Here is a 144,179-nt window from a genome sequence, read left to right on the forward strand (position 1 = left end):
TAAGTGCTGGGAATATAATGCACATGATGGTGACTATAGATAATAATATTGTGTTGTATACATGAAAGTTGCTAAGAGAGTAAATGTTTAAAGTTCTGACCACACAAAAAGGTAACTATGTGAGGTGATGGTTGTGTTAACCTTATCGTGATAATCATTTCAAATCTGTACATATGTGAAATCATCACACCTTAAACTTACACCATTTACATGTCAATAATGTCTCAATAAAAGTGAGAGAAAACAAGATAAGAGATAACAAATGCTGGCTAGGATGTGAAGGAAAGGGAACCCTGAAGAATTGGTAGAAATACAAACTGGTATAGCCACTGTGGAAAACAGTAGGAGGTTCCTCAAGAAATTAAAAATAGAACTACCTCATCATTCTGTAAACCAACTTCTGGATATATATCCAAACAAAACAAATCACTACCTCAAAGAGATACCTGTGTTCCCATGTTCATTGCAGCAATATTCATAATAGCCAAAGTATGGAAACAATCTAAGCGTCTGTTGACAGATGAATGGATAAAGAAAATGTGAATACACACACACACACATACATATATACACACACAAGTGCAAACACATGCACATTATTCAACCTCAAAAAAGAAAGAAATCTGGGGGGTGCCTGGGTGGCTCAGTTGGTTAAGAAGGAAATCTGGCCATTTGTGGCAATATGGATGAATCTGGAGGGCATTGCGCCAAATGAAATGAGCCAGGCAGAGAAAGACAAATACTATACAGTATCACTTATATGTGGAATCTTAAAACAAAAAGAAAGAAAGAAAGAAAGAAAAGTCTAACTCATAGAAACAGAATAAAATGATGGTTGCCAGAGGCTGGGGGTGGGGAAATAGGGAGAGGCTGGTAAAAGGGTACAAATTTTCAAGTATAATATGAATAAGATCTGAGGATCTAATGAATAACATGGTGACTATAGTTGATAATTCTGTGTTGCATAATTGAAATTTGCTAAAGGAGTAAAACTTAAGTGTTTTCACACACACAAAGGTAACCATATGAAGGATGGATTGATAGATGTGTTCATTAACTCTGAGAATTCTTTCACAATGTATATGTACATTGAATAATCACAATATTCTATCACAATGTATATGTACATCAAAACACCCCAATGTACTCTTTAAATATATTACATTTTTGCCAATAATACCTCAACAAAGCTGAAAGAACCATTAAAGAAGATTTAATGTAGATGCTTACCAATCACTAATTGTATATTTAAATAGACTTTACAATCTAGAGAACATTTAAGTAAATAAAACACCTGGGGACAATTAGATACATTCTTTCTTAAGTTTTCAACTCTTCTCTAAAATTATTTAATGTGGAGCGCGTAGGTGGCTCAGTCAGTTAAGCATCTGACTTTAGCTCAGGTCATGATCTCACAGCTCATGAGTTCAAACCCTGAGTCCGGCTTTGTGCTGACAGCTCAGAGCCTAGAGCCAGCTTCAGATTCTGTGTCTCTGTCTCCCTCTGCCCCTCCCCTGCTCATGCTCTGTCTCTCTGTCTCTCAAAAATAAACACTAAAAAAATAATAAAACAAAATTATTTAATGCAACATTGTTTTTTCCATAATATAAAACTACTGAGCAACTTCTGCCAACTTTAGATTGTTGGAATGAATAGAAATGGGTCCCCGGGAAAGGATTGAGGAAGAAGAGACAGTTGGGGTCTAACAAAGTCAGAACAAGTTTTTGAAGCAAGGAAACACTGGCTTTAATATGTAAAAAAGGGAGGTGGTCACCAAACTGATATGATCAACAGATCTACTTCTCAAAATGTGTTTGCTCTTCCCATGCATAAAAATTCACCATTATATTTCATATTCATATTTCAAAGCACTTACTTCAGCCAAAATGTCAATATCCATGGATGATTTTTGTTAGTCATCTATACTTTTTTGTGCAAGATTTGCAGATTCTTTTGCAAGAGTAAGTTTTAATAGATAAGGAAAATAGATGAGTATAGTAACATCTAAGGGGATTAGGGAAGGGATGGAAATCTGACAGCCTAACAATTTTGGCTTTGGCACTTCCTAAGTCTACATAACCAGTTACAGTGTGGCATTTAATACCTTTACCAAGAGCACACCTATATATACAATAAAACATTGTTCTTGGGCTCAGGGGAAGAACAAATTTAACAACAATATACCATTTCCTTCTACATGTCTTACTCTTTGGATCTAGACTTCCTTGGCAAGATACCTGATATTCATTGCCTTCCCCCTTTCTCTTGGCTTACCAGGCCCTGAGGGGGAAAGGCACTTAACATAAGTGCATAGACCCACATTTATGTAGTCAACTTACATTCGACCAAGGTATCGATAAAATTCAATGTGAACGAAAGATGAATTTTTTTTTCCCATTAAGTGGTTTTGGACACTCTGTTGAACATCGGACTGTTGAACATCGGACTGTTGAACATCGGACTCTTGATTTCGGTTCAAGTCCTGTTCCCAGGGTCACAGGATCAAGTCCTGCCTCTAGCTCTGCACTGAGTGTGGAGACTGTTTAAGATTCTCTCTCTCCCTCAGTCCTTTCCCTCTCTCTCTTTCTCTCTTTTACTAAAATTTAAAACAAAACAAAAAAAAAAATGTCATAGGCAATAACTATGAAAAAAATGGACTTAATCAAAACTAAAAGCTTCTGCTCATCAAAACATACCCATTATGAATATAAAAAGACAAGCTACAGACTGGGAGAAAATGCACTATCTAAAAAGGAGTGGAGGGCAAGACTTAAATAGGCACTTCATGAAAGAAAATATCCAAATGATTCTTATACCACACACAAAAATAAATTCAAAATGGATGAAAGACCTAAATGTGAGACAGGAAACCATAGAAATCCTAGAAGAAAGGGCAGGCAGTAACCTCTTTGACATCAGCCATAGCAACTTTTTTCTAGATAATGTCTCCTGAAGCACGAGAAACAAAAGCAAAAATGAGCTATCAGGACCACATCAAAACAAAAAACTTCTGCACAGCAAAGGAAACAGTCAACAAAACTAAAAGGTAACCTAAAGAATGTGAGATATTGCAAATGCTTTATCCAATAAAGGGTTAGTATTCAAAATGTATAAAGAATTTATACAGCTCAACACCCAAAAAACACATAATCCAATTAAAAATGGACAGAAGAGGGGCGCCTGGGTGGCTCAGTTGGTTAAGCGTCCGACTTCGGCTCAGGTCACAATCTTGCGGTATGTGAGTTCGAGCCCCGTGTCGGGCTCTGTGCTGACTGCTCAGAGCCTGGAGCCTGTTTCAGATTCTGTGTCTCCCTCTCTCTCTGACCCTCCCCCGTTCATGCTCTGTCTCTCTCTGTCTCAAAAATAAATAAACGTTAAAAAAAAATTTGAAAAAAAAAATGGACAGAAGACATGAACAGACATTACTCCAAAGAAGACATACAGAGATGGCCAACAGATACATGAAAAGATGTGCATCATCTCTTACCATCAGGGAAATGCAAATCAAACTGCAATGAGGTATCACTTCACACATGTCAGAATGGCTAAAATCAGTAACATAAAAACAATTGTTGGCAAGGATGTGGAGAAAAAGGAATCCTCATGCACTGTTGGTGGGAATGCAAACACTGTTGGTGGGAATGCAAACTGTTATAGCCACTGTGGAAAACAATAGGGATATTCCTCAAAAAGCTAAAAATAGAACTACTCTACAATCCAGTAATGGCACTACTGGGTATTTGCCCAATAAATAGAATACAAAAGCACAAATTCAAAGAAATACATGCACCCCTATGTTTAGAGCAGCATTATTTACAATTGCCAAGATATGGAAGCAGCCCAAGTGTCCATTGATTGATGAATGGATAAAGAAGATAGATATAGATATAGATAGATATATAGATATACATGGATATTATTCAGCCATACAAAGGAATGAAATCTTGCCATTTACAATGACATGGATGGAGCTAGAGATTATAATGCTAAGTGAAATAAGTCAGTCATAGAAAGACAAATACCATGATTTCACTCATATGTATAATTTAAGAAACAAAACAAATGAGCAAAAGGAAAAGAGAGAGAGAGAAAGACAAATCAAGAAAGACTCTTAATTATTGAGAATGAACTGATGGTTACCAGAAGGGAGATGGAGGTGGGATGGGTGAAATAGGAGATGGGGATTAAGGAGCGCACTTGCTGTGATGAGCACAACACTGTGTTAAAATCACAGTGAGATGCACTATACCCACAGGAATGGCTAAAATTTAGAAGACTAGCATAACAATACCAAATTTTAAAGTGGATGGAGCAATCAGAACTCTCATGAATTGCTGATGGAGTTTAAAATGGTACAACCATACTGGAAATTGTTTGGCAGTTTCTAATAAAGTTAAACATACACCTTCCTTCTATCCCAGGATTTCCACTCCTAGCTATATACCCAAAAGAAATGACTTGCTTAATGTAGATTTATTCAAAACAGCCAAAAACTAGAAACAACCCAAATGCCCATCAGTAGAATAAACAAACATGGCATATTCAGGCAATGGAATATCATACAGCAATAAAACAGGAACAAACTATTTGATAAAAGCAACAGCATGGGTAAATAGTAAAAACATTTTGCTGAGTAAAAGAAACCAAATGCAGAAGAATATCTATAGTTTGAGTCCACTTATACGAAGTTTAAAAACTGGAAAACCACTGGTTGAATAAACTGTAGTGACTGGGAAGGGATATCAGGGAACTTTCTAGGATGATGGAAATATTCCATAACATTATATGGGTGTATACAACTGTAAAAATTTAAGCACATATTATTGAGCTGTGCACTGAAAATGTATGTATTTTGCCACGTGTAAATTATGTTTCAATTTAAAAAAAAAAAAAAGGGAAAAAAAGAATCCCACTTGGAATCCCAAATATATGCAATCCAGATGGGAACTGGGGACTCTCCAGCCAAAGAGATCCAGTTTGGAGAAGAGGAAACTCTGTCTGCGCAAGAGTTTGGCTGAGCCCTAAGGGTTCACCCTCTTGATTCCCTTCTGTCCATTCTATTTTGCTACACAGCAATCCAGGCATGAAACTCTGACAATGAGCTCCGGGTCAAAAGCAAACAAACAAAAAAATCCACTTCTGCCAAGAATTTTGCAAGTTTAGTCAACTTTTTGCAGGTTTGAGGTTCAAAGTCACAGAGAGTAGTCTCGTCATAAAACATGGGTTGGCCCTCCTGACACCTGGCTGGCTGAACTGTCTCCTTTTCTCTGTGAATGTAGAATAAAAACTGCTTTTCTCGAGCCACGATATCAGCCAATGCCCAGACCACAGGGTCACAGCTTTCTCCCTAAAAGACCTGGACAAGGAAATTCTTTTGTAAGAATGGAGCACTCCTCCTGAAAGGAATTCTGGGAGGTACAGAACTCCCTCTTCTCTGTGCATAGCTACACCACTCTGCTTGAAGCAAAGAACAGAGGCAAAGCCATTATGGATAGTTAACTACTCTTTCCTCCTCCCACATTTCCTCTCACCCTCACCTCCAGGCCCCCGAAAAACTCTGAGAAACCTTTAGAGTCCCTTGAGGGCAATTTGAAAACCACTACACTAGCTCTGGGGGAGGAAAGATTGACAAAAGTTGAGTTTGAGAAAGGGGCCATTTGCCCTGTATACGGCATTGGAGTAGAGCTGCAAGAGCAGAGATTCTAGTTACATGAGTATTGATGGAACTGGATAGTTTGAGGTCTGTTACGGTCGCTGGCAGCCAGCCACCAACTGCCTCAACAGCCCATGTGCATTTCTTCTTATTTTTTTTATGTTTATTTATTTATTTTTGGGAGAGAGAGCACATGCAAGCACAAGCAGGGGAGGTACAGAAAGAGAGGGAGACAGAGAACCCCAGGCGGGCTTCGTGCTCTTAGCACAGATGTCCCATGCGAGGCTCTAACTCAGAAACTATGAGATCATGATCTGAGCTGAAGCCAAGAGTCCAACGCTTAACCAACTGAGCCACTCAGGCGCTCCCCATGTGCATTTCTAACATAAAAATATCCACTGGGCAGGGGCTGCTGGCCACCCACTCCTCTCTCTCCATTGAGGCTTCCTCATCTTCCTCCTGACGCTTCCTTCCACTGTCACAGCCCCTCCTCCAGGTCTACCCTGCTTAGATTTTATTTTATTTTTTCTGTTTTCAAGTTTTTACTTAAATTCTAGTTAGTTAACATATATGGTAAAATTGGTCTCAGATGTAGAATTTAGTGATGCATCACTAACATATAACACTCAGTGCTCATCACAAGTACCCTTCTTAATGCTCATCACCCATTTAGCCCATCCCCTCGTACCTCCCTCCATCAACCTCAGTTTGTTCTAAATAGTTAAGAGTTTCTTAGGTTTCCTTCCCTTTCTCTTTATCCCCTTCTCCAATATCCATCTATTTTGCTTTTTAAATTCCACATATGAGTGTATCCTGCTTAGATTTTAGTAGCAGGACTGACATGACCTCCCTCAGTCCCAGCAGAGGCCAACCCCTTCTTGAAGGCTGGTTCTGCAATTCTCTGCAGGGTCCTTGTCTAGCCCTAATGATGACAAGGGAAGCCTGAGCTTCAAAGTTCTCTGAACAGTATGAGAAACTTATTCTTATCTTTTATGAAAAGTAACTACTTATTTTATGAAAAATAACTGGGTTTGTTGAACAAGCCTTAATCCTATCAAGTTCATCAGAAAATTGCTTACATATGTTATCAAGACAGCTAATTTCTTCTTAGAAAGAGATTATAAATTATATCATATAAAAAGGTTCTGTCCTAGACCATTTTTGAAAAATAATTATATTTCATAGTAGTTAACATCTGGTTACTATGGAAGAGATTTTTGTGCTTCTTAGCAAAGTAACAAGACAGAAGTTTAAATTATTGGTGACATACTAAGATGGAATCAATTCAAATTAAGCAAGATCTTCATGTACCCGGCACTGCTTATGGTTTTTTGCCCCAAAGATCATTGGTATTTTAATGTTCCCCAGCCTTCTCTAGTTTCTCATCTTTACTGAGCTGGTAATGTCCAGTCTAGCATTTTTTTTTCACAAGACACTTTATGAAATATGATGGAAAATTAAATTTCTATAAGGCCACTGAAATATCAAGGTTCATTATTTGTGATTTCTGCATTACATTAGCAATCCTTTGATTAAGTTATTTTGCTAAGTCTTCATTCTCCCCAGGATTTTCCTGGAAAAGGGGGAGAGGTGGTTTTCTTTTCTCTGTTGTATCTTTATATATTTTTAGTATTGACCAATTTGTTTAAACATGCTCTTCTTCCTGTATATCCAAATTCTATTGGTATAATTATCTTCCTGGTCATCCAAATAAAACCATCAGCCACGGACTCCCTTTTTCTTATCCCTGACTTCCTCCTAATACTGTTTTTATAAATTGTCATACCCATTCCTCTCCAATCCACTTGACACAACATTGGATCAGAATTAACTTTTCATTGTTCCTTTGTGATAACTCCCTAATCAGTCTTTCTATCTTTAGGATCTTGTCCTCCAATCCAGCCTACACATTGCTTCCAATTTTCTTTCTAAAGTACACATAGTTTCTGTATAACTCAAGATTTTTAGTGACCTCTGTTACCTAACAACTAAAGTATAAAATCTTTCACCTGTTTTCCATGACCTGTCCTCAATCAGCCTTACCTTCTACTTTTCCCCTAACCTGAGGATAGCCAGGAGTAGTAACTAGGTTTTTAAAATCATTTTTAAGGCAACATGTTGATGCAGTGGTAGCTGAAACTCTAATGAAAAACATTAGAGGAAGCAGTATAAAAGCAAGACCAAGAGACATATAAACAAGGTGTTTAAAAGGTAGTGCTTTTTTACTTCGGCCTTTTTCAGGTGTAATTTACATACAATAGAGTCCACACATTTTAAATGTGCAATTTGACGAATTTTCCAAATTGTATACCGTTGCATAACCACCACCACAATCCAAATATAGAACAGTTCCATTTCCCGAAAATATTTCCTTGTGCCCCTTTGCAGTAGATCCTTTGTCCCACTCCCAGCCCCTGGCAACCTCTGATCTGTTTTTGTCACTATAATTTTGCCTTTTCTAGGATTTCATATAAATGGAATAATATAGTACATAGTGTTTTGTGTTTGGCTTCTTTTACTTGACTTCTTTTTACTTTGACTTCTTTTTCACCTATGTTACCTATGTTATTGAATGTATTACTATTTTTCTCTTTTTTATTGTTGAGTAGTACTCTATAGATGGATATACAATTCTTTAAATCTGTTTACCAGTTGATTGACATCTGGATTGTTTTCAGTTTGGAGCTGTTAAAATGCAGCTATGAACACTTGTACACAAGTCTTTTTGTGGACATATGTTTCACTTCTCCTGGGTAAATACCTAGGAGTAGAAATGATGGAGTGTATAATGAATGAATTCATATATTTACCCAGCCATATGTGGAAACACCATCAACTAGGGAAGTCCAGAACCCCAAGCCTGTACCAAATGCTGGAGATAAGCCCCAATTCTCAGTATGCTCATGATTCAAGAGCCCAAAGTCAACAGTAAAATAAGAAGCACTTTGGAGCCTGTGTACTCCCGTAAAGCCCAGTAGAGGCAACCACCCCATTGGGAAGCCCACAATCCAGCCCCCCACAAGGGAAACCTCCAATAAAGATCATTCTTATAGAAATATGAGCTCAAAGACAAGAAATATAAAACATATGAGAAGGTCCAGTTCCATTAAAATAGCCTGAACAATTGATACCCAAAACAACAACATCCAATAGAGCAATCTTAAAGATACTTTACAATGTGCATTTAATTAATTGTGTGTTTAATTAGTTAAATAGTTAACAGAGATAGTAATTGCTGTGTTTTTCTTTTCTGCACTTCCTTGTATGTGACTCTTCCCTATCAGAGGCATCCATACTCCCTTCAAGGAGAGCTAGGATATTATAATGGAAATGCAAACACAAAAGCAATATTTGCTTTGGGGTCGTTTTTGCTACTAAAAGAAATCATTGAGAATCAAGAGGGATTACCCAAGATTAACAGTCATAGACTCTAGAAAGAGAACAGAAGATAGGCTGCTTACCCTATGCCTGACCACTGGGGAGTTTAGACAAGTATCACCTGAAGTTGGTGAACAGAGAGGAAGAAATGGACTGTGGCTCTAAAAAAAAGTTAGAGGCCTGGATATGAGAGGACCTGAGTTAGAAAGGTCACAAGAAGATGTCAAGGATTATCTGTGGCCAGAGCTAAGCCAACGTGTTAAGATGACTCGTGGCCTCTTGAGTGAGAACCGTGTCATTCACATTTCCTCTTCTTCTCAATACATGAGTGAGGGCATTCCATGGACATTCATCTGCATAGCACCCCTTACATTATCCAGTAAGACACCAACCTATCTCCAAAAATTTGTCACGCACCTGCCAAACCTTATAAAGAATTAAGCACCTTTCTAATACAGAATTTATATAACATATTATATATTAATGAATTATAATATTAAAGTATTAATGTATAATATAATAATATAAAACAGTCTCAAAAATATATTGTTAGGGATAAAGCAAAGCACATAATAGATTATGTGATAGGATACCATTTGTACCATTTATACAAGGAAAGTACATACACTTGTATATATATGTATGTAGCTAATTATATATATATATATATATATATATATATATATATATATGTACATATAAAGAATATCTCTGAAAGATACAGAAGCTGGTAACAATAGTCTCTAAAGAGTAGAAAAGTGGCTGAGGAAGAGTGGGTGAAGAATTCCCTATACTGTAAATTATTTTGTTCCTTTTGAACATTTTTATCATATGTATGTGTTACATATTCCAAAATTGAATAAAATAATACAGCTAAAAATTCACACAAAACAGCAATTTTGTTTCTAGATAATTTGCCTGCAGAAGCCCTCACCCATGTACAAAAGGGGAAAAAATGCAATTTTGTTTTTAAGGGTAAAAAACTAGAAAAGCCAAAGTCTTCATAAGTAGGGGAATAAATATGTAAAATGTGGACTAGCACATAGCAGTCAGATAGAGACAATAGATGATATACAGATAGTTAGACAGATAAATCTATCACAAGAAGCAGTTAAAGGAAATAAACTACATTGGTCTATCTGTGTATCAATATGGAACAACTCAAAAACATGTTGAGCAAGAAAAAAGCATAACACAGAATATATGTTTAGCCTACAATTTAAATGAATTTTTAAAAACACTAAGTAAATGTGTAAAACTCACAATGTATGTAGTTTACCTCTGTGGGGGGTAAGGTTGGGAGATGGGAGTGGGAGGTCGGTAATATTTTATCTTAAAAACAACTACAAAACAAAACAAAAAAAAAAAGAAAAGGAACAAAGGGACGATAGGTAAGATAAAATGTTAAAAGTTTTAAATCTGGATAATAGGAGTATAGGTGTTTGTTGTTTTATTCTTTGTGTTTTACTGCAGTTCTAGAAATGGTAAAAAAAAAAAAAAAAAAAAAAAAGGTAAAATACAAATATCCAGCAAGTTTCTCCAGATTGATCCTTCTACTTTCTTTATAAAGTCAAGTAAATTCTAAACAATTAGCCTTGACATTATTAGTAAATACACCCTTAAAACACAAAATTTTGTATTAAAGCCTTTAAAACATTAGGAAACCCTGGTCATGGCTTCAGATTTCATTTCTCAGATGCAATAGAAGAGAACCCTTGTCAAAGAGAATGCAAGGAAGTCTGACTCCTGCGACAAGGTGACTTGTTGGGCACACCCATTTGTCCATCCCCAGCCCTCATTCTTCCAAATTCCTATTAGCATATTCTGTTGAGGAAGCAGCATGGCTTGCTTCAAGACATACTCATTTTCCCTGTGCCTATTTGCTCTTTGTGAAAAAGAATACTTTCTGGAGGCGGGGCTTGTTGACTCTTTAAAAACCAGAGTCTCCACGCTTACCTGATCACTTCAGTTCCGGCATCCTGCCTAGCAAAGAAGCAGTTAGTCAAAATGATACCTGGAGGCTTAAGTGAAGCCAAACCTGCCACTCCAGAAATCCAAGAGATTGCTAACGAGGTGAGTTGATGTATGTCATGAAAAGGATTGATTCAAAATCTTGGTTCCTAGGTCAGGTGTGTTAAGTGTGTGGGTGAACATGAAAACTAGAACACTGGGAAATGTGTTGTGCTTTGTTCAGCCTTCCCTACAACTAAAAACCTTTTCAGATGAAACCTCTAAGAATCCCAAATGTGAGAGCGATCTCAGGCAAGTAACATCACTTCTCTGAGCCTCAGTTTCCCCATTTATAAAAGAAGAATTTGTATTAGGTCATCTTTATAGGCTTACAGTGTATGATTCTAGGATTACTAATTCGGTTTCTGATCTTACCAAATGGAGGCAACATGTAATTAAAGTCTGAGGTTGCTAACAATTTGACAAACTAGACTTTACCCTCTCTACAGGGAATTTTTTTAATGGGTTAAATGAAGAACAATATTGCAAAGATACCATTTACAAACTTCCTGCCAGTTTGAATAAATAGAAAATATTTTAGTCTTTTAGTATTTAGAAGATGATTAAACTAGTATGGAAGAGGAGTGGCATAGTCTATGGTGATTCCAAAATTGATAAGGGTGAAAACAGAACTCAATGTTTTCAGCAAGTTGATACATTTTTCTAAGTGTTCTTTGATTAGATATCACCTAAATAATAAAATTTTATTATATTGCATATTTTATGAAAAGAAAAAATATGTAAATTGCCATTTTAGGCCTGTAAATTGTTGCCCTATTTTCTTATCTCATTCGTTGTTTTTCTCTCTGAAACTTCTTTCGATGACACTGGCAAACAATATTAGCTTCTTGTGTGAATGAGAGAGATAGGATCCTCTATGTTAGGGCTCTGGAATGCTTTCTAGAGATTAGATGCCTGGAATTCTACCACTAGTTCTTTGGGACTAAATGTTTCCCTTTTAAGAGTTCTTTTAAAAAATACTTTGGAGCTTATTTTTCTTGTAAAGCAGAATATTAAGTCATTAATACCTTTTTTTGAGTCCTTATATCAGGTCAGTGTCCTCAAACTTCAGTGTGCACATGAGTTACCTGGGAGTCTTGTTAAAATGCAGATTCTGACTCAGTAGATCTGGCTGGGATGGGCCCGAGAGCCTGAATTTCTAACCAGCTTCCAGGTGATGGCCCTGCTGCTGTCCATGACCTCACCGGCTTACAGGACTAGAGATGCATGATATCCAAGAGACCTGTGGGAGATGGGCTTTCTAAAAGCAAGGCAATGAAAAAAAAAATCTCAATTCCATTTGTGAGATGAAGATCACATCTCTTGCTCTGCTGGCAGAGCTGTGAGGGCAAAATAAGATGATGTGCATAATAATGACTTGGAAACAAGAAAGAAACATGCATAGGTGAGGCATCACAGTTATTTGCTTCAAATCTTCACCTGAAATCACCCCTGACCCCGGAAAATCCCCCTGAGACTCTCCAGGGACCAGAGCTGTAAGAAAGTTGGGGAATAACAGATTTGATAGAGAGAATGCAGAAAATTTTAATCATTTTTTAAAAGCCTATCTTAGCAAGAATAAATTTTTTAACAAGAAGCTATAAAGTTATAAGAAGGCCTTGCGTTGTTAAAAACATTCATCTGTGAGCCACATCTTAAATGATGAAATTAACTTGCAAGTGTGTTTCCTGCTGCTTACCTCAGGCTTACTCTGACAAGGCTTATCCCATCAAGGAGGTAGAATGAGAGATAGATATTAACAGTAGCTATGCCACCCCAGAAAGGTGCTTTGCAGTTTTAAAAGCCTTGTCATCCATTTGGCCAACCTCTCATTTGATCTTCATAACCCCTAGGGCAGGGAAGGAAATCATCATGTCCATTTTTCAGGTGAGATTTCAGACTGAGATTCAAAGAGGTTAATAACTGCCTGGTTAAGAAGCTGGCCTGTCTTAAGATTTTGACCACCTGCCTTTTCCACTGTAAAGTGGCAGGAACATGGAGAAGTATGTGGGTTGAGGGAAATACAAGGTATGGTAAATTGCCTTCTCTGTGCAAGCAGCCAGCCTCAGATTTAAATCAATTTGAGAAATAAATATGAATGAATCATTTTTTTTAATTTTAATTTTTTATTTTTGAGAGAGAGAGAGAGAAACAGAGTATGAGTAGGGGAGGGGCAGAAAGAGAGGGAGACAGAATCTGAAGCAAGCTCCGGGCACTGAGCTGTCAGCACAGAGCCCAATGCAGGGCTTGAACTCATAAACCCTGAGATCATGACCTCAGCCGAAGTCAGACAATCAACTGACTGAGCCACCCAGGCACCCCAGAATGAACCATTTCTTGAATATCAATTAGGTGTCCAGGACTGTGATACATAAGCGTGCTTTGTGCTGATAGCTCAGAGCCTGGATCCTACTTCAGATTCTGTGTCTCCCTCTCTGTCTGCCCCTCCTCTGCTCACACTCTGTCTCTCTCTCAAAAATAAATAAATAATTAAAAAAACTAAGAAAAAAAAAGAAGATACATAAGGACTTTAAGACATTGCCCCTGCCCTCAAGGGGTTTACACTCCATTTAGGGAAGTCAAGATAACTGGGATGTAACATAAAATATTTTTTAAATCATAGGGTTGGAAGAGGAAACACATTAGAGTTTGCCCATCAAAGCTCTTTCTTTTTTTTTTAAGTTTTTTAATTTATTTTGAGAGAGAGGAGAAAGAGCACAAGTGGGGGAGGGGCAGAGAGAGGTGGGGATCTGAAGTGGGCTCTGTGCTGACAGCAGAGAGCTTGATGTGGGGCTCGAACTCACAAACCGTGAGATCATGACCTGAGCCAAAGTCGGAAGCTTAACCGACTGAGCCAACCAGGTGCCCCAAAGTCCCTAACTTTCAAGTGAAGAATTACTGTATAGTAGTTCAGCTTATCAGGTATTAAGCTCTCAGTTATCATTTAGCTAGCTCCCCTCTCACAGGAGAACCTTAGGGGGCAATTCCCAATTAAGTATTAGAAGGTGGAGGAATGGTCATTTAGGAAGCACTTCCCATCAATTATGTAACTTATCTCCCTACAAACAACCCCAAAAGGCAGTTATTACCAAAACCACTTTTAGATGAGGAAATATAATCAACACCTTCTACAAGATTATAGAATTAGTTAGGTGCCCAGTCAGAGCCAGGCAAATGGGTAGGTGTTGGTAGTCATACACTTAGTAGGATCTTAGGGGGTCTCAAGGAAGAGCACTAGTACCTGTCATTTACCTTGTAATTTTATATCTTTGATGTTTTTTATGTATTCTTATTTTTTTAAATCACCTATTAAAATGCAGGAGCTTCTTAGAGCTGAAGTTTCTTCTTAGAGGAGCTTCTTAGAGGAGCTGAAGTTTATCAGCTTTCACTGTCCTTATCAAAGAGCTTTTTAGTGGAATGCCAACTGAAGGAAGAACTCCATTTGGGAGGCAAAGGAAGGATGGAGAAAGCTATCTCACAGAGAGGAGAAAGCATCAAAGAAAAATGAGAACTGCAGGTTTAAGGAATTTGATATCAAAATGAAAGAGGGATGTTGGACAAAGTCAGAAAGAGAAGAGAATCAAACAAAGAGCTTGGGGTCGAGGAGACTTGAACATTTCCAAAGGCAGACGAAAAGAGTGTCCCCATTCTGAAGATAGCAGAGACTGAATGGTAATTGTGTATCATGTATTACTAAAGGATAATAATTATTCTTGGGTCCAGAGTACACGTAGAAGAAATCCCCTCTCCCAGAGTTCTTTGTGTTAGTTGAGGATCTCTGCTATCCCTCTCTTCTACCCTCTTTCCTTTCTGGAAAGACAAGTTGTCATGAAGAAAAACAACCTCACTTTCTTTATTCGGAAAACATTATATACACAGTACCATGTGAAATGTTATAGGGACAGAAGGGACACAAAAATGGTTTCTGCCTTTAGAGAGATTTACAAAATAGATTGGAGATAAGAGATACACTCAAGGAAATAACAAGCTATACTTGACCCCATCTATGAAAAACTGTAATATGTGTAATTAAGGACCGAGTGGCCCTACCAGCAAAAGCCTCTAGATCATTACTGCTGATCCATATCTTACATCATATGTTAAAAAACCAATGGATGAGAATTCTGAGTAATTTTACATGCAGGAAATAAATGTTATTTCAACAGTTATTTTTAGAAATAAGAGCTATTATTATGCATGCACAGGTAGATACAACACACACACACACACACACACACACACACACACACACACACCTCAGTCAAACTTAATTAGTGAATGCCATTCCTGGCAAGCACAGACCATAATACCATACAAACATCCCCTCTGCATACCATCATGGACATCACACCCTGGAGCTTAGTATGTCACAGTTGTCACTCACCCACACATTTGTATTCTCTCTGACAGCAGCTTCCTCATCAATCCCACTGCCCCACACCCAGAGAGCCTGCCATTCAGCCACACTACAATCATTCAGGCATTCACCCTCCCATCTTCATCATAACATGCCTAAACCAACTTGAGCATTCGTCCAGCCTGGACCCATGGTGAGTGGCTTCATACACTCTTCCACCCCTGATTTCTGTTGACCCCATGAAATTCTGGCATTCCAGTCCTCAATTAGAGATCGCTCCCATTGCCACCACTTCCTCTTCAGCTTGTGCTCCAGATCCAGAGAACTTTGCCAAGGAAGTTGCAGAACCACAGAAACTCACTCACTACAAATTTATGAATTCATGCCAGCAAACAACAGCAACAGGACCCTAGGGCTTCCAGAACATGCTTTCAGTCACAGCCTGTTGGCCCTTTTCTAGAAACTCCAGAAAGGTGGACCTGGACCTTCTCTCTCCTTGGTTTCTCAATCCCTCCATCCCCATGGCCCCTCCAGTAGGTATCTCAGTTTCTTCTCTTAAAAGATTGCAGTCATCTGGTGCAAGAACACTCTGATTCATTTTCTCTTGCTGGATCTCATTCCTCCCTCCAGCCTAAGACTCTGCCCTCTGTTCTTCAGTCCACCTTTCTTCTCTCATGTCAGATGCCATCATTTCTTGTGTACCAGTTGCCTTGCCCCATATTTGTCCCTTCCCTCAAAACATGGTCAGATGACAAATGTCTAAGTCACTTCTCATCAGCCCTACTATACTTTCATGCTACTGCCCAAACTCTCCTTCCTTACTCTGTAAAACATCCCAAAATATACCTTACCCATGTTGCCTCTATCACATTTCTATTCATTCTTCCCTAAATTATGCATAGCCCAATGTTTCTGCAGAATGATTACAGATAGGGAAAAGCCATAAGTGTTAGGTGCAGCATGGGATCCTCAGATCCCAGAGAACTAACCATTCACCAAGATTCATGCTCTGCAGCAATTAAAAAAAAGAAAAGAAAAGAAAAGAAAAAAAATTGAACATCTCTAGGGTAATTGTATTTTGCCAGCTGCTCCTTCCTGATAGGATCCTTTCACTGGCTGGGGCTCAAATGACAAACCCACACTGTTTCTTCTTCCAGCATCTCAGCCACCACCATGCATGGTAGGCTGAGGAAAGTGAATGTCAACTGTGTTCAGCTCGAGGTCTGTCTATGTACTACCAGGTCCCAGACCACCACTCCCAGCTGGCTTTACCCTCTCAGCACCCACCCTTGGGGAGTCTTTCAGCACCAAGTTGCCTTCTGAAAATTAAAGTTTCACTGACCAGTTCCTTCCTATTCTTCCCCCTTTCCTGCTCCTCAGCTTAAGCCTCATTACCCCAGGTTCATAGCATCCAACGTTAGAATAATACCAGTCTGTTCTACTGGGAAGAGAGAGCAAGGCTACAGGTTATAAGTAGAGTGAACCTGAAATCATGGCACACAGTCTGATAGGTGCCAATGCACTTACTGAAACAAACCAGACATTTGAAGTCAGCTCTCTTATGGAAAATTCTGGACTTGTGGACTATATAGATACAGTGGAAAGGTTGCAGATTTTGATCGATTTTAAGATGGAAATAAAGTTTTCTGATATGCAGTAAAAAAAAAAAAATACGACCAAAAGACTGGAAACCAGAAGGAATACAGATCACTGCCACTGATAAACCAGATACTTAAGCTATCAAGCAAGGGATTTAAAACCTTAAATAACTGTAATTAATAATTTTTCAGCCTTAAGCAGTCATGTTCTCCTCACAGCCTTAGGTCCCTCATTTGTAAAATGAGGTTTAAATAGATAATGTTGGGTTTAGTGTAGAGATTAACCCTTTCCAACTTAGCTCCTAACTTGACTGGTACCCCATATTGGCTCAGAAGGGTTAGACAGAGGAAGCAACAGGCCAGTAACTCCTCTCCTTACTTGACTTCTCTCGGCACTCCTGTCTACTTTTTTCCCGTTCTCCTGCACCCTACCTCTTCCCATTTCCGTTTGTTTGGTTTCTTTTTTCCTCATGATTTGTCTTCTTCCTTTGTCGACTTTGGAGCTTTATTTTCCATCTCAAGAAAGCAATATCACATTCTTCCCATCTATTCTGAAGGTCACAGGAGAAATGGGTGGTGGTCTATGAAGTGTTGTAGCCTCCAAAGTAGTCTGAGAACTCAAAGAGTTTGGAAATGTCTACATCTTTGAAAACAGTTCTGGTACCCAAACTGAGGTGCTGATAGAAAAGGATTCAGGACATCTTCCCACTGATGGGAAGGACTTGATATGGCCTTGGGAGAACCCTAGATGCATGGGAGACCTGTCTAAAACACGTGAAATGCTTTTGTGATGGGCAGGGAGGCAACTTCCCAATAAACAAGGTATAATTGAACATACACGTCTATTTCCTTTTCCTTCTAAATGATAGGAAAATATTGCAGGGTAAAGGGTATAAAGCCAACAAATAGAAAGACAACAGGAGATAGGCAAATACCACCTCAGAGATACTGACAAAACTTTGGAAGATGGAAAACAGATGAACAAGGGAAAATTACTGGACCATCTAGACAAAGCCTAAACCACAGACGGGAATGATGAGCCAGAAGTAAGTGGATTCATGGTGCAGAATTCCAAAGTGGCTCAAGCACTAGCAATGCCAGAAACTTATGATGACAAGAGTGAGGCATGGGGCTCCCACCAGGAAAACTGATGACAGATCTGTATGAGGAGATTGCCCCCAGATCTTTCCCTTTCACTCCCTTCCAAGCTGAAAGATGATAACCTATTACCCATCCTCCACCCTCACAGAATTCTGAAGATCTACTCTTAGCAGAAATTGAGTCAGAGAGAACACAGTGGACACTAGCATTATCAGGCTCAGCTGAGGGCAGGAATGAAGGACCAATACTGAAAACTGGTAGATTAAGTGAAAGTTCACATATTGAATTTGAGACTTTCATTCCCTTGTCATGTTTGGTTTGGGAATGCTGCCATCAAAGCTTATAATTCCCCTGTGGTAGACAGAATGGTGGCCAACATCCTAATCCCTGAATCCTGTAAATGTGTTATGTTACGTGGCAAAGTGAATTACAGCTGTGATTAAATTAAGGCTCTTGACACTATTTTTGTAACTTTGAGTCTGAAATTATTTCAAAATAAAAAATTTTTAAATAAAGTAGTAATTATAGCTCTCCCATCTTTATCAATCAAAGATACATATATTAGAGTTTTACTAGTGAAAACGTTACCATATATTGCCACAAGTTGATGTAATGCAACAAAATTTGACATTTTAGTTAGCCCATGTAATCTTATTATCCTTGAAATACTGGAAATAGCTGTCATTATCATGTTTAAGGACCTTCAGAAACACGAGGTTCCCAGGCTTGTAAATCACATAAATGGAGTCCAGTATAGCTTTGATAATGTGTTTCCTCTTTTCTCTTCTTAAGGTTAAACCTCAGCTTGAAGAAAAAACAAATGAGACTTACCAAAAATTTGAAGCTATAGAGTACAAAACTCAAGTGGTTGCCGGAATAAATTACTACATTAAGGTTAGAGTTCAACATCCACCTTGGCACTAAAAGATACTGTATTTCTCATTTTGTATGATGTTCCCTGTCACCTCCACCATATATTTTGTCCCTCTGGTTGTGCTAAATTAAGATGTCTATCCCACATGAAACTTCCCAAGTGGTAGACTCTCAAATTGGTAGATAATGGGATATTCAAACCATGTTTCCTGTGGATTTAGAAAGCTTTCTTACATTGATTTCTTCTAAATGACAATTATATTTTATAAATTACAATTTTCAGAAATTGTATAGAAAGAGATTTCATTAACAGTTCCAGGCATGTGGCCATGGCTGCTTCCTTTGGGAAGCGGGAGGATGGTATCTCAGTTGCCTGAAGGCATGGAGCTGAACCACATGCTATCTTGAAGCTTATTCTACCTCAAAGCTTTGTGATTCTATATATCTAATTAAATGGATTTTCGGAAGGACTTAAAGTAATTTAAGGTGGAAAAATAACTTAAACCACTTTTGTCCTTTACATAAGCGTTTTGATTAATACAATTTGAATAATTTTGATAATTCAAATAAGTGGAGTCAATTTGTGACACTGCAGGTACAATTAAAAACAGTGGAACATTTAAAATAATTTTAAGATTAATTTTATAGTTACATCAATAAATTAAATGATGCACTATCTAGTTGTAATTGAAGAAAATCGTTATGAAGTTGAGAGGGAACCGTTTCAAGTCAACCATAGATATTTGGGAACAATTTCCACCCTTTGGTATTGAGATGACAATTCTGATTTAATAAATAATAACAACAGACATTCAAATGCATTTACTTAATCTTGACAAAACCATTTTACCAACACACACTCTGGCTTATTCCTCATTAACAATAACTACTTAAGATATAACATTTTTGAAAAATGTTTTGAGCCAAAAAATAAATTAACCAGTCCTAACCAGCTGAGCATAGGAAAATTGCAACACTGAGTTATATAAATGGATCATCCCAGTCCTACCATATTTGAACTCCTAGTATATGCCAGGTCCTGAGGTGGTACACATGAATGAGATCCTACTTTATCCTCAGAAAGCACTGGCATTGTTTCCTCCTTTCTCAATCTGCTTTCTTCACAGCTGAAAAAGAATGTTCTCCAGTAAAAAATGATTTTGTTCAAAGACAAGAAGCGTGCCATCAAAATTGAGATCATTGTTTTAATAATTTATGATTAGTCCAAGTTCATAAACTTCATATATTAACCAACTCATGTATGTCCTTAAAAGCTTATCAGAAAACTTGAAATTTTCTTCCGTTAAGACCACCTGCCTCGTCAGATTTCTCCTACTGGATTACAGTTCCCTCATTACTTCCTGGCCACTGTATCTAGTTGTTGATCTCTGCTTTGAACCACTCTCTAAATTTAAGGTCTTGCTGGTGATGTGACCTCTGTTCTTTCTCAAGTACCTATCAAGAGGCAGGTGGTGGAATGGAAGGGCTGCAGGCTTTGGTGTCAGACAGTTCTGGCACCCTTGAACCCTTGTTTGACTTGTTCACTAGTCAGTGCCTGTGTAATTGAAGCTCCTCATCTTTGCTGAGCCTCAATGCCCTTGTCTGCACAATGCAAATAATAACCTACTTTGCCAGGTGTTGTGTGGAATAAATGAACTGAAATTTACTAAGCACTTATAATTTGCTCTGTTCTAAGAGCTGGACATGTATTATCACTTTTAATCCTCTCAACAAATTTATGAGGTAAGTATGATCATTTCCTCTATGTTACTGGCAAAAAAATGGAGCCCCAGAAAGATGGGGTAACTAATAAGGTCATATAATTGTAAGAGCAGAGCTAGGATTTGAATCCAGATGGTCTGATGCTTAACTACTGGCTGTGCTGCATCTAACAATGTATGCAAAGGCTGATGCCCTGTTCCAAGTACAGAATAAATGCTTTTAAAGGGTTACACTGTAGAGTGAAAAGAACGTCGACATTAGAGTCTGGATTTCGATTTTGACTCTATCACTCATTAGCTGAGAAATTTATGGAAAATTACTTTATCTCTCCTAATCTGCTTCTGCATCTGTAAAACTGTCATTGTTCCACCTTCCTTCAGACCTCATAGTAAGAAGTATATAAAATGCTCATCATAGCCTCTGAATCACAGTAAACATTTGATAAATGGTATTTGTTAATTAGGAAGGAACATCAGAATGTAAAAAATATTATTATAAGATAAACTTTCATTGTTTCAACCAAGAACAAAGGTAGACATTCTTACCATGATTTTCTAGGTCCCAGACTCCTGCCCAAACTTCCATTTCAATTTCAATACCAATGACTTCCCAGCAAGATCCCTTTATTTTAGGAGGGACACTACACTGTCCACCCCCTGGGCCCTGCTTAGTCCTACTAGTGGGTACTTACAAAGCAGATTCTACTATAGATATGGGAACCACACATCCCAAAATTTCTAGGACAACTCTGATTTTCTCCTCCCTTCTCAAACCATGCAGCAAATAAAGTGTCCCAATTTGGAAGTCAGAAAACAGAATCAACAAAATGACGGTCACATGTTTTCTTGTTCTGTGCATCTTTGAAAATGAAATGCAACTCTGAACTTTCAGACTGTAGGAAATTTTATAAAATAAAATAAATTAAAATAAAATAAAATAAAATAAAATAAAATAAAATAAAATAAAATAAAATAAGGACCTATGCCTCTAGCCATACCCTTTCTCATAAAATAAGAGGGTAGATTTATGAAAATCAAGGGTCTAAGAATGCTGGTCTAGAAATGCTATTCCCAAAAAGCTTATTTCAGTAAAGTCTTTATAGTCTGTAGATCTTTCACTTGACAGAGATCCATTTGAATGAATCTCTTTTTCATTGTTTTTTCTTTTTTTATCTTTTAGGTGAAAGTAGGTGATAATAGATATATTCACATTAAAGTATTCAAAGGTCTTCCAGTACAAGATTCATCTTTGACACTTACTGGTTACCAGACTGGCAAAAGCGAGGACGATGAGCTGACAGGCTTTTAGCAGAGCATGTTCCAAAAGTGGTCTGGTATTTTCCACTGGCTACTGATTAACGATCCTTGCTAATATATGTAACTATCAATAAAGAAGCATTCCTTTTCAAATAAATTGATTTCTTCAACTATTTCTCTTCTACTGTGTTAATATTAATTATCTTTTCTTTCTCAAAGTCAAATGATAAGACCACCACCACTGCCACCACCTTCCCACCATAGACAGGCTAGATCATGGGTGATCAGTTCCCTATGGTTGCTAAGAATCCAATATTCCATCCCTAGCCTCACATTTTAAAATTAAATCAGGTATTTTACAAAATATATTTATATTTTGGGGCACCAGAGTGGCTCAGTTGGTTAAGCGCCAACTTTGGCTCAGGTGATGATCTCACCGTTCGTGTATTCAAGCCCTCCATTGGGCTCTGCATTGACAGGGTGGACCCTGCTTGGGATTGTCTCTCTCCTTCTCTCTCTGTCCCTCCCCAACTCGTGCATGCTCTCTCTCTCAAAATATATAAAAATAAAGTTAAAAAATATATGTTTATTTATATTTTGAAATAACCTTAAATTTACAGATAAGTTGCAAAAAAACTTTTTCCCCGGACACTTGAGAGTAAGTTACCTACAGCGATGCCCCATCACCAACAAAAACTTTAGCGTGCATTTCCTAAAAAGAAGCATTTTCTCCTGAACAACTGAAATACAACCATCAAAATCAGGAAATTAACTGATTTTAGTTAATGTACTAAAATCAACAGTTAATGTACTGTTAGTACATTTGGTAACATCTAATCCCCAGACAACATTCAGTTCCCTCAGTAATTCCCAAAATGTCTTTTATTGCTAAAAGCTCCAGTCCAAAACCAAGTGTTCCATTTAATTGCCATTTTTTTCTCAGAATTTTCTAACATCTCTATTAAGATATAATTTATATACCATATAATTCATCCAATTAAAGTATACAATTCAATAGTTTTTAGTACATTTAAAAATATGTGCAACCATCACATAGCCAATTTTAGAACATTTTCACCACCTCAAAAAGGAAACCATACCTTTTTGCTATCATCCCCCATCCTCCTCCACATCCTCACCCCTAAAGAAATCATGAATTTACTTTCTGTTTCTACAAATTTGCCTATTCTAGATATTCCATATGTATGAAATCACATATGGGTTTTTGTAACTGGCTTCTTTCACTTAGCATAATGTTTTTGAGATTCATCTATGTTGTAGCATGTGCCAATGTTTTATTCCATTTTATGGCCAAATAATATTCAATTTTATGGACATACTACATTTTGTTTATCATTTATCAGTTGATAAATATTTGAGTTGCTTTGACTATTATGAACAATGTAATGAACAATGTATAAACATTTGCACATATTTTTTGTCCATACATATTTTCATTTCTCTTGGGTATATACCTAAGAGTGAAATTGTTTCATATGGTAACTCTATATGTTTAGTTGTTTAAGGAACTTACAGACCATTTTCCAAAGTAGATGCACCATTTTACATTCCCAACAGCAGTGTAGGAGGATTTGAATTTTTCCACATTCTCGACACTTGTTATTATCTGCCTATTTGAGTCAAATCATCCTGAAGGGTATGAAGTGATATTGTATTATGGTTTTGATTTGCATTTCCCTGATGACAAATGATGTCAAGTATCCTTTCATGAACTTATTATCCATTTGCATATCTTCCTTGGAGAAATGTCTATTCAGATCCTTTCCCCATTTTTTTAATCAGGCTGTTTATCTTTATTATTGAGTCGTAAGAGTTCTTCACACATTTTGGATACAAGCCCCTTATCAGATATATGATTTGTAAATATTTTCTCCCATTTCTCTGTGGTTCTTTTTACTTTTTGATGCTGACATTTGAAGTGTCAAAGTTTTTAATTTTAATGAACTCCAAATTATCTTTTTTTTTTCTTTTGTGGTTGTACTTTTGGTGTCAAATCTAAGGGTCCTTTGCCAAATCCAAGCACATAATGATCTACTCCCATGTTTTCTATTAAAAGTTGTGTAGTTTTTTTTTAATTTTTTAATGTTTATTTATTATTGAGAGACAGAGAAAGACAGAGCATGAGCATGGGAGGGGCAGAGAGAGGGGGAGACACAGAATCTGAAACAGGCTCCAGGCTCCGAGCTGTCAGCACAGAGTCCGCCCCGGGGCTCAAACTCACAAACCACAAGATTATGACCTGAGCCAAAGTCAGATACTTAACCCACTGAGCTACCCATGAGCCTCAAAGTTGTGTAGTTTTAATGTTTACATTTAGGTGTTTGATCCCTTTTGAGTTAATTTTTTAATTTATTTATATGAGATAGATGGAGACAGCATGAGTGGGGGAGGGGCAGAGAGAGAGAGGAAGAGAGAGAATCCCAAGCAAGCCCCACATTGCCCGAGCAGAGCTAGATGTGGGGCTCAAACTCATGAAACTGTGAGATCATAACCTGCACCAAAACCAAGAGTCAGACGCTTAACCAACTGAGCTACCCAGGCACCCCTTAATTTTTATAAATAGTATGAGGAAAGGATCCAATGTGCTTCTTCTGCAAGTAGCTATCTAGTTGTTCCACCACCGTTTGTTGAAAATACTATTCATTTCTACATTGAATGGTCTTGGCATCCTTGTTAAAACCAGTTGATCACAGGCACATAAATTTACTTCTAGACCTTCAATTCTGTTCCATTAATCTACATGTCTTTCCTTACGCCAGTACCACACTTTCTTGATTACTGTTGCTTTGTAGTAAATTTTGAAATCAACAAGTGTGAATCCTCCAATTTTGCTCTTCTCTTTCAAGAATGTTTTGGTTCTTCTGGATCCTTTGAATTTCTATATGAATTTTAGAATCAAGTTATAAATTTCTACAAAGAAGTCTTCTCGGATTCTGATAGGAATTAAGTTGAATCTGTAGGTCAATTTAAGGAGTAGTGCCATTTTAACAATATTAAACCTTCCAATCTATGAACATGGGATGTTTCCTCAAGTATGTACATTTTCTGTAATTTCTTTCAACAATGTTTTATAGTTTTCAGAATATAAGTTTTGCACTTATTTGTTAAACTTATTTCTAAGTATTTTATTCTATGGATGCTATTGTAAATGAAATTGTTTTCTTAATTTCATTTTAGCTTGTTCATTGCATGTGTATAGAAATGCAATCAATTTTTTGTGTATATTGGTCTTTAATTCTTCAATATTGCTGAACTTGTTTACTGGTAGATTTCTTAGGATTTTTTGTTTGTTTGTTTATTTATTTTTGAGAGCAAGAGAGAGAGAGTGCAAGCAGAGGAAGGGCAGAGAGAGAAAGAGAGACAGAATCTGAAACAGGCTCCACACCGTCAGTACAGAGCCTAATGTGGGGCTTGGACTCATGAACCATGAGATCATGACCCGAGCTGAAGTTGGAAGCTTAGTGGACTGAGTCACCCAGGCACCCCTCTTAAGATTTTCATATACAACAAGATCATGTCATCTGCAAAGAGAGATAGTTTTACTTCTTCCTTTCCAGTCTGGATATCTTTTATTTCTTCCTAATCACACTGTAACCTTTGGTACAAAGTTAAATAGAAGTGGTGAGAATGTGTATCATTGTCTTGTTCCTGATCTTAGTGGGAAAGCATCCAGTCATTCACTATTTAGTGCAAAGTTAGCTGCGGGGTTTTCAGTAGATGCCTTTATCAAGATGATGACATTTTCTTCTAGTTTTTTTAGTATTTTTTTTAATTATGAGAGGATATTGGATTTTGTCAAATGCTTTTTTTCTGCATGTATTAAGATGTTCATGTGGCTTTGCTTTTTATTCTTTCCTAGAGTGTATTACATTAATTAATTTTTTTTTTTTTTTTAAAGAGAGAGAGAGAGAGCACGCAAGCAGGGGAAGGGCACAGGGAGATGGAGAGAGAATCTTAAGCAGGCTCCATGCCCAGGATGGAGACTGACTTGGGGCTCAATCTCACTACCATGAGATCATGACCTAAGCTGAGGTCAAAAGTCAAATGCTTAACCAACTGAGCTACCCAGGCACCCCTAATTGATTTCTGAATGTTAAATTAACCTAACATTCCTAGAATGAGTCCCATGTAGTCATGGTATATAATTCTTTTTTATGTGCTAGATTTGGTTTGCTAGCATCTTGCTAAGGATTTTTTGCATCCATAATTATGAGAGATATTAATCTGTAGTTTCCTTGTGATGTATGTTTGGCTTTCATATCTAGGTAATACTAGGTAATACTTTGTCTCATAGAATGAGTTGAAAAGTTTTCCTCTCTCTTCTGCTTTTTGGAAGAGTTTCTGTAGACTGGTATTAATTCTTCTTTAAATGCTTGGTAGAAGGTAGCAGTGAAGCTATCTGGGCCTGGGCTTTTCTTTATGGGAAGTTTTTGATTACTTAATTTAATCTCTTTTCTTGTTTTAGGTCTATTTAGTTGACTTTTTCTCCTTGAGTTGGTTTTTGATATCGTGCCTTTCTAAAAGCTTGTTGATTTCATCTGTATTATCTAATCTATTGGCATATGATTGACTGTCCATAGTATTCCTTCCTTGGGCCTACCTAATGGATTTTGGGCTGACTTGTCAGGAAGGAGAGGAAAGGAAGAAGTGGAAGAAAGGGAAGGAGAAAGGAAGGAAAGAGAAAGGAAAAGAGGACATTTGTTTTAAAGATGCCCTAAATAATGTCTCCCTCTGTGTTCTGTACTCTGTTCATCACCCTAGTAGTGCCACTTGCCAACCCTGTCCCCATATAATAGTTGTATATATTAAGTGCTTATTATATACCAGATAGTGTTCTAAAGACTTTACACATATAACTCATTTAATTCACATAACAACCTCATGAGATAAATATTGTTATTATCCCCTCTTTACAGAAGACTGAGTGTACAGAGGCTAAGTTACTGCCCAATGCCTCACGGCTAGTTAATAAAGTGAAGATATGATCCCAGGCTATTTGCCTCCAGGAACAATACCTTTAACCCCTACACTCCACTAACACAAGCTCAGAATTCATTTGCTCAGCTATTCTGACCCTTGTAGGAGGTAAGGGGGGACTTGAAATAGTGAATATATATATATATATATTTTATAACCACTGCTAGATATTTCATAATAAACTATCCTATTTATCTGCCTTCAGCTCCTAGCACATAGATATGAAGTTCAATCAGTGAACGAAAAAATCTCTACTGGCTGGCTATTAATGCCATAGGGTTCTTAGGTAACAAGGACTATCAGAAATGATCCCACTGGCCTAATAATAAGAATCCTTTTTTGAACAATGCAAAGATGGACACAAACATCTGCAGCTATAAACTCAGAGCAGCTAGCTGGTGAAGGATATACAAAACTCTATAATCAGATTGATTGGATTTATTTGTACTTTATCCTGATTTTGGTATATACTAATTTGAATATACCACATGTTTAAGAATTACTCTAATAATGGACATACAGAACATATGCAAAGACAATTACAGCTCTTTGCTGTCAGAAATAAAAGTTTTGAATAAATGAATAAACATATCCTCTTGCTGGTTAAGTAGACTTCATATTAGCAAGAACATAGTAACAAAAAGGAATAAATAGAAGAAAAGATCAAGTAATGTGTGCAGTGATTCCCAATCATCTCTGCATATTAGAATCACTTAATTTATAAATTTTTTAAAGTCCCAAATTGGGCTCCATGCAGACCAATTGAATAAGAATCTGAGAGTTTAGATGATTCTTATGTCAGCCAGGGTTGAATACTCCAATGATATAAAGGAAAAAGGAAAAATACTTGCCTTAACAGAATTGAAAATATATTTCAAAGCTTAAAATTTATTACAAAAGACTTCTCTATCCAATAGTAGGTTAAAAACAGAATAGGGCCCCTGGGTGGCTCAGTCAGTTGGGCATCTGACTCTTGATTATGGCTGGGGTCATGATCTCTCGGTTTGTAAGTTCAAGCCCCTCATCGGTCTCTGCAATGACAGTGCAGAGCCTGCTTGGGATTCTCTCTCTCCCTCTCATTTACTGCTTCCCTTGCTTGCTCTCTCTCACTGTCAAAAAATAAACTTTTTTAAAAATTAAAAAAAAAAAAAAAACTGAATAAATGTGTAGGGTAAACCCTGACAGTTGTTTGTTTGTTTTGCTTTTGTAATATGAGTGCCTGACATAAGCTTTGGTGAGGCATCCACTTCAAAGACTCATCCTTTTCTAAGATGGCTATCTGGAACAAACACAGACTAGCTAAAGAACCAAGCTGCCTCCCCCAAATGTGGGCTCCCTTGTTTTAGACATCTTGGTTAATTTAAATAATGAACAATTTGGGCCACTTGTTTTCTTTCTCTCTTCCCATGCTTTAGATTTCCACTCTTACATTTTAAATTCACCAATAAAGAGTGAGCCCGCAAAACCCTAGGCCCCCACCCTCAACACCAATAAAAGCAGAACTCCAGGATGTACAATGTCACTTTCTCTATCCCTGTGACTTTGCTTTGTGGCCCTAGGTATGCTATGTAATTTCCAGGTCTTATAAGTAATAAAGTTTCCCCCCCAAAGTTTTCTGATAGTTATTGCTAAAGGGCTGAAGGGTATCTTGCAATTATAATAAGAACTCCAAGTGCTGGTCCAGTCACAACATTAGTTATTGATAAGCTGAGACCAACATATAACAAGATGATGAAAACAGAAAAAAAAAAAAAAAATCAGAAAATGTGACCCAAATCTGTTTAGTCCAAGTAAAATAAAAACAGTGCGAAAATAATTTTTCATTTATGTTGTTGAAACGTTTTTGAAATATTGTTGAAAGATTTTACTATTGTTGAAAAACTAAACTTTTTTTAAAAAACAATTTTAACATGGAAGATAATTTTTTAAAGGGAGTGGCTTATTTTAAAAACTAAGTAAGTGGAGGGCACCTGAGTGGCTCAGTCCATTAAGTGTACAGCTTTGGCTCAGGTCATGACCTCACAGTTTGGTTTGTGAGTTTGAGCCCCACATCCAGCTCTGCATTGACAGTGTGGAGCCTGCTTGGGATTCTCTCTCTCCTTCCCCCCACCCTGCTTGCATATGCACACACTAAATAAACTCTATAATCTCTCAAAATAAATAAATAAATAAACTTAAGAAAAAAACCTAAAGAAATGGTATTTGAACACTTAGACTTATTTCCCAAGAACTGTTGGGATTCCCAGAATAACAGAAAATGTATCTATAACTGAATAACTGTAGGTTATCCAGCTGATGGAAAGTCTTCAAAAGTTCATTGGCCATTTAAGGCTTATCCAAATAAAGCTTCTCCCAAAAAAACCCCCTGCCTTCCTATACACTACCATTGCAATCAAAGGGAAAATTGCATTTCTGAAGTATTTCCCCCAACCAAATTTGAAATGGAATCTGGGAGCAAGAATTTGTACTCTACTGCAAAAATTATTTTGTATAACCCCAAAGAGAGAAACTGAATGTACTCTTGCCTTGCAAGGGTGAAAGACTCAACCGCAGCTGTCTGTCAGGCCCTCCCAAATTCTCTGCCAAAGACTGTGTTTTTAAATGACCAGTATTGTCATGATACTACTCAGGGGTTTAGGCAATGCCTTTCTGTTGCTGTTTCTGTCTTGGGCAACAGGTTTCTTCACTTACCTGAGGGAGTGAATCTATCATTTTCTGCCTGGTTTCTTATTTTAGAAAAAAAGCAAAAGACTCATCCTGGACCCTGAAAGCTTCTGAGGCTTCCCTTGTTGGAACTTGGAAGTTCAGGCACAGTGAGGAGTTTCTCCCAAGGAACTATCCAAGCACATACCTGTGCTTTAACGGACAATATGAGGAAGTACTGGATAAGGAAAAATTGTCCTAATGTCAATGGATTGCTTGAACAGGGAGACACTGGTTGGCCACCTGACTCAGTGGGAACATTCTTGATTGGCTCCTTTGATTCAAGAGAACTTAATTTATTTTATGTAATGCGGGGATTTATCATAAAGATGCATCTGCTTAGGAATCTAGGACATGCCAAACAGCCAGGGCTTGTGAAGGGGGATCCATATAGAACTGGGTCTCACAACTGGAGATCCAAGAAGCAGAATCCAAGGCAGCTCTAAGAACCTGAGGAGCTATGGATATGGGTTTTTACTCTTGAGTTCCATTATTAATGGGCTCAGCTATTTCCCAAGCAGCTGTCTGCATCTGTCTCTGTCCACTTTTCTACCAGCTCTAATTGGCATTCTTTCTTCTGTACAATTTTCTCTCTTCATGGCGTGCATCCTCACAGCTCCTGCTTTCTCAGAACACTGGACCATCATGGCTTCTATTGCACCTCATCACTTTCCTTCTAGCTTAGCTTTCTTTCCACTGCTAACTACATCATTTACTCAGTATTTCTTGGTTCAAACCTTTTAAGAATTTAATTGTCCAGATCACCTTCCTGAACCAGGACATGTCCTCAGACACTGGCCCAACTTAAGGCTTGGCAGTTCTTGGGCAGTTGTGCAGCCCTGGTGGAATCAGCATAGTGTAAAATTGGCTACAAAGAGGGGTTTTTCAGTAAGAGCTGTGGACCAGAGTCTTCCCTAGAATGGGCTGTGGTGTAGCTGGTATCTGATCCACATGGCAAACGTATGGATGGAGGAATGGATGCATGGATGGACAGACAGGAATATTTTGTCCTTAGAGAAGTAAGGCATGATTGATTAGGAGGGGGGAGGGGGGATTTAATGTAGGTTTAACAATTGTGCAAAAAAGAAAGGAAGGAAGGAAGGAAAAAACAAACAAACAAACAAACCTGCATTTATGTGTTGCAATATTTAAATGAGATCTGACCCAAATCATTAGGAGGTAATGAATAGGTCCTGGTTGGATTAGCTCTTAATGCTAAGGCACTCTTCTTATGGAAAGAAGATGAATTTCCCCCAAATTCCTTCCCATACTTCTGGCCATTCCTTCATATAGGGCCTGGTCTTCTCCAGCCTTTCCCTATTAGAATCTCCCAAAGTTCATCTCCTAAATATGACAATCATGTAAAATACTTAAAATGATGCCTAATCTGTAGTAAGCAATGAACAAATGAGCTATTATTAGTAAGTAGTATACTGTTCATTCATTGAACATATCACTTATGGGCTGCATTTGGCTCCATGTAACAGAATCCTAAACATAAAGGCTTAACCAAATAAGCTAACCACTCTTGATATAGCCCTGAATGAATAAACTACAAATTCCTGCCCTCACTTAATAACAAGTTTGGAGACAGATAGCCTAGGGCTGGAATGGCAAGCCACAATGCCATCAAGGATCCAGTCTCCTTCTGTCTTTCGGTTCAGCCATCCTCAACACGTGGTTTTTATCTTCATGTTCATCACCACCATGAGCAAACAGCCCTCATCCTTCTTATTTCTAGGAACCCTAACCATACTCCAGGGAAAAGGAAGAAAGGACAATGCCTGTATCAGGAAAGTTTCCCAAAAATACCCCAACAGTCTTCTGCTTATAAATCAAAAACTACCTCACTGCTATCTGGGGCTGCAAGGGAAACTGGGCACACTGCCACTACAGACAAAATCAGGATTTTATTGATCAGGAAGAGGAAAATGGATGTAGGGTAGAAAACTAGCAGTGTCTCAGGCCTAATTATCCCAAGCACTGAGTACTCCACAGCACCAGCCCTCAAAAACTGGTGGGGTAGAGGTAAACCAGCAATTGAAGAGCATGATAAAGATCATGATAGAGGTGTTTATCATGGGAGCACATAATAAGGACCTCTAAGTTGTATTTGAGAGGTCAGAAAAGGCTTCCTGAAAGAAGCGATAGCTGAGACATGAAGCATGGGTAGAAGTTGGCCAGGGAAAAGAGTGCATGTGCTGAAGTTCTGAGGTAACACTAGGTCTTTTCTGGAAACAGAAGTAGTTGGGGAATAAAGTGCATTGTAGATAGGGATGAGGTTAGAAGTAAGCAGGAGCCAGAGCACAAAGGACTTCAAAAGCCATTTTAAGAACTTGGTACTTATCCTTGGGGAGAAGCCACTGAAGAATTTTAAGCAGGAGTCAAATTTTGCCTGCCAGTTTTTAAAATTGGAGTGGAAAAACCACTCCATCTACAGCAACTATCTTTAAATGCCAGTGGATTTGCTGCCCTTTCTTAATGCATCAGGAGATCCACAAATTCACCTAGGCTAAGTCCTCTTCCTTTTTACAGGGATTACTCTCAGCTGGCCACTGCATTCAGAAGCTGGGAGCTATCTTGGCTTAAACCTCATTAACATGTTGTGTTTCCTCCCCCAAAATAATGCTGTTGGGTAAATTAGGCTTCTTCTAGAAACGCTGTCGCTATCAGTAGTCACTTTTTGACTATTTTCTTTATTCTTCAATATTCATGCTCAAGTATATAAGCAGTGTTTTGTTGTTTGTTTGTTTTTTTAAGAGACAATCAAGGCTTAACTAGTAGGCTAAGTCCACACAGAAATTAGGAGTAACCTAAGTAATCGCTAACATTTGATGCTCACATAACTCTAGGCAGAATATTCATTTTTCTTGATTTGAAATGAGACCACATGTTGAACTAATGTTTTATCCCTGTTTATCCCTGCATGGTCTTAAATAGGTAGAATGGCACACAAGCAGAGACTACTGCAGTAGCACTGGGTACATTATCATACCATTTCCCAAACCAGTTATCTTTGAAGCACAACTTAAAAGAGAGAATGAGCAGAGCACCTGACTGGCTCAGTTGGTAGAGCATACGGCTCTTGATCTTGGTATTATGAGTTTGAGCCCCACGCTCAGTAGAGCTTACTTCAAAAAGAGAGAGAGAATAACTTATTAGAAAACTTCCTTTTTATTACCGCACTTGGTATGTTTGTCTCTATTTAAATCAGCTTTTCAAAGACAAAGGCATTATAATATTCTCTAATCAGCTGAAATCAGTCATTTGCCACCCACTCTCCCCTCCCCCTTCCAGATTCTCTTTTTTTGGTATGTAGCTTTATCACCTTTTAGCAAACTATATAATTTACTTCTTTACTATTGTCTGTCTCCCTTCAACACATGTAAGTTCTTTAAGAGCGGGCATTTTTTATGTTTTTTCTAGTGATGTATTAGTACTGGCTAACAGTGCCTAGAATATGTGAGACACTCAAATACTTGTTAAAGTAGATTACCATTGGTGTTTCTTCTATGGCTAGTCCTGCCAAGAAAGAATCAAACTCATCTCTGAACTTTTGCACTCCATTTCTTCTCCCTCTCCCTCTAGCTAAATCCTATCTACCCTTCAAGCCAACAAAATCAACCATTATTGTTAAGGCAGCAATTATATGCAAGACACTGTTTCAGCAGGCAAATCAACTTTCAAGAACAGTGTGCTATCCCTTTCTCTTTATATTTGAGGCTTTAAATGCCATTCATCACAAACTAAATATATTAATATTCATTATACTAAAAGTCACTCGTTGCCATAATCGCACATTTTTCATGTTACATTGGGATTATTCAGGCATCCTAGTAACATAATTGGATTAGCTAGATAGTATTTTAGCAGACCTGAACTTCTGAAAAAGCTGTTATGAATCCTTTCCAGGGATTGTTTTTCAATTCCCTCCTGAGCATCAGGAAGATCTTTATTGAACCTTACTTTTTTTTCTGGCATGTGTCCTTTCAATTGAAAGATATAAATGCAAGAAAACAAAATTAAACATCAGCTTTCTGTCAGGCACCATTCACTTTAAGTCCTATAGAAAATCTTTTATACTGCTGGTCCTAAGACACTTTTCCTTATTAAGAAGACTAGATTATAATCTCCACAAAAGTGGATTTTATTAATATCCCCAACACTTAAGATGGTATCTGACGCACACAGTAAGTGCTCAAAAGATCTGTTGAAAGAACGGTGAGCACTTTTACCTTTATTGCTCACTTCTAAATGCATAATCTGATGAGGGTCCACACACACAACACACATGCCTACCTACAACCCAGTTGGTCAATCTAACTGTGCCAGAGCCAGATGGCTTGTTTAAATCATTATGGTAGGCAGAATCCTAAAATAGCTCTCCAAGATGTCCCACTCTAATCCTTTAAGACTGTGAACATCAGATATTACATCTGTGATGTTACCTTACTTGGCAAAAAGGATTTGCAGGTATGATTAAGGCTATAATCATTTGACTTTGGGTCAAAAGAAGATTGTCAGAGCAAGCCTAATCTAATCACATAGACCTTTTGAAAGCAGAATTTGTCTGGTTTATAGCAAAACAGGAAGTCAGATTCCAAGAATGAGATGAATTCAATGCACTATTGCTAGCTAGAAGGAGTGGACCATGTGCCAAAAACTGTGGGTAGTTTCTAGGAACTTAGAGTGGCCTATGATAATAGCAAGGAAATGGGGACATGAGTCCTACACCCACAAGGATCTGAATTCTGCCAACAAACTGAATAAGCCTAGAAACACATTCTCTCTGTAGAGGCGCCAAACAAGAGCCCAGCCTACCTGACTTGATTTCAGCCTATGTGACCCCAAGCAGAGAACCCAGTCCTGGACTTGTGACCTACAGAACTGTAAACAGATAAACAGTATGTGATTTTACACTGCTAAACTGTGGTAATTTGTTAAGCAGCAATACTGTACTAGAAAGTGCTTTTCCTGCAATAATTGAATTCTACAATGATAGGTTTACTGACTCATTTGAATACTATCATGCAAGACCTCCTCTGCCTTTCCCAGATTTATTTTACAGTTTTCATTATCCATAGAAATATTGTCTCCAGGAAAATTCCACCCAAAATTAGTTTTTGCATATGAAAACAAGTTAAGGTATCAAAAGAAAGTTTCTTTGGACAGTTTCCAGCTTATAATATTGCCCTCTTACTTAATGGGAGCAATAAACCCCACAAACATAAATAAAAAGATAAAATTATCAGTGACCAAAAAGGCCCACATTCTTGGCAATAAATTTGTAAAAATCAAAAAGGTATAATACAAATAAAATCAGACACTGAAACCATATTTAAATTCTAAGAACTTATGATCTCAACTTGGAAAACAATCAAATAAATATGTACACTGAGTCAGAAAATTATTTTAATAGTTACAAAACATTTTTTTTTTTTTTTTTTACAGAATCAGTATAAAATAGCAGTTGATTTTTCCATAATTATCAGAATTATTTGTACTTAAGGTCTTGGCTAAGTGGGGCTGAAATCAACAAAAGGTCTTGGACTGTTGGCTCAGAAATCATCCTAGGAAGCCCACCTTGTTGATATCTGTCATGCTTAGCTCTTATGAGATGTCCCGGTCCTTTTATAAAAAAGTATCTTTTTATTCATTCTTTGGAGGCTTGAAGTGAATTCGGCAGCGTTCATTAAACACCTAAAATATTTAAACAGAAACAAAGGTCATTGAGCCATCTTGTATAAATCAAGCCTGGAACTAAATTAAATTTAGCATGGTTCAGGAGGACAAAACCATTTTTATCCCAGGTCAACAGATTTAGGGAACAGAGAAGTTTCCTCAGCAGTTCAAACTAACTTATAGGTGCTAAAAATACAGAAGGTTTTGAAGTCCATTTATAAGACAATTTTAACTTTTAAATAAAATTCCTATTATTCAAGGAAAAAATCATCACAAGCTAGCTTATTGAGTAATAGTAACTAGCAAACATTTTCATTCCATATTCTGGACATATTTTGTGCAGTTAAACAAAAATATCTAAAAATAAGTTTATGATAAAGCTTTTTTCCTTTTTATAATGTAGATTTTATTTAGATATCTGCTGTGATTTTCTAAGAGTACCAGATCCTTCTCACAAGTAGGTATACTTAAAGGGAAATCAATCTTTTGCTAAACTATGTAAATTTATAAAATGTTTGATCTATTTAACTCGCTTTTTTAAAAACTTTTTTTAACATTTATTTACTTTTGAATGACAGAGAGAGAGCATGAGCAGGGGAGGGGCAGAGAGAGAGGGAGACACAGAATTTGAAGCAGGCTCCAGGCTCTGAGCTGTCAGCACAGAGCTCGATGTGAGGCTCAAACTCACGAATCGCGAGATCATGACCTAGGCTGAAGTCGGCCGCTTAACCGACTGAGCCACCCAGGCGCCCCTATTTAACTTTCTTTCTAAAAACCTAAACAAATTATGTGTCATAAATGTTAAGAGAACATTCTATACTCAGTGCCTGTCAATATGGGGCTGTGTTAAATAAAAATTTTAGTACAGCCATTCAATGGAATATAATGCAAATATAAAAAAGAATAAGGAAGCTCTGTATGTTCTGATTTGAAAAGATCTCCAAGATATATTAAGGAAAAAAAAAAGTATGGACAGTAACACCTCTATATAACAAACAGGAAAATGTGTGTGTGTGTATATACATACATAAATTTAGAATTGTGCAAATATCTAAAAGTAAATATCATCCTTTTAGAAGGAAAGGAAAGGAGGTGGCTGAAAGGGAGAAATGAGAGGTAGAATTTTTACCATATATCCTTTAATATTTAAAAATATTTAATCATGTCTAAAAATTTTAAGTGCCCAAATAAAAAATTATAAAAATCTAAAAGCATTTCTTCTTAGAATTTACCTTCATACTTCAATGACATAAGGAACAAATCATTTTTTTAAAATTTTTTAACGTTTATTTATTTTTGAGACAGAGAGAGACAGAGCATGAACGGGGGAGGGTCAGAGAGAGGGAGACACAGAATCTGAAACAGGCTCCAGGCTCTGAGCTGTCAGCACAGAGCCCGACGCGGGGCTCGAACTCACGGACCGCAAGATCATGACCTGAGCTGAAGTCGGCCTCTTAACCGACTGAGCCACCCAGGCGCTCCAAGGAACAAATCATTTTTAAGGTTAAAACACACACACACACACACACACACACACACACACACACACACACACACACACACACACACCAACCTATATTGGCCACTGTGGACTACCATAAAAATAAAAGATAAAAGAAAAGTCTACATAGGGAGATTTCATGGTACTGGTATTATTCAATCTCTTAAGCTGGGTGGAAGATACAAGAGTGTTCATTTTATTAATATTCCTTACATTCTACATGTTATATCCTCTTTGATATGTGTTAACTCACAAATAAAAGAAAAAAAATGCAGAAATTAAATATACTCTCTCTGGCCCTTTCGTCTTACAGTTCATCTCTTGTCAGTTACCAGTCCTGACATTTCCCTCAAGTTCTCAATGCTCAAACCAGGCGAGGCTTTAGATTGGTGGCCTTGGCACAATGTTTGGGACATGTATGACTTGGCCAAGCTTCTCCAAATCTTTTTCCTAAATGCCTTCATAACTTTTGCTGGCTTACTGCACCACAGCTTACATTTTCTTTTTTTAAAATCTAGTAGACAACTTGGGTTTTTGTAGACTGGAGTATATTTTCTTTAAAACTAGTATCAAATCTAAAAATGCTTCACTCTTCCCACTACATTTGACATATACCAACCTCTCCACTGGGTTTTTCAAATCAGATATTCATTGTACCCCTCCCCTATCCCATCCCAAGAATAAATATTATCTCTCTGTAGAACATAAATGGACAAATATCGCCAAAATCTTTCAAGTAGCAAACACCTTCTCATGTTAGTAGAAAGAGCAGGAATAGGAAATCTTGTCAAAGAGGACAAAATAAAGAAAAGTGATACAGCAAAGAAAATCAATTTGTATTTTGCAATTTATTCACAGCTCTATAAGTTGGTACATTCTAGTTTGGGTTCAGTTAACGTCTCTCTGTGTTTAATCTCATTCCATTGCTTAATTTCAAAGGATAAAACAGAATTTTCAGCTCATTCTTTCAGATTTCATAGATTTTTCCCTTTGGAAATCTTTGAAATTTTAGAGAAGGGTATATAGATATACCATTTCATACAACTAAAGTCAGCATTTTGTGATTTTTTGATCCTCGAATCCTGGTTCTCCAATCTAATTCCTATTCAGAACTGTGCAGGCAGCAATAAGGAACATGTGAACCTAGCAGCCATAAAAAGCTCTATTATCAGGTATCAGTAAAGTTATGTACAAATAAGTTTCACGATCAGGTATGTCAGAAAGCAAGTCACTGTGAAGGGTAGCTAATGATATAAAAATTTATGCAAACCAATGGGCCTCAAAAAGGCTGGTTTTAACAAATAAGGCCATTGAAGTTTCTGAGTTAACTAGTAATAACCCTAAATAACAAATATGCCCATTATTAGTATTAGGAAACATACAAAATGTCTCCAATTCTGTTACCATGACATGTCATAAAAACTAACATACGACTATAAAGTTGATTTTTATACGGTGGCTATATTTGGATGCCAACTGCACCCTTCTCAAAGTTAAAACTTTCAGCTGCTTATAAATGAAGGATGTCTATTCTTCTTGAGAGCCCTGAGGGACTCCTTACCCCCCTCCCTTGGTTTCCCTTTGTTAGTTCAGTTTCCCTCATAGTTCGCTCCAAGACAGCATTATTTAATACCTTCCAGCTCCTGTCATTTACAACTTCTTCAACATTCAATTCTGACTGCATCCATTTCAACTGTTAAAAAGAAAAAAAAAGTTGGAGTTATGAAAATTCAAATTGAAGAACTAAAACCAAATTCTATTTATAGTTTCCTAATAAAAGCAGCTACTGCTCCTCCATTCTTCATTAGTGGTATCACCTGGGCTAGATCTTGGACACAGCCCATTCTTCTGGTATCTAATCTGCTATTAAATCTTGTTAAGTTGTGGTTCTCAAGCATATTATAATCACCTTGAGAGCTTTATTTTTACGTTTATTTATTTATTTTGAGAGAGAGAGGGAGAGAGAGAGAAAGTTCGAGCAGGGAAGGGGCAGAGAGAGAATCCCAAGCAGACTCCATGCTGTCAGCACAGAGCTGAATGTGGAGCTCAAACTCACAAATCGTGAGATCATGACCTGAGTGGAAATCAAGAGTTGGGCGCTTAACAGACTGAGCCACCCAGGTGCCCCTCACCTTGAGAGCTCCAAAAAAAAAAAAAATCAAATGTCCAGGTAGTTCACAACAGGAACACAAATGGCCAATAAACATTTTTTAAATATAGAATGTTAGTAATGTATGAAAAATGCAAATCAAGCCATAATATGACAAAAATTTTTAAAAATGAGTACCTCTGATAAAACCTACTACTAGTGAGAGTATGGGAAAAGATACACTCATACACATTTTTAGTAGGAGTATATATTGTTGCAACCTCTATGGAGGGCAATTTGGTAAGATTTATAAAAACATAAATTCACATGTCCTTGAACTCAATAATTCTAGTTCTAGTTATTGATCCTATAATACAGATTTATAAAGACAGCACAGAGGAATAAAAAGGAGGAGGTGGCAACCTGATTTGGATAAAGAAAAAAGAATCAAGAAGAAAAACAGAGAAAGAAGGGGAATATCTAAGGCCCAAATGATCTAGAAAGGCCTGAGTTTTCCACACCTTGAGCATGCAGCCAGAGGTCTGATACTAATGCTACAGTCTTTCTAACTTCCCTGATAACTGCCAACCTAATTACTCTATCAGAAAAGTAGCCAATTCCATTGCCAGGCCCAGATGGAGGAGGGGGGGGGGGTGGCGGGGGCATCATACTCCTAGTCACTTCTAGTGGGAGAAACTTGAAAGAAGCTTGCTAGTTCCAGGAAGAAGGCTTGAAACTATTCAGGAAAAGTAGGACAAAAAGCATGAACTACAGATTGAAGCAGCCAAGAGGTTAAAACCAGGATGATTTCCTCAGGCCAAAGTTAAGACTCAAGCCAGGAGATTTGGGAACAAAATACCAGAGAGCCAGACAAGATCTAGGCAACCATGAGTCAGGGACCCAAGCCAATGAATCTGACCAGTTAGGAGCAGAGTTCAGGCAGGATGTTTAAGCAATGTGCATGTAACACTAGTAAGATAGGAACTTAGTACTGATCCAATGGCTCCTTGTAAAGTCCTCTGCTAGACTCAGAACTGGTGTCAGAGTATAGTCAGGTACATAGGACTCAAACTAGAATGAGAGGAAGGACTGCATTTCTGACAACCAGTCTTGTTCTGTAAAGTAGTAACGAGCCTGAAGAAGCCCATCTGCTGACATCAAAGCAACCTCAGATTTTAATCAGCTACATGGACCAGAAATTATTGAAGGTTCACTGCTCTGTCAAAGCCTGGACTGAGTGCCAAAGAAGTAAACTCAATCAAAAAACAGGGTCACGACATGCCACTAGGACAGTCTTCATAACTGCTCACAAATATTTACGGGCAGGTCACGGAGAAATGGGTTTAGACTTCTCCTACATACTTGCAGAGTGAAGATTAAGGAACAATAATCACATGCTACAGGGAGGCAGATTTTCACAATATATAAGAAAATCTCTGAATAATTACAACTTCCAAAAAGAGAATGCCACCGCTACAGAGGATTTGCATACTCGTCCTCCCCTACCCCCGTAAGTAGTGATTAAACAAAAAGTAGAAACCAATGGTTCCAAGATATTGTAAGGAGGATTAATGTAAAAAAATATGGGGTCCCAGAGTCTCAAAAAGGAAAGGAAAACAACTACTAAGTACATTAGGTAATATGCTGGCTCTTACACACATGATATCATTTAATCCTCATCTCTAAAAATAAAGAAATCTCAACTACATTTTACAAACCAAAAATCAGATTATTTCAGAGCAATTAATTTACAAGTTTACAAAGCCACCAAGTGGTAGAAGAGATTCATTTCATTAGGGCCACCTGCCTTTATAACCCATGTTTTCTCTATTCTTGAATGCTTCAGATATTACAACCAACTTCTAATACAATTTCAGTGCCACCAACAAAATGCTCCCTGAGAGATGGTTGTTTTGAGGCTCTAGGTCTTAAACAGGTAAACTTCCTTTCAAAGGAAGTTTGAATAGGTGACAATAGGTGACAGCAGTTACACAGTTCCAGCAAGGAATGTGCTTTTTCTGAGTTAAGGACTCAGGGAAAGAACTGGGGACTTTTAGACTGGCATCTCTGCATATGAATAAAGTATGTTCTCTACAGTAGTCAGAATTTGACTATCAGTCACAGTTTAATGTAAAAGCACTGAATCCAGAGTCAGAAGACATGGGTTAAAGTCCCAGCTCTACCACTTACTAGCTGGGGATATCAGTTAGTACCTGAGTTGTAGTTCTCTCATTCAAAAAAATGAAGACGTAGACCTGGAACATCTCTAAGAGTTCTCTTTTCTGATTCCATAATCTTCATGAAAATGAAGAAAGCTTGAAAATTAAAAAAAATTCAAGCTTTCTTATTTGGTTAAGTACTATTCACAGTCACCCTCTAGTCCTACACAGTATCTGACTAGAAAGCTACCTTTTGTAACTTGCTGACTGGTTTCTAAAACTACTCCTTGCAATGGTCACCCTGGTGATTTTCTCTGGGCCCTAGAGGCTGAAGGGCAGAGATGAGGGTGGATCAATTACGTAACAAATCACTCCCAAGGACTCAGTGGTTCTGAACTTTGTTCTCCACTAACAGGAGTAATTGTAGTGTTTGTCTGATGTAATCTGCAAATAGTGAGTTTTCAGTTTCTGATATAATAGCCCTGCCCTGTAGTTTTCTTTGTCAAAACCTTCAAGAGTCTGTTGAAATACAAAATCCAAAATAACTAGATTTTAACCAGCTTTATAGAAATTATCTACAAGCCTTCATAAACCATGACTAAGATGACCATTACAGCATTAAGTTCACTGTCTGAGGACCCCACCACTGCCAGATGAATGAGCAGATGTGGAATACAGGACTGAAGCAGTCGTCATGAACAAAGAGAGCCATGAAGACGGTGGTTGAATCCAGTAAGACATGGTGCAGCCCTGGGATGACTGAGCAAGTGCACACACTCACCTGCGGGCAGCTACAAGAATATAGGCTTGAGAGTGATGGTAAGTCCCCTTTTCAAAGCTTGGCTACATCTACTAAACAAAGGGCAGACCTCATGACTGTTCAGTAATGAAAAACACAATTTTGTCCCATACTGGATTTTCAGTCACCCAGTCAGCAAGTCACCTACTGTGCTACCTTGAAATACAGACATGATTTTGATAATTGCTCAGTGGTCATATAGGAAAAAGCCCTTCTTCTTAGGAAATCACCAACGTATGTAAGGAGCAAAGGAACATTGTACCCAACATTCTCGCCAAATGATTCAGTAAATAAAAATGCCTATGTGAGGTAGAAAGGGGAGGAAACAGGAAAGGAGGGAAGGAGGAGGCAGAAGGAGGGGAGGGTGGAGAGAATGTATCGCAAAGCAGGTGGGGCAAAATGCAAACAATAGGTGAATATAGATAAAGGGTATAAGTGAGTTCCCCGTACTATTGCAACTTTACCATAAGTTTGAAATTATATCAAAATAAAAAGTCACTCTTTAGGCAGCTCCCCACAAAAGAAGACAACAATGAGTTCCACTTAATAAAATATGGCACACATTTCAAATGTTTTCTTGACATGTCACCATTAAGGGCTATAAAGGAACAGTCCTGTTCCATTTCTTATACTCTGAGGTGCACACCCTATCTACATTACAGCTGACTTTGAGGAAAAAAGGCTTCCTCTGACATATCACTCAGTGGACACTTGCTGTTTTCTTAAAAGTGAAAACTGCAAGGCTGGGAAATGAAGTGGAAACAAAAAAGTGTCCAAAAAGAACCAAAGATCCATAGTAACTTCTTTGTGTAGGGAAATAAATTATAATGTGGTTCTAGTGTACCTGGTTATATTCAAATAATACTATACTTTTATAGCTAAAGAGAGCAATATTCTGAAAATATTTGTATTGCATTTCAGCAAATTTCTACAGACGAAACCAGAAGTAAATATTCTCAAAATGTAAATACGTTAAAAAAGTTCATTCTTTTTTTTTTTTTTTATGTGTATTTATTATTGAGAGACAGAGCGAGACAGAGCATGAACATGGGAGGGGCAGAGAGAGGAGGAGACACAGAATTTGAAGCAGGCTTCAGGCTCTGAGCTGTCAGCACAGAGCCCAACATGGGGCCTGAACCCACTAACCACAAGATCATGACCTGAGCCAAAGTTGGACGCCCAACCGACTGAGCCACCCAGGTGCCCCTAAAAAAGTTTATTCTTAAGTCAAGCCTTTAAACATAGATACAGATATGATTTCCCTAGATTTTCTGATGTGGTGTTGGTCTGTGTTAATCCTTTTATATATAAGGATATCCTTTGTTATATTTAACAGTATACTATATAAAAAAATGGAAAGAAAATATGATTACATGTTTCTTTAAGCTAAAGCTACTACACTGCATATATTCATGAAATACAAATTAACATACCAACTAATTTCTAAATGTAATAAAATTAAGCCCACTAAAAATGAAGTATTAATCTGGTCCCTTTTTTTTTTTTTTTAAATGTTTATTTATTTTTGAGAGACAGAGACAGGATGCGAGTGGGTTAGGGGCAGAGAGAGAGGAAGACACAGAATCCAAAGCAAGCTCCAGGCTCCAAGCTGTCAGCACAGAGCCTGACGCGGGGCTCGAACTCATGAGCTGTGAGATCATGACCTGAGCTGAAGTTGGACACTCAACAGACTGAGCCACCCAGGCGTCCCTGGTCCTTTTTTTTTTAAAGTAATGACCATTTCTTTTTCTTTTTTTTTTTTTTTTATAACATTTATTTGTTTTTGAGAGAGAGAGCGAGACAGAGCGTGAGTAGGGGAGGGGCAGAGAGAGGGACACACAGAGTATGATGTAGGCTCCAGGTTCTGAGCTGTCAGTACAGAGTCTGCTTCAGATCCTGTCACTCTCTCTCTCTCTGCCCCTCCCCTGCTTATGCTTTCTCTCTCTCAATAAATAAATAAGGTGTTAAAAAATTGTCTTTATTTTGATAGCTAAATTTATTTTGACAGCTATTTTGAAAATCTTTTGCTCAGAAATTTAAAGCTTATTCAACTTACCTTTGTCTGTTCTTTCCTAAGTTGCTTTAATAACGTTAAATCATCCAAATTCTTTTCTCTCTCTTCTCGGAGGTGTTTTACTACTGCTGAGGTCTGAGCTATACAATTTTTTATGACTCTGTCCCTGCTGGCATGAGCTTCCATCAACTAAAGGAACAAAGGAACAATAGAGAAAAATCATACCAATTTTTTACATTGTAGTGGTTTTTAAAAAATCCTTATTTTTAGGCTACAGAAATATAATAGTTCTAAAACAATTTTTAAAAACTGAATCTATGGAAGAGAAAATTGTGCTGAACCAGTTAAATCACCAAAAAACAGATCAAAGGAAACACCTCTCATGGTGTAAAGTATGAGGTCGGTTGTCTTCCTCCTTCCATATACTTCTGGGATTTCCCACTCCTCTTCCTGCATTCCCCACACAGGACTTTTCATTTCAGTCCCTTCTCCCTACATTACTGTCCCCAGTATTCCATCCCTTGTGTTCTACCCTCTACCCACCCTCACACACCTTCAGGGCCACTGCTGCTATTCTTCCTCTTTTTTTTTGTCCTTTCATTGGTTTTTTCAGCCTTGTGTTGTCACTAAGTGCAAGAAATTGTGAAGTAAGTGATGTAGAGAAGGAATTCGTTACACTAAAGAAAAACAAAGAATGTTTACCTATGCAAGACAGAGCCCTTTTCAAGACTTTAAAGTATTAATATGGGAAAATTGTATATAAAGTACAGATTATTGGCTCCATCAACTGTGTGTGCCAACTGAAAGGACATCTGGCAGGGCAATTCTTTACTAAGTTTCATCTTTATATAACAAATCCAATACAACAATTTGCATTTATTTTCTTCCTTCATTTACGAAGTTTGATGATCATTATTCGAACACACTCCCATGATCATAGCCAAATTCTGATGACGCCCCATAAACCTGGGGGAGAGTAAAAGCAAAGTACTAAAATAATATGTAATCGCCATTATAGTATATGTGCTGCTGAAGCAAGCACTATGCAATTGCCATTATAATTAGTGGAACACAAACAAAGGTGGTTCACTTCCAATTAAAATTTAGGTGTTAACTTCCTCCATCTAATTAATCATGTTATATCATTCCTTCTTCCCTCTGAAGAGAATATGTTAATGCTATGCTAATGAGTTATACTAGGAATAACCTATTATACATATTTGTATATAAAACACAGGACTAAACCATCCTATAAGCATTCTTCCTAAGTTATTTGAAATATATCTCTTAAATGATCATCTCAGGACCCTGCAGTTAAGAACTACTGATCTAATATGCACCAGGAAAAAAACCTTTGCATTTCTAGAGTGCGACAATACTAAAAGTGCATTGATTATAAATCATACCTATGTGAAGAGAAGAAAATCAAACTAAGAGGCATTAACCCCACCTATACTAAATTACTCTAATATGCTAATTTTTTTCATTGTAAGGTTTAGGATTCACAAGGACAGTCCAAGGCCTATATTTCATTGGCTAATACGCTGCTTCTGTTACTTGTTTCCTCCTTCAGATATAATTCCAGAAAATGAAAGGAGCCATTGAGGGTAGGGAAATTCCCAAAACAGAAGAAATGAACCATCCTAACTTAGAGTTAAGAAGCTCTCCCTGTATGAGACTGGCTAAATAATTAACATTTCCAGGCTTCAGTTTCCTCTTTTGCAAAATTATGGATTATGAGTAAATAATCGCTAATATCCTTTCTACCTCTAAAATCTAAGGATAACATAACTCAATACACTGCTCAGATGTCAGATGCTATTTAATCACTTTAATATTTTGTCTAAAGCTCCAATAATTGGTGGAATAGCATTAGCACTAAGTAGGAGTCTGTCACAGTATTTTCACTTTTTCTATCTGAATTTTAAAATCAAATTCCAATTGTGTACATTTTATTAAAATGTTCAATATTTTCCTTTCAGCCTCTCCCACCACACAGGTTCCTTCCTTGGTTAGGCTCTCTTCCACTGTTCCCCTCATTAACTTGGCCCCTTTCCTGCAGATACACTTCTCACTGAAGACCACCCTCCTACCTTCACCTGCATACTTTTCCTTCAGATTAGCCCCACTGTGAACTCACTCCCCTATGGACAGAAAGTACTGAGCAAATCATCTTTTATTCTGTACTATCAATTATTTTAGTCTAGCTTTCATGATCAACCTTCAAGAAAATTCAGAATTAAGAGCCATATGCAAGAGGAATATGCATAGACTTCTTTCTGTACACATGTCAAAGAAATGAGGACGCTTGAGAACTAGCAGCTCCTTTGGTTAGAGGAGAAAATCCCTGAGTAATAACCATATCATAACCATACTTCCTTTGATTTGGGGTATGCAATTTCAGAATGAAGGCATTTAGCATGGGGCAAGAGAGTGATTCAAAGCTAGTCTAACAGGGGTCTATCTAGGACTTCCCAGTTTTATTATACTTTACCAAAACTCTAAGAACTTCTTTTAGTCAAATTTTCACCTACTATCTTTTTCTTTTTCAACGTTTATTTATTTTTTTGAGAGAGAGAGAGAGATAGAGTACAAGCAGGTGAGGGGCAGAGAAAGAGGGAGACACAGAATCCAAAGCAGACTCGAGGAACCCACGAGCTGTGAGATCCTGACCTGAGCCGAAGTCAGCCGCTTAACCCACTGAGCCACTCAGGCGCCCCTCACCTACTATCTTTTAACCATTATTTAAAAACAATCCTTTTTGCCTTTAAGGGAAACAATGCTAACACTTTTCGTGATCATAGTTTTTGGGTGTTTTCTTTCCTGAACAAAGGTTGATTCTAAATTAACTCTACACTAAATTCTAATTTCCGAAACATCATTTGTCAGAACCCTGACACTAACCCTTGGTTTAACCATCATTTAAAAACAAAACACAGGGGGCTCCTGGGTAGCTCAGTTGGTTAAGCGGCCAACTTTGGCTCAGGTCATCATCTGACAGTTCCTGCGTTCAAGCCCCACATCGGGCTCTGTGCTGACAGCTCAGAGCCTGGAGTCTGCTTTGGATTCTGTTTCCCTCTCTCTCTCTGCCCCTTCCCCACTCATGCTCTGTCCCTCTGTCTCTCAAAACAAATAAATGTTAAAAAAAATTTTTTTTTTAAACACAATATGGGATGCCTGGGTGACTCAGTACGGTTAAGTGGCCGACTTCGGCTCAGGTCATGATCTCACAGTTCGTGGGTTTGAGCCCTGCGTAGGGCTCTGTGCTAATAGCTCAGAGCCTGGAGCCTGTTTTGTGTTCTGTGTCTCCCTCTTTCTCTGCCCCTCCCTTGCTTATGTGTGTTCTCTCTCTCTCAAAAATAAATAAACTATTAAAAATTTACAAAAATAATAAAAAAATAAAATAAAACAAAAGTTAGTAAGTTTTTGTCTTGGCCCTTTATGTTTTTCAAATCTTTCTCCAGAATTTCTGACAAAAAGATGCAAGGGGAAGCATATCATTTAAACATATATTCCAAAGATTCATTATATTAAAGAGACATCCTTAAAAATTACCCTAAATCAATCACTGTAACACTAGTAATTGTTTTGCATTTGTAAAACACTGTTCCAAATTCAGACTTTTTAATGTTCAGCATTGATTTTCACATTTATCTTGAGAATAAACAATAAATAATGTACAGCTAGAAAAAAATCATAGATTCAAGGGATACCCTTTAATAAGGGGATCTCACTGAAATTATTTTCATTAAGAGTATTCTTCTAAGATTTGGAATTTCTACAATTAGTACTTCATAATAACTTTGTTGATCATCTGCTATGAAGAAGGATTATTATTAGAGAGTGCAAACATTTCTTCATCAGCTATAGAAGGGAAGCATCAGGGGCTAAAAGAAGTCAAAGTAACCTTAAGCAATTTGGATGTTTCACAGAGCTCCACTCTTAACTGAGATAATATCTAAGGGAACTCAGTGGTACTTATTAGCATAGGCACTCTGCCGCAGGCCTGATCCCTGGCACAAAATTACTAGATAAACAATCCTTCCTCTAATGTTCATGTTGTTGGATCCCTTTAGGATACAGACAGAGAAAAACCCAAACACAAACACGAGAATATCCAAAACAAAAAGGTCTCAAATATCCAAAACAAAAGGTTCCAATATGCAAGATTATCTTAGTGCAACAAAGGGATAATAATAACAACAATAATAATAGAAGCAGCAAGCATTTATATATAAAACATTTAGTACAGTTAGCACTTTATATTACCTCAGTTAATCCTCTAACAACCCCATGAACTAGGTACTATTATGTTATTATTTTACAAATACGGAAGCTGAGGCAAAAAGTTATGTGACATGTTCAAGGCTACCAGCTAGGAAGAAGCAGAGGTAGGACTTAATCTACATCTGGAATCTATGTTGCTAATCCCTACACTATAAATCTTTAGGTTAAAAAAAGATTATAAATGAAAACAAGTGAGATTCTTTTCTAGAGATTATATGGGTAGTGAGGGGGGCATCACTAAAGTGATCATAAATTTCTAGTTCTTCAGACAGAGCTACCCAAAGAAACTAAGTGAACAACCTCAAAATAAAATAGGGCTTGGACTCATGCTCCCTACTTCCAATACTGGATTCTACTCATTAAAGTTCACAGATTTGCAATTTCTCAAGCCACAAGAATCACCTAACCACTCAATAAAACAACACACTTTCATATAAAAGCAGGACAAAAACATCAGCAATTATTAATGCTTTGAATTTAATTGATATGAATAAAACTGACTTTTTTTTCATAACTGAGAAATAGAATTTTAGGTTTTAAGTAATATCTTCTTTATAAGAATCCAAATAGTAATCTTGTGGGAGATCATAGAAAAGCAAATGCCATTTGAACATTAGCTTCCAAGTTAATGAAAAGATGTAAGTAAATTATAAAAAAATACTTGGCCACATTACTATTTCCTTTTGTTTTTAGAAATTATAAAGCGACACAAAAGAACTCTTTAAGAGTCTATGAAAAAATATATATTTGAGAACCCAAAGCCTCATACGAGGACAAGATCTGTGGCTTCTCTCCCAACTACCAAATGCTTCTATTCCCCTCCCTGATGATTGAGGGAAGAAAAAAGATACAGAAAGTATAAAAGGTTTTAATTCATTGTATCAGGTGTCTGGCTTCTTAGGACTGACTCATTCAAAACCCTTGCTCTTGTTTCCCTGTTTTACTTGACTGTTTCACTTCCTCCTTCGTTCCCTGGTGCATAAAGTTTCTAAAGTTAAAGGCTGCCCATGAAGGGGCCAAAAAATGCTCTCATTCCTTAGAACCATCTTTCCACAGACTTGTGCATAAGATCACACGTTTTCCTTAGTTTGTAGCAACCAGATCAAAACTTATACACACCCTCAGATGTAGGCAAGAAAACATGAAGATGTCATACTTTCATCCAGTTTAATTATATGTCAATTGGTTTCTTATTTTGCCTGCAAAGAAAGGCATAAAGGAAGCACAAAAGACTCAAAAGATACACTTACAGACTCATAAAGTTGTTTACAGGTTTGGCTTGCATCAATTTTCCCTGCAAAGGAAGCTGTTGGAACCGTAGTGTTTAATTCATGTACTATTCTGTCATCAATCGTCCTCATCACCTTGAGTAATTCCTATATATATTTAAAATAAAAGAATAATAACCTGAATTGAAAGTTAAGTGTTAAAAAAGAAACATTTAAACAAACAAAAAAAAATCCATAAAGCTCTTGGATATTTTACAATCCTATAAATTAGGAGTAGAGAAACCATGCTAAATTTAGTGCAACCACAGGAAAATCTTTATTATGAGAATAATAGGTTATGTAATCGTAATTCTAAGAATGGGCACCAACCCTGTTTTCTTGGCTCAAATGTGACCATCTCAAGGGTCATGACTGCTTTAATTCATTTTTAAGCCCCACCTGGTGGCACATGCTTAGCAAACAGTGTATGCTCTTTCTATCCAAGCATACAGCCAATAAAAGTTTCTACTAAACGCAATTACCTCAAATTGTCCCAAACAATCCAGCATAATTGCTTGCTCTATTGCCTCTATGTCTATCATTCTAAAATGTGGTACTAGATGGAAAAATTCTGTAAAGCTATATAAGAAATACTCAGTAGTGGTTCACTTAGAAATTAACCTATGACCTTTTAGGCTTTTTGCTTTTTTTAGCTTTTTACTATGATTGTTTTATTATTTTTGTAACAAAAATACAGGAGAAGTACAGGAGAAAGCATGCTTCTATAGAAGGAATCAAGTCTCTTCATGGCTTTCTTATTCATAGAACAAAACAGAAATTAGTTTTACCTTTTCTTAGTGACCCTACTCACATTTCCCACGGATCTCTTCCTCCTGAAAAGGCTCCAACTCTCAAAAAACCAACCAAAAGAAAAATAATACTAAAAGGGCAGGGGACTTAAAAAGACTCTGGTGAGAATACCTACATAGGACAGTCCCTTCTCTCTACATTTTGATTAGGGTACTTCTTTTCACTTGTCACTAGAGAAAGGCTGGACATCAGGTACGCTCTGTCTCCAGAAAACACAAACTGTTTCCAGCACTATACTCTTCTTTCTTTTTTAATTGTTTCTTAAATTCTCTTCCCCGCCCCCCAGCCCAGCAAAACACGATGGCTGAAAAATCATCAGGGAAATAGAAGTATATAATGCTAGAAATATATATATTAAAAACACCCAACAAGTTAACATTCAATATTAAAGTGTATTAAAAGCAACTTTGTTTGATTCTCTGCCTCCTTCAACATACCAGCCTATCTTTCCTATGCCAAACTGAAATCCATGACTGAAACCAACTTCATTTCTTTCTTCATCCATTTGTTAAAATAAAAACTTCTATTATGATTAAAGTATTACAAGTCATTTTAGAAAAACTAGCAAAAAAGTTTAAAAAAATAAAAGTCATCCACAGTTAACTATTATTAATGTTATAAGATGTTTTTAGTTTTTTCCGTACACATCTATGAATATTTTTATCAACTGGAGGTCCTCTGTAACACTTTAAAGTCCTGCTTTTATGACATTATACCATGAGCATTTTGCCCTTGTTACTCAAAGTGCCTTGAAGATATTTTTAATCGTGGCATAAATATCCTGTGGAAGTGTCACAGTCTGTAAGACTACTTCCCCAATAATGAACATTTAGGTGTTTCCAATTATAATAACCATTTAAGCCATTCAGTCTAAGTCTGCAGTTTAGATTCTGTTCCTATCAGTCTATTAATCTTCAATCAGTATTTTAATAGCCTTTTCTAGATCTCAATCTAGAAGTTAAATAGCTTGTAGAAGGCTCATAATTTGGACTAGTAAAACACAGGCAAATGTCAGGTTTAAAACCAGCTTCATTATCTTATCCCCTCTTCCAGTATCTTTCTATTTTTGTCAATAGTACTATTATTCTCTATAAGTTGGAATTCTTAAGGGATAATATCAACATATTCACTAAGCAACCACCACTTTGAGTGTTTTGTGTACAATGGAGGATATATGTGTGAATGGCAAATTCCAAACAAAAGGCAGAAGCACCATTTAGTGTCAAAAAGTACATAATTAGCAGAAGCAGTAGACAGGAACCTTCCTTTCCAACTTCAGCACACCTATAACTTGACTATTCAAAAAAAAGAAAGAAAGAAAGAAAGAAAGAAAGAAACCTCTTTTAAAAATCTCTCTTTTCTCCTATCTATATCAAAATGATCTTCTGAGGCCAAGATTTAAGTTATACCTTTTAGATAAAACTCTTTCCTTGTCTGAGAGTCCTCAGCAATCTTTCTTCTTTAAACATATGAAGCATTCAGAACCCAGCACAGTTCATTTATTAACTCACTCTTCATTCAAAAAATATTTAGTAATGTCTAGTGTGTGTCAGGCACCATTCTAAACACTATTCTAACATTCTAAAGGTTCTGACCCTCAAAGAGCAAAATTCTCATAGGGAGAGACAGGTAATAAGCAAGTGCCTCAACAAACAAGATAATTTCAGTATTGAACAATACTGTGAAAAAGAAAACAAACTGAGGTAATGGGATGAAGAATGACAGTGGGGCTGAGGGGCTAACACTTTGGATAAGGAGATCCAGAAAGGCCTCTCTGAGGATACAGCATTTGAACTGAGAACTGAATGACATGAATAAGCCAACTAAACGAACATGTGGGGGAATAAGTCAAAAATGATGAGGCAAGAACAAACTTTGGGGTATATGAAGTGAATAAGGGGAAAAGTGGTATTAAGTGAGGTCAGAGGAGACCAGAAAATGAAGGACAACAGAGACCATGGAAACAATTAAGGACTCTGTTCTAAAGGCAACAGGATTTAAGGCAAGGGAATGGTATAACATGATTAATTTTTTTAAAAGATAACTTCGCCTGTAGATGAAGAATGGATTATAGAGAAGAGAATGGAAACAGGGTGACTCTTTAGCAGACTACTATGGTAGTCTAGGCAAGAGATAGATAGTTTGAGAGGTAGCAATAGAATTAGGAAGAAGCTGGATTCAGGATATATTTTGAAAATAGAGCAGATAGGCTAAACTGATGAATTGGTGGTGAGGAATGAGAAAACAATGTTTGAGGCCTGAACAAACTAAATCCATGGTAGTGCCGTTAACTGATGTTGGGGAGAGACTGAGGGAAGAAAAGATTTGGAAGGAATGAGATCAAAGTTCTATTACAACTCAAAGGACATTTGATAATACTTAGGGTTATTGTTAATTGTATGTGATATTGGTAGTGTGTTTAAATTATCATCTATTAGAAATAGAGACTGAAATACTTACAAAAAAAGATATGGTATCTGGGATGTGCTGCAAAATAATCTGATTAGGATGGGGTGAGTGGCAGAATATAAATAAAAGAGTGGCCATGAATTGATTGTTGAAGTTAAGGGCTGGGTATATAGGGATCCATGGTACTAACTCTCCTTTTGAATAGGACTGCATTTTTGCACACAAAAAAATGTTTGATTCTTTTTTTTTAAGGTTCTGCTCTGGACATGTTAAGTTTCAGATGCTTCTTAAATATCTGCATAGACAAGTTGGATAGAAAGTTGAAAATACCAGTCTGACACTGAACAAGGTTAGAGTTATATTAACAAGTTGATGTTATTAAAAGTCATGAGACGAGAAGAGATCACTGAAGGAGACTGTTGGGAATGAAGGGGGTCAAGAAAGAACTCTCGCATATAAAGTACAGGAGAAAAACTAGTATCACAGAAGTCAGAAGAAAGGTTTCAGGGGGGGAATGGTCACCTGTGTTAAATGTTCCTAGAAGTCAAGAAAAATGTGAACAGAAATTAACTTTCAGATTTAGCAAGATGGAAATCCTGGGTGATCTTAACAAGTCATCTGAATAGAATGTTTAATGGACTAAAAAGTTAATGTGGCTTCGGTACACAGTAAGAGAAAACATAGTATAAACTGAGGCCCACCACTATAGGTCAGATTGTAGGATTTTAGTCTTTTTCCTGAGAATGGAAAACCAATGAAGTGTTTAGGTATGGTGGGGTTACGTGATCAAATCTGTATTCTGAAATGACTGCTTAGGTTAAAGTATTAAAATGTGGAAAATGAATTAGATAGGAACAGGAGTAGATGCAAAAGGATCAGTTAGGAGATTGACACAGCAATCCAGGTAAAAGATTACATAGCTTGACATTCCCTGGAATTTTTATTTACTGTGAACTTTAACCAGTTTTGAGTTTTATCACTAGCTATATAGCCAAATTCCTCTCCATTAAAACAGTTAAGTTTTATAAAGCAATGGGAATTTATCTGCATTAACTAGGTAATGAATCAGTCAATTTCACAGTCTTACCAATGGAACCTACAACTGTGGATTTTCAAATACATCAATCTTCTGTGTGCTAGAGAATCATCAACATATGATCTAAAACTTGAGTTTTAATAGGGTAGACACTAGTTATATGAGGTTATTTTAATTAAAATTAAATAATTTAAAATTTAGTACCTCAGTTGCACTAGCCACATTTCAAGTGCTCAAGAGCCACATGTTGCTAGTGGATGGTGCAAATTTCCACCATTACAAAGAGTTCTACTGGATAGTACTGAATTCGAGAAAATATAATGACAATTTCTAAACTGATAAAAAGAACTATAAGCTATTCTTAAATATCACAAAAAAGATACTGAAAAAACTAAAAGGGCAAGGGGGGTAAGATTCAGAAAGGAATTTCTTCCAAACTTGCAAAGGGAGAAGGAAAAGAAATATAAAACACCTCACTAGGCACACATTTCTTTACAGTGCAAAAAAAAGCCAGAGTTCTTAAGGCAACTCCAAAACGGTCTGGAGAAAAGCTTGGTTGGCCCTCATAGACTGAGAGCAAATGAAGGTCAACACAGACACCCAAGTGCTCCCAATAAATCATGTGTATTATTCATAAGGAATTACAGACTAATATCTGATGCCCGGCTCCAGTGGCATCCTCCCTCATTCCCTCCCTTTCTCTCTCACAAATTCACTAAGAAAATATATAGAAGACATCCCTGGGCAGACATCATACACAATAAAACACAAGTCCACAGAGATAATACAGAAATACACACCAGTTCAGTGGCTCTCTCAAGACTATATCTTTGTATAAGACCTGGAACCCTAATTAACTTCTAAATGTCAAAGCATTAGAAAAGGTAACTCTCCAAATTTTGTAATGTCTCCAGCTTCTCCAATCTTTAATCCTCCTCAAAACAAGAAGAGATTCTGATATATCATGAATCTCTAATTTTAGGCTGGCCATTTAAAATTATTCACTTATCTTAGAATTGCATTTTATGTCTTATCTGTAATTGTGTGGTGAAAATCTCATCCTCTCACAGGCCAATTTTGGTATTTAAGGAGTGCCCAGATTTAGTAGGGAGGGGTAGAGAAAACTTTCTATTGCCCCTATAATTATACTACACTCTATTCCTAAGGTTGATCCTCAGGTAAATTCCTTTAATTATTTTGGGCAGGGTATATGGGGAGTGGTAAAAGGTCGATTACATGACAGTAAAATAAAAATATACTCCAAAGAATGATCTGGAATTTATTAACCTTCCCCTTCTCACCCTCTGCCTGAAGGTACCAAGAAGTAGATTCCATTCACATGCTGCTCTTTTCAGATTCTGCTCCTCAAACCACATTTTTATAGCAATGCTCACACTATGCTCCCCGCCCCCCCCCCCCCACCACGCTAGAAACAGACTTGCCCTCTTGGCACCCAGCACCTCCAGGCCCAGAGAGCAGCTGGACATGTTACAAAAGGAATCATCATGGATGCTAGAAAACAGTCTATTTTGTCCGAACCTAATTAGCAAAATCAATGCTGTATAAATGAATAAATATTCCCAACAGAAATACAAAAACTTAAACATTCTGGGAAAAAATACTTAGTTTATTTTGTTCAGCTGATATATGAACTGGGTCAGAGATAGGGTCAGGAAGAAGGGATTTCAGGGTGGCAACCAGTGGAAAAAAATCAGAAATGATAAAGAGCTTGATGCATTCAGGGAAAAGTAGGCCTCTGTGGCTGGACAGAAGAGTTCAAATGTATGCTGGAGGTGGCAGTGGTTGGGGAGAGAGAAACATGAATAAGAGAGGGTAGAGATATAACTAGGGAGAAGACATTGGGACTGGGTTTTAAAAGGTCTTGTATGTCATGTTAAGTAGTTTAGACCTGGTCACAGATGCCTGAAATTAGATGCATGGTTCAGATTCTAAAACTTAGAAGACAACAGTATAAAGTCATGGAGATTAGATTGAAGGGGGATATACTGGAGAAAGAAATGACTAAAGATAAGGATGGACTGCAAAGCTAATTGCAGACATGATAGGGTGTGAACAAAGATTGTGGCAGTACTGATGAGTGTTCCTAAAGCATCTCTTTGACCATTTCGCCCCCTGTTCAAAAATGACTCCCAAATCTCACACTTGGCATTCAAGCCCTTCCATAATCTGGTTCTTATCTTTTTCATAATTCCTGTATCCGTGTAAATCCTGAATTCCAGCAATAATGATTGGCTATTTCCCCCAGATACATAAAATTTTCTGTCTATATACTGTTCCTTCTACTTAGAATTCCCCTGGTTCTGCCTAAGGCCCAACTCAATTACCATCTCTTGATCTCTCTGACCTTTATAGCATTTTATTCATATTCTAAATATCTTCTACATGTTTTATATCCCTGCTTGCATTATGTTCCTTGTTTTATTTCTGTCCACTGAGTCTCCCCAAGTGTCTGGTACCTAACAGGTATCTGTTACACACTGAATTGTGTCTTCCACCACACCAAATTCATATGTTGAAGTCCTAATCCCCAGTGTCACTGAATTTGGAGACAGAGTCTATAGGGAGGTAAAGTTAAATGAGGTCATAAGCGTGGGGCCCTAATCCTATAGAACTTATATCCTTATACAAGGAAGAGACACCAGAGATCTCTCTCTTTGTGCACAAAGAGGCCATGTGAGAACACAGCAATGAGGCTGCAACATGCAAGCCAGGAAGAGATGATGAATCAGAAAACAACCCTAACAGGACTTTGATCTTGGACTCTGAGTCTCCAGAACTGTGAAAAAATTAATTTCTGTTGTTTAAGCCACCCCATCTGTGGAATTTGTTACGGGAGCCCTAGCAGACTAATATGACATCCAATAAATTCTTGCTAAATGAGTGTTCAAATGGAGTTCTAGACACTCAATTTTAAACATTCTTTTCTGGACTTTATTTCATTTTGGAAACAGTATATTTTTCAGGAGGGCTAAGTCCAATTTTTATAATAGAAAAGTAAGAACTGCAAAAACTAAAAATACTTCAAAGACTCAAACTTTAAAACATGCACCTACATGGAAAAAATCAGGATAGTAGCAGTACACTGTAAGAGGGGAGGAGGAGGGATGTATGGACTGGGATTGACTGGGAAGGGCATGAGAAACTTTTGGAGGTGACGGTATTATTCTCTATGTTGATGGAAGTTTGTACTACAGGTATATGTAAATATCAAAAGACTGGTATGCTTAACATCAGTGCATTTCACTGCATGTAAATATTACAAAATGAAAGTGAACAAATATTGAATACTAGTTAATGATATGAACAGTGACACATTTAGGAGTGAAGAATATGGATGTTTGCAACTGCCACTGACATGCATCAAAAAAATAAAGAGGTGAACTGATGGATATATTGAGATGAGTATGTGATAGAGTAAATACAGCAAATCACTGATTATAGAATCTAGATGTACATAAGTATTCACTGTAAAATTCTTTCAACTTTTCTGTAGCATTTGAACATTTTCATAATAAAATTTTAAGGAAAAAGTACCTAAATCTTTATAATAAAAAATACATGATTTCCTGTTTCTCTTACACAGTACTCAGTGCAGTGCTTTTCACATTTAGGGTACTTCTATACAAAATATAATGGTTTCACAGCTTTAAAAAATATTATCTTTGATTAAGAATTTGTGAGTGTGCCAGCTAACCACAGCTTATAATTTTACCTAACTCATCTAAACCTAAATGTTATACTAAATTTTTACATTTTACATTACCTTCACTTATGTTCATGTGTGCCTATGAGGGTTGTGGCAAATGTTCTTATATTTATTTACAATGAAGTTAAGTGATATGCCAAGGCCAGCTCTGGAAAATCAGATCTTCTGACTTTTAACCCAGGGTATTCCCCATTATAAACCACACATTTGGAAAAGCCCTAGAAAGACTATTTAAAAAGTTACCCCAGGTTTCACTAATGACATTCATTTTATGATCTTTTTATTTACATTATTTCTGTGAATGGAATGGTTCTACAAGAGAATTTAGCTTTTGTTCCCCTTACATCTTATCTGCCCTTCCAAAAGAAAAAAACAAAGGTGTTTTCTAAGCACTATTGGGTCTTTTAACAGATAACTTTGAAATTTAGTTTTAGACAGACACATAAACCAATGGAATAGAACAGAGAATTGGACCCACAAACGTCTGGCCAACTAGTCTTTGACAAAACAAGAAAGAGTATCCAATGGAAAAAATGACAGTCTCTTTAGAAAATGGTGCTGGAGGAACTGGACAGTAACATGCAGAAGAATGAAACTGGACCACTTTCTTACACCATACATAAAAATAATGAAAGACCTAAATGTGAGACAGGAAACCATAAAAACCCTAAAGGAGAAAACAGGCAACAACCTCTTTGACCTCAGCTGCAGCAACTTGTTCGACACGTCTCCAAAAGCAAGGGAAATAAAAGCAAAAATGAACTACTGGGACCTCATCAAGATAAAAAGCTCCTGCACTGCAAAGGAAACAATCAACAAAACTAGGCAAACAGACAGAATGGGAGAAGTTATTTGCAAATGACATATCGGATAAAGAGTTAGCATCCAAAATCTATAAAGAACTTAACTCAACACCTGAAAAACAATCCAGTGCACATTTCTTAATGTGCAGAAGACATGAACAGACACTTTTCCAAAGACATCCAGATGGCCAACACACACATCAAAACCACAAATCAAATCAAATGCAAATCAAACCCACATTGAGATCCACTTCACACCAGTCAGAGTGGCTAAAATTAACAACTCAGGGAGCACCTGGGTGGCTCAGTCAGTAAAGCATCTAACTTCGGCTCAGGTCATGATCTCATGGTTCATGAGTTTGAGCCCCGCGTCAGTTCAGAGCCTGGAGCCTGCTTCTGATTCTGTGTCTCCCTCTCTCTCTGCCCCTCCCCCACTCACACTTTGTCTCTCTCTCAAAAATAAATAAACATTAAAATTAACAACTCAGGAAACAGCAGATGTTGGTGAGGATATGGAGAAATGGGGAACCCTCTTGCACTGTTGGTAGGAACGCAAACTACTGTAGCCACTCTGGAAAACAGTGTGGAATTAGAATTAGAATTAGAATTATCCTATGACCCAGCAACAGCACTATTAGGAATTTATCTAAAGGATACAGCAGTGCTGATTCATAGGGCACATGTACCCCAATGTTTATGGCATCAACAATAGCCAAATTATGGAAAGAGCCCAAATGTCCATCAACTGATGAATGGATAAAGAAGATGTGGTTTATATATACAATGGAATACTACTTGGTAATGAGAAAGAATGGAATCCTGACATTTACAGCAATGTGGATGGAACGGGAGGGTATTATGCTAAGTGAAATAAGTCAGTCAGAGAAAGATATCATATGTTTTCACTCATATGTAGAATTCACTCATATGAGAAACTTAACAGAAGACCATGAGGGAAGGGAAGGGAAAAAAATAGTTTCAAACAGAGAGGGAGGCAAACCATAAGAGACTCTTAAATACAGAGAATAAACGGAGGGCTGATGGAGGTGGGGGAAGCAGGGAGAGGGGAAAATGGGTGATGGGCACTGAGGAGGGCACTTGTTGGGATGAACACTGGGTGTTGTATATAAGCGATGAATCATAGAAATCTAGTCCCGAAGCCAAGAGCACATTGTATACACTGTATATTTGCTAACTTAATAAATTATATTTTAAAAAAAGAAATTTAGTTTTAGAGATTCAAATAATTATAAAGATGGAAGCAGTTTTAAATGTCACTTAACAAAATCTTATTTTGCAGATTCAAAAATTCCTAAGTGGTTAAGCAATTAGCTCAAGGTCCAAAAACTGTTAATGGCAGAAGCTGTATTAGAACCCAGAACATCTAACTCCCTAACCAGTGCTCATTCTAGTAAACCTAAGGTTATCATTGCTCAGTTATCTGAGCTCATTAATTCATAGTACTAATTAATGTGAAAGATCAAGGCCATAAACAGGCCTGTTAATCTTAAATATTCCATATACTTCATAATCTAACAACCTTTTTCTATCTTATTTAAGATTTTTACAAGTATCAGTATTTGTCCAGCACTTTGATCACATTTGAAGTTGGCTGCTGTTGTGCTCATCTGTTGTGAGGAGGAGCTGAAGTGGTGAAGAGGGCACGAAAAAAGTGGAAAGACCCCACATAAACTTCTTTGGCCAAATAATGTTTGTCAAATAATTCAGTCTGTTGAGGTTATCTTCAAGAATACCACTCCCTACAAAATGGCTCATAGAACAAAACTTCCTACAGATAGGTCAGTGATACGTGAAATTATTTTTCATTATCTTTAAAGATACATTTGTAAGGTCGTGATTTTTTAAGTTCAACTCTTTATCTAGACATCAGCACGTTTATACCTACATTAAAATAACTTTCATAGCAACTTAGTTAAAATCCGGACCCCTTTCTTTAATTCATGGGTCGGTATTAGTCCTAAAATACATTTTCCTTAAGTGTTATATTTCCTGTAATGGATAGGAAGGCAGAAGCACCACAGCAGGTACTAAAATTAATCGCCCCTTCAAGAACTCCAAACGTTCTGCCCTATCAAAACAGTAAGACTTGTACCAAGTTTTTATTTTGTTTTATCAAGTAAATAAGTTCTCCTTCACGTTCTTCTCTCTTACGAGTGGTCAACTTAAAGCAGGAGGAGGATGGCAGAGACTAGGAACTGAGTTCAGGGGATGGCTTCAAAGGTTGTTACAATCTCTACCACCCGGCCCAAGCTTGGTTTTACCACCTCGGAACCACTCGAAGTTTCCTGGGACGGTTACTCAAGGCCTGGGCGTCGCAAGGAGAACCATGACCCCCACGGAGCTCCCTCGCTATGACCAAGCCCGCGCCCCCATGACCTCCAATGGCTGGGAAAAGGAGCCTTGAACTGCCCGCTTCTTCCACAACTGATCCACACTCCCTCCCAGGCCACAGCAGGGAACAGGATCCGGGGACAACTGGGGGGTAACACCTGCCACATGAGGAAAACCCCATCACCTGGAACTCGGCGAACTCCTCACAGTTCACACCGCCACTGGGCGCCGCCATATTGGACAAACGCGAGGCCCCCGCCGGGAGCCAATCACCACGGAGCAAAGGTGTCCGCGTCGCCGCCTAACAAAATTTATTCCGAAGAAAGCGAGAAACCCATGGCAAGGTTTGTCTTTTCTCTGGTGCTCGTTTGCACCGAAACTTGTAGCCGTGGTATCCTTCTTTTTGTTCCCACCCCTTTAACACGGCCTCTGGAACTGGCCTAGAGGTATCGGAGAGTATCAGAACTTGTAGGGATAGTTTTACAACAATCCCATTTTTTTCCCCTTGGTGGCACCAACCTGATCATTTGAAGAGGAAATCTAGAGTAGAAGTGAGGCTTTTCTTAACCCTCCCACTCCATTATTTACCTCTTGTCCCTTCAGCACAAAGGCCTTTGTTCGTTAAGAATTTGGGACTGCTAAGAGATGTTTCTTAAAAAGACATTACTGGGGGATCCTGGGCGGCTCAGTGGGTTAAGCATCCGATTTTGGCCCAGGTCATCTCAGGCCCCGCATCAGAGCCTCCCTCACTCTCTCTCAAAAATAAAGGTAAAAAACAAAGAATATTACTGGTAGTGTGGGGGTAAGGGCTGTATAAAGCGTTCAGGTGTGGAAATGCTTGGTTTTATAAAAATAGGCAAATTGAAGAAATAGTAAGCATACATGTGAATTCCTCACGTAGACTGAGAAATACGCTCACAGTCACTAAGACATAGTGTCCATTGATCACTAGGAGCTTAATTTTAATTGCATGTTTTTGATAAAAGCAATATATTCATTGAAAACGCTGGAAAAACATTATTGAAATACTGGGTTTATCTAGGCAGTGTGATTTCGGGGTCTACAGTTCACAGTTCTGCAGTGATCACATTTCTTCTATCTCAAACGGAAACTTTCTCAGACACAGAGAATGATAATGCAAAGGCCTCTAACACCCAGACTCCACAAAAGCTTTCTTAAAGTCGCGTCGCGGAGGCGGCACCGTTTGAGAGACAACCGGGAGCTTAGCCCGCACATTCCGCGCGTCACGCACGTCCCACACGCTCCGTGCGTCACGCAAGCCCTGCCCACACGCCCCGCGCGTCACGCACGGCCTGCTGGGTCCTCCCACCAGTCCCACCTGTCCCGTCCGCCAGTACCGCCCACCCCTTTCCCGTTGCGGAGTTTGGTGACATTGAACGGGCTCGCGCGCTGTCACCGCCTGCGAGGCGCAGTCCGGTCGGCGGAGTAGGCGGCCATGGGGAGCCTGCGCAGCCTGCGCTGGGCGGCGGGTGAGACGCGGGTCGGGCTGGGGGAGGTTGGGAAGATAGCGTGGCTGCTGGAGATTGAGGAATCCTGCAGCTTCCCCCAGGCCTGGTAACTGCTTGACTTCATCACGTACTCCCAAGTTCCTCAGAATCCTACCCAAAGTGATGGGAGAGAGCAAAAGCTGAGAGAGCAACTGTTAAGCAGATAGTTGGAGTTGGCCAGGAGTGACCCTGGTGCCTGGCCATCCGTCCACCCAGCTCCCACTAACTTAAAGAGCCCTTGCTCCCCGTTCTTTTATCGCCCCGCCCCATCCCCTGTCTCCTCTGAGCTCAGTTCTTAAGGCACCTGCCATCCCTAGAGACACCCCCCCCCCCCCATCTGCTTGACTGATCCAGGTTTCCACCCTAACCTCTCCCGTCCATAACTCTACTTGAGTCTCTCACCATCTCAAGAGTTTCTCTCTGCTCTCAAGGAAAACCTCGAGTCTCGGTTTCCTACCCACTTAATGTCTGATGAGAAAGGGGATTTAAGGTTTCACAGAATAATAGTAATTGTTTTTCTAAAATGGGAGATACGTTTCTTTTAAACAGTTCTACAGTGAAGTACTTTGGATTTCTTGGGGGAAAGTGTTATGTAGAATCTGCAGTTTATTTTTCTAGTAGACATTTGTGTAATGGGTATTTGGAGTCAGAGCTTAATTTGTCTCCTTGGGGAACTACCAGAGCTTGGGGAACTACTTTGCTTAGTAGTGGCTGAGAAATCAGAAAGTTTGCCTCTTGACACTTTTCCAGGCACCAGGGCAAACCACTTTTGGTCACCTTTATGAGCTTTGGTAAGATGTGATGATTGATTTTTTTTTCCTTGGTAGCAAATTACTAAAAAGCTGTCTATTTCAAATTTTAAAGGAAGAATCACCCCAAACTTGCCTATTGAAATAATGTACATTACAAATGTAAATGAAGAAATGAAAAAAAAGAAAAAAACAAAAAAAACCCTTTCTATAGCTTATTTTGTGTTCCAATGGAGAGTGGACTGGAAAACATGTCTCAAGCTAGAGAATATTATACACTTTTTTTAAAATAAAAACTCCCTCCACTAAAAGAGATTGATTTCCTTAATTTGTTCAGCTTCATTGAGCTAATTTACCTAAAATCTTTTGTGTACACCCTGTTGACCTGTTAGCTGTTACAAGGTAAGTGAAAGAATACTCTGTAAAAAAACTAAAATAGCTGAGTTAAAGTGACTTTGACTACATAGGAACTAAGACTAAAGGTTTATAAGTAGTTTATCTTCCTGTCTTGAAGATATATTTATGCATTATAAAGATTCAAGAGCCTCTCTGCAGACTTTTGATATTCAAGATCTTCAGTATTGGGCAATCAATCAAAACAAAATTCCTTGAGCTAAAAAGAACAACTTACTTTATTCCAGATAGATCCACTAAGAATGTTACATGAAGAACTCTTTCCAAAGGGTCTTTGAATGTCTCTAAGTGATCTGCCTTTTCACCCACTTGTGCCCATTTTATAGCTAAATACTCTGACATACATTATTTTACTTGATTGATTTCTTATAGTATCCTTCTTAGGTACGTCTTATCATTCATTCTCCAATGTACAAGTGAATAAACATAGGTCAGATGGTTAAACGAGTTGTCCAAGATCATTTAGCCATAAAACGTTAGAACTGGGAGATGAGTAAGTGCCTTCTAATTCAGGAACTTGTGCTCTTTGCTTCATTCAAGCTGCTTATATAGGATATGTGTGTGCTGTATATGTGTTTGTCATGACTAACTGGGCCTCTCTCTTTTTTTTTTTTTTAACGTTTATTCATTTTTGAGAGACAGAGAGACAGAGTGCAAGCAGGGGTGGGGCAGAGAGAGAGGGAGACACAGGATCTGAAACAGGATCCAGGCTCTGAGCTGTCAGCACAGAGACCGACACAGGACTCGAACTCATGAACCGTGAGATCATGACCTGAGCCGAAGTCATACACTCAACCCACTGAGCCACCCAGGTGCCCCATCTCTCTCTCTTTTTTTTTAATGTTTGTTCATTTATTTTGAGAGAGCGCAAGCAGGGCAGGGTCAGAGAGAGGGGGAGAGAGAATCCCAAGCTGGTTCTGCATTCAGCACGGGCGCCCTAACGTGGGGCTTGATCTCATGACCAGGAGATCATGACCTGAACTGAAATCAAGAGTCAGACTGAGCCACCTGGGCGCCCCTAATTGGGTCTCTTTAATGTGAAATGGAAGTGTCATGAAATGCAGATTTACTTGGGAAATGGAAGCACACATTCATGTGCAAATGGATTTTCAGTAAGAAGACTGATTTATCAGACAACCTTAACCAAAGGAATGGCATATCATATAGAAACATAATCTAGGCATGCTTCACTTATCCAGAATATTATTTGGAATAAGATACTCTAGGTGAGTGAAATTTCAAATTACCAAAGCTTAATCCTTTAAACGATGGACCTTTGTTTTTAAATGTTTCTGTTGGAAATCTTTGCTGTACTTTCTTGGCAAACAGAATATAGGTTTTTATGAGCTTGAATTTGTCATTTTGTGGGTGTAGCTGTAGATATAGGTCAGAGTTGTTAACTTGTGGTTCTTGGACCCCTTCTCAGATGAGAGGTCCTGTGAACCTCTGAAATTATCTTCATGTTTTTATGACTATATACCTGTTTGGGGAAGAGAGGATCTGTATCTCGCATCCATTCCTTAGAGCAATCTGTGCTCTTTAAGTTAAAAGACACTGATAAAATGATTTGGAACTAAATGACTACTGAACCATACTCCTGTAGGTTCCATGGCGGTAAAGACTAAATTGTGTTTACTAAATCCTCAGCATTTATCAATGTCCAGCTCATAGTAGACAGGCAATTGATATTCTTTGAATAATTATTTTTAGCTTTTTTAAAAATTAAAAACTTAAAATTAACAATTATTAATTTCTGCAGAATAATTATTAGGTCAAAGGAATGGAATGGCCTTACAAGAATGTTTCTTCACACCTTCAGAAAAATTTTGTTGTCCTACACTTCTTTGACTTTTCAGCAGATTTTAAAATGATTTTATCATTATTGTTATACCAATACAGTGGACCATGGAGCCTCCTTGTTAGTTTAACTGACATTCTGCAGCATTAGAATCAAGAGATAACTTAGAGGTCATGAAGTGTAGCCCCCTAATTTTACAGATGAGGAAAGTTAAGGCCTCAGAAGGAAACTGAGTTGACCCCAGAAAAGTCATACAGGTGCAAAGCTGGGACATAACCAATATCTCCTGGCTCCCATTCTGATTTCATTTCCAGTACATTCTGCTCCTTCATTGTTCATTTTGTTTGTTCTTGCTAGCCAACCCTAAATGAATACATGCCCATTTTTAGTGCTCTTTGGCTTTGCTTATCACACACTCCAGGTCTTGCCAACAGGTTTTTATTGAGCACACATTATATGCCCTGTACACTCTGAAAACTCTAAAGTGAGTGGACTCCCTCTCTTGGTAGGGCTGCAGTTTATTACAATGAACAAATACACCTATATAATACATCTGGAGAGCTTATGTAGTACAGTATATATTAAGTTCTAGACTGCAGAAAAGATTTTAAGTGCTGCCATGGTGTCATGGAGCCAGTTCCTATTGGTTTTGTGCACATTGCTTCCCAATTTCACAGTTAGTCATGTTACATTGGTAGCTTGAAATCTGCTGTGGTCAGGGTTATTGGCAAACACTACAAATCAGGGATTTTCTCCACTGACCTCCCCCCATGACCCAGCATACCACTGGCTTTAAGAAAGTAACAGATGTATAGGTTAAGATTATCTACTGAAGGCTCATTGAAACCGAACGGGAGACAGACAAGAGCAAAGATAGGAGCAGTAATGAGTCTGGAGAGGTTGTGGGAGGACAAAGGGTAGTAAGAAGAAAGGATTACCTTGGAGTTCAGTCAGGAAGTAATAGAAAAGGTATGGCCTTTTGAGTGTTTTGAACTACATGCATTTGGGCAGAAAGGAAGCCTTTATGTGGAAGTTCCCAAAGAAGCATTTTTGGAAAATTACATTGGCTGCTACATATGTGAATAGCTACTGCTTGTGAAGATATTACAGAAATCTATGTGTGAGGTGATGATGAAAATGATAAAAAATAAATAAGTGAATATATATATATATATATTTATATATATATGAGGTGTTTTGAAGAAATTAGTATGGCTCTGTGAAACAGGATAATTTAAGGAAGACTGAAGTTTTGTGGGGGGGGAGGGTTTAATAATTTTTTTTTTAATGTTTGTTTGAAAGGAGGGAGGACAGAGGATCCCAAGCAGCCTCCATGCTAACAGCAGCAAGCCCGATGCGGGGCTCAAATTCACAAATGGTGAGATCATGACCTAAGCTGAAGTCTGCTCAATCAACTGAGCCACCCAGGCGCCCCAAAACTAAAGTTTTTGAGTGTGGAGGACTGTAGGAGTGTTGCGCCATTGTCAGAAATAAAGTTAAGAAGGGATACTGCTGTGGCAGATGGTCATGAATTATTGAGTGGTAGGTGACATTGACTTATAAGTAAATGTGGGATCTCTCAGTCAAAGACTAGGGGACAAAGGAGGGAGTCCTCCCTGAGACAGACAAATGCAGGAGAGAGGCAAAGACCGAATCTTGGAGGCCTGACATAGTATAAGTAATAGGAAGTGGTAAAGAGGACATTAAAGAAGGTACATCATAGAGGTCAGAGATGAAGGGAGAGAATATAACAGTATAAGGTAAGAAGGGTCAGAGGTCTTGTAGAAGGCTGAGATTAGTAGAGTCAAATGGCCACAAAGATGGGAAGAATAGAATCAAATGAGCTAATGGTGAGATTCTAAAAACATTCATGGGACCAGAGGGAAATCACTAATGTTAGAGCAATTTTAGTAAAATGAGCGGGGGAAGAAACATTATAGTAAAATGTGTGGGTGGTGAGACCAAGATGGTAAATTAAATACATGCCACTTATTCAGTCATTTGAACTATGAAAGGAAGGAGATTAGTTTTTTATTTATAGGAACTGTTGAGAACAAGTGATTGTTTTGTCTAAGATAGTGTACCCTCAGTGCCACTGTGGTATAATGAGACCAGAGTTCTCATCAGCTACCAGTAAAGTGTAAATCAGTTCTGCCTTTCTGGAAAGCAGTTGTTCTGGTCTTAAAAGGGTTCATATTCTCTAACCCTGCACTACCAGGATTCTACATAAGAAAATAATCAGAAATGCCATCAAAGATTTGTGTAGAAAACTGCTCATTTTTGTAATAGTGAAATTGGGAAACAAATCTGGCCAACGGAATGATTGAATTCAGGTTATATCCATGGGTTGGATGTTATATAGCCACCAAAGGTATTTTTTAATTAATCTCTTGGAAAAGTGTTTTGACATATGCAAGATATAGTATTTGATTATGAAAATTGTATATGTTATATATAAGCATACGAAGATGCCTGGGAAGAAATACACCAAGTTGTTATCCCTGGAAGATGTGATTTTAGGTGTTTTTATTTTTTCATCATACTTTTTTTTTAAGCTTCCAAATTTTCTATAATGAGCAAGTGTTACTTCTCTAAAGTTTATTTCTTTTAAAGCAGGGAGACATTTGGCAGGAAAAGGGCAGAGGGAAGAATCTAGAGGTGGTGAGATAAGTTTGGCACAACATGTCTCAGTAAGAGGGATCACAGATGGAATGCTTCACTAGTTTAGAGTGAAGGAAGGCCTAGTGTTCTTATAGGCCTGCAGAGAAGGACAAAAAAACAGATGGAGAAGTAGGGAATCTGTTTCTGTCACAAAGTGGATTTAGGTCAACAGCTAAGGCCAAGAGAGTTTCAAATAGCCATTACTGGGTAGATGGGAGGATACCAAATTATGGCCCCATCTCACTAAAGTTTAGCCACCAGATACATAGAATTGTAAAGAGTTTTTTCCTGTAGTTTTCTCCCCACTTAAAAACTGGCCAGGTTTCAAAAACACCAAAAAACAAACAAACAAAAAAACTGGCCCATTTCCAAAGGCTTATTTATAAATCTATTTTTGAACTCTAAAATTTTTTTCCCATAGAAGCAATGTTACAAAGGGTGACTAGGGTTCTAGTCAGCCCACCAAAGTTCATAATGTCGATCTCTCTTGCCATTTTTCCTCCCTAGTATTTTTCACATCTCTTAGGTACTCTCCATTAGGACGTATAGCTGTCTTATTTCTTCACACAAATGACTTGAACTACAGTGTTGTGACATAACCTAAAAGGAAGGTCCCATATCTATGTTTTCCTACTCCTGCTTCCTTTGCCCCTACTTTTTCCTCACCCCTGGCCTGTCCTGCATTCGGCACTCAGATTTACTGTATAAAATCACCATTGTTACTGTTGTTTTCCTGCTGAAAGCTTTTCTGCCTATTTCCCAAATCCTTTTGGGCGTTTGGCAAACAAAAGGACTCTCACTGTGGGGGAGCATGGATAGGCACAGTATCCAGAGCCAGAATGAGTTAGGCCCGTGACATCACTTCCAAGCCCTAGAACATCAGCATGGACCTCATTAAGAAGGCAGGTAGGTTTGTGAGCGATGGGAGCCTGGAAGGGAGATTCCGAAGTCTATGTCGCATACTTTTGTAAAATCTGAAAACTGGGCATATAACTCTACAGGGATTCCAGACTTTTGATGTAATGAGTTACATATTACTGATGTGCAGAAGTCAGAAGTAAATCAGAGCTTCTTTTCAGCAAATTAGTTGTTGAAAAGAGGAATTTTGAACTCTGCCAGAGTTAGGTATTAAGCTCTGGAGGTGCCCTGGTCATCCATGTAACCTGTGCTTGACAGGGACTCTGGCTGATTGTGTTGAAGAACAGCGATTCTCAAACGTGGTAGCACATTAGAATCACATAGAGAATTTAAAAAAATATTGATGCCAGAGTCCTGCTCCCAGACACTGGGATTTCATTGGATGGCTCTGCATTTTTTTTTAAAGCTACTCTGGTGATTGTTGTATGCAAAATTTGAAATTCACTTTTGTAGAGCATGGCTTCTTAAACTTCAGTATGCATAAGCATGACTTAGAGGGCTTATTAAAACATTTTTCTAGACCATACTCCAGGAGATTCTGAAGGTTTGGGGTGAGGTCTGTGAATTTGTTCTACTATGAAGCTCCTAGCTGAGGCTGAGTAAATAGTACTGTTTTAGACTTTAGAATATGTGGTATTCATTTCCATGTGTTTGGCACACAGTAAGTACTCATCAACTGTTGAATGAATGTGGGTATCTGTTTGCTTCTTGAAATTTAATGTTCATATGAATCGCTTGGATATCTCATTAAAAATGCAGGCTCCCACGGTCACCTGGGTGGTTCAGACAGTTGAGCGTCTGACTCTTGATTTTGGCTGAGGTCATGATCTTAGGGTGGTGGGATCACACCAGGCTCCCACCTGAGGCTCTGTGCTGAGTGTGAAGCCTGCTTGAGATTTGGGATTGTCTCTCTCTTTCTGTCTCTGCTCCTCTACCCTGCCTGCACGCACACACGCTCGCTCGCTCTCTCTCTCTCTCTCTCTCTCTCTTAAAAAAAAAAAAAAAAAATACTGACTCAGATTCTGTAGGTCTGGGTAGGAGCTGAGAATTTGCATTTATTCTAACAAGTTCCCAGGCGATGTCAACTATTCTTGAAAATAGCAAGGTGTGACAAGATATATTCCAACATGTATAATTTTCTCATCTCATTTCCATCAGCGTACGTTAGTCACATGACCTTCATCTACACATTTTAAGTCTACCCTGAATTGGGCACATTTCCTACTCCATTCCTTTCTTTCTCTGTCCCATTCCAAAAGCATATTGGAGTGCAAGTGAGAATGACATTTTTATAGAGATAACATCAAATTTTTGCTACTTTTAAAAATATTAAATATCAAGTAAATATAAAATATTCATAAAACCCATATAGAGTAAAAACGAGATATAATTAATACCCAAGTACCCATGTTTTAAGAAACATTTTTATTTTGGAATAATTTTAATTTACAGAAAAGTTGCAGAGATAGTACAGGAGTTCTGTATACCTCTCACCCAGTTGCCCCTAATTTTAACATCTTCCATAACTATACTACATATGTCAAAACTAAGAAATTAGCATTGGTGTATTACTATCAACTAAAGGACAGACTTTATTCGGGTCTCACCAGCTATTCTATTGATGTCCCATTTTCTGTTCCAGGATGCCACAACATGACATAGTTGTCAATGTCTCCTTAGTCTCTTCTGGTCTGTGACAGTTTCACATTCTTTGGTTTTCATGATCTTGATAGTTTTGAAGAATACTGGTCAGGTATTTTGTAGAATATGTCTCAATTTGGGTTTGTTTGATGCTCACTTAGGGTGAGAGTAGGGTTATGGGTTTGAGGAAAGAATAACTAGCAGAGGCCAAGTGCCCTTTTTATTACATCATATTAGACGATATCCACATGATTTATGATTTTAACCTTGACCAGTTTGTTTCTTCCTGTAAAGTTACCGTTTTTCCCTTCCCATTCTCTGTTCTTTGGAAACAAGTCACCAAGTCCAACTCACACTTTTCCAGAAGGAGAGAGGAATCCCAGAGGGAAGAATATCTACATGTATTTGGGATTTTTCTGTAAGGAAGATTTGTCCCTTCTCCCTTGTTTATTAATTTATTCAGCTATTTTTTATATCCATATGGATGCATATATTTTATACCTTAAGTTATATAATCTATTACTACATTATTTTGTTGTTCAAATTATTCCAGGTTAGGTTCTATCCAATCAGCTCCTGTGTCCCTTTCCATGCCCCGATCCAAAAACATCCTTGTGTTTTTTGAATACTTCCTTATTTTCTGGCACTGCAGGGTATTCCAGCCTAGAGTCAGCCATTCTTCTCCAAGGAGCCCTAGTTCCTTTGACTGGATAATGATATTTAGAAATCCAGATCTGGGCACTGAGTGTGCTTGTTCCTACTGAAGTATCAATGATTCTATGCCCTCCTACCGGGTAGAGCTAGGAAATACATGTATGTATAGTAACCCATGTGTATACACAGACACTTAGGATTTTTTTAATGTTTATTTATTTTGAGAGAGCCTGCATTCTTGAGTGGGGGAGGGGCAGAGAGAGAGGGAGAGAGAGAATTCTAAGCAGAATCCAAGCTGTCAGTGCAGAGCCCAACACGGGGCTCGATCCCACAAACCATGAGATCATGACCTCAGCTGAAATCAAGAGCTGAATGTTCAACCAACTAAGCCACCTAGGTGCCCCTGTGTTTATATCTTTTGTCTATCATCTCTCTATATACATAAAAATATATGTGAAATATAAATATATTTATATACTTCAATAAATATCTGTATAAACCTGTAGGAGTTAATACTGAATTCTCTGACTGATCCAGCACCACATTCATTCTAGCCTTCTACCCTTGCTTTTGGAATTTCTTTCTCTGGATTCTTATTATGTACCATTTATTTACTTACTTATTTATAAAGTTTATTTATTGTGAGGGGGGAGGGGCAGAGAGAGAAGGAGAGAGAATCCCAAGCAGGCTCCATGTTATCAGCATTGAGCCCGATGCGGGGCTCAAACTCACAAACGGTGAGATCATGACCTGAGCCAAATCAAGTCAGATGCTTAACCAACTGAGCCACCCAGGCACCCCCATTACCTACCATTTATTTACTTATTTGTTCAATCCTACTATACTTGTAAAGTAGTTTCAGGATTATTAATCCATGCTCCTGTAAGAAACAAATTTGCCAACTAGAGTACAGTGTTTATGTATAGTTCTTTTTATCTTTGGTACAGTTTCCAGCCACAACAGTGTTTTCCAAAGTTACTCACGTCAGCTTCTTTTTCCCCCACCTTGAAGGTTGTGAAGTTAGGTCATGTCATACATTTCTAATACAGTTTGACGCATTTGTCACAGCCTGAATTCCATCCTTGGATTCTCCCAACATCCTGGTTGATATTTTAAAATTTGCATATGTTAAAAGCTCTTTGTGATGTATAGTTTTATGGGTTTTGACAAATGCCATGATTTTATTTTTAAGCAGATGATTAGCAGACTTCATAGTTAGCAACATACTTGCAACACGCTTAGCAACTGATTTTCATACAGGTTATAAGACACTAAATTAGATATCTTCTAAAAGTCTCTTCCTCTCCCAGCATTCATTGAACCTCCATTTATCATGTCTAATGTCACATCACTGATGATTCACTCCAGGAGTGTCTTGAAAGATTCTGAGATAAAAGGATCCCTACCTCTCTGCACTGTCTATCATGAGGTTGGAAAGGCATTTTATGGAAAGGAGGGGAAAACAAGGCAAAAGCCAGTACTTGAACCAGCCTCATCCCAGCTGACCAACTATAGCTTCCAGCTCCTAGTAAAACCTCTGAGGTACTAGTTTTCAAATTGTGAGCCCCCAGAATAACAGTAGCAGCATCACTTGGGAAATTGTTAGAAATGGGAATTCTCAGACCTCTCATACTGAATCAAAAACTCTGAAACTGGGGTCCAGTAATCTGTTATAAGTCCTCTGGGTGATTCTGATGCATACTAAAGTTTGAGAACCTCCACTCTAGGTTAACCAGCCATTTGTCAGTCACATCCTCAGAGGCGGCAGGGAGGATTCATCTCGACTTCCTGCTAGGGCCCCAGGGATGCAGAACTGGTCAGCCAGGGGCAGGCTGCAAGTGCAACCAGAGGGTTAAAGGGCCATTTTTCTTTTGGTTTGTATGTTTGTTTTTAATTGTAATTCACCAGAGGATGGAAAATTTCTGGCTTGGATGTCTGTAGGGCAATATATTTTATCTCTTTGAGACAGAAAAGGAAGAAAAGACATCTTAATGATCCTAAAACTTTTTTATGCTTTTGTTTTTTGTAATTGCAGAATAAAAAATCACATTAAGTACTTCATAATTTTCTTTAGTGATTTCAGTTTTAATTTTTTTTACATTTGTTATTTCTAATGTGTAAAATATCATATTTGCATATGTTTTGAACAGCATTTATACTTTAGAGAGGTAAAAATTACTGGCATCCAGTATGAAGTTGTAGTAAGAAAAAGCTGGCAGATATTTTCTGATCCAGGTAAACTTCTCATGCCTTCAAGTGACTATTTTTCACCACCAGCTCCACTTCAAATCTTACTCCCCTTACTCCATTCCAGCCACACTGGCTTCCTCGTTGTGGTTCCTAGAACCACTGTAGGGCCTTTGCTCTTAAATTGTTTCTGTTTGGAATATCCTGCCACTAGATATCTGCATAGCTAGCTCCCTTACTTCCTTCAAAAGTGGCATTCTCAAAGAGAGCTTACCTTAGTAGTCTATCTAAAATCTCACATACTCCATTCCAAGCACATAAACACCTCACTTTATGTCATGTCCCCAGTGTTCATTTTTTTCTCTCTTGGCATTTATTGTCTAACAATGTATTTATATGTGTATGTGCATATACTTTCTCTCTAGTAGAATGCAAGTTTTATTAGCATCGATTTTTTTTTTACCTCTTTTATATGTTGTCTATAACAATGCCTGATACATAGTAGGTACTCAGTTATTATTTGTTGAATGAGTATCTCCAAACATGGATTTATCTGACTGGTAGTAAGTAGGTGTACCTGTTATCATTTTTTGCCTTATCGTCATTACCCAAACTAAGCTGAGAGTTACCTTGTCTTCTATTCTGCTAAACTGCCTCTGTTCTAATTAAGAGGGATGGGGAAGAGCAATACCTAAGGAAATAATTTGTTTCCTGTGGACCTTGTAGCTCACTGCCAGTTAACCTTGTTCCTCTCTGTCTCAGTGCCTTCCAGAAGGGAATGGGGCAGGATGCTGTGAGATGGGGCCTTGTAGGTCACGTTAAACAAGGGGTCCTCTGGGGAAGATGAAAAAGTCCTGGAGATGGATGTTGGTGATGGTAACACAACGGTGTGAATGTACTTAATGCCACAGAACTGTACACTTAAAAGTGGTAAAAATGGTAAACTTTTATTATGTATATTTTAGCACAGTTTTTTTATTTTTAAAACCCCAAGCACAGTGGGCCTGAAAGTGTAGTTTCAAATCAGCAGTAGCAGCTTCACCTAAGAACTTGTAAGAAATGCAGATTCCCAGCCTCCACCCCAGAACTGTTGATTTGGAAACTGAAGGTACGTGTCCCCAGTGCTTTGTGTTTAAACAAGCCATTCAGGTAGTTCTGGTGCACGCTGAGGTTTGAGAATCACAGCATTATGTAATTTTGTTTTAATCCCGAGAGCTATGAGAAACTATTGAAAAGTTTTATAGAATATTTTCATTCATAAAATTAGCATAAAATGGTCAGAAATTCTGACCACTTTAGGGGTAAAATTGAAAAGTGCTATGGAAATGTTTTGAAAATTATTGTTTTAAGTAGTGCTTCAAAAAAAAAACCTTAAAATTTAGAGTGCCTGCTATATTTCAAGCATCTTGCCAAATGCTGTCACATTTGCTTTTCAATTTGCAGTAAATACTACATTATCCACATTTAAAATGAGGAAAGGTGTGGAAATCAATTATACTGTAATTTATCTACTTTCCTTATGGTGCACACTTACTGCCACTAGGTGGCACTGGTGGGGTGGTTACCCAGACCTGGGCAAGGCCTTCTGGGATTACATAATTAGAAAATGAAAAAATGCATACCCTTATGAAAGAAATTAGCAAATAACCACAAATCTTTACATAAACATAGGTCCCAATTTCTGGTACATAAGAGGACCTCTGAAAATCCACTCCTATATATAAAAACTATGAAAACACCACCAAAAATTCTTAAGATCAACTTTTTCAGAACTCTAGAAAATAACCAGAGGCTTGTGGTAGTCTGAGTAGTATTTATCCAAGAAAAATGACTTAATCATGGTAAGAATAGCAAGCTTTATAATAGTTTTAACAGTTTCCTTTGTCCTGTCAGCTTCACAGTGGCCTTGAAAACCAGTAGCCTGTCAATCACAGTAGCTAATGAAAACCAGGAGTTCTAGCAGGCACTGAAGAAGGCAGAATGGATTTGGAGCGCCCTAAAATCCACAACCCCTGAGAATTGTTACTTTTGGCTTGTCTGGAACTTCCCTGGAAACACCCATTCACTGGGCTTGCCTTTTTTTCACCCAACTCAGCTAATTCAGTGGGAACAGTTTCTCCCTCACCCACCCTAGAGCATGCTGCAACAGGCACACAGAGCCCTTTGGCAAAGTCTGGCAAACTTCTTGGTGGCAGTCATTTAAGGATGTCTGTTCAGTGATTAGGTGGCCACTAAGCTAACACAGAACATAGATAGAATACAAGGGAATATAGATTAGTGGAATTGAATTGAGAGTCTACTAATAAACCCTCACATTTATGCTCAATTTTTTCTATATTGTGCCAAAATAATTCAACAGGGGAACGAATGCTTTTTTCAACCAATGATGCTGGGAAAACTGGATATTCATTCACCTGCAAAAGAATGGAGTTGGATCCCTTCCACACACAGCATACCTGTATTAACTCCAAATGGATCAGGCCTAAATGTTAGAACTTAAAACGATAACATTCTCAGACAACAGCGTAGGAGTAGGCTTTTGTGACCTTGTATATGACACCAAAGTCTCAAGCAACAAAAGAAAAAAAAAAAGGATAAGTTGGACTTCATCAAAATTTGAAACTTCTGTATTAAAAAGACATCATCAAGATGGTGAAAAGACAACCCATGAAATGGAGGAAAATATTTGCAAGGCATACATCAGACAACACAACTCAATAATAAAAATACAACCCAATTAAGAAATGAGCAAAGAAGCTGAATAAACATTTCCCCAAGGACATATACAACTAGCCAACAAGCAAGTAAAGAGATTCTCATCGTCATTACCCAGTAGAGAAATACAAATCAAAATCACAACGAGATGCCACTTCACACCCACTAAGATGGCTTTTATTAAAAAACATAAATGTGGGGGCGCGTGGGTGGCGCAGTCTTTTAAGCGTCCGACTTCAGCTCAGGTCACGATCTCGCGGTCCGTGAGTTCGAGCCCCGCATCGGGCTCTGGGCTGATGGCTTAGAGCCTGGAGCCTGCTTCCGATTCTGTGTCTCCCTCTCTCTCTGCCCCTCCCCCGTTCATGCTCTGTCTCTCTCTATCTCAAAAATAAATAAACGTTAAAAAAAAAAAAAAACAAATGTGGACTAGGAGGTGGAGAAATTGGAACCCTCAAACATTGCTGATGGAAATGTAAAATGTGACCACTTGGAAAACAGTTCCTCAAACTATTAAACAGAGTTACCGTATGACCCAGCAATTTCACCTTAGTATATGCCCCAAAGAAATGAAAATGTTTGTTCAAAAAGTGCATAATTGGGGCGCCTGGGTGGCTTGGTCGGTTAAGCGTCCGACTTCAGCTCAGGTCATGATCTCACAGTCCATGAGTTCGAGCCCCGCGTCAGGCTCTGTGCTGACAGCTCAGAGCCTGGAGCCTGTTTCGGATTCTGTGTCTCCCTCTCTTTCTGCCCCTCCCCTGTTCATGCTCTGCCTCTCTCTGTCTCAAAAATAAACGTTAAAAAAATTTAAAAAAAAAAAAGTGCATAATTTTCCATGTCAGCATTCTTCATAATAGCCAAAAAGTAGAAACCACTTAAATGTCCATTGACTATAAACAAAGTCTAGGGTATCCATACAATGGAATAAAATTTGTCCGCAAAAACAAACAAACAAACAAAAAAAACAATAAATACTACAGCATGGATGATGAACCTTGAAAACATGCTGAGTGAAAGAAGCCATTCATAAAAGGCCACATATTACATGATTCTATTTATAAAAAACATCAAAAATTTTCCATATTTCCAGAATATGCAAATCCATAGAGATGGAAAGTAGATTAGTGGTTTCCAAGGGTTGGAAGGAGGAAGAAACAGAGTGACTTAATGGATCTGGCATTTCTTTCTAGGATGATGAAAATTTTCTAGAATTAGATGGTAGTGATCAGTACACAACTTTGTGAATAAGCTAAAAACCATGATACTGTACACTTTAAAAGGATTAGTTTTATGATAATGGAGTTATGTATCAAGTGTTATTTTAAAAATCTTTACACAAATATAAACATATACCCATTTAAGTCTATAGTAATATCTTTTAAATTGTTACATTTATTTTTTTTAATGTTTATTTATTTTGGGGGAGAGAGAGAGGGAGAGAATCCCAAGCAGGCTCCATGCTGTGAGTGTGGAGCCTGATGCAGGGCTCATTCTCACAAATCACAAGATCATGACCTGAGCTGAACCAAGAGTTGGATGCTTAACTGTTGATCTCAGGTAAGGTCATGATTTCACGGTTTGTGAGTCTGAGCCCTGAGTCAGGCTCTGCACTGACAGTGTGGAATCTGCTTGGGACTCCCTCCCCCTCCCTCTGCCCTTCCCTAGCTTGCTCTATCTTTCTCTCTTTCTCAAAAATAAATAAATAGGGGCGGTCTGGGTGGCTCAGTCAGTTAAGCATCCAACTTCGGCTCAGGTCATGATCTCGTAGGTCGTGGGTTGGAGCCACGTGCCAGGCTCTATGCTGACAGCTCAGAGCGTGGAGGCTGTTTTGGATTCTGTGTCTCCCTCTCTCTCTGCCTCTCCCCTGCTTGTGCTCTCTCTCTTTCTCTGTCTCTTTCTCTCTCAAAAATAAATACACATTAAAATAATTTTAAAGATTTTTAAACATAATAAACTTTTTAAAGTTTTTTTAACATAAGAGAAAAAAAATAAATCGTGGTTCTAGTCAGCTTTGGGGGAAAAAAAAAAGTATTTTACTCCTATTCCCTCTCTTGCCTCCCCCTTATTGCTCCAACTCTGAAGCTACAAAGACATCCAGGTAGGAGTTTGGAACTACAAAGGTACAGACAGACTGTCTACTAACAAATAGATCTTAAAAACTACTTGAACTTACCTGTGAGCTTTTATCCATAAAGCTGTGAGGGAACATTTTGGTTGCATTAAAGACAAGTTTTAGGCATTACTTTTTTTGTCACCCAGAGCATCACAGAGTGCCAGGATACTAGTAAATTTATCACTGGTGTCTTTCCAACTTTCTTCCCTGTTCCATTGTACTTCATAGTGCTCCCCTTTTTCCATGTTCTAGGACCCTAGGGGTCTTCTGATTCTGAATCCTATCAGCCCCGGTCTCTCTTGTACTATGACCCCCATACTCAGAATCACTCCCCTTTCTTCTCTCACTCATCAAAAGTATTTCTGGTTTTTTCTGCTTTGAATTCTGATTTATTTATGGGGCACCTGGGTGGCTCAGTCGGTTAAGCGTCTGGCTTTAGCTCAGGTCATGATCTCACAGTTCATGAGTTCGAGCCCCACGTCAGGCTCTGTGCTGACAGCTCGGATCCTGGAGCCTGCTTCGGATTCTGTGTCTCCCTCTCTCTTTGCCCCTCCACTGCTCATGCTCTGTCTCTCAAAAATAAATAAAAACACTAAAAAAAAAAAAAAAGAATTCTGATTAATTATGATTGATTTAAAAATTTCATGCTAAGGCTAAAGGTGAAAATGGCTAACCAAAACTAAATTCTTAGGCATACATTTGTTTTAGGAATGAATGTATTTCCTAGTTTTGTTAACTGAGAAGGCATGGAAACAATGACAAACCCAGTAATACTTCCTCTTTAAAAACCATAGCACCCTGAAGGAATGTCTGATCCTAAATCAGAGACAGGAAGCATTCAAAACAAATCTGGAGCATCATGTCCGAAAGTAGGGAAGCTATCAATGATTACTGAGCACATGTTGAAAGTACTCAGGAGCCAATTTGGAAGGGTCCCTAGTGGCTAAAAATGGGAATATCTGAGCATCAAAAAGAAAAATGACTGAAATGGGCTGGAGTACATAATGTGTTAAAATGCAAGCGTTCCTTATGTTATTTTTAAACAAAAGGTCGCCTGTGGAGGCTGCAAGGAAAACAGTTCATCAGTTTGAAACTGGCAAATGGAAAGAATCAAGCATTCATTCCACATTTCCTGTGGACTTTTACCTTAGAATAATCCAGTAGTTCATGTAGAATATTACCATTTTATATTCTATAATGAAACAATAGATCTAGGTAACAATCATCAATGTCTGATAAAAACATTAAATGAAAGATTGATGGAGAACTTTATAAGGGATGAGTCAGACTGATAGCATCTACTGATAAATCTTAACAAAATAAAATTGACGTATGCCTCTTGATAAGATACAGTAGGAAGAACACAGTACCACCTATGGCATATTATTCCTAAAAATTCTAACTTAACTCTGATGAAGCCTCAAAAATCTGTTTACGAGGAAAAAGAATTAGAAGAATATGTTAAACAACACCATGGGGATACAATCAGCAAAATCTGAAATGAGGGAAATTCTATAGAATTAATGATGTAGTTTCTTCAACAAATGATAAGGCATATTCAATGTACACTTATTTAGAATAAATCAACTATTAAAAAAATGAGCCCATTGGGGAAATATAATATTTGATCATAATATGCTAAGATCAAGGAAATATTTTTTAGTTGAGCTAATGGTATTCTGGATAATGATTTTGAAAAGTTGCTGTTGTGAGATACATACTGAAGTATTCATAGGTGAACTAATAGGATGTTTAGGATTTGCTCTAAAATAATTCAGTAGGAAGTAGGGAGGGGTGTTCAGATGAAACTATTTATTGGCCATGTGTTGATAATTGTTGACACTGGGTGGTGAGTGCATGGAGATTTATAGTACTGATCTCTAAGTGTGCTTAGAATTTAGATTTTAAAATTAGCTATATATATAATATAGCTTTATACATTTTTTAATATATAGTTTAAAAACTTTACACAATTACTATACCTGAAGTTGATTTCCAGTTGGGGAATTATGGCTTAGGCAAAACAAGGCTTTCTAGAGCCCCTTGCTGGACATTGCAGCCCCCTACCCAGAGTATACCAGAGTCATATTGGCAATTTGGCATCTTGATTTATCACTCGTGAGAGGTTCTAATCTTTACCTAAATAACCCAGTGCTGTAATATGTAATATTTCCATCAGGAGCATTGTTATGACAAAATACGTGTGAGAAGTACTTTTATAAACAGCTGATAAAATGTTTATATTACAAATTGCTAATTTCCTGATGAGCAAAACATGTATATTTTAAAACAGCACCAAGGATCACACTTTAAATATATGTATCTTATATATACATATATATATATATGTATGAGCCTGGGTGGCTCAGTCAGTTAAGCATCCGATTTCAGCTCAGGTCATGATCTCACGGTTTGTGAGTTCAAACCCCACATCAGGCTCTGTGCTGACAGCTCAGAGCCTTGAGCCTGCTTGGGATTCTTGCCTCCCTCTCTGCCCCTCCCCCACTCACACTTTCTCTCTCTCTCTCTCTCTCTCAAAAGTAAACATTAAAAAAATTAAATATATGTATCTTACATGCACAGTAGTATATTCACTTTTTAAATGAGTTAATTTTTATAAATGAAATATAAACCTTGTAGGTATTTCCTATTTTGAGACACCATTAGATTTTCTTTCTCTGAAACATTTTCCTGTCTTTTTCTAGGAAGCTATTTTAGGTTATTTGAAAGAGATGCTTCCTCATCTCTAAGACTTACCAGAAACTCTGATTTGAAGAGAATAAATGGATTTTGCACCAAACCACAAGAAAGTCCAAAAGCTCCACCCTGTAAGTATGTATTCGTTTTTCCAGTTATGGAAGCTCCTGATGAATGGAACAACTTGGAATCAAAACAACCTAAAAGACAAGTCATCGCAGCGTTGTCATACCCTGTCCTATAGTTGAGGCCTCCCAAATTGTACTATTATTGGCTCACATGTAGCAATGCTTTCTTCCTTTTCCTCACTTGTCACTTTCATCTCTTATTTCCAGGATTAGATTGGAGCTTTTTGTTGGAGAATGGATGCACCAAAGTAAATAGTGATCTAGAAGTTATCTTTTAGGAACCCCAAAGATGAACCACATTAGGAAATAATGTTTGGGATACAATATAACTAGCACCAGCCTCTGGCTTGGGCATTAATTTCAGCCATCAGTACTCCTATTCTTAACTCAAACCCTTGTCACTGTCACTACTGTGGAAACAAGGAGCATAATATATAAACTGTAGGGTCCCACAAGCTATTTGCTTGTTCCTTCTTCATGGGTGTACGGTCGGGTCAGGCAGGTCTTGGTGAATGGAAAAGAACTATCCTCAACGAATAGTTATCAGGAGCTTAAAAATGTTTATATCCTTCAACCTGGTGTTTCACTTCTGGGTATCTATCCTCAGGAATAACCCCAAATGTGGAAAATCTCTGAGTGTAAAGATGTTCCCATTTTTATAATAGGAAAATGAGAACTAAATCTAAATGTCAAATAATCTGGGAATGATTAATTATGTATGTTAGATGTACTTGATGAGATTGTACAGCTGTTGGAAATGGTGCTTGTAAATACCATGCACTGGCATGGAAAATGTTTGTCATTATGTCCATGAACAAATAGGATACAAAATTTTATATCGTGTTTAAGCACATCATGATATACATATAAATGACACATACACACACAGGGATAAGACTTAGGAAACACTACCAAAGTAAAAATATAGTGATTATGCTACAACAGGAGAATTAGGGATAGTTTTTATCTTCTACTTTTATATCTATACTTTCCAAATTATCTTTAATGTACTTACAATGGAAAGAAAGCAAAAAAACAACAACTATAGAGTTGTGCCAAGTGCTGGGAGAGTTAAAAAATAAAACTACAGCAATACCATTTCTATACTTCTAAACCTCTTTTCTCACCTTTGGTTCTTTATGGATTTTTTTCCTAGTGACTTCCCAGTTCCCTTTGCTGTTGCCTTCTGGTTAAGTGAGAGAGGCACAGCACGATGATGTGGCAGTGGGAAGGAGTATGAAGGAGTAGGTAACAGTCAAGGAGATGGTCTGTCTGTGAGAGATGTAGGCAGCACGTGGAAGTTAAATGAGATTATCTCTGAAGGTCCCTTCTAACCCTAGCATTTTGTGATTCCCTAACTTTTTCTGCTCCTTGTCTTCAATGACTTCTCCTTTTATTTTATTTATTTATTTTTTTGAAAGACTTTCTCTTACAGTCTGTGGTTGTGTGCCTTTCTTATTCATCCGCCTCCTTGGCCACTTCATTTTCGTCTGCTGCCTCTTTCTCCTGGACAGTCTCTTGGGTCTTAATCATCTTCACTGGCTCTCCCTTTGCACTGATGATTATCTCTGCTTTTGACTTAATTCATGAAACCTATTCAGATGTTGTAAATTTAGACCCAATGGATAGATATAAAATGGTATCCATGCTTTTTCCTTTCCTAACTGGTTCTTTTCAGTCTCCTGATTTTGGTTAACAGTACTATTGTTGTCTTGCTCATTCACATTTGAGGCTATTTGATTCCTTCCTTGTCTTAATCAGTCTCCAAATTCTTTCAGTCATCTTCAGATTGACTTTTTTGTCTCTCTTCTCACCGTTCCAACCAGTTCAGACCATATCACCGCACTGTTGTATTACAAGGTCCTGTTTGGACTTGTTGCCCACTCTATCCTATCCTTCCTTTCTCTCTTCCATCTATTATGCAGATTAATCTTTTAAAACATTAACTTCTTCTTTGCTTCAGAGTTCCCAAATCAGGTTTAAAAAGCTTAGCCTGGCATTCAGGATCTTTGATAATCTTATTTTACCTTATAACCTTGTTCTTTTTCTACTGAAGTCAAATAAGCTTCTCATTGTTCCCTTCTTAGTTCATCTTTATCTTTATATACTTGCTTATGGTGTTCTTTCAACTTTCAACTGCTAGGAAATAATGCTTTTATTTTACCTCAGCCTTCACAGATTTTTGAATCTCATTTGACAAATGCGGCATCCTAAGAAATTCCATTCAAACAAAGCTCTAATTCGCTTGAGGTTCCTCAACGGTTCTGTTTAGTGGATAGCTAAAAAGCACGAATAGCACTTTTTAATTGCTAAATTTGAGAGTCATAACCTCAAATAAGTAAGATGTCTTGTCTTGTTTTTTTCATAGACACTTACAGCCACAGAGTGCCATTACACAAACCTACACATTGGGAGAGGAAGATCCTGATATGGTCAGGTCGCTTCAAAAAGGAAGATGAAATCCCAGAGACTGTCTCGTGAGTGCTGAACTTAGGGGTTGTAAGCAGCTTTTATTTCTCACTGATCCATTTCAAAGGAAAAACAGTTCCTTTGAGTCCCTATTGAAAACATTTCAGCCAAATCCTAGAACAGTCTTAACTTCTGTAAATGTTTCCTCTTTGGCAAGTACCTGCAATAAAAACAGTGCTGGAAAATCCATGCCTTCTCATTGATATGTTATGTTGCACCTAGTGGAGAGCTGTCAAGTAGTCAAAAGTCAACTGATTGATTTCCTCTCCTAGCTACAGAAATCTGACTAAGCAGTGATGTTCACTGTTTTCAGCTTTTTAATCTAGGTATATCAGTTAGGTATCACTGACAATAATTATATTCTATAAAATCCACCCAAGTATTCAACCAAAGGCATAACAGTATTTAAGAACAACATATTCTCTTTCTGGGATCCCGGAAAGCATGCTTCCTATCACCAACTTTCTTAAACCCAGCTGTGGCTGAGATCTTGGGACTTTTTCAGAGTCTGGAGATAAGTATAGATTCCTCTGACTCAGGGTTTCTCAATCCCCGTGCTATCAACATTTTGGGCCAGATAATCCTTTGTTGTCGGAGGCTGTTGTGTACACGATAGGATGTTTAGCAGCATCCTTGCTCAGTCATCCTCCAGATGCCAGTGGCACTTAGTTGTAACAATGAAAAATGTCTCCAGACATTGCCAAACGTCCCCTGGGGGGACAAAACAAAACAAAACGAAACCCTGGTTGAGAACCACTGCTCCAGCCTCCTGATGTTAAAGACCCTGATTGGTTTGCATCTCAGCCAAGAGAGATTGTGAGAAGTAGATGCCATCTCCCCTGTGGGGCATCATCATCTTTACTGATAGGGAGTTGGGAAAAAAGCTCTTAGATGTTCCCTTCTAGCAAGAAACTATTCCTGGAACTTCTGGTTTCGGGTTCCAAGGCATGATTTTAAAATATCTGAGTTCATTCAGGGCATCTTTTCCCAGGAAGAGAAGTCTTACTTGCTTTTTGTTTACAATGGCTTTAACAGAGCCGTTCTACTTCTGTCTGTCAAATTAAATAGTACCTTATTTTCACTAAAATTACTTCAGCAGGAAAGCCCTGGTCCTTCTTAGATAAGATGACAGTGCACTCTCCTGGGAAATAAGAGCAAGTTGGAAATAAGAATGATGTTAAGTTCCTGCCTGTGTCTTAATTTCTTCCTGAATATTCCAGCAGAAAACAAGCTGGTGTATACCCATGGCCCTAATAGGTGCTGTGTAGACTTTGCCATGGAACACCTTCTTCAGTCTGCCTTGCCGGTGGTTGCAAGATCCCCCTTAAACCCAAAGTACTACCTAGTGAGTCACCATAGAATGCTCTTCCCTGGGCCTGAGCAAGAGTTCATCCTTGTGCTGGTAGTTCTGAACAGGCACTGCCCACTCTGATTGCTTCTGTGGGAGGGCAACCTCATGGCCTTATTTAAATGCATTTTGCTCTTTTAATGTAAAATATTTTGAATGAAAAATTCTTGTAATGAAAAGTAAAATATGTTTCTTTTCATGAGTATCGCAGCACTTTAGACTGGCATATCCATGCCAATTCACATAAAATATTGTCAGCATGGGTAGTTTAGTTTGTGGTTGGTGAGCTCTCAGATGCTCTTAACAGAGCAATTCACTGTCCTTAGCAGTTGTCCCTGGTTCCTCCCACTGCCCTGCAGGCCCAGTTTCAGTGCCTAGAGAACTCCCTTCACACTGCCACCTCACTGGGTCCCAGCTCTTATATCACAGTGTGTATGCTTTCAGGGTTCTGCCTCCTGCAATGCCTGGACACTGTGCCTCCTTCCAAGCATTTTTAAAGTATTTTTTTCCCCCTGATTTCAAAAGTAATGTGTATTAAAAATCTGGGGGGAAAAAGAGAGGAAGGAAGTTAGCACTCCCATCCCATCATCTAGAGATAATCACTTCCTATCTACATCCCTACTGAGTAGGCCATTACTCTCTCTGGGGCCCATTTAGACTCTTCATACGCTGCCCTGAGTATCTACCAGGCTCATGTAATAGAACTGCAACTCACTGCCTCCATACAGAATCACAAAGGTGGAATGGCCTTCTCTTTAGACTCTTCCTTGTTAGGCATCTTAGTTTTCACACAAGAATGATAATCCAACCCTCAGTGTTCTGTTAAGGCACATGGGTCTGTATTCAGTGGACAGGTTCAAAGACGTACTTGCCAAAGAGCACAGTCTCAAGTTCACTGTCATGCGATTTTAGCAAAACATTAGTTAAAAGGTAAACATTAAGGAAGCATTGCTTAAAGGATCTTTCTCTGTTGCACATATTGTCTAGAATCTATTCCTGGTTCTAAATCTAAGTATTAGAAGTATTAGATTTAGATTATTAAATCTGTTCCTGGTTCAAGGCAGAAAGCAAAAACTTGGGTATAAAGAGCACATTGTTTAACTCTCTCCCACGTTTGTTTTCTGTCTGAATTGTGATTCATGTTGAAACATATGAAACTCATGAAGCTCATTGCAGTATTTGTTGTCAGGATGTTGTTCAGACAATCATTGTATCACATAGCATCTTCTTAAGAACCCCAGGGAGAAATATCTTCCGGTTTCACTTTTAGCATTGGCTGCTAATGTGAAACTTGAAAGCCAAAATTGGGGACGAGCATAGCAAGCATAGGTTAATACATTTTGCCCCTTTTTTTTCCCCCTTTGTTCCTGGATCCACTTTCTGTCTTCACACTTTTTCTCTTTTTCTTTAAGTTTGTGCTATCTTGTTGGATTTTATATGTAAATTTAAAATGAGTTATGAAAATTCCCCATCCTCCCCCAAATCCTACAAGATTTCCAGGTCTCACATCTTTTTTATATTTATGGGTACCACTCCACTTTTGACTTGTCAGACATAGAGCTTATTTCCTACTAGCAACTTCAGAAAGAGAAATGTTAACTGTCTGTCATGATCTCATTGTATTACTAGGTTTGAGATGCTTGATGCTGCAAAGAACAAGATCCGGGTGAAGATCAGCTATGTAATGATTGCCCTGACAGTGGCCGGATGTATCTTGATGGTTATTGAGGGCAAGAAGGTGAGAGTGGACTTCTTCTCTGTCTCTGTTTTCTACAAAGGATCTAGAGGAAATCAGGGGTTGACCCTCATATTTAGTCTCTGCGAAGAGTTGGTTACTTTCTACACAAGAAATGATAAGAAACAAAATAAGACACAGTAGGGACAAACCTGGGATATCCTGTCTGGGGATAAATAGCAAACCCTAACTTTGGCAAAGTGAAGGACTGAATTATTTTTGCATGAAGTAAACAAAAAAAAGTGGTTATCACAGATGTCATAAAAAATTGTGAAACAAGAAAAATGACACTGTTGTATCTAATGATGACACCTACATATCTATAACGCACTCCTGGTACATGGGCTTATTTATCCACACTCTAACTGCCTTAACCCTGGTGAGCATTCTTGTCACCATTCTTTACTTGAAGCTCAGCCACACTGGGCCATATGTGTAAGGACCATAGCTCCTAAACAGGTACAAAGGTATTCAAGTCCAGAAATCTGTTTTAACATACATCATTATTAATAGCTATCATTAATTGAGTATTCACTGTCTTCTAAGCACTTGGCTGTTCTTTCATTTGAACCTCAGAACAGCACAGTGGAATAGATACTATTATTAGCACCTTATTTATGGATGAGGAGACGTGGCTTAGAAAGCTTTTCTCACTTGCCCATCTCCTGAATGGCAGAGCACAGTTTGAATCTAGACCCGTCTAATTGAGGTTGATAGTAAAATTGCTCCCAATTATTGAGTCCTCATTATGTCACAGGTACTATTAAACTCACTGAATCACCACAATGCCCTGAGAACCTAAGCAGTGGTTTCTCTTAGTATCCATACTTTATAAAAGAGAAACCTGAAGCTCAGAGCTATTAAATCACTTTCCCAAAGTCACATAGCTAATAAGTGGCAGGATAAAAATGTAGAGCCAACTTTTCAAGTTCCCAAACTCATAGTACTATCTTGTGATTAAAATATGTTTTTTTTAATATGCAGCAGGACTGGTCAAACCCTTATTTTAATACTATGTCTAATTTTATATATCACAACTTCCATGTGGAAAGAGATGTCTTATATCTATTATAAAATATTAAAAAGGTTCTTCTGCCAACCCAGTGATAACTGACTTCCTTATCCCCAGTGAGTGCAGAGTAAAAGGAAATGAACATCTGGCTCTCTTCAGACTCTTGGAATGGAAAATACTGACCATTTAGGCTGACCTTATGGGAGCATGAGGGACAAGTGTGCAGGACTAGGTGAAGTTCTTTCCAAGACATCTCTGTTCCTGCCCCACCTCAGTTTTTCTTCTGACTTCCTGTTTGACTTCTCATGCTTAGTTCTCAGATTGAAACCTGCAGAAGCATGTGGACAGGACGTAGGGGCTTCTGGAATTCTAAGAAGTCTGTATTGGTTTTGTATACTTGATTATAGTAAGCTGAGTCTAAATACTCTAGAAACAAGTTATCCCCTGGGATTTCCTCTAGTGTCATCCTAGGGTATACGCCATGTACTTTAAGAGTTTCTTTTCTCTCCTTTATGTACCAGACAGCCGTTTCATTTGTTTTACATGGAACTATCCACTTCTTAAAAGTTGGTAAATGGTACTGTAGAATGGAGAACTTTTAGACTTAATGCTATATAGAAGAGAGAAGTTAGCCATTGTATGTTCTGTCCTTACCATCAAGGTACCATTCCCATTCTCCTACCCCTTCCCATACCTGATTCTTTACATGTGAAATTACACAGAAGAAAATTCTACCTTATGTATAGGGTGCTAGTTTCACTTATTTGGTATAAAACTTCTGAAACTGGTCGGCTTATGTAAGCTTCACAGGCATGTAATAGGTCACGTGGAAGGAAACAAGGGAAGAGAATGGTTGCCTCTCCCCCACTGCTGTTTACTCCCACAGGTTGGAGTAGTGGGATAGATACTGGTGAGTGTCATCAGTCGTAGTATTTAGTAAAGTCTGGGATCTCCAAAGCTGAATATTTTTGGTAAAAGAGGAGTAAGGAGTTTGAAGGGTATGAAAATATACAAATGAGTTAGGATAGGAGAAATGGTAGCAACAAAAAAAAGTGAAAGGAAAGAAAGGATAGAAATGGAAACAAAAAGGTATTAATACTAAAGAGAGAAAAAAGGGAAAAGATAAGGGAATTAATTATAAGGGAAGAGGCTAGATTTACAGAAACATGCCAGAAAGAGAAGGTAGAGGTGCAGCATTTCTCTCATGCTTGACTGGATGGGCTACTGTACTGTGAAGCGTTAGAGGAAGCAGAAGGCATGGGGAGGATGTGTCTGTGCCCAATGTGCACACAGCAGACCATTGTGGGCATGCCCTGTCACAGTTAATCTATTGACATGAGTGCAGGGTAATGACATCCTCCCCAAACCCACACAAATAATCACTTGTTCAAATCTGTTTCACTTTAGGCTGTCAGAAGAAACGAGTCTTTAACAAGCCTGAACTTAGAAAAGAAAGCTCGCCTGAGAGAGGAAGCAGCTATGAAGGCCAAAACAGAGTAGCAGAGGTATCCATGTTGGCTGGCTTTTGAAAATGCAGGAATAATGTTGCAGCAATTAGCCTGTTATTAAGAAGAATATGGTATGAGGATCTGTTTCATGAAAGTATGGTTTACACAGACATAAATTTCTGCTGTAGTGGTACAAATAAATTTCCTTAAAAAAATGACCTGTCTATATTTTTGTGGCTTTGATCCAGGTTAAATGCAGCCTTTCACCTTTTTGGAGAAAAATCGGGCAAGTTATTTAAACTTTAATATTAACTCTTCTTTAGAGAGATGCCATATCTTACTTTAATTTTCATTACGAAAATGATTTCTCTACAGAAGCCAAAATGGCTTCCAGTTCTGTATTTCTTGCTCATGTGTACTCATTTCTAGAGGGATAAGGAAAGCCAGCTCAGTATACTGCCCAGGGGCATCTTGGAGAGCTAACCTCCCCAAATATCATGGTGCTTCTGAGAGCCCTGGGAAGCAGCTAGATCACACTCTGCCATCTTCAGGCATGTTGACAGAGGCTTGTAGGAGAGCAGTCTTGGAAAAGGTCCTGGGAAGGTGATGAGAATGGTCTGGTCATGAGTTTCTGAGGACTCTGAAATCCCAGCACCATAAAGTTGCTTTGGGGCCAGCAGTCACCTCTTCTGCTGCATGGCTTAGAGTTCACAATTGGTCCTTTTCCTTTTGCCTTTACACTAAATTTCTCAATTACGAAAATCTACCAAATGCATATTCTTATTTATTAGTGTTGAAAGATAAGCATGTGCATCCAGGATGTATTTCATTTACGCTTTGCAATGCCAGCTGTCTCATATTTAGGTATGGATGCTGGTATTTCATATATTCTCACGTTTCATAGTATTAATGGATGACATGAATGACAAGTCCTCACAGCCATCCCAACCTGCTAGTTGTCTCTAGAGGATTGTAACAGAAAGTAATATATGCAGCTGTATTGGAACTTGATTTAATAAAATACTAAGTAAAATGTAATGCACCAAATATAATTTCATGATCTGATGATGTCTGTTGATCTACTTTATTTTAGAATAATTTGACCTTAATGTTTTAGATACCAAGTTGATTTTAATCTACTTATTTTAAAAATAAGTATTTTTCTTCATAGAACAATATCATTTTTAACTTCTAAAGTAATATTTTAAAGTGTTACCTTGGAGATTTACTATAATAAAAGTTTCATTAAACCAAAACTCACGAATGTTACCATGCAACAAGTATTCACATGATCATTTTTCATTTTCTGTCATTCTGCTATTCAGTAACTTTGAATACTTCTTTATGGGTTAAATATAAATTTCTTGCCAAGAATTTCAGACTTGTCCTTAACTAATCCCCATTCTCCAAGTACCCTCACACAATACCTTCCTGGCAGTCATACTCTACTAATAACTCTAATACCTCACATTCCTCAGAATTTGTCAGGCAAATCAGATTTAATGGGCACTATTACAAGATACTAAAGAATACAAAAAAAATTAAGACTGCTTTGTCCTCTTACTTTCAATTATTGTATTATTTTTTGCTTAATGTCTAGATTTCCCCCCCCATGTTTATCATGTCTCTGTAGGGAAAGTGGGAAGAAACCATTTTCCACTTTATATTTCCTAAAAGCCTTGTCTGACTAAAGTTAATATGTTAGCCTATGGTCAGATACTTTTAATCAACAAAAGCAATAGTATGGGGACTTAATTCCAAAAATGTGTTGAAAGCAGGCAAGGAGTGAATAAAGTCGTAGTGGTGGTGATGGTGGTATAATACATTGTCATTCATCATTAGTCCCTTATAAATACTGAGAATACAAAAATGAATAAAAACATACTTGACAGAGTTCATAATTTACTGGAAACATGGCCTGTGAAACCATTACAATACAAATCGGTAAAAGATATATTCTGAACTTTATAACAGAAGCTATAGGAAGAACAAGAAAACCTAACTCAGCTGTCAGCTGTGATTGGAGTCAGGCAGGCAGTGATGGTCCACAAAGTGGTGATTTCTGAACCACATTTGAAGCACAGGTAGGAGTTAGTAGCTCAGACACATAGTGGAAGAGAATATAGCCTCACCTCATTCAGACATTTAGCTTGCTTGATATCATGAGGGCACATAAAGTAGTGAGAGGTTCTTCAGTAAAATGACATAATGTTTTGGTTTATTTTTAGTTTTTATCTTGATAAAAACTTAAAATTCTTAGACTCTCAGAGCAAACCTAACCATGACTTACTTTTCCCAATTTATAGACTCGATTCCATGGAACCATTTCACACCCAATCACATAGGCTATCACTTAAAGTGTGTGAGTAGCATCTATCATACATCTCCAATCCACCACTATCCCAGGCTTATGCTCTTATTCATTTATCTGATCTGCCAAATCAGCAACACTGGAGTTATTCCAAACTCCCTTGCTCTCCTCACTTAATAGTCATCCTATCTTGTGAACCTTACTTCTAAATATTTCTCAAGTACACTGATTCTCTAAAATACTCACTGGGAGGAACAGAATGGGAATCTGTTCAGGAACAGACATAAGAGATTAATAACAGATTAAAAGTCAGAAGCCCTAGGTTCTAGACTTGTTTTTCCAGTTGTCTTGCTTTACAAATTTAGATTATAGGTCTGAAATCTTGTAAGACAATGTTAAAAAGAAATACAAAACTATGCCAAAATTAAGGGGAAACCATCTTTTTAAGTAACTTTTTTTTTTCCAGCTTGGCTCTACTACTTGATTTCTAAAGGGTTTAGTAGTTACTCATCCACAGTTTAATTGTTTTGTCATTTCCTAATGCTGCTGATGCAATGATGTTTTCTGTAGGGTGACAAGCTGCTGAGATTACAACATCTGTATGACCTTGTAATTTCTGTACAATCTCTTTAGTCTGAAGATTCCAGATGTAAACCAGATTATCTTCTGAACCAGATACAATCCACTTTCCACCAGTAACTGAAAAGTTGGCAAATATGCAGTATTTCTCATTCTTATGGCCAGTGTACGTTTTCAGGCATCTGCCTCTGCTGTAATCCCACAGTTTAAGAGTATTGTCCAAGGTTGCAATTAGAATATATTTACCATTTGGAGAAAATGTTACAAAAGAGACAGGAGGGTTATCATCATCAATAAGTGTTTTTAAACACTGACCTGATGCAGTATCCCAAATTCTACAGATACCATCATAGCTACCTGATACTATCAAGGACCCGCTACAATTAAAATGAACAGCAGAAACCGGATCAGAATGAGCAGACAAAGTCTTGAGGCACTTTCCTGTTTTCACCTCCCATATCTTCACACTCTCATCAAAAGATCCTGAAATGATGAGATTAGATGGTGGGTTGAAATTACAGCAAAAAACGTAATTACTGTGCCCCTTTAGCGTTTTCAGACATTTTCCAGATCTCACATCCCAAATCTTTAGCGTTTTATCATCTGAGGCAGAAACAAGCCACCTGGAATCTGATGACCAGGCAACATCTGATATTTCCAGACGGTGACCATAAAGTGTTTTCTCATACTTTCCATCATAGGCTCCCCAAATTATAATTACTTTATCAGCAGAAGAACTTGCTAGCCATTCTCCATTAGGGCTAAATTTAACTGATGATACTGCTTCCGTATGTCCCACGAGAGTAAATTTAAGAGCATAGTTTGGTTTTTCAGACATTTGCTTCCTCCCATTGGCTGAGGGAAGGCTCGACTCTGCTTCACCATCTCCTGCCTCCTTTGTCGCCATGGTTCTGAAGCTCCAAGTAGGTTGGGTAAGCGTCCGGCCCTGAACGAGGCAGCCCAATATTCCGACTTTCTGCCCAGCAAAATGAAGATAAAAATATGAGATTCAAAAATAAACCAGCTTTTAATGATTTTAATTTCTGGAAGGTCTTTAAACTACTATATACAATGATACAGCAGCACGGCTTGGACCACGTCCCCTTTTCCTTGCTTCCTTTGTAAACAAATACTTGAGAAATACTATTAAAAGAGTGCTATGCGTCGTCAGCAAGGAAGGTATTAGTGTTGGGTATTTTGCGAACGTAAAAAGAAAGCCGTGCAAAGCAACGAGGGGCGTGGGTGATCTACACACTTTTTCACAGCCCCTCCCTCAATTCCACAATGTTTGAGAACACTGAGCAAGCCTACCAGGCAGACAGACTTTCGGTATTTAAATAATCATGAATGAATCAACGGCTTAAACAAGAGATTTCAGAAAGTAAAAAGAAAACCTGTGTAGGCACCACTACTTGCGACCCTGACGGTTGGCTATACAGTCCGCGGATAAACACTGCTGTGCACCGCCGCCTCAATCACACCCAGCTGGCAGGTCAGCAGAGCGCATGTGCACACCAATCTCCAGCCGCGGTGACCAATAGGAGGGGTCTGCCTGCACTTGCGCAAAAGGAGACGCCGGCGTTTCCTTCCGGTCTTCTTCGCCGCGGTTGCCCCTCGCATACCTTTGACTACCTTTGGCGAGTGAGGAGGTGAACGGGGCTTTTCCCAGACCTGACTGGCTAGCGTGGGTAGCAGCGAATATTACAAACAACATTCATTTCATTTTGGAAACCGTGTCACGAGGAAGGACTGAATTTTCCGATTCCCTTAGCGGAAAAGTTAAGCCCCCATTTGGCACGTAGCCAACGTCGACCCCCCTCCGTTCCCCCCCCCCCCCAGACGCCGGTGAGTGGCCAAGTTTCTGCTTTTCGGGTGGCGTCGGTTCTCCTCTCTACTCGTGTGGTATAGAGCCTAGTGGCGTGTACGTAAAGCTGAAAATAGGCAAGGGGAGCTTAGCCGAATTTATGTCCAGATTATAAAGCTTTTGGTTTAAAAGTTTTGCCGAAACGTTTGGGGAAGGATAGAGTATATGTTGTGGGCCTCCAAAGGCCAGTACTTAGCATGACATTGTAGTGCGGGGGGGAACGAGCAGACGTTTGTTTTAGCACTTCCTAATGCCTTAAACTTTATAAGAAAACAGGTGAGCTCTGTACAGGTGCTTGAGACCGAAAATGACAGATTCGTAGAACGTGGTTAAGAAATGTATAAGGTTAACTCGTAATTGGCTTTAGAGGGTCAAAAGTTTAATGGCCTTGAAAGTGTGAGAGTGTTATGTAAACGATATATGCGTTTCAGATGTTAAGTTACTATCTTTAAACAAGAATAGGTGTACTGGGATACGTGGCTGGCACAATCAGTAGGGCATGCGACTCTTGATCTCTAGTTCCTGAGTTCAGGCCCCATGTTGGGTGTATACTTACAAAAAAAAAAGAGAGAGAGAAAGGTTTACCAAAAGATTGGAGCCTGTTGAGTTTCTACTTACCTGTAATCTCTTAGTAAAGAGTGCTCAAGAGAGGCACTGTTTTCTTTACAAGGTTTTCCCTCTGGCAAAGCTGAAGTCTAGAGGCAAGTTATTTTTTTTTTTTTTTTTTTTTTTTTTTTTTTTTTAAAAGCAAACTCTACGCCCATCGTTAGGCTTGAACCTTGAATTGGAGACAGGGGAGGTCAAGAGTGGCTTGCTCTACCAACTTAAGCAGGCGCCCCGAGGCGCAAGTATCTCTTAATGATGTTTTTGTCAGTCAACAGTTATGCATTTGCAAACAGGCTTCTATCTTGTATTAGGGATCATTGAAAGTCTAGCCTTTAAATAAGGCACAATGACGTAATTAGATCACGTATAATAATCGAACATAGTAAAAACCTCATTACTTTAAGACCCTACGACTTAGTTTGGAATTTGGACAGGAATTAACAAAAACTTTAGTCTTAGCTTGCGCAGGTTAATTGTATAAGGATAACAAGGTGCTGGGAATAGGACCATCTTTTAAGTGAATTGGAACATCTATTTATTACATTAAATTAGGATTCTTCCTAGCTATTTATTAATGTGGACCTTCCTCTTCATAACAGCTTAAAAAGAGAACTTGTGTTCCCTTTTTATATAATATCTTAAAGTTCAGTTGCGATTAAACTCTTCCTCCTCCCTTTCCTTTCCTATCAGCCTGGATTAGTGTGATTTTTACTGGAAGCTTAGAAACACTCAAGTTCTGCATCTGTTGAGACTTTTCATTTTTATTGACTCATCAAAAAATTTAAAAGCGCTATAGAGAACAAACTGTAGGCTTTGTTCCAAAGAATTGAAATTCTTATTTTTCCAATAACTGTTCTATGCACTAGGAGAGTAAAGAAAGTGAAAATTAGACAAGTAAATATGTGACATGAGGGCTAGGATGGGTTGTTGGTGCTGGAGTAGATTTTTTTTTTTTTTTAATGTTTATTTATTTTTGAGACAGAGACAGAGCATGAACGGGGGAGGGTCAGAGAGAAAGGGAGACACAGAATCCGAAACAGGCTCCAGGCTCTGAGCTGTCAGCACAGAGCCCGACGTGGGGTTTGAACTCAGGGACGGTGAGATCATGACCTGAGCCGAAGTCGGTTAAAAGTCGGACGCTTAACCGACTGAGCCACCCAGGCGCCCGGTGCTGGAGTAGATTTTAATAACCCACTAGAAATAACAATGAGGGGGATGGGGGGAACTTGGCTGGCTCACTGAGTAGAGCATGCCACTCTTGATCTCAGGGCGGTGAGTTCAAGCCCTAGGTTAGGGGTAGAGTTTAATTTTTTTTTTTTTTTTTTTTAACATTTATTGATTTTTGAGACAGAGAGAGACAGAGCATGAACAGGGTAGGGGCAGAGAGAGGGAGACACAGAATCTGAAACAGGCTACAGGCTCCGAGCTGTCAGCACAGGGCCCGATGCGGGGCTCGAACTCACAGACCGCGAGATCATGACCTGAGCCGAAGTGGGACGCTTAACCAACTGAGCCACCTAGGCGCCCCTAGGGGTAGAGTTTAAAAAAAGAAATTTAAAAGAATGTGTTGTTAGGAATATCCAGAAATAATTTTTAATATTTTCTCAGAATTTGAAGAAATTTCCACAATTAAAATCATTTCTTGATGCCTGGAATTTTTTGTTTACAAATAACATCAGGAACTTGTGTAAAGAAAATTAAAGCTAGGACTGTAACTAGTTAAACCTTTTTATTAGTCATGTTCTAATATCAACATGTAGTCCTGATATTGTAGTCCTTATGAATTAGGCCTAAGAATTTCATAGTTTGGGAGGAGGGGAGAATCAGAGTGTGGAGTTTGTAGGAGTAGAGAATACTGATACAGGTAAATCCAAAGGAGCAGAAACTGTAATTAGAGCTTTGTATTTGCTGCTCTCAAGCAAAGTTCCTCACACAGTCTGTTTTTCATAATTTCTATTTTTGCTGCCCTTAATCTTCTTCAGGTAATTTGGAATTTTCCCTCTCTGTAGAAATCAATTCGATTTCTTTAGATTTCCATAAAAGTTTTAGAACTCAAGGTCTCAATGGTTTAAAGGTTTATTTCCCTTGCCCCTCAGTAAAGTTTGCAGATATTCTAAATAGAAATGCCACAAATAGGTCATTTTTTAATTAAAATACTGTTTTTTGAGTTCTGTGTCAGGACTGGGAGTGATTCCTATAGTAAGGAATGTCTTGACTGACTCCCTTCACGCCAGCTCCAGTTAACCAAATCCAGTCCTCAAAAATCAAGAACTCTGTACACTTTTTAAGACCACTAGCAATTTAAATATATACAAATAGTTGGGCTAAATATGGAGTGGCCTAAAATTTATCTAAACAGAGACCTTTTTTAAAGTGAAAGGGGGCACCAAAATCCTCAACTGGTGTTAATCTAAAAACTGGGTCTATCCCTAAACCACAATCACTGTTGACATCTGGAGGATTCTTCTCATAATCACAACTTAATCTTGGAATATTCTACACTCTTTACATGGTAGTTTACACACCAGCCTGCCCACATCTCTCTCAAACCTTATGCTGTCCTTTCCCCACCACTCTGGTCTTCTGGGTTTCTACGTTCTCCTCACCCATCACTCTAAATAATGCTGGGCCCAAGTGGTTTAGAGAAGGCAATGATCCATATTGCGGTTTTTCACTGGCTTCTTCAGGTTAAATGGGTATAAAGGAATTTAGAGAGTAATTTTATTCTCTGCATAAACATTCAAGATGACAGAAATGACCATATATTGATTGTAGAATGAGAAAAACACTTGTTCAAATTGGCAAATGAAATAGGGGCAATGATCTACCCTAGCTTTAATAAATTTGTAAACTAAGTCATTTTGTACTGTAGATGACAGTGTAGTCTGCAGGGACTAGTTATATTTTAAGATTCTGTTTTCAGAAAAAATACCTGGCCAGTACAATCTGAGCAATACGTACAATAGTAAAAATGAAAAAAAAAATCTCTATTTTGACCATCAGCTTCCATGTAAGTTGGATGTAACTGGAAAAAAGTTTTTTTTTCTTAACCTTAGACTGTATCAGAAGAGACTGATAAGCTATTTTTGGTATATACAAACAGGGTTGAGATATATATATATATAAAGTTATCCTGTAAAATACACCCACAACTTTTCTCAGAAGGCATAGGTCTGTTTTTATATAATGAACTGCTGTGACAATGTCTACTTTTGTAAACTTCATGTCAAATTATGTCCTCCTGAAAGGTAACCACATATAAAACACATGTTGAGACACTAAGAGTTAATTCCTAGTTTCACACAGCAGCATAAAATTCCTTTGAGTTTTCTTTTGTAACCGTACTCTTTACTAATATCACATAGATCCATATTCCTTCAGTCATTTAGTATTTATTGAATAGTCTACTATGTGCAAGGCACTCACCCATGGCCTGACAGACCACATTCAAGTACAAAGAATCATCAGATCCATTCCAAATCAAAGTGTAAGAACACTTTGAAAAACAACATAGAGTGGTCATAATGATGAAGTAAGAACATACTCAACAACATACATTAAAAGGTGATCTAACTTTAGATACTCCTCGGGATGATACTCCTTTAGGAAGTCAGCTGTGTTAAATTCATGTCCATGGATGGCACTGCTTTCTAAGGCAGACTTCTTCATTCCAAAGCCTTTCCTTCTCTGTGTCAATCAATACCTTCTACAATTGAGTTTGTTCAATGGAAACATGTTTCTAAGTTTACCCATTATGCTATTAAACTCAAAATCAATCACTTGCATATATATTTTAACTTCTGTTGTTTTGTCAGGTCATATACAGAATTTTAGCACCACAGAAGGGAAAAGAAGTTTGGGCTGAGAGGGTCTACATTACCAAAATACGCAACCTAAAAGCAACTTCATACCTGATTTAGTTCTTTTAAGGCTGCTGATGACAGAGTCAGAAAGAATGGTCCAACAAAAAGCTGGTCCAGCTGTGGCTGTTAAGTCCAGTTCTGAGAGTTCCTGGTACAGAACACCTCTACCATGCCTGCTACTTTCTTCCAGACACAACCTGCAGGGCTCTGTCCCACCACTGGACAGTGTCTATCAGTTGTGACCTTGGGGCAAAGTAAATTCTCCTAAGTCTTGATTCTCTCACCTCTGTCCTAGTGACAGTTACCCACCTCAAAGAGCAATTGTAGGATGAAAGAGAAAAAACAGAAGCCCTTACACAGGCACCTGGCACACAGCAGAGGCTCAAAGACTAGTTGCCTTTTTGACTTATGGGAAAACAGACTGGGACTTCTTTTTCTACCCTTAATCTTTTCTTCTTGCCCCAAACTTCCAAATGCATTTTATACCTAGTAGGAATTTGGTAGTTTTAAATTAGCATACAATATTTGCTTTACTTTATCACACATTCTTGTGATGTCCTGGTACCCACTATTATTACCTATCCTTTTCTGATAATAAAGCCATGTTATTCGAATACTCTCCATATTTGAGCAGACTTACTGCACTGGTGCCACATCTGGCCTTCAATTACTTTAACTTAAATACAGAACTTTTTTTTAAGTAATCTCTACTCCTAGTGTGGGGCTTGAACTCATGACTCTGAGATCAAGAATCACATGCTCTACAAACTGAGCCAGCCAAGCACCCCATAAGGAAACAAATATTTCATTCTTTTTAATTTTTAAAATATTTTTAAGTAAGGTAACTTTAACTTTTTTTCTTTTCTTTTCAAGTAGGCTCCTTGCCCAGTGTGGGGCTTGAATTCATGACCCTGAGATCAAGAGTCAAATGCTCTATGAGCCAGCCAGGTATCCTGATAACTTTAACTTTTGATGATAGAGAAAGGTAGCCAAAATATTTCCCAACTAGGCAGATATGTATTTACTCTGCTCACCTAACAACAGAAGAAAAGTGACTGTTAACTTCAGATGGCAAAAAATTCAGATTTGAGACTTCATATATAGGTATGCCTATCTCTGCAAATGAGCAAATTTTGGAATGTAGGAGGTAGAAAATAGAATATAAATATGAAAAGCAAACAATGCCCCTTTCTAAAAGTGAATCCTTTTCCTTAAGTGGGAAACATCCTTAGACATCAAGATTTCCAGTATATATAAAAAGCCCAAAGCCCTAAAATATCAATAAGCAATGACTTGCCTATTGATACAGAAATGTCCACAAAACTAATCAGCAAGAAAGAAAAAATTTTCAACCTGAGGAAAACCCTTTCATAATGCAACCACAAGCTAGGGGATTTTAAGTAACTGAAATGTTTAGCACTAGAGAAGTAAATTCAAGGTTGCCTGTGAGTGGCCATGTACAACAGGATTTAGTTGACAAAGTCTGGTGTATAAAATATACTACATTTTTTTTCTCAGGCAAATCAGCAACAATTTTGAATAATAATTAAGATTTATTATGGGGTAATTGTCATTGTTTATATTTGTGACAATATGAAAAACGACCCAGAGCCCATTTAGCTTTATCTGGCAGATGGAATCCTAGGGCAATAGTTTTCAAAACAGCACAACTGACAAAGGTTAAGAGTCCTACTTAGTGACAAGAACATGAATTAAAGTATTCCATAGAAAACTCTCTCCATCTATTTTTCATACCTATCATCTTAAAACCTTTCCTGGTTTTTCTCAATCTAATCTGGTCCTTCAAATACAAGGTACCTTTATATTCCAAATGCTTTCAACGCTTTTTTCCCCCACCTTTCATTTCAAAGAATATACTTTGAAAGTTTGGAGGAAGAAAAAAAAAGGAAGGGGAGAATAACCAAGCCACTTCTCCCCTGATCAGTATATAATATTGCAGAAGAGTTTTCCTATGTTGAAATTAACATGCTTTTATAATGAGTAACATCTTAATGATAGTAACATTTCAATAAATTCAAAGTAATAGAATCTGCCAGGCAGAGAACTAAAATTAGTTCTTAGTTACCTCCTAAAGTCTCATTTCTATAACCAGAAAGGCTGCCACTTTACCAATTCCAACAGTTATGCTGGGATTTACCTTTTAGTTAATTCCAATTTTATATTAACCATTTTACTGCAAAAAAAATTTAGCTCGTATCTTATGGCTCATGAACTTCTAGGACAGGAGCAATATAAATTCCTATTTTAGACAGAAAATAGACCACAGTAGTTAAATGGACTTTAATTCATTCACTGAAGACACCTGCAATGGCAAAAACTCCCAATGGATGCTGTTCTTACTAATCTGGGGAAACAATTTTGTGTGCTTTATCTTTTTTCCATCCAATATCAAAATGAGAATTTTTAAATTATCCAACAGAAGGTATATGATTTAAAACATCCTAGAGAAATGACATGTTACCAGTGATGTACAGTTTAAAAAACTCAGCCACAAAAAAAGTCAAAGCTAAAAACAAGATTTTTACTATGAATCAGTGCTTCTATTACCCTTCTGAAAGAAGTTATATTTTAATGTGATGTAAAGGCAAAATTGAAAGTTTTTCTTTAAATTAACCACCTAATTTGTCCCTAAAATTACAAAGAATCAAAGTCTTTTACAGGTCAAGTGCAGTAAACTAAAATGTCCTTTCAGCACAAAGCAGCACTAGAAAAAGTAAGTTATAGATGGGAATTGACTAGTTTTGCAGTGGCTGTTCCATCAGTAACAGACATCAGACGGTATCCATCCAGAGCACAGACACAACTACAGACTAGATGTGAAGAATGCGTCACACGCTTGGCTGATAAATGTCCTTTTGTCTTTGTATCTTTCTACTTTGAAGTGGATTTTTTAAAGTTTAAATCAGGTCACATAAGTTGGCTGCTTAAATAACAACATGATGAGGTATGAAAGCTCTGAATATCCCTAATGTTCAGCAGGATTTACCAGAGATGTAGAATAGCCTGTCAGGGGAACTTCCAGATAGTTACATTTTGGGGTTATAATGAATTCTAGAAGAGGATAAGATTAAAGAGGTTTAAAAGGGTAGTCTCTGAAACGGAAGTGAGAGACTTTTCCTTCAGAATTCATTTTGAACAGCGTAACAAAAAAATCTTCTCCTGATAGTGTGTCCAAACATTGAGTCAAGATGGCCATCTAGCACCAAGAAGTCGTATTGAACTCAGTTGCAGTTCTCTTGGCAATTAAGCTTATTTTTTCATTCCAGTCCAAGCACAAATGTGGATCACTGAAGACAGTACTGGAAGCGCCAGTTGCAGGTACATTGCAGTTATCGTTAAATGAGCCAGAAGGTAGAAAAACTTTTTATTTTATGGGGGGACTTGACTGGGCAGTACTAGTAGGAGATGAAATGAATAGGGAACAATGAGGTTATTTAAAAAAAAAAAAAAATCACTGCCCTTATTTGTGTTGAACAAGTCATGTTGAGAAGGTGGTTATTTAAGATAAGGATGCTACATTAAAGGTATCCTGTAATGCAGCATGAATACGTTAGAACCAAGCTGCACCTAAGAAAAAAATTTCCCTAGGTTACCTTTAAAAAAAAATTATGTGTTATCTGCCAGTCACAGAGAGGAAAAGCACCTAAGGTGAACTTCCAATTTAATGAGGACCTTCATCAGGACCACAAAGCCTGAAACATGTGTTTTAATGCAGAAACACAGCCTCTAGTCACACTGGTTGAGTTTGGGAAAACTGGAGGGATTTTTTTTTGTTTTTTATTTTATTGAATGATAGGATATTGTTTCGATTACTAAGGATTCTAGATCTTCATACCAGCATTAGAATTGAACCACTTCCAAATCCTAAGACACTTAAGTCCAAAGAGAAGCGATAGCCATACAAATTAATATGTGGCCCTCTCCTTTCTGCTCTAAGGGAATCTTCAAACCAGTATCACATTTAAGAGTCAAAGTGTTAAATTCTTCAGCATTCCTGACAACTAGAAAGCACATTCACTGAAGGCTGAAGGTGAGGGAGCGGATGGTTTAATATCTGTGAAGAATGGCGCCAATAGAGGAAAGAAAACCATCCAGTCTCAGTAAGGATTAATGCAAATTTGGCTAGAAAAGCCACCAGGTAATCCAAGGGTTCACTGTGGAAGAACTCATGAAAAGTACTCTGAAGTGTACACAACAGGTCTAAACATCTCCCTTGTTGCAAGTAGTTGTGTGAAATTCAAGATAAAGATTTAGTCTCATCTTTTAAGATCAGTGTTTTTCCCCACTTTAAAGGGAATGAGGAGGAGTCCTCTTTTTCCCCCACAAAGAAAGGGAGCCACATTAATATGTGTATGTTCCCAGACTCTTATAATATTTAAGTGCAGATCTCCAAAGCCTAGGGATTTTCCATAAGAGAGTGGGCCGTTCTGGTTACCCTTTTTATTAGAAGGGTATTCCACCACAGAGAGCCAGAGGTTTTCCAGATGTGTGTAAGAGAGCAGGTGCGCAAGGCAAGCAAATGAGCGCAAACAGTATTATGGAAAACATTTGAGAAGTTAGCTCCATGAGGACTGTGGGCTCCACAAGAGGACTTGACTGGGTAGCCTGGTCTGACACAGGAACATGAAAGAAGAGTATTGCTTCAAAGCTGGAAACCTTCCATAGGAGCCTCACACTGCTGGAAGATGTACTGCTGCTGGCTAAGGTCAACCTGGGGTGCAATGCTGCTGTCCTCATCCTCGGTCCCGAAGTAATGCTCAATAAGATCAAAGGCCTTCTGGTAGATCTCCTGGTTTTCATGACTCTGTAAGAACTCAATTTTATCCAGACCTAGAATGAAGAAAGAAAAATCTCTTTGTGTGTATGTATACATATACGTTCTTTGTATATATGTATTGGAAACCCCAATGACACTATATTTTGCTGTGTCTCCTTTCTTTAAAGGAAGATTCTCTTCTCTACTTCTACCTCTTTAGTATTTTGTAACAGCATATAAAGTATCACTGGGATTACATCTGAATGCTAGTATTACAAACTGACACCTTAAACACACATGCAAGCAACAACCAGTCCCCAGAAGCAGTGATTTCCCTAACGGTCACCATATCATTCAGTGTCTAAGGCCCGTAGCAGAAGTGTTCCAAATGAACTATAACCATGGCCTAATTATTTGGCTCTGATTCTTAAGTTCTGAGCTATCCAATATGTCAACAAATGTATAATACCTTAAAATAACCAGAATCAATTCCTACTGCTTAAACTAGTAAGTCCAACTAGAACAGTTACCCCACACATTCCCATTACTAAGTTCAAGCCCATCTGAGCTAAGCTTTCTTTTACTTGCAGGCATAAGCAACCTAACCACTAAAGCAATACTGGAAATAAAAGGTAACACTGCTCAAAGGAAAAAAACATATACATATCCATGTTAAAAATATATACATCAAAATATTAATCGTTATCTCCATGGAGAAAGATCTCCAGGTAGAGGAACATTTTTTTTATATATATTTCAAAATGTCTTACACTAAGTGGCTATAGCTTTCATAAGCAGTATTTTTTATGGTAAAGTGTTAAAAATCATTTTGAAAACAATTCTGTATTATTTGATAAACTTGAAGATGAACATAACCTGTGATCCCTAATTCCAATCGTAAGAATAACCAAACCCTGGAGTAGTGGTTTTCAATCCCAGCTATACATTAAAATCACTTAGGGAACTAAAAGGTTAATGTACATTGCTAAACCAATGATTAATAGTTAAGACTGAGAGACTGGAAGAATGAAGAAGCCAAAAGGCAGTGACTCTTTAAGATCAAACTCAGAAACCTTTAGAGTCAGGAACACTTTAAGAACACAGGAACCTGTTGCAATGAGCACTGGGTGTTGTATGGGAACCAATTTGACAAATTTCATATCAAAAGAAAATTTTTAAAACACAGGAACTGACAGGTGCAATTCAAAATTAGAACTGTAAATCTTGGAATAGAGTCAGGCATCATCTACAGTAGATATGGATGTTCTTAAAGGTTCAGATGGAAGAGTAAGAAATTTTCTTATTTTCTCTCAGTAAGAAAGAGTACGAAGGGCAAGCAGAGCCCGGGACCTGGGAAGATACTTAGAGCCCAGTGTTAAATGGCTAAATTATGAAGGGTACTCACTTCTCTTCACACTTAATGCATATTCTTTTCCAATTCTACATACTAAACATTATTCATAAGAGAACAACTTTTTCAAAGGAGTCTGCTGTCATGAACAGATGTGGACAAGCCAGAAATGCAAGAAGAAAAACAATTTCAGGACATTTAAAAACACTCTATCTTACCATAGGCTTCTTCAATCAAAGCACAGTAAGGGTTAATGCCAGTGCCATTCCTTTTGGCTTCTTGTTCTCCAAGCCTCAGGATATTTTCCAAACCATTTAGGGCAACCTGTACAATCTTAGAGTCCATGACTGTGAGGAGATCACAAAGTGGTTTGATACAACCGAGTTCTACGAGGTACCTAAATTAATACAAAGAACAATTTAGTCAAACAAGGCTTTCAATTTCATAAAGCTTTCATGAAATAAGTGGGTCATTCTCAACTGTAGAAATAAAAACAGGCACACCCATTCAACCACCCAAGCTACACTTTATCACAAATAAACCTACAAATAAATGAAAACTAGTTCTCAAGCACCATCTCCACTTTTTCCCCTCCACAATTATTGGACTCCAAGAAACTAGAACACCCTCTTTCTTTGAATATGAGCAACTTGTCAAAATAGTATACTTTTGACTGATTTCATTTTTGTTCCTGTAGATAACCACACCTCTGAAACAGGTGCTAAAGCCACCATGGGCCCAACAGGCCAGTTCTGTTTTGTATAAAGAACTCTTGAAACTCCAAGAAAACAAGTAACTGAATTTAAAAATCAGCAAAAGACCTGAACATACATCTCACCAAAAATATACTGATGGCAAGTAAGATATGAAAAGATGTTCAACATCATTATCATGTCATTAGAGGACTGCAAATTAAAACACTGATGCCACACCTATTAAAATGGCTAAAATCCAAAATGCTTGACAATACCAAATGCTAACAACAATGTGGGGCAACAGGAACTCTTTTTTTTATTGTTGTTGGCAGGAATGCAACATAGGATAGTCACTTTGGAAGACAGCTTGGTGGTTTTTTACAAAGCTTTTCATACAATCCAGCAATTGTACTCTGGACATTCACCCAATTGAGATGAAAACTGAGGTCCACACAAAAACCTGTAAACAAATGTTTACAGCAGTTTTATTCACAACTGCCAAAACCTAGAAGCAACCAAGATATACTTCCAATAGGCAAATGGATAAACTGTAGTATATCCAGACATGAAATATTAGTCATAAAAAATTATCAAGTCATGAGAAGACATGAAGGAAACTTAGACATGCTAAGGGAAAGAAGCCAGTCTGAAAAGATTCCACACTATATGATTCCAAATATATGACATTCAGGAAAAGACAAAACTTTTACAAAGACAATAAAAAAGTATAGTGGTTGCCAGGGATTTGAGGGGTGGGGGTACAGGAGTAGTGACGATAGGTGAAGCAGAGGGGATTTTTAGGGCAGTGTGACACTGTATGACACTACAATGGCAGAAAGAGGACATGTATTCACCAAAACCTATAGAATTGTAGAACACAAAAAGTGATTCTTAATATAAACTATGAACTTTAGTTAATAATGTATCTGTACTGGTCATTAACAAATGTAGCTCCACTAAATGTGAGAGGTTAATAGAAGACACTGCAGGGGAGGGAAGTATATAGGAACTCTGTACTATCATCTCAATTCTGTAAAACTAAAAATCTTCCTTTAAAAAGTCTTAATTTTTTTAAGTAAGTTCATACCATATTTAGCTTTATTATTTACTCAGGAATGAATTTAATAATAATATGTCTAACTTTATTTAAATGCTTACTGACGATTAAAGGCTATATATCTTATTAACAGAAATCAGGCTTAAAGCTATTTCTGACCATTTCTCCTTCCTTTACACCATAGTTTTGAGTCACCAAAACCTGTCAACCATTCCTTTAACATATCTGTATCATTCTCATTGTTTTTCTTAAAAAACAAAAAGCAAGCTTCTTTTGTGATTACGTTAGTTACAAATTTAGAAAACACAGAAAAACATACAGAAAAAGTACACAGAGATTAATCACTATTATGTTAATCTATTATATACCACTGTTGGTTCTTCTGTGTCCTAATTTTTATGAAAGGGGCACCCACCTACCATTTTCCCCATTTATCTTTGACTCTTCCCTTTCCTTGCTTATAGCCTGCCAACAAGTCCTACAGATCCTTCTTTCCAGTATCAGGATCTGTAACTCTTACTATAAGTATTATTTTAATCCTGGCCATCACTATACGCTAACTACACTAATGAAGATGTTAAGAACATCCAACTGCTCTTTCCTCTGCTCAAAATACTATGTTCTTTGTATTACTCTTAACACTAAAGACACTCAGAGTCTTCCCAATATACTAAGGCCTTCATCCCAGTTTCCAAAGCCCATCAGTTCCTCATCTTGCAGAAGAATAAACTATAGCAATATTGATTTGCCTCTTCCAATAACATTATCTGTGCACATTCCCTCACACTTCCCCTGCTATTCTCTCTCCTCCCAAAATAACCAAATCTCTACCCAAATGGCGAGTTTCTTCTCTTTCATGAAACGTTCTCTAATTTAAGGCCATATTCTTTATCCCTCATAAAGGGATATCCTCTTAAGGGATATTCTTTATCCCTTAAGAACCAAGGCACATTTAGCATTTGATTATATTAACCTAAAATTATGGATTATTTCCAAGTTACTCTAATTGTTTCTTGCATCTAAATCTTGTCTACTCAATAAGAATAAGCAAAAACCACCCAGATGTCTTTTATTCGTTTATTTTCTGTAATTTGGACTGTAATATTTTTGTAATAATTTTTCAACTAACTCTTCATCTGTTTAAGAAGAAACTGCTAGGAGATTGATAATGAACTCCATTAATATTAAATAACTATGCTGAATTTTAAAAAGGAATAGTAGCCTTTTTACTCTTCCCTAACAGAGCAAAATAACCCTGAATAGTTTCTAATGAAATATACCACGGTATTTTAGAAATGTTTTATTTTTTTAATATTTATTTTTGAGAGAGAGCGAGACAGAGCAAAAGCAGGGGAGGTGCAGAAAGAGAGGAAGACACAAAATCCAAAGCAGGCTCCAGGTTCTGAGCTGTCAGCACAGAGCCCAACACGGGGCTTGAACCCTCAAACTGTGAGATCATGACCTGAGCTGAAGTCAGATACTTAACCCACTGAGCCACCCAGATGCCCCTAGAAATGTTTTAAAAATGTGTGTACAGTGTAACCATTTCAATTAAGAAAACATGTATCTTCTACATTACTTATTACTGCCATTACTGGGATAAATGCCATTACCAGTAGTGGCATATTTATAATCATAGTACCCCAGAAATAGAATCTCAGGAGGTCGAAAAAAGCCTAATCTCATACAAAATGCTTCTGAAGACCACTTGAAATCTTCCTTGAAAACCCGTCCATTATGAACTTTACCAAAATAGCTACTTGCAAATGTAGCTATTTAAATATTATTTAATGTAGTCTATTTAAATATTATTTCAGGTATAGTTATATTCTTTATCTAACCAATTCCTGAAATGTTAGGACTACTTTACCTTTTACATTTTTAAATTCCTAACAGAGCACTAAAAATTATAGTTAAGTGTGAACATTTAACCCACAAAGCAACAATATGAGTAGTTGTATTTTTCCTGATACTACATATGAGGAAGGGATTAGTACTTCAACACTTACTTGTTTTTTTTAATTTTTTTATTTTTAATGTTTATTTTTGAGACACAGACAGAGCATGAATGGGGGAGGGTCAGAGAGAGAGGGAGACACAGAATCTGAAGCAGGCTCCAGACTCTGGGCTGTCAGCACAGAACCCGAAGCAGGGCTTGAACTCACAGACTGTGAGATCATGACCTGAGCCGAAGTCGGACGCTCAACTGACTGAACCACCCAGGTGCCCCCAACACTTATTTGTAATCATCTTCCCCTCATTTGAATTCCCCATAAAGAAAGTTAAGGCAGACTAAGAGTCTAGGTTCCATTTTCCTCATCATTAATCTTTTTTTATCTGAAATACTGAATGCCCATAATTTAACATTTAATTATATGATGTTCCTCTGAGGAATTGATTCCTGTCCATATTTATGCCTTCTCTAGCCATTAAGATTATAAGCCACCCAAGGAGTCATTTAAGTCTCAAGCTAATAGAGATCTCTCTCTATTGAATACTACAGGACCTCAGGAGACACTTGCCTCTACTAAATTTGGCACTTTATTCTAAGATAGACTTCTCTTTCAAGTCTGATCCAGTTCTATTAAGACTTCTAAACTAAAAATGGCAAAAATTAGGGGCACCTGGGTGGCTCAGTTAAGTGTCCGACTTCGGCTCAGGTCATGATGTCACAGTTCAAGAGTTCGAGCCCTGTGTCGGGCTCTGTGCTGACAGCTCAGAGCCTGGAGCCTGCTTCCAATTCTGTGTCTCCTCCCCTCTCTCTCTGCCCCTCCCCTGCTCACACTCTGTGTGTGTGTGTGTCTCTCTCTCAAAATAATAATAATTTTTTAAAAAATGGCAAGAATTAGGTACCAAGGTTAGATTCTTAAGGCTTCTACAAGTAACCTTCTAGACTACCTGTTTCTGACAAAAAAGCTCCAGAGTAGGCTAAAGCCACCCTATAAATACTAATATTGTCTCAAACCTCAACTATGCCTTACTTCTCTTATCCTGGAATTATTTCAGCAGGAAGGAATGGAAGAATTTGAGTCTAGTATGAAACTTAGAACAATCTTGCAAGAGATTAGCACAGAGCATTCATAACTAGTAGACATAATAATTTTTCCTTTGATTTACAAGATGCTACCTGGCTAGCACTTACTTGATCTGTTCAGCTGATCCTCCAGAAGTTGCATTTGTGATGGCCCAAGCTGCTTCTTTCCTTGTCCGAAACTCAGCAGTTTGTAATATACTAATGAGGGCTGGGAAAATGTTGGCATCTATCACAGTCTGAAATTTAAAAATTAAATGAAAAGGGAAATTACAAAACTTGCAAAAATTTCATGATACTAATTATAACTTTTTAGCTAGCTTCACTAATGACACGCCTCCCTCCTTTAAAAATTAACTAGAAGAAGTCCTCTCACCCCTGACCTTTCAACTGTACTTGGTACACTGATAACTCTCCCTGGAGTCTATGTTCTTATAATCTCCTAGTTTTCTGCCCAAGTTCTTTTTTCTCTTTGACTGTCCTCTCTCATTTCACCCACAGTAACAAATTATGGAAGTTCAATTTTCTGTTCCTCTGCTAGTCTCATTTCTTTCACAGCATCCAACTCCGACACTTGTGATGTAACCCTCCAGTCCTCACTTTTGGGTGCCCCAGCCCATGATAGCCAACAATCTGCTTTAGATCTGCTAATCATTTCAAACATATCATCTACCCTCTATATCAGGTCAGGTCTCCTCTCAAACTTCTTTTTGTATTTACAGAGGCTCTTTTTTGTATTTATTCTAAATTTCATCAGTCACTAAGTCTCTACAATCTCAATTTAAAACCTCCTGAGCCACCCTTTTCCTTCCCTTTTAGTACTGCCACAATCCTATTCCAACCTACCAACTCCCACCCAGATTACCAGCACAGCCTATAGTTAGGCAGAGTACTTTTACTCACCCCCTCTCATATATAAACACTAAAACAGTCTGCTTCACATTACTTTTTTCATGTTTCTCCTTAGCTCAAGAACCTAAAATGGGTTCGTATAATTTCCTATATCAAGAAACTGAGAAACTCTACATAAGACACGAACAGCAGCAGGTAATCAACTATCACTGAAATCCCCTTGTCAGTCCCTGGCAGCATCTGGGGATGCTTTCCTGATCAAGAACTCTATTACACTAGTGAAGAAAGTCAGCAAAGTTTAGTGGAAAGACACTTCATCTTGATCTGTCATTTACTAGGGGTTCCCTTGAACAAATCATTTTTCAGTTTCATCCTTAAATGAGAGTATTGGATGAGATAACTATCTCTATGATTCCCCTCCAATTAAAGTCCCAGAGGTCTGTGTTTTATCTTTTACAACCAGTTGTTCAGCCTTTCTCATGGCCTGTGCTGAACCCTTTGGCCCACTGCTTATCTTCCACATGGGTTACTCTCCCACCTAACAGAAGAACAAAATTAAAGGGCAGATAACCTTTTAGAGAAAAATGGGTCCCCAAAGGTTTTATGAAAAACTGAAGTTATGCAATAGATGAGGTCTGCTAGGAAAAAATATTTTACTTAGCAAGAGTAAAGCCAATCTATTTAGTATAAAGACCATCATAACATTTCAAAAATACAAGACACTCTCTCAGGTCTTGGCACATCATCAAATATTTAAGGCACAGGGAAAAACCAAGGCCAAAGTATAAGTTTCAAAAGTCTGTACAGTAGGATAAAAAAAAAAAGAAAATAGATAAAAATGTTGGAAGTTAATGGTCTGCAAGGCAATAATGGAAGAAAAAATGTAAGCCCAACAGAAAAAAACCTAAACCTTATCAATAAAAATAGAAGAAAAAAGACAGATGCTATGGGATTACCTGGATCTGTGCTCTATTTCCAGCTGTGATATTAGATATTGTCCAACATGCTTCCTTTTTGATAGATTCCTTTGGGCTACTCAGCAAATGCAATAAACTCTGCAGAGCTGAGCAATTCAAAATTACCTAAAAGGAAAAGTTTGAAACTTAATTTGTATTGATCCAGAGAGAAGTAAATCTTTAACTCATTTATTTTAGGAACAATATAGGCAAAGAAATAATGTCTCCCCTTGAAATTTTAGAAATAACTTTATATATGTAAAAGAATATTCACTGACAATAAGAATTCATTTCTAAGATTACCAAAGCAGTTCTGCTAGACACATTGTAACTGTACAACTGCTACTTCATAAGGTACTACAATGTATTAGTCCTTCACCTTCCTATCCCTACAGCATATTAAAAGGCTTTTGGATGTGTAAATATATGAAGTAGCCTCAGATTTTTAAGTCCTCTGATAACACTGTACCTGGCCGTCAATGAACAAATACATACTACATGAAGTACACCAGGTGCTTTAGAGGACACAAAGATAAAAAAGGATAGGACCCCAGCTATCCTGCAGCTTACAAAGGTGAAAGAGAGTGACAAACATACACGAAGGAGCTCTACTCTACCAAAACTAAATTATGAAGTTAAAATGATTGAAATAATCTGTGGTAGGCACAAGAATCAATCACTGAATAACTAACAGATATCTAGTCCAGAAACAAATGCGGGTATTTATAAGGAATTAAATATATAATAAAGTTCTTCCTGAGGTTAACTGGTTGAAAAACATTTTTTTTATTTTTGAGAAGAATTTTTAAAAAATTCTTAACCCATTACCAAATAAACCCACAACCAATTTAGAGAGTAAACATAAAAAAGACACCATAAAACAGAACTATCAGTATATAGCTGGTTTAGGGATAGTGAAGGACTTTCAAAGCATAAAAACAATGGAAGAAATTACAGGGGGAAAATTAAAATTTCATCAAATAGACATATTTGCATGTCAAAAAATACAAAATTTAAAATGCACACTATGTAATGCAAAAAAAATTTACAATAGATGAGATGGTTGCTGTCTTTAACATGTAAATTGTTAAGAGAAACTACAATTTTGATAGATTACCTCACAAGTAATGAAAGAAACGCAAATCAAAATAAAGCCATTTGTTGCCTATTAATACAGCTCAAAAAACACTAAAACTTGTGTTTAAAGAGGCACAATCTTGACAGTATAAAAGATATTACAAAGCCATTTTTTAAATGCCAAAGATGTGCTCTAGAAACTAAACACGTCCAAACACTGGGCGCCTGGGTGGTTCAGTCCTTCGGCTCAGGTCATGATCTCACAGTGAGTGAGTTCAAGCCCCATATCGGGCTCTGTGCTAACAGCTCAGAGCCTGGAGCCTGCTTCAGATTCTGTGTCTCCCTTTCTCTCTCCCCCTCCCCTGCTCATGCCCTGTCTCTCAAAAATAAATAAAAAAAATTTGTTTGGAAAAAAAAAAAAAGTCAAATAATAAAAAAAAATAAACCTGTCACAAGTTAAAGACCGTACTTGCAGAGTAATCATGAAAAAAGACTTCATGGGTGTGGGGAAATTGCCTTGAAACATGGATAGGATTTCATAAGCAAAGAAGAGGGAGGAAGGACACAGCAGATAAGAAAGGCTGGAAACAAAAAAATGCTGAGACAAGCTACAACAAAGTACCAAAATAAGGAAAGAATAGAGCAGTGAGGCTATTAAGCAAGAGTTCTGTACCCCTAAAATTAACAACAGGCTACAAGGAAGAATGAGACTAAAACTGTGAAGTACAAATCCTTTCAAGGTTCTAAGGTAATTAGACGTGGATACTGAAACACAAAGAATCAACAAGAGCTGGTGACTTGCTATACAAGGTGTGAGAGATGGAGACACCAAATAGGACTGCAAAGCTTCAAGTGGGAGTGAATAGTTACCTCATTAACTGAAATGGGGGGAAAAAATCAAGACCTGGAACTGGCTTTCTGGGGGAAGAAGATAAACTGAGAGAGACAAATGTGAGACATGCCAGCAGAAATATTTAACAGGCTACTGGAGACCCAGGAGTAAAACTTGAGGGACATCAGAAGTAGATGTATAGATACAGAACTTCATTCATTCAGTATTAAACACTGTGCCAGGAACTATTAAGACTGTACAGAAATACAAAAATGAACAAGATCAACACCGTTCCCCCCTCTAGAAGCTTACAATCTAGTGATTAGATAATTACAATACAGTGTGATAAGTGGTATGATGGATGAAACAAGAGGCGGCACACCTAACTTAAGTGAACATGGCTTCTCAGAGAAAAAAACAGTAACAGGAAGTCCTGAAGAATGAGATGACATTAGTGGCAGAGTGTGCATTAGCGTGAGCCAGTGGTTAAAAGCAGGGATGGGGATGCAAGCCTATGTCCTGAGCAGAGAGAAGCAAGCTTCTGTTAAATCTTAGTGCTGAATGTGGTCATAGCTAATTTAAGGAATAAACATGGCAGAAGCACAGAGCATGGTATGGGGAGGGAAAGAACCTTTTTTTGCATAGCAAATACAGTGAAATGGTTTAAAAATTCAGAAAGTATAATAAAGGACTATAGAGTTAAAAGCCTCCTTTCCATTCCGGTATGCCAGCAACCCAGTTCTCCAGAGACAACCAAGATTATTAGTTTCCTATGTATTCTTCTGGAGAATTTTTTATGCAAATATAATCAAACATACATATTATTTTTTTCTCTCCTCTCTACCTCCTTTTATATAAATACTAATATATCCACACACTATTCTGCTCCTTGTTTTTCTTTTTAAATGATATAACCTGGAGGTATTTCTTTTTTTTTTTAATGTTTATTTTTGAGAGAGACAGAGCACAAACAAGAGAGGGGCAGAGAGAGAGAGACAGACAGACAGACAGAATCTGAAAGACTCCAGGCTCCGAGCTGTCAGCACAGAGCCTGACATGGGGCCCGAACCCATGAACCATGAGATCATGACTGACCTGAGCCGAAGTCAGACGCTCAACTGACTGAGCCACCCAGGTGCCCCAACCTGGAGGCATTTCTGTATCAGTGCTTAAGGGCTTCCTCATTCTGTTGCACAGAATTCCATTAAAACTGGTGCCAGATTTTAAAGGATCTTAAACACCCTCAAAGGACAACAGAAGGCCATAAAAAGATTTTAGGTCAGAGAATGACATGATCAAATTTGCATTTTCTAAGCATCCTTCTGGTGATACAGGAATATAGCAAGAAATGCAAGGGATGAGTAGAGATGGCAGCTAGTGACTGATGACAGAGGTAGAAAACAGGGAAATAATCCAGCTAATGTCCAGGTTTTTGGATTGGTCAAGTGTTGGTGCCATTCACTGAGGTAAATAACAAATAAGCCAGAGGCCCCGATATACCAGGGAAAATAATGGGTTCCTTTCTGAAGCATAAATTTGAAGTAGATATTAGATTTGGAAGACACCTTTGAGTACAAATCCAAATTTTAGGGATTAGAAAAGTGAAGACATTAAATGTCTTCCACCTAAGTCAGAGCTGGTTAAGAAAGATTTATGGCTAAAATCTTATTCTCAATTCTCAATCAAGCTGCACCAGGGTGATAGGTGAAGTTATAAATAAAATCAATGAATAATTATCCCCAATAATTATCCCCTCCAGGGGATAATCCCACAAACAAGAAAGAACAGGAAAAGGAGCGTGCTAAGAAGTGGTTTGTGAGACAGGAGACTCAAAATAACTGGAACACCAAAGAAGCCTAGGAAAAGAATTTTAAAGACAATGCCACTGCATCAGAGAGATCAAGAACAAGCCACTGTGAATGACACATCTTGATACAGAGGTTGAATAGAATGGCAGTGACATTAAGAACAAGGAAAGAAGGGGCACCTGGATGGCACAGTCAGCTGAGCGTCCAACTCTTGGTTTTGGCTCAGGTCATGATCTCAGGGTCATGAGATGGAGCCCTGCATCGTTGCTGAGCATGGAGCCTGCGTGAGATTCTCCCTCTGCCCCTCCCCTGCTTGTTCTCTTTCTCAAAAAAAAAAAAAAAAAAAAAAAAAAAAAGAACAAGGAAGAATCCTCCTCACATAGGAGATTTAGCATGCACAAAAAGAAGGAAGCTATCAGAGAGGAGATGAAGATGACAGAGAAAGGCTGCTACTGGAGGCTTCAGATGCTCACAAGAACCACTTCAAGTAGTAGTGGGAAATAAACCTAACTAAAGGGAACCCAAAATTACTCCAAGAAACAGACAAGATAGAGACAGTGAAAGTACTAAAGGAGCTGCCTAAGGCAACATTTTTGACAAACATTAATGAAACTCTCCCCAAAAACATGGAGTTAAATACTGTAATAGAAACATAATCACGGGGTTCAATGTACTGTTTCTGAAGGGAAACAGTAGTCACCACTTATTCATACCTGGGTCTGAATATCATCGCCTGTGACAATGTTTCCCACAGCCCGCAAAGCAGGAGAAACCACTTTATAATCATTATGCCTGCAACCATAAAAAGAAATATCAATGCAAGAGTTCTAGCCTTAGTCTCTTTTCCTTAGGGCTGAAATCCAAACCAAATAATGTAACATGATGTTAGAGCAGAAAGGTACCTACGGTAGTTGTTAAGAGAACCCTAGGAGGATGGGTTTCGTATATCCCCTAGAGGAATTATCTTTCCCTTTATTTAGCACTTTTGGATAAAAACTACAAATCTTTCCTAATAATCTTTCCCAGGTATTTCATCACCTGGATACCAAGATTTCCCTCTCATTCTTGAATACAGTTTTCACTGCCTCAGAGTTGAAAATGTGCCAACAGATGAACTAACTTAAAAATGAGAGCCAGGCTCCACACTTCAAAGAGTGAACTCTTTCTATTAAACCTCAGCCAACTTACCAGTCAAAAATATACTCTCCATGAAACCCTGTACATATGTGAAAAAAGCTTATTGAAAATCTTAACTTCAGGTTAATATGCTTTAACTTCCCTTAAAAATTCTCTTTTCTTTTCCCTTTAATGAGACTGATCACTCTTCTCAAAACTTGGCCATTTCTCTCACATTTATTTTAGGATCTGATGACTAAAAAGAAATGGTTAAAATACACCATAATCTAGTGACTAAAGAACATAAAAGGTTACTTCCCAGGTTTTGAATGCTGCACTTCTGCCTCGTGCAGCTTCATCTGCCTTTAATTCATAACAGCATTATGCTGTTCATCTGTACTCAGTTTGTGGTCAGCTGTACTCTCAGAGTTTTGTATTCTGCACATTAAACTCATCTGATGCATTCCACATATCACATTTGGGGTAATGTCTCCTTTCATCTACTTTGTACTTCAATTAAATTTCATGTGGCTAGTAAATGTACCATTTCCCCATTATGTTATCAGTCTAATTTTTTCTTCTAAAGAACTGTCTAAAAATTGGATTAATACAGCCGTAAATTGTTTACACAAAGGCATCACAAGGAGATACAGCAAAATAAAATTCAGAGTCTAACACCAGTCTAGATTAAGCTCTAAATGAGACAGAAAGATAAGGAATGACTTTTAGTGGCAATATGCCTTTCGCTATCTATCCAGGGGTTGGTCTCAGGTAATTTATCACTAACTGGCATTACACAGAGTTTTCCAAATGTTCCCGCTGAAGGACTGCTCATAACAAAAGGGTGAGCAGTTCTTTATATAAGCCTCAAAACAAACAGATTTGACATCAATATAAGTTACAAAAGAGAGCAGCCCAAAGCCCAATAAATTAGTACAGTGTATTAATTAGTATTTACCAGCATTTAGAAACTAATAAACTAACATAAGGACAAAAAAACAGACACACTTTAAGATATCTTACATCAACAACTCCACAAGTCTCCTACAGACTCCTGCATCAATGACAGCTTGAATTTTATCATTGGGTCCATCAGATAGATATGAGAGGGCCCAGCAGGCATCAGCCAGTACATCAGTGTCACTGACAAATAGCAACCAGGAAAGCACATTCAGGCAGGGGGAAACCTGTAAAGGGAAGATGACATGATAATGAAATTCAGTGGAATAAAAGCCAGAAGTGAGGTGAGAAATTCCAAAAGGCAAGCAGCACACACTTGGTAATTTCTGGGGTGATTAATACTTCTAGAAATGGAGTAACAAGTGGCCAAGTGGCATTTCCATCTTTGGGAATGCTGAGACCAAGGAAAATAATTTCAGAGACTGAAGTATATACCAGTTCTCAGAATGAGATTCCTTGTTGAAAAACACTCTTTGTGGACCAAAGAAGCAAAGACATTTTCACAAGTGCTAAAGCTAATAAATTGTGAATTTTACTGTGCTATAATCAAAAATTGCCGGGTTTTAAGATTAATTCAGAGCTAATTTTTACAATGAAAATTTATCCCAAATTAACACAGAAACAAAAAGCCCTATTTCTGTAGAAACAGATAAAATTCTAACATTTTAAATTTTATGCAAAATTACCAATCTTTCTGTTCACATTAATATTTGTTGCTACACTCTTTTAATTGTACTTTTTTCTGCCCATTTCCATAAGCCTAATCCTTACCTTTGCAAACTCTGGAGGTGGACTTTTCCCTCTACAGAGATTAGACAAAGCCCATACTGCATTCCGCGTCATGGTCAGGCGGTTTTGCTTTGAAAATAACCTATAAGCATGATGATACAATGGTAAACTATATAATAGACATTAATTATCTGATAGCATAAGTACTAAATCATTTAATGCTACTCATAAACACGTCTTTAAATAGCTTTTCTCCAGAAAATAAAGCTGAATTAATTCTAACAGCACTAATTCAGAATACTGGCACTGGAGTAAGCTAGAATGCCTGAAGAAATGACCTGAACAAGTTAATAAGAAAGTATCTGTAATGAAAAAGAACAATGGAAATTTCAAAATGATTTCTAAAAATGCACTGCTTCCTGAGGAACTTTCCATATTTTTACTACTCAAAAAAAATAGTAAGAATAGAAACTTACTGCAAAAGAGGGGGGAGAATATTGCAGTCTAAGACATAGTCCCTGCACATGGTACTATCTCCAGCAATGTTGCCAAGAGCCCAGACTGCCTGTGAAAAAATTACTCATTAATGACAGGTTGTACAGAATTCTCTCAGATGCCAAAATACCACAATAACTCTTTACAAAATTATATGGTAGCTAATCAACGTACACACTGACATTATGAATATTTCTAAGTTCATTATCAGGGAATCAAATGAAATAGTTGTGGGACTGGGGGAAGATGATCAGTAATATTATAAAGTATACATGTGAACACTCGGGGTATAAGTTTATTAAATAAAGGAGGAACCAACCAGTTCTTATACATATTTTTTATCTCAGGGGACTCCCCACCACCAAAGTAACCTTTCATATAGCCCTTAATACAGAGCAGAGGTTCAAATGGCTTATTCAGTGGATTAAAAATGTTATCTTAAGCTTATTTACAAAAGAAAGCAATGAACAAAGAATCAAAGAATGTAAGAGCATCAAAATGCAGAAAGCTATTAAACTTTTGGGAGGAATATATTGTCTTTGTGATAATGGTTCCACGGGTATATACCTATCTTAAAACTTTTAAATTGTACATTTTAAATATATGCTGTTTTTTGTATGTAAATCATACCTCAATTAAGCTGCAGAAGAAAATCATACTCATTTAGCAGTGATTTATATTTATGAATTTGATAAAGTTGGCGGTAATAAAAAATTCCTGTTTTCTAGGTCTTTTTCTGCATGAAAGTGGCAAAGACCTGCTACTTACTAGAGATCCCTACAAGTAAAAGCCCAGTGACTGCTTGCATGTTCTAAAAAAGTATACAGGGCTTAGGGCGCCTGGCTGGCTCAGTTGCTGGAGCATGCAAGTCTTGATCTCAGGGTTGTGAGTTAAAGCCTCCCACTGGGTGTAGAGATTACTTAAAGATAACATCTTAAAAATGATAATAATATAGAAAGTATATAGGACTTTAAAAATTTCAGCGTTGGAAGGGGAAGGAAAATGGTTTTATGAATCCAGAAGAAATTCTGCCTACATTCACTATGGTATTTTCTATTTTGGTTTAGATTTCTAGAACACTCCTGTGATGAACCATGGCTTGTCATGGTGGTAAAACTGAGGCCCTGAATGTAAGACCAAAGGAAAAAATGGTATTCTTTGACCTGCTTTTCTTTGCTTCATTTTTTTACCTGCTCCTGGACATCTTCAAACTCTGAGCTGAGCAACTCTATGAAGATGGGCACAGCTCCTGCCTGAATCACAATCCGGGTCTGAAGAGAATTTCCTGAAGCAATATTTGTCAGTACCCAAGCTGATTCAAACTATAAAGATAAAAATAATTTTATTATCTTATTAGCATTTAATAGCTTGTTTTTAGCTATAACAATAAGGTTTTCTGTACATGAAGAAAAGAATCTGAAATTATTTGCACATAATCAGATGGATTCTGTATTAATTTTAAATGGAGAATTCCAGTAGAAATACTTCAGACTACAAGAATATTCAGGAGGTCAGAGTAGAACTGACATAAGACCATGAATGGAATGAGGGACTGCTTCATATGCTGACATGAATGATCTCCCAAGATATGAATGAGAAGAAAAGTGTAACGGTGTACATTAAGATAGTATCATACTATATTTTCTAACAGGGTTAAGAAGGAATATATGCATTAGTTTAGTTATTGCACAGAGTATCTCTGGAAGGATACTATAAGAAACTGCAGGAAGTAAATACTTGTTACCTACATGGAAAGGCAGGGGTGAAAGGGAAATCTCATAAAACCTTATGTACCTTTTGGATTAAACCATGTATATTATCTAATAAAAAATAAAAGTAAATAATTTCTATAGGATAAGCAAAGTGTAAAGGGGAGAGGATGTTAATGTAAAATGTGCCAGATATAGGCACAGTAAAAAAGGCAAAAGATATTTTAAGTAATAAGTAGGCCAAAAGGAGTTAACTGGTATACAATTAATAGAAATGGCAACTTCAGAGCGTTAAGAGCTTCTGACAAATGAGAAGCCTCCAAACAAAGGCACAGAGGTTAAAACTTTTTTTTGAGAGCATTCTTAAAGTTAGGTAAACTGAAGATATGAAGGAAATTATAGCCAACAAAAAGTACAGCATTTTACTAATCTGCCCATCTCTGTAGTAATTTGACTCTCTGGCCTAATATGGAGAAATCCAAGAATGACTCCTGAAATTCTATTTAAGAGTTCTTATTAAACTTTAGTTTTCTTTCCTTCTCCTGTTCTGTCTTCTACTTATCCTTAAATGAAGCACATATGCAAAAAAAAATCAGTGGTATGTCCCTTGAAAGGGAGAGCAAAAAAGTCATTGAAAGGTGGAGCTGTGACTCTTCTAAAGCTTTTGGGTCAACTGAAAGGCAGTTGTCATATGGAAAACAATCATCCATCATTGGGGTTTGGGGAAGGAGGCAGAAGACAAGGAAGACAATCTGATTGGCATAGTCCAAAGCCATGTGAATGCTAGCAAATTCACAGCAGAACACACTTAAAGGAGACATTACAAGAAACCTATAAATGTGACATACGCAAGTGAGACACAGTATAGTCTAGTAGCCTAACGGGACAATGATATCACAGTAAGCAGAAGGCCCAGGCTAGGAGCACCACAATTAAAGGGACAATATTTCCTTTTTGGTAACTTTGTTATAAGAGAAGTTCAACAGATTCCTAAACACTTGAACATCACAAAATAAAAATCCCATCATATATCACCTCCATAATTAAATCACTCTTGAAACCAGTGCTGAATTGAAACTTTGCATTTGTTCAGTACTTTGTATTATGAAAGCATTACTCACATACTCCTGTGTTCCTCACAACATCCCAGAGAATTCTGGCTTTTGTGGTTTATGAATGAGGAAACTATCAGAAAAAGGTCCAACAATCTAATGATCTGCGTAATGTTACACTGCCATTCAAAGAGGACTTGATTACCGTCTCCTGATCAAGTATGCTTATGAAGCCCGGCCTCCCTTCACTCTGACACACACCTGTAACACTGACAAGAATCTTTCAATTGCTTGGAGTTTTGGTATCTAGGGCAAGAAATTTCAAATAACAGTATGCCAGAGATACACGCCAGATTATTTAGGGGATGCTAAAAAAGAGAACAGTTCACCTAGTTTCTTCTGCTTTCTAGGAAAACTAACTAGCAGAGTTAAAACTGATTAAGAGAGACAGATGATGTGAATACAAAAGCCAAAAGCAAGCCTTCCTACCAGGCAGCAAGCTCCAAGTTTAACAAAGAGTTGTCAGATACCACGGAGACCAGTCAAAGTAATGAAAACTGTGAGGAAAAAGCAGTGTGTAGAGAATGAGTAAGATCAGCACACATACCGATCCGTATTAAAGAGAAAACAGACTGCAGTGAGATTTTGATGCAAATGAAATAACAGCAACCTGAGTAAAGGATTATTAAAGAATTATCAATGAGAAAAAATCAGAATACTAACTGCTGCAAGACTTCAAACTGCTATCTGCCTGTTGATGTTTAGTATCAAAGGTCTTACAAGAAATGAGAGGGAATTTCAGATGCTACTGAAGAGAATGAAATGGAGAAGCAAAACAAAATAGAGTGAAAATGATTAGAAAAATGGGGAATAAGTGAATAACAGGCTAAACACAGATGGGAGAAAATTGGCAATTAGGATATCTCAGCAAAAGAAGAACGTACCAGAATTACCTTTATTACTAAGAAGTACACAACAATGATAACCTCTGAAAGCAAAATTCAAGGCCTCCCTTGGTAAGAAGAGAAATCGGAAAATACCAGGGACAGAGACAGATGAAGATGATCAACAGAACCAGAGGGGCGACTGAAAATCGTGTTTGTACATGAATAAAGCATTCTCTCTCTCTCACGCACACACAGTGATTACTCTGACGTTTACCCTGTAAAAACTCATCAAGCTATATTTATGCCACTTTCTATGCCCATCTGTGTATTTGTGTGCTATGTACATATGTAGGAATGAGAAAGAGGAGGGAGGGAGAAAATTCCCCCCAGCATACAGGCCCTGTTAAAGTGCTGGAAGAAACAACTTTCAAATGTGTTTAATATGTATGTTTGTAAAAAACTGGTTGTACTTCAAACTATGTAACATCTCTTTGAGTACTGCCATCATTTTGTTGTTGTTGTTAATGTTTCGGCCTTGGGTCCCATATTAGAATCTAACGTGAAAGAGAGCTGTGAAATGTGGAAGTCCTGTTGCAAAAATGACTGCATAAAGTTATGATAGAAATGGCCAGGAAAGGTAATATAAGTAACCGTGAAACTCAAAACATCAGTAACATGATGAATACAATCTAAGAAATGGCATCACTTAAGTAATAAGCAGTAGCCAAAGTACCTATAACCCTTACTTCCTCTTTTTGCTTTAAACTACTATATTCTTAGTGTTCTAAGAATGGTACCATGCAAGGAGAACTACCTGTCATGCTGTGATTGCTTAAAAATTATCAGTCCACTATTACTTTTCACTGTCCAGACTTGCTAAATAAGGCTACAGTTGAAATCTGAAGGACACACTGAAGATTTGATACTTTCTCTCTTCCCTTTCTCAGTCTCTACCTTCTGGTGCTCAGTTCCTTAAATAAGGAAAATGAGAATCCAAAGCTGAAGTACTTCTGACCTCCTATCAAGTTTCCCACTCCAGGTTGAGGTACGCCTGGTTCCCTTTCTCCATTTGGATCAGGACTCTGTTGCTGGCCACTTTGCCGGGTCCACTCTGGTTCCTAGCAAATGCCAGGCTCACCTGGAGAGCAAGTGAAAAGAGAGGCTCACATCAGAAAAATAAACCCAGATATCAAACTCTGCAGAGAACAGTGCCTGAGTCATCTGAGCAACCTTTTAAAGAAAGGTAGAGGGATCAATGAGGATGGGAAAAGGCATAGGAGGATGAAGGCTTACTGCAGTTTATCACATTAAGCTTTTACATGGGACAAGAAAAGCAAAAATGGGGAAACTAAACCAATTTCATTTCAATTTACAATTTTAAGAGGAGTACCTAATGAATGCAACTAGGTTGCAATTTCCTTATTTCTAGCTGTTTTCATACTAAGCTTCTGTAAGAAGGTTTCAGAATGCAACATCTCAGCACTGCAAAGGACAGTACAAACATGCTGGGCCTGGATTCAAAAACCAAACAAAGTGGGCCCAGGGAATATACCATAAGGCAGACCAATCGCATATCAAAAGTTCAAGTATGTCTGAGGCTTACATGTCACCGAGCTTGAGAATGCTCTTAGGGAGATGAAACTATGTTTCCAAACTCCTAGATTCCACCCATGTTCACCTTGTTTGAAAGCAAAGGAGTATCTGGGAAGCACTGCCCAAAGCAGGCATTTTCATCTCCCTGGTGTGAGGTACCTCACTGATTTGGGCATAAGGAGAGCCAAAATGTAAGTGAAAAGAGACTTCACTAGGATTCACAGTTCTGTATCTATAGAAAGAAGGGATTAAGTTTGTCCACTTGGTTTATCAGTGAGTTTAGCTATAATTATGACCATATATTATTACTCTCTTTCTGGAAGAGAAATGGCAGAAGCCACATTCCAAAAGCACACTATTCAAATTTCTAGTAAGTAGACATACTACCAGGGACAACTTCCATCCTAGTGCTAAGAAGATAAAGGAAAGAGTACCCTCTGAGCTGCCCAGAGCACGTCTACTTATGTGAGCACGAAGCCTCCTGGCTCTACGGTCTCCTTCAATATACTTGCTCCTCCTGCTTCTGGAGTGGTTGACATTACCCACTGCCCACACTGGAGAGAATACCATGTTGTACTTAAAACGTACACCGAAGAAAAGCTGAAGATGATGACCTTTATATAATAAACAGCTGGTTATCTCTCAGAGTCTTTGGATAGCTAAGTTGAAAATCATGAGGTGGTCACTTCCAGAGGAATGATTTCTCAATCTTTCAGCCTAATTATTAGTTTGCACAAGGGTGGAATCTGAGAATTTAGATAGACGCAAATTAGAGATTTCCAAAGGCTTTCGTCTTCAGAAGATCCAAGCTCTAGGATTAGAATCACAAATGATGTAAAATTTACATGTGTTAGCCAGGAGAGGGCACTAAGAGGACATACTGCACTCTTTAGGGAGTACTGGAGAACATGGAGATGTGGAAAGACCCATTTCTCTTTTTTCATCTTAGGCCTTCATTTATACACATTAAGAAACTAGACATCTGTAACCACCTATTAAAAACTGCTCAATCCAGGAGTAAATTCATGATCTCTGAACTACTCTGTCAGAGGATATAAACATGAACAAAATGATAATCTTCCCTACCTCCCTCTTCCTACAAAGCTTTTTCAAATGATAAACTGCAGTAAGGCTCTTCATTTGGTCCCTCTGGTTCTCTTGGCAGGTTGCTTAGGGCTCAGGCTTGGTACTCTGCAGTGTTGGTTGTCTGGATTTCCTTTTTTTTTTTTTTTTTTCTGATAAAAGTCTCTTTCCTTGCTCTCTAGGTGAACCTGATTATTTTTCAGGTGTCCGATGATCCTGGCCTTAGATGGGGACCAGAATTACAATCCAAGAGGCAGCCACCAAAACAGAATCCTAATTCAAATGAACTTGGGGATTAGTCAGTGTCAAACTGGAGAAGAAAAACTGATGGGACATTGAAGTACTCTACCTTTTCTGGATTTCTTGTTTTTCTTCTGGAAATAACTCATCACCGCAACAAAGAGAGTAAGAGGAGGAGAAAGTCGGGATGGGAGGAAAGGAGAGAAAATATCAAGACAAGGCATCAAGTTTTATGAATTACCTACAATCCTCTGGAGAGTAAGGAACCTGGGGACAGAGGTTATTATCATTTATAAAAATGTCCCCCTCCCTACAGCCTCAGAGAATAAGGCAAAAGCAGACAAGAGGGTGAAAGTTACCTTTACGATTAACTTGTTATTGTCAGATATACTTGGAAAATTAACCTCATTTTGTGATCCACTTTGTACCTAACCAATTTTTATAGTTGCAGAGTCTTTCTAAAGGGCCAAGCCCTTCAGATTAGATCCTATAAGTGAGAATTTAGATATCACAGGTATTGGTTAAAGAATAACACAGAAACTGATTCAATTGGTTACTCCAAGGAAGTACAGCTACTGAAAAATTGCCAGTCTACTAAAACTCCAACTTTATTCAGGGAAAAAAAAAACCCAAAAACAGTATTTAAAAATTTCTAGATAACTCCCAGGACGAGTCAGTTGACAGGTGGTTCTCTTTACTGTGAAAACTATCCAATCCAGAAGTTGCAGAATTTCCTCTTAGAACCCCTATATAATACAGTACTGACAGACTAAATTAACACAGCAGGAAGCATGGAGATTCATAAGGCTATCTCCCTGGAAACTCTTCAGGGGAATGGGAAGGATTAACTGGGACCAGGATTGGGGATTACTGAGTCTAACCTAGCCCATGTTACACAGCCCTGACAAAGCCGACCAATGTAATCTAAAAATCTTCCAAAACCAAATTTTATGTAGCCCACACTTAGATTCTTATAGTGACTCTTCAACTGCAAACGATTCCCTATTAAATGTTATCCACAATCATCATAAAATAATCTTCTTCATGATAAAAATCACATGAATTCTAAAGAGTAAAACCAAGGGCCTAGATGTTGACAAAGCTATCAAAAGCAGCTTGCAACGTGGTTGTCAGGAACATCATATCAAAAACGAACCCACTGTATAAATTAACCTAAGTAACAAAGCTGTATATAAAATGTAAGTTTGTAAAGGGATTTAAAATATGAGGCAAGAAATGAAAATGGTTCGCACCTGCAGTGTACAATTCTCTTTTCGTTTGAGGAACTCCACAAACCTGGCCACTACTCCCGGTGTGCTGATGACTTCATCAATAGGAGGATTAGGTTCTGTCTCCCCATAAAATAAAAGGAAAGAAGAAAATAATTCTTTCATTTCAATCCAAGGAATTTATGAGCTCAAATTTACTTCATAATATCCCTCCCTCCATTTTAGCATCTCTTTCATGTTGGAAATCTAAGAAATAAAATGTAAAATTCTAAATGTAAAATGGAGCGCAGTCACTTTGAGACTAGGGTAGCTCAAAAGGTTTCACAATAAAGTACACATTAACATGGAAATGATGGGCAGAATTCTCAAAAATTAAAGCCATTGCTTCTATAATTTTAGAAAACTTAAGAAAGTAGGGGGGAAAACATCCAAAGATGACCACTGTTATTATTTCAGAATTCTGCCTTCTAGCCCCTTCTCTGTAGATGGGGTTTTACTCTAAAAAGAAGTTGTTTTAATAAACTGGATTAGGTGACTCTGCATGTGCCTGCAGGATTTAATTTTACAACTGCAGTGTTAAATAGGAGCCAGAAAGAATTCATTAAGGATGACTTGCCAACTTAATCTCACTTTTCATTTATGACAACAGAGTATTTTATAAATGAAATCATTTGGTAGAAACCTGTTGGGTTAACAGAAAATGTCCTAAACAATCAACATGGTAATTTCAGCAAGAGATTTGACAAAGTTCTTGATGACATTCACAGAGCGATGCAAGAAAAATGACAGATTATAGTACTAGTAGGGATTCTTAGACAAGTCCAAAGCTTTAATGAAACAAAGGTGACTAATGGTTCAATGTTAATTTGGAGAGCGCTCTGATGACCTGTTCTTTGCCTGGTTCCACAGTTTTATCAACTATTCAGGTAGTACAAATAAATTTGATGATTATAATAAAGATGAAGTAGTTAAAATGCTAGATTACAGAAATAACATATAGGAAGAACAACAATAAGCTGAAGTTTGCAATAAAACGACAGGGATAAAGCAGGATTTAGCAACTGAAATTTATAAAAATATTTTTAAAAATCTACATGACTTCACAGATGAATCCTAAAACACATGTGCATGAAAAGAAGTTCTATGGGAGTTTAGATGGCTGCAAATACAGTGAACCATTACTGTGCCATGACTACCAAAATAACTGCTGCTGTTATCTTGGAGTACATTACTGGAACGTACAGTCCTAGGACAAGGAAGGCAATCTGTCCCCTCACCTTAGGGTAACGAGAGCACATCTGAAGTACTATATTCTAGTTACCACATTTTTTAAATGTTTATTTATTTCGAGAGAGGGCACGCACACGCATGTGTGCCAGGGAAGGGCAGAGAGAGAGGAAGAGAGAGAATGTCAAGCAGGCCTATGCTCAGCATGGAACCCCACATGGGGCTCAATCTCACAACCCTGAGATCATGACCTGAGCCGAAATCAAGAGTCGGATGCTTAACCGACTGAGCCATCCAGGTGCCCCTAGTTATCACATTTTTAAGAGGGATGGCTAGGAAACTAGAATCTAGGCAGTAAAGTAGTAGAAAGCAGCAAAAGGCCCTAAAAGGTCACATGGTGTGAGAAAGCCATTAGGCTTAGCACGCTGAAAAGAGACAAGAGGAGTGGGAAAAGTGTACATGATAATAGCCTTCAAATATTAATAAACTGTCACATGAGAAATGTAATTTTTGTATCACACAAAAATGTAAATTATATGTTATAGGTTTTTATTCCAGTTCCCTCAAGGAATATATTAATTTATCACTAATGACTCCAAAAAACTATACCTTAGTACTGGGCCAAGGGTAGCAGCTATTTATTTAAGGTCAATGTTTACTATCAACATTTTAATGTCGTTCAGAGTCGTAGTTCTGTTTACTTGCCCAGAATGGCAAAAGTATCATATTCTAGTCTACCCTAATTATACCAAAAATAAATAAATAATTACCATGCCCAGCAATAACACTGATCTTTCAAATGATATATTTTTTTAATTCTTTTTATTTATTTTTGAGACACAGAGACAGAGCATGAGTGGGGGAGGGTCAGAGAGAGAGGGAGACGCAGAAAGAATCTGAAGCAGGCTCCAGGCTCTGAGCTGTCAGTAGAGCCTGACACGGGGCTCAAACTCGTGAACCACGAGATCAAGACCTGAGCCGGAGTTGGATGCTTAACCAACTTAACCTAGGCACCTCTCAAGTGATATTTTGACAGTTTTTCTTAGGGTGCCAGGCTGGCTCAGTCAGTAGAGCATGCAAACCTTGATCTGAGGGTTTTGAGTTCGAGGCCCACATAGAGATTATGTAAAAATAAAATCTTTAAAAAAACAAAAACATTTTGTTTTGTTTTTTTTTTAAAGAATGGAGTTTCTCAATTTGAATTAACATGAAATACTGACTACTGTTCTTATCACTTTAAGGTCTTTTATAAAATAGCTCAGAAATTAAAATAATGCTCCTTTCTGGTCCTGGTAAGATTGCATAAATAAATAAATTCGAAAATTAGCCATAGCTCATAATTATATGTATGTCTATAAGTGTCCTTTTATTCTGTTGATAGACACATTCCAAAGCAACTTACCTGTGATGTGAAAAACAGAATATGGGAAAGTAGTATTTTTTATCTAAATGAAAAAATATACAGTCAACCCCTGAACAATACAAAACTTGGGGCGCCAATCCCCACACAGTCAAAAATCCTTTTTAACTTTTGACTCCCCCAAAACTGAACTACTGATAGCCTACAGCTGACAGGAAACCTCACCAATAACATCAACAGTCAATTAACACTTACTTGTACGTTATGTATTACATACTGTATTCTTACAATAAAGTAAGCTGGAGAAAAGAAAATGTTATTAAGAAAATCATAAGAAAGAGAAAATATATTTACAATATTGTACTCAATTTATCAAAAAAGATCTGCGTTACAAGTAGACCTGCACAGTCCAAGCCCCTGTTGTTCAAGGGTCAACTGTACTTTAACATACTCAGAACTCACCTTTTGAAAGCAGTTTTCTGAATTTCTGTGTTGCTGAAAGCTGTTGCTCTGGGCTATTGGAAAATATCATTTCAATCATGTCAGAAGTAATTACACCACCCTGGAAACACAAAAAAGCAAAAATGATAAAATTGTAACTCTAAATCAAAGGAAAACAAAGACAGTATAAACTGTGGCCAACATTATTAAGTTAATCATATTTATCTAGAAAAGTCACACAAAGGTAGGATAATCTTTACATGTAGAAATGTCTGAGATGATCAACGATGTGACAAAGCCAAATACTTTGTCTATCATTAAGGAGCTCATGGGGGCAACCTGAGTGGCTCAGGTTGTGATCTCCCAGTTGTGGGATCAAGCCCTACGTGGGTTCCACACTCAGCTCTCTCCTTCTCTCTGCCCCTCCCCCATCTCTAAATAAATAAATAAATAAATAAATAAATAAATAAATATTGTGAAAAAAGAAGCTCATGACAATAAGAAAGTAATCTTATGAGTAAATACTAAGAGAAGGCGTTTATTATTCTTCCTCTCCTTGCTCATCACATGGTTGGTTGTTCCTTGTCTTTCAGACAAATTTGTTAAATTCTAAAAGAAGGCTTTTCATGGTCTCCAAATCTAAAGGAACTGCTCCATCTCTATCACTCTATTTTAATTCTATGCCAACCCTTTTCACTATCAGGTATTTTTCTCAGTTATGTGTTTACTGCCCAGATTCCTCCAGTATAGCAGATTTGTGAAAACCAAAGACCCTGTCCATCTTACTGTTCTATCACCGAAGGCTGGCGTATAGAAGATGCTCAATAAATATTTATGGAGTATAGAATAATCCTGTGTAATTCACAGATTCTAGCTGCTACCAAATTCAACAGCTGACTCAAGTTTACTTAAAATTTCTATTTTCTTTATTAAAACTTTTCAGTTTTCCATTATTTTCTTGCTTTCTTAGAACTTTTCCACTTTTTACTATAACCCATCCCCAATATTAGCAGTTAACCTACTTCTTAGGGTCACCTGTCAGAATGAAATAAAATTCCTGTCATTTCATGAAATATTAGAGTCAACAAGATGAACTGTGAAGAAAGCTGCATTGAGTTGTCAATGATAGCTGGTTGGGAAACAGTGCTTACCAACAGCACTGGTTGGTAAACAGCACTTTACCAAACACTTGGCAAATCCCAACTGGGAGAATGAAGCATTCTGCTCTTAACAGTCAGAAAAGTAACTACTTTGAAACTTACAAAACTGATACCTGAATAAACAAAGGTATCTATATGATTCTGTTATGAATGTCTGGATACACTTGGATATACACATTCATTCTCTCTCTCTCTCTCTCTCTCTCTCTCTCTCTCTCTCACACACACACACACACACACACACACACACACACACACACACGTTTTCTTCCCTCTTATTCCCTAATGTAAGATGTATTGACTTTACATTCATGGTATTTAAGTACTGTTAATTTTATATCCCAGCATTTAAGTAACAGGATATCAAGGAGAGAACTGAACATCACTCAAAGACTGCATCTTCTTCCGGGGAGGTTAGTACATTTTTACTTGCACAAACAGTAACTATATCATGTCACATGGAGGTATAACTTTGTTATTTATTTATCTGAGTCTCAGTATGGTTTAAGGAGTTGTGTATACATGCCAAGTTGCCAAGGAATGTTACTAGGATAGTTAATTTTATGTGTCAATTTGGTTAGGTTATAGTAGCCAGTTGTCTGAACACACATTGATCTAGATATTGCTGTAAGAATAATTTTTAGATGTGATTAACATTTAAACTAGTATAATCAAGGAAAGCACATTACTCTCTAAAATGTGAGTTGGCCTCAATCAGTCAGTTGAAGAAGGTCTTAAGAGCAAAGACCGGTTTCCTGAAGAAACTTAAGCCTCAAAACTACATCAACACTTACCTGAATTTCCAGCCTACTGACTTGCCCTACGGATTTTGGACTTACTAGCTCCAACAATTACATGAGCCAATTCCTTAAAATCAACCAATCAATCTCCTACAGTTGTTTCCTCTATAGAATCTTAGTATTATAATCCACGAAATACTTCCTATTAATATCCACTTAAAAAAATGGACAGCTTGACTTTCTGAAGGGCCTGGAAGAATTCACCACAAAATCATAGTGTTGGTTGGGGCGCCTGGGTGGCTCAGTCGGTTAAGCGTCCGACTTTGGCTCAGGTCATGATCTTGCAGTTCATGAGTTCAAGCCCCACATCGGGCTCTGTGTTGACAGCTCAGAGCCTGGAGCCTGTTACAGATTCTGTGTCTCCCTCTCTCTCTCTGACCCTCCCCCGTTCACGTTCTGTCTCTCTCTGTCTCAAAAATAAATAAACGTTAAAAAAAAAATTTAAAAAAAATCATAGTGTTGGCTACAATGTCTATCTACATAGATTCCAAAATGATTTAAACTGCTCTCCTAATTAAAAAAAAAAAAAAACAAAAAAAAACAAAAAAACGGTCCATAAAAACTAGAGATCTATGAAGTAGAAAAATATATATAGGATACTGTGCACAATATGTCACAATTTGCTTAAAAGGGAGGAGGAAGAAAACTTATTTTCTCAAGAAGAATAAGAATCCAGTAACAGAGGTTGCAAATGAAGGAAGAAATTGGGTCACTGAGGTAGAAGAAAGATTTTTTTTTGAAAACTATATATAATCTATTAAAACATAACTGATTAATGAGAAATCTATACAGGTATCCATATAAACAAAGCATAATTTTTAGATCCTCATGTAACCTCAAGAAAGTTATAAAACAGGTTGTAATAGAAAAGCCAACAGCTGTGATATGGAACCAATTTTTAAAATCATATAAACATGCCCAATTTGATAACTGAAATGAATAACAAACTGGGATTTTCTTTAAAGTATCCCTTGTTATTCAACTTTTAAGGAATAATTTTACAATTATCTTTTTAAGTTTTAAAAGCTGAATTAATCTTCACAATTTAGTTAATTCTGTTTAACTGTATATTATTCAAACTATAAAAAACATCTAATGAACCAGGATATTAAGTATATGACCTCTTTTCAAAAATGAAATGCCAAGTAATTTCTGTAGCCATTTACTAACCGCTTTTTAAAAAACCCAAATAGAAAGCTAAGCCTCATATCTTCAGAAACATACTAAAAAGAGTTTCTTTCATGATCTTACTTACTGGTGCCATCTCCATGTTATTAATCTGAGCCTCATGGAAGCCTCCATCTGACATAACTTCTTCTTCTGTTTCTTCCTCTGCTGTAGCAACATTTCTTCGCTTGAATAACTAAAAAATAAAAAATCATTACCAAGTATTCTAATACAAAGGAGTTAAACATCAAAAAACTAGGCTCCCCACTTAAAAGGCAATAAGGAAAAGATGGAGCTTTTTGAAAATCATTTTAAAAATTGTAAAGGTTGTGCCACCTTCAACTTTCATGATGAGGAACTAGTTCAGAATTCTCCAGTCTTATAATCTAATGCAATTAACAATCACAATATGCTGTTACCAACACCTGATGTGGTAAAACTTACTAAGAGAAGCCTAACACTGCACGACATATAAAAAGAGTAAGGGTGAAAAAGGAGTCGAGGCACGCTTGGCCATTCCCCTTTCCTTTACGTGAAGTTGGTAACACTATGGTCTTACCAATACATCGTGGGAAAGGATAAAAATGATGTCAGAATGGCTTAATACTTCCCTCCTTAACCTCAAAAATAACGGACTGAGACTTCACAACCTTTCTAACCCGTCCAACAACCAGTGATGACATGTGACTACTACCTGAAAACTAACTTTAAATCGTCAATTTGTGTAGGCCAAGAATATTTCTACCTAAAGGGAGCCACTAAGGTGTCTCATTGTATCTTTTTTTTTTAATGTTATTTTTGAGAGAGAGAGAGAGACAGACAGAGCACAAGCGGGGGAGGGGTAGAGAGAGAGAGGAGGAGACACAGACTCAGAAGCAGGCTCCAGGCTCTAAGCTGTCAGCCCAGAGCCCAACATGGGGCCCAAACTCACGAACCGTGAGATCATGACCTGAGCCGAAGTCAGACGTTCAACTGACTGAGCCACCCAGGCGCCCCTCCATTATATCTTCAATAGTCCCAGGCAGTTCACTTTTTCATCAAACCATGACAGAGGACCAATAACTTATCCTCTCACCCTATGCAACCCTGTCTAACAGCAGACAAATGCATAAAATAACAGGTTTCGGCCAATGGATAAGAGGCAGACCAGGCATTGATCCTTCAGAAAAGGAAAGAAGTAAGATTGGCCCTATGACTGCCTCAGATTATTACCTACACAGAGTTTTCAGGCTGTCGCACAGGGAAGACAACACCCAAACAGGGTCTACAGGCTCACTCAGTTGAGCAGACAGAGTTTAGAAATGAGGAGGCCAAGACAACTAGAATCCACAGGCAGAGTAATAAACAGATCAATATAGAGAGAATTCTAAAAATCTGCAGAAAGTTCCCCATGAGTCTTTAGCTTCCTGCTAATAAGCACAGGTGTGTAAGGAAAAGCTGGGAAAGGAATCACCCCCAACAAACATGCAGAACAATTTTGACAGTTATATCAGTCAAGAGATATTCATGTTTCAACCAGATAGAAAAGACTTAGGGTACCTGGGAGGCTCAATTGGTTAAGCATCGACTCTTGATTTCGGCGCAGGTTGTGGTCTCACAGTTTGTGGGATCAAGCCACATGTCAGGCATACGCTGACAGCAGAGCCTGCTTGGGGTTCTCTCTCCCTTTCTCTCTGCCCCCTCCCTCAAAATAATAAACTTAAAAAAAACACACACACACAGAAAACACTTCCTAACATATAAAGGGCATTTAGTACAACACTCAGAAGGAAATGGACACAGCACTAAAGCTAAATTAGCCCCTGGATTAAAGGATATTAAAGTTCCAGCCCAATGAAACGTAAAAACAAACGTTACAAGTAATTTACTAAACCCAATGACAAATTCAGAACTATATGTATTTAAAGATACAAGAACTCCAACAACAAGCAAGATAAAATTCATAATTCTTAGAATTCAATTGGAAACTACGAAGCACTAAAAAGAAGAGAGAAAAATTAATCAAAATCACCTAGAAATGACAAAAACGGCAAAATGGAAAAGAGCATTATAAATGTTGTTATATATTCCACATATTTGAAAGGTAAAAGTACAGCCATGAGGAGAGAGAGGAAGAGATGAACAAAAAGGCTAAGCAAATACCTAGACATGAAAAATAAAATTTTTCAGATGAAAAGCACACTGGATAGGATTAACAGCCAATTACATATTGCAGAAGAAAAAATTAGTGAATTTAAGGACATAGCAATATAAACACTCCAAAATAAAAGAGATGGAAAAAAGACTGAAAAAACTGTACAAAATATAAGTCAGTTGTGGGACATCAAGTGGCCTAACACACATGCACTGGAGTTCTAAGATTGGGGTAGGGGAATATATTTGGAAAATGGCCAAAAATTTCTTTTTTTAAATTTCAAGTTTTTATTTAAATTCCAGTTAGTTAACATTATAGTATATTAGTTTCAGGAACAGAATTTAGTGATTCATCACTTACATGTAACACCCAGTGCTCATCAAAACTGCCTTCCTTAAAACCCATCACCCATTTAATCCATCTCCCCCCACAACCTCCCCTCTAGCAATTCTCACTCTGTTCCCTATGTTTAAGAGTCTGTTTGATGGTTTGCCTCTCTTTTTCCCTCCTACGTTCATCTGTTTCATTTCTTAAATGCCACATGAGTGAAATCATACGGTATTTGTCTATGACTTATTTTGCCTAGAATAATACACTCTAGCTCCATCCACTTCATTACAAATAGTACGACTTCATCTTTTTTATTGCTGAGTAGTATTCCATTGTACATATACACCACATCTTCTTTATCCATTCATCAGTCAATAGACATTTGGACTCTTTCCGTAATTTGGAATTCATTCATGTTTTCTGTCCATTTCTTAACTGGATTATTTGACTTTTGGGTGTTCAGTTGTATAAGTTCTTTACAGATTTTGGATTACTAACCCTTTATCAGATATGTCATTTGCAAATATCTTCTCCCATTCTGAAGGCTGCCTTTTAGTTTTGTTTCCTTTGCTGTGCAGAAGCTTTTATCTTGATAAAGTCCAAATAGTTCATTTCTGCTTTTGTTTCCCTTGCCTCCAGAGACATGTCAAGTAAGAAGCTGCTATGGCTGATGTCAGAGAGGTTGTTGCCTGTGTTCTCCTCCAGGAATTTGATGGTGTCCTGTCTCACATTTAGCTCACTCATCCATTTTGAATTTATTTTTGTGCATTGCCTAAGAAAGTGGTCCAGTTTCATTCTTCTGCATGTCGCTGTCCAGTTTTCCCAACACCATCTGTTGAAGAGACTATCTTTTTTCTATTGGATATTCTTTCCTGCTTTGTCAAATATTAGTTGACCATGTAGTTGTGGGTCCATTTCTGGGTTTTCTATTCTGTTCCATTGATCTATATTTATATTTTTGTGCCAGTACCATACAATCTTGATCACTACAGCTTTGTAATATAACTTGTAGTCCAGAACTATGATGCCTCCAACTTTGCTTTTCTTTTTCAAGAGTGCTTTGGCTATTCAGTGTCTTTTTTGTTCTACAGTTTTCAGAGTACAGATCTTTTACCTCTTTGGCGGGTTTATTCCTACGTATCTTGTAATTTGGGTGCAATTGTAAATGGGATCAATTCCTTGATTCTCTTTCTGCTGCTTCATTATTGGTATATAGAAATGCAACAGATCATTGTATGTTGTTTGCACCCTGTGACTTTACTGAATTCATATATTAGTTCTAGCAATTTTTTGGTAGAGTCTTTTGGGTTTTCTACATAGAGTATCATCTCATCCGCAAATAGTTATAAAGTCTGACTTTTTCCCTGCTGATTTGAATGCCTTTTATTTCCTTTTGCTGATTGTTGAGGCTAGGACTTCTAGTACTATGTTAAATAACAGTGGTAAGAGTGGACATCCCTTTCTTGTTCCTGAACACAGAGGAAAAGCTCTCCTTTTTTCTCCACTGAGGATGATAGTAGCTGTGGGTCTTTTGTATACAGCCTTTATGATGCTGAGATACGTTCCCTCTATCCCTATTTTGTTGAGGGTTTTTATCAAGAAAGGATGCTGTACTTTGTCAAATGCTTTCCCTGCATCTACTGAGAGGATCATGTATTTCTTATCTTTTTTAATAATGTGGTGTATTACACTGATTCATTGAGAATATTAAATCATCCTTATTGCCCAAGGATAAATCCCACTTGATTGTGGTGAATCATTCTTATAATGTACTGTTGGATTTGATTTGCTAGCATTTTGTTGAGAATTTTTACATCCATGTTCAGCAGGGATACTGGACTGTAATTGTCTTTTTTGGTGGGATCTTTGGTTTTGGAATCGAGGTAATGCTGGCCTCATAGAATGAGTTTGGAAGTTTTCCTTCCATTTCTATTTTTTGGAACAGTTTGAGAAGAACTGGTATTAACTCTCCTTTAAATGTTTGATAGAATTCCCCTGGGAAGCCATCTGGCCCTGGACTTCTGTTTATTAGGGTATTTTTGATTACTGATTCAAATTTCTTTGCTGGTTACCAGTCTGTTCATGTTTTCTATTGTTCCTGTTTCAGTTCTGGTAGTTTACATGTTTCTAGGAATTTATCCATTTCTTTTGCATTGCCCAATTTGTTGGCATATAGTTTTTCATAATATTCTCTTATAAGTGTTTTTATTTGTGGTATTGGTTGTGGATCTCCTCTCTCCTTCATGATTTTATTTGGGTCCTTTCTCTTTTCTTTTTGACAAGTCTGGCTAGGTGATTATCAATTTTATTAATTTTTTCAAAGAACCAGCTCCTGGTTTTGCTGATTTGTTCCACTGTTTTTTGTTGTTGTTGTTATTATTTCTATATCATTTATTTCTGCTCTAATATTTACTGTTTCCCTTCTTCTGCTGGCTTTAGGCTTCATTTGTTGTTCTTTTTCTAGCTCCTTTAGGTATAAGGTTGGGTTGTATATTTGAGATTTTTCTTGCTTCTTGAGGTAGGCCGGTATTGCATATACTTCCCTCTTGTGACCCCTTTTGCAGCATTCCAAAGGATTTGGACTGTCGTGTTTTCGTTTTCATTTGTTTCCTGTATTTATTTCTTTAATTTCCTGGCTGATCCATTCATTCTTTAGTAAGATGTTATTTTTTTTAAGTTCATTTATTTTGAGAGAGAGAATGTGTGTGTGTGTGAGAGAGAGACAGAGAGAAAATAAAAGAGAGAAAGAGAGAGAAAAAGAGAGAGAGAGAGAGAGCATACAGGGGAGAAGCAGAGAGAACCCCAAGCAGTCTCCATACTGTCAGCACACTCCGACACAGGGCTCTAACTTGAACCGTGAATTCATGACCTGAGCTGAAACCAAGAGCCAAACACTTAACCACTGAGCCACCCAGGTGCCCCAAGTAGAATGACTAACCTCCAAGTAGAATGCCACCCAGGTGCCTCCAAGTAAATGGATTTAACCTCTATGTATTTGTGGTCTTTCAACATTTTTTCTTGTGGCTGACTTCAAGTTTCATAGCATTGTGATCTGAAATGTACATGGTATGATTTCAACCTTTTTGCACTTGTTGAGGCCTGGTATGTGACCCAGTATGTGATCTCTTCTAGAGAATGTCCCATGTGCACTCAAAAAGAATGTGTACTATGCTGCTTTAGAAAAAAATATTCTAGATATATCTGTTAAGTCCATTTGGTCCGGTGTGTCATTCAAAGCCATTGTTTCCTTGTTGCTTTTCTTCTTAGATGATCTGTCCATTGCTGTAAGTGTGGTGTTAAAGTCCCCTACTATTATTGTATAATAATAGTTGATATGATATGTTGTTATTATGATATAGTGCTCCCCCCTTCATTTCTTGTTGCAGTCTTTGTTTTAAAACCTAGTTTGTCTGATATAAGTATTGCTATTCTGGCTTTGTTTTTGATGTCCACTTGCATGATAAATGCGTCTCCATCCTCTCACTTTCAATGTGGAGGTGTCTAGGTCTAAAATGAATTTCTTGTGGGGCACCTGGGTGGCTCAGTCAGTTGAGTGCCCAACTTTGGCTCAGGTCATGATCTCGCAGTCTGTGAGTTCAAGCCCCGCGTCAGGCTCTGTGCTGACAGCTCAGAGCCTGGAGCCTGCTTCTGATTCTGTGTCTCCCTCTCTCTCTGCCCCCCCCACCCCCCCACTCATGTTCTGTCTCTCTCTCTCTCTGTCAAAAATAAACATTAAAAAAATTTTTTTTAAATAAAAAATAAAATGAATCTCTTGTGGAGCACCTGGGTGGCTCACTTGGTTAAGCGTCTGACTTCGGCTCAGGTCATGATCTCATGGTTCGTGAATTCAAGCCCCACATCGGGGTCTGTGCTGACAGCTCAGAGCCTGGAGCCTGCTTCTGATTCTGTGTCTCCCTCTCTCTCTGCCCCTCCCCCACTTTCTCTCTCTCTCTTCAAATTAAACATTAAAAAAAAATATTTTTTAATGAGTCTCTTGTAGGCAGCATACAGATGGTTTTTATCCATTCTGACACCCGATGTCTTTTGATTGGAGCATTTAGTCCATTTACATTCAGAGTAATTACTGATAGATACAAACTTAGTGGCATTTTATTACTTGTTTTGTTGTTGTTTCTGGAGATGTTTTTTGTTCCTTGCTAGTCTCTGTCACTTTGGTCTTTCTTTCCCATTTAAAGAGTCCCCTGTCATCTTGTGGGGCTAGTTTTGTGGTTACAAACTCCTTTAGTTTTTGTCTGGGAAACTCTTCTACTTCTATTCTGAATGACAGCCTTGCTGGACAGAGTATTCTTGGCTGCATATTTTTCCTATTCAGTATGCTGAATATATCATGCCACTCCCTTCTTGCCTGTCAAGTTTCTGTGGAGAGATCTGATGTTAACATTATTTGTCTTCCCTTCTAAATTAGGGACTTCGTCTGTCTTACTGCTTTTAAGGTTTTTTTTTTTCTTTATATTTTGCAAATTTAACTATAATATGTCCTGGTGTTGGCCCGCTTTTGTTGATTTTGATGGGAGGTGTCTGTGCCTCCTGGACTTGGATGTCTGTTTCCTTCCCCATATTAGTTTTCAGCTATAGTTTCCTCAAATAAACCTTCTGCCCCCTTTTCCCTCTCTTCTTCTGCTGGGATTCCTATGATACAAATGTTATTACGGTTTATGGAGTCACCTCATTCCCTAGGTCTGCATTCATGATCTAGTATTTTTCTTTCCCTCTTTTCATCTTCATTATTTTCCATAATTTTATCTTCTGTGTCACTTATTCGCTCCTCTAGTTCTTCCTTTCTTGTGGTCATTATATCCATTTGTTTTCAAATCTTGGTTATTATATTTTTCATTTCAGCGTGACTAGTTTTTTAGTCTTTTATCTCTGTGGTAAGGGACCCTTGGTGTTGTCTAAGCTTTTCTCAAGCCCAGAGTATACCTTTATCATTGTTGCCTTACATTCTGGTTCAGGAATATTACTTAACAACCTTTTCAATTAGATCCCTGGCCATGACTTTTACTTGCTCTTTCTTTTGGTATGAATTCCTACATCTTGGTATTTTGTCTAGGTCTCTGTCTTCTCTGTGTTGGGAAAGCCTGTTATGTTTCCTGCTACTAAGAGTAATGGCTTTATGAAGAAGAGGTCATATACTGTCCAAGGCCTAGTGCTTCAGAAGTGTCTCTGGTGTGGGGTGCCTGGGTGGTTCAGTCGGTTAAGCATTCAACTTTGGCTCAGGTCATGATCTCGCAGTTTGTGAGTTCGAGCCCCGCATCAGGCTCTGTGCTAACAGCTCAGAGCCTGGAGCCTGGTTCAAATTCTGTGTCTTCCCCTCTCTCTCTGTCCCTCCCCTGCTTGCACTTTCTCTCCCTCTCTCTCTCAAAAATAAACAAAATTAATAAAATTTAAAAAAGAAGTGACTCAAAAAAGTAAAATAAAATAAAATAAAATAAAATAAAATAAAATAAAATAAAATAAAATGACTCTGGTATATGCTGTGTGCACTCTCCTGCTGTGTTTGACTGCTCTTTCCCTCAGGTCAGTCCTCTGTAGAGTTTCTCCTTTCCTGCAGTGGGCAGTGGGGATTATCTGAACATTGGCCAGAGTATGGTGAGTTTTAACTAGGTGTGCTCTGGTCTGCTTGTTAAAAGAGACTTGATGGTACTTCCACTAGAGCTGAAACTTCACAGAACTCATGGTCAAAAGACACGGTGTGTGCAAGGGCCTGTGCTGGTCTTCTGGGGGAGGAGCCCGCTGCTCTAGTTCTCAAGTACAACTGCCTTAGTAAAGCTCCACCTGCAGAGGGCAGGAGACCAGGGCCTAGTGTAACAAATGTAAGCCACCCCGGTTGGCGCTGTGCTGCTTACTGACGTTAGTTTATACTAAGGGGTAAGGGAGGAAAATTATTTCAGCCAGCCACCTAGTCACCAGAGAGGGGAACTCACATCCCACCACCACAAAGCCCTCCCAGAAGAGCAATTTCCCCTGGTGTATCCCAGGCATCCCTTAGCTCACTACCTTCACCCTGTGTCCTAGCCATCTGGCCACCCAGCAGTACATTGCACCTTGGGGTCTATCCCAAGCAGGCCCGCTGAGTTTTCAAACTCCAAACTTTACGAACCTGGCATGACATGAAGCTGTGCCGGTCCTCTGAGGGAGGGTCTCACTGCACTGAGACTGGTGCAGGTTTGTCCCTGGAGGGCAGTTGCACCAAAGCACAGAAGCATGGAGTTTGGAGTAAAGTGCAGCAGAGAGCCAGTGTCCAGGTTAGCCACCTTCAGCTGGTGTCTCTGTGCCTATACTGAGGGAAATGGTGCCCACCGCTCTTTTCTCCCCAAAGAGGCAATGCCATCTCTCCCAGACGCACTCCAAGAAGGGGAACCGTCTCTCTCAGTGAGTCCCAGGGGACTCTAAATATTAACAATGAACAGTTGAAAACAGTTGAAATTCAAAAGATATCATTTACAATAGCATTGAAACTATGAAATACTTAGGGGAAAATCTGACAAAAAAACTACAATCCCTGAGAGAAATTTTAGACCTAAATAAACGGGAGATATGGTCCTTATGAGTCAGAAGACTCATTGTTACGATAGGAATTCTCCCCCAGCTGATCTACACATCTAACAAAATCACAATCAAATCCCCAGAGCAGGCTTTTGTGCACAAACTGACAAGCTGTTTCTGAAGTTCATATAAAAATGCAAAGGACCTATAACAGCCAGAACAATTTTTGGAAAGAACAAGGTTAGAGAGCTAGTAATATGATTTCAAGACTCATTATAAAAGCTACAGTAATCAAGACAGTGTGGTAAATAAGACAGATAAATAAACCAATGGGAACAAAATAGAAGTTCAGAAGCCAGATCCACACAGAGATGGTCAATTGAATGTAAATGGTTTCAAGGCAATCAGTGAAGTAAAACAATCTTTTCAAAAAATGACACCTGAACAACTGGAAATCCATATGTTTAAAAAAAAAAAGGCTCCTTTCCTCTTATTTCACATTATATACAAAAATTAAATGTGAATTATCATAGACCTAAATTTCAACTATAACAAAACTTCTTAAAGAAAACATACAAGAAAATCTTAAGTGACCATGGATTTGGCAAAGATTCTTAGATCTGACACACAAAAGCATAATCCATTAAAGAAAAAAACATACATGGAATTCCAAAATCAAAACCTTTGGTCTTCAAACAGCACTTCTGAAAACAAAAAGGCAAGCCATCAGCTGGGAGAAAATATTTACAAAACACATATCCAACAAAAGACTTGCATCCAGAAAACAACTCAATTAAAATACTAAGCAGACTTTAAAAAATAAAACTAAACAGACTTCACTAAAGTAGATATACAAAGGGGCAAATGAACACATGAAAACATGCTTTCAACTTCCGTCATTAGGGAAGTGCATAATAAAACCATAATGGCATACTACTATGCACACCTTAGAATAGATAAAATGAAAAAGACTGACCATACCAAATGCTCAGAAGGATGTGGAGCCAATGAAACTCTCGTATGCTGCTGATGTGAAGGTAAAATAGTACAACCCATTTTAGCAAACAGTTGACAGCTTAAGTACACACCTACTATACAACCCAGCCATTCTCCTCCTAGATATCTAGAGAAATGGAAACACATGTCCATAAAAAGAGCTGATCATGAATGTTCATAGCAGTTTTATTTGTAATCACCAGAAACTGGAAACAATCCAAACTGCCATTAACAGGTGAACAGATAAACCAATTGTGGCTTTATCTGTACAACAGAATGCTATTCAACAATGAAATGGAATGAACTACTGATACAACAACATAAATGAATCTCAAAATGATTAAGCTGACTGAAAAAAGCCAGACAAAATAGAATACATATTTTTTCAGTCCATTTATGCAAAATAATCAGTGGTGACCAAAACAGATCAGAAGTTGTTTGGAGATAGGTGAAGGGTGGGGAAAAAGGTATACCAGGAAAGTTGGATAGCAATAAATATGTTCACTATATTAATTACAGTGATGATTTCACATATACATATCTCAAAATTTAACAAAGTGTACACTCCATTGTATGTCAACTATACAGCCATAAAGTTGCTTTTTTAAAAACACAGAAAAAATAAACTGAAATACATCGATTTTATGTTAAACACTATGAGTTCCTAATAATATTAAAATACAGACTTTCCTGCTCCCTCTGGAGGATGCTAAGAAACCAATTCATTTTGAAAATGAAGACAGAGAAAATCCAGTTATTTCTTTTTCCTATATGACTACTAATTCAGGAAAACCAAAACCTGCAGTTTGATCCTCTCAGATCTTGCTTTTATGATTTGTTAGGTAGGTCTGGGGCAGTAGTAAATTTATGGCTAATTAATCTCCACTACTGAGGCAAGACTCTCCTGAATACCTAATGGCCCCGTAAATGAGTTTCTCCAGTCTGGCTATAGGAACAGGAACTAGTGTCAGCACTGTGTAAGGGCCAGGCATTGCTCCCTCTGATCTTTTTGGATGATAAGTTTCTCTTGCCTTAGTAGTCTCCTCAAGCACATATGCTGATCAGTACTCTGCTGAATATTCAAAAAAACACTTTGAAGATCTCCAGGCTTCTCTCTATAGACACAAGTCTCCCTTTTGGTATTCCCTCCTATGAATGGATGTCTTTGTCTCTCCAGACTCTCAGCTCTGTCTCCTCAATTCAGGAAGGCTTTGGCCCTTAGTTCCCTCTCCCTGTGTTGCAACCTGGAAACTCTGTTGGGCAGTAAGCTGAAGCAATGACAGGGCTCAACTCATTTGTTTCCCATCTCTAGAGATCACTGTCCTTCACTGGCTAATGTCTGGTGTCTTGAATTAGTGTTTCATGTATTTTGTCTGGTTATTCTTGGGTTTGCTTCAGGTAGGAGGGTAAATCTGGGCCCTGCTATTCCACTTTGGCTGGAAGCAGAAGTCCTTAAAGTGCCCTAATACTCAAAAAATCCCACTTTTGGCTAATGGGAACCTGTTCAAGCTATCTCCTGATTCTTTTCAACACAATTTTCAATGGTCTTAAACTTCCTTGCTCTATGTTATGAAAAAATATTACACATTTGCCTTGAATATTCCCTACCTTTAATCAAGAATCAGGTGTTTTTTCCAAGAAACCTTGTTCCTTTAAGAGAAAAATTCTCTAATGACCACAGTCTCAGGGTGCTAGAGGTGCTCACTGATACAAGGTATTTCACTACTTCTAAGCCTTTCTAGGACAAAGCTGGTTTGTGTGCATGTGTTTTAAAAAGAAAACACATAATGAATCCCTAATGATATCGCCAATGCAAATTTATATAACCTCTTTGATTTTATATTTCTATTCTTTCGGAAGCTAAAAGATCTAGGTTCCTAATATTAACATAATTATGTACTGTATCCATACACAAATATGCATAGTTTCAAGATCAATCCTGTATGATTACGAAAGCAGTTGATGATTTCTTTCTACTCCTTTTTGTCCTTTAGATACAGCCCAACAGAAATAATTAACCATTCTGTCATATTTCAAAGTGTATTAAAGTATTTCCTCTCTGTGTGGTTTAGCCACAAGCATGACAGAGCTAGACCCAGCTGAATCTTCTTGTTTATTTTTAAGGATTTCTTCATTACGATTTCATTTTGTTTCACAACTACTAAAGCATTTGCAGGACTTCTAAATCAAGCCTAATCACTAAAATTACATCTATTGGCATTGCAAAATTTATATCCACAAGCAGTGTTTTTAATATGGAATGGCAGGATACTGTTACGATCTTTACTATGGGTCATGAAAACCACAACTGCTGGTAAACAAGTAGGATTTGAAATAAAAACACCAAAGCGCTTACATCACAAGGATGATGACAAGATAAGACAGGAGAAATTTCCAGTTAAGGGAAGTTCTAAGACTACAGCGATACAGCAAGAACACAGGACAAACAATTCTGACTGGTGCTAGAGGTCAGAAAATGTAGGGAAGAGGTCTCCAAAGGAAAAAATATGAAAGTGATAAATTATCTG

The 144,179-nt window shown here is 37.8% G+C and overlaps 5 protein-coding genes and 1 long non-coding RNA gene across 14 annotated transcripts in view; 3 read left to right on the forward strand and 3 right to left on the reverse strand.

Moving 5' to 3' along the window:
* The first annotated feature begins 10,775 nt into the window (after positions 1-10,775).
* Positions 10,776-22,000, forward strand: CSTA (cystatin A). Its single transcript, XM_060639831.2, has 3 exons — positions 10,776-11,104; positions 18,890-18,991; positions 21,872-22,000. Exons 1-3 carry the CDS (start codon positions 11,039-11,041, stop codon positions 21,998-22,000), a joined length of 297 nt encoding a protein of 98 aa, XP_060495814.1. The 5' UTR covers positions 10,776-11,038.
* A 13,039-nt stretch (positions 22,001-35,039) lies between these two features.
* On the reverse strand, positions 35,040-60,890 carry MIX23 (mitochondrial matrix import factor 23). Its single transcript, XM_060639830.2, has 5 exons — positions 60,770-60,890; positions 49,431-49,556; positions 43,936-44,082; positions 38,466-38,525; positions 35,040-35,349 (listed from the first exon to the last, which is right to left on the reverse strand). The coding sequence occupies exons 1-5, from the start codon at positions 60,818-60,820 to the stop codon at positions 35,299-35,301; spliced, it is 435 nt and encodes a 144-aa protein (XP_060495813.1). The 5' UTR covers positions 60,821-60,890; the 3' UTR covers positions 35,040-35,298.
* A 996-nt stretch (positions 60,891-61,886) lies between these two features.
* On the forward strand, positions 61,887-89,842 carry FAM162A (family with sequence similarity 162 member A). The gene is made up of 5 exons (XM_060639829.2): positions 61,887-62,075; positions 80,646-80,768; positions 83,134-83,242; positions 86,212-86,320; positions 88,737-89,842. The coding sequence occupies exons 1-5, from the start codon at positions 62,042-62,044 to the stop codon at positions 88,827-88,829; spliced, it is 468 nt and encodes a 155-aa protein (XP_060495812.1). The 5' UTR covers positions 61,887-62,041; the 3' UTR covers positions 88,830-89,842.
* A 3-nt stretch (positions 89,843-89,845) lies between these two features.
* Positions 89,846-93,443, reverse strand: WDR5B (WD repeat domain 5B). 2 transcript variants are annotated; one of them, XM_078453063.2, is made up of 2 exons: positions 93,062-93,443; positions 89,846-92,643 (listed from the first exon to the last, which is right to left on the reverse strand). In XM_078453063.2, exon 2 carries the CDS (start codon positions 92,572-92,574, stop codon positions 91,585-91,587), a length of 990 nt encoding a protein of 329 aa, XP_078309189.1. In that variant the 5' UTR covers positions 92,575-92,643; positions 93,062-93,443; the 3' UTR covers positions 89,846-91,584. The 2 variants fall into 2 exon arrangements, with proteins under 2 accessions (XP_078309189.1, XP_078309190.1); XM_078453064.2 differs by having other exon boundaries at positions 92,979-93,443.
* Positions 93,444-100,521: 7,078 nt separating this feature from the next.
* The window catches only part of KPNA1 (karyopherin subunit alpha 1), a 68,831-nt gene continuing 25,173 nt past the window's right edge, over positions 100,522-144,179 (reverse strand). For all 3 annotated transcript variants that reach the window (XM_060639803.2, XM_060639804.2, XM_060639801.3), the window contains 12 exons: positions 131,773-131,880; positions 128,579-128,678; positions 125,554-125,648; positions 118,927-119,058; positions 117,718-117,806; positions 117,284-117,383; positions 116,576-116,739; positions 115,150-115,228; positions 110,720-110,845; positions 109,023-109,150; positions 104,347-104,525; positions 100,522-102,851 (listed from right to left, as the gene is read on the reverse strand). In XM_060639803.2, the coding sequence (XP_060495786.1) occupies positions 102,664-102,851; positions 104,347-104,525; positions 109,023-109,150; positions 110,720-110,845; positions 115,150-115,228; positions 116,576-116,739; positions 117,284-117,383; positions 117,718-117,806; positions 118,927-119,058; positions 125,554-125,648; positions 128,579-128,678; positions 131,773-131,880 (1,488 nt within the window). In that variant the 3' untranslated portion in view covers positions 100,522-102,663. The remainder of the gene's footprint in view (positions 102,852-104,346; positions 104,526-109,022; positions 109,151-110,719; positions 110,846-115,149; positions 115,229-116,575; positions 116,740-117,283; positions 117,384-117,717; positions 117,807-118,926; positions 119,059-125,553; positions 125,649-128,578; positions 128,679-131,772; positions 131,881-144,179) is intronic.
* LOC144617419 (uncharacterized) lies at positions 102,050-121,628 on the forward strand. Of its 6 annotated transcripts, XR_013557927.1 has the most exons (5): positions 102,050-102,159; positions 103,368-103,409; positions 104,826-104,986; positions 109,879-109,958; positions 118,804-121,628. It is a non-coding gene; the product is annotated as an uncharacterized LOC144617419 (long non-coding RNA). The 6 variants fall into 6 exon arrangements; XR_013557930.1 differs by lacking the exon at positions 109,879-109,958; XR_013557931.1 differs by lacking the exon at positions 104,826-104,986.

The sequence above is a fragment of the Panthera onca genome, chromosome C2 (genome assembly GCF_046562875.1).
Source record: "Panthera onca isolate mPanOnc1 chromosome C2, mPanOnc1 haplotype 2, whole genome shotgun sequence".
In the NCBI taxonomy this organism is placed as follows: domain Eukaryota; kingdom Metazoa; phylum Chordata; class Mammalia; order Carnivora; family Felidae; genus Panthera; species Panthera onca.

What these genes read in the sequence shown, in the direction of transcription:
- CSTA (XM_060639831.2), top strand. Translation starts at nt 11,039, where the DNA reads ATGATACCTGGAGGCTTAAGTGAAGCCAAACCTGCCACTCCAGAAATC. An exon ending in TCCAAGAGATTGCTAACGAG is followed by an intron (nt 11,105 to 18,889) that starts GTGAGTTGATGT and finishes TCTCTTCTTAAG; the next exon opens with GTTAAACCTCAGCTTGAAGA. An exon ending in GAATAAATTACTACATTAAG is followed by an intron (nt 18,992 to 21,871) that starts GTTAGAGTTCAA and finishes TTTATCTTTTAG; the next exon opens with GTGAAAGTAGGTGATAATAG.
- MIX23 (XM_060639830.2), bottom strand. Translation starts at nt 60,820, where the DNA reads ATGGCGGCGCCCAGTGGCGGTGTGAACTGTGAGGAGTTCGCCGAGTTC. An exon ending in TTAGGAAAGAACAGACAAAG is followed by an intron (nt 38,526 to 43,935) that starts GTAAGTTGAATA and finishes TCTTTTTAACAG; the next exon opens with TTGAAATGGATGCAGTCAGA. An exon ending in TAAATGACAGGAGCTGGAAG is followed by an intron (nt 35,350 to 38,465) that starts GTATTAAATAAT and finishes TAAATATTTTAG; the next exon opens with GTGTTTAATGAACGCTGCCG.
- FAM162A (XM_060639829.2), top strand. Translation starts at nt 62,042, where the DNA reads ATGGGGAGCCTGCGCAGCCTGCGCTGGGCGGCGG. An exon ending in AAGTCCAAAAGCTCCACCCT is followed by an intron (nt 80,769 to 83,133) that starts GTAAGTATGTAT and finishes TTTTTTTCATAG; the next exon opens with ACACTTACAGCCACAGAGTG. An exon ending in TGGTTATTGAGGGCAAGAAG is followed by an intron (nt 86,321 to 88,736) that starts GTGAGAGTGGAC and finishes GTTTCACTTTAG; the next exon opens with GCTGTCAGAAGAAACGAGTC.
- WDR5B (XM_078453063.2), bottom strand. Translation starts at nt 92,574, where the DNA reads ATGGCGACAAAGGAGGCAGGAGATGGTGAAGCAGAGTCGAGCCTTCCC.